The sequence below is a fragment of the Schistocerca americana genome, chromosome 4 (assembly GCF_021461395.2).
Source record: "Schistocerca americana isolate TAMUIC-IGC-003095 chromosome 4, iqSchAmer2.1, whole genome shotgun sequence".
Lineage (NCBI taxonomy): Eukaryota > Metazoa > Arthropoda > Insecta > Orthoptera > Acrididae > Schistocerca > Schistocerca americana.
Window position 1 is genome coordinate 308,379,471 of NC_060122.1, and position 144,179 is coordinate 308,523,649.

At 44.2% G+C, this 144,179-nt stretch overlaps 1 pseudogene; it reads left to right on the forward strand.

Moving 5' to 3' along the window:
- The first annotated feature begins 122,745 nt into the window (after nt 1–122,745).
- Nucleotides 122,746–122,863, forward strand: LOC124614321 (annotated as a pseudogene).
- The last annotated feature ends 21,316 nt before the right edge of the window (nt 122,864–144,179 follow it).

The window sequence follows — 144,179 nt, forward strand, 5'->3', positions numbered from 1 at the left end:
GAATCTATAATAAGAGTAACTGACAATGAAGTGAAAGAAAAGGTACAATTAGAGAACAAACAGATGACAAGAGACATAGACACTAAAAATTTAATAAACAAACAAGTTAAGAAAGTACTCTTATTTCAGTGTGATAAAAGAGTAGTTCTAGAAAATTATGATACAGTGCCTCATGGATACAAAAATTAATTTAATTTATTATTCAATAAAATTTAATCAATTAAAATTAAAAAAAGTTCTGTATATTTTCAATTGTTAAAATAAAATTTACATCAGCTATTTCATTATAACAACAGAATGTTAGTTGCTATTTATTGTATTTTCTCTTTTCTAAATCTCTAGATTCAGATTTTTTTATTCCTGACTGAGAGTTTTTAAAAATAATATACAGGCTTTAAAATATTTTTAATACTTCTGGTAAATTATTTATTGTTAAATTATAACCATTAAATTGATAATTCACTATTTTTACAGTTATAAAAAAGAGATAATTTTACTTTCCTATTTCTTCCTATATTTCTGTATCAGTTTCTTCAAATGTCTCTTCTTCTCCATAAACATTATGTTTCATACTTCTCAAATGTTCTGTATTTGAAGATGGTTTACAATAATATTTTCAAATATTACATTAACTCGTTTCTCTTTTGCTTCAATGTTTCTCTTGAGCAAAATACTCTGGTCAAATTTAAATTCATTTGACACATTTGTCATATGTGTCTTTATGTAGAAAGTAAATAATTTTTAATCCTAAGAACATTTTAATCTATATAAATGTAGGCTAAACTGAAGAAGCTCAAAAATTCAATCAGTTCTAATTTGCTTGAAAAGATTAATGCATAAGTAGCAACTAATTTGATGTGAATATTTAAGAACTACATATGGTGAAAAAATTTGTATGGAGTTTGATAGTAAATTTCAAATTATTTTGCGAAACAGATATTTTAAATTAATTAGAGAATGGGATTTTCAATGTTTTGAAGATGGTAGTATTAAATTGAGATATAAGGGAATGAAAAAACTTAAAAATAATGATAATGAATTCCATTAAGTAGAGTTTTTGGATTGATAGAAATTGGTTACTGCAACCTGGTTCGTTTTTCTTTTTTTCCTTTTTTTTGAGTTATTTGTTTCTTGAGCTATCGAAATTTAATATTTTTTCAATACTTTATCTTTTTTTGCTAATTTATACCAATATATATAGTCTGCAGGTTGTTGATTTTTATTTAAATGATATTGTTTGCTCAGTAATTTGTGCCCTAGTGCAATAAGGATACATAGTTAGTAGTGTTGTGACTAAAAACAGAAGGCGCTGGCCATAGTATTTCGGTTTGAATTCTTGCTCGAACTGCAGATGATATAGTTACAAATGTAACAGGCATTGTAAAATCTTCCACACAGTTTGCTGCTGTTTTCCAAGTTCGTGGCTTGCATGGACTGTTGATTTTTGGACTGCATACGAAACTTTCCCTCACTCTTTACGTGATTACGTCAGGTGCAGTTGGTCCACCGGCACTTTTCCGTTTGCAGAGACAAACAATTAAAGCGTAGCTACTCAGAGAGGTTTAGTGTGGATTGTAATTATCATACCGCAGTGAAACTTTATAGTCTAATGCATTAATGCAGAACTGATTTACACCGGAAAAATATTAATTCCAGTTTTGGCAACCAGGTGGAAATCTGGCTCTGTGAACGCAAGAAAGATGTATAGAAATGTTTCCATATGCAAAGGATTAGGAACAGGGCGAAGGCAGGGAGGGTCAAATAAGTGATAAACGTACAATATTGGTTTTATTATTAATCACTGCCTACAGAATTTGTTCAATATGATCCGAGGAGATGTCGACGAGATACTGTGCAGCACCTAATTTGTACCTGGTGGTCAGAACTGGATTATAATTTTTTGTTTCACAGAGTAAATCGGTCCCACGTTGCAGCATCAGCATATCTACCAAGTTCCGCTGCCATGCGATAGTTACAGCCCACACTGGACCTCTGTGAATAGCTGCACTCTAATTACAACAATCTGGTAGATACCAACCAACTATTGTATGTTTACATGGCTGTTTTCCCATTATTCCTCCTGAATACACTCTATGCCGTTGTGTATTTGATAACTCGCATATTCCAACACACACATACTCTTTTCTTTAGTCGGCATTATGTCAAGGTTCTTCACTCGTAACGTCAGTTGGCGGGCACAATGCAAACACTGTGAGTTTATCGTTCTATTCATGCAACAATCTATTTGTACTTGCAATACGTTGAAAAATATAGAATGCGAAAACGAATGAACCTTTATCGTATCCCTGCATATGAATATTTTTGATACTCCATATTTATTTCTTATTTGAGTCGTGACATTCTAACAGCTCTCCCGGTATTCAACAAACCAGGGCCCCCCGCAAGTAGAAACGTTGCTGACGCCGTACATGCTCGAATACGGGATATGTAATCAATTTGAAACCCCTACGCCTCCTCAAAATTTACCACACCCATGAACTGTGGCAAGCTAGATCCATTTTCACCGCCTCGGATGGCAAGGGCTGTGGAAGACAATGGTATGAGGAAATCGCTAACGGACAAGGGCGCAAACAATATATTTGTAAAAAAAGTCAGCAGTATATACAAACGAAGAGGACTTTCCTTCAGCGCACAACATTTACTGTCAGGAAATCTAATGCAGGAACTCGTTCGGTAGCTTTAGGTCATGATTATACGAGTACTACTGAGAAAGTGAACAAATTCATTGTCGATCCGCCACTACCCAAACTAACGAACGTTTTTAACAACTGAGTGACACTCTCATCTTCCCGCCAGCAGACTCGGAACAGGGACTACTAATATCATTATTTAAGAAGAAATCTGCCATCGAACCCCGCGACTACTGGCCCTTATGGATTCTGTCACCATTTTCTAAGGCATCTAAGGTTTTAGAATACATCAAGATGAGCTTGTATTGTATTGTATTGAACTGAGGACCTAGAAACGACGGAGAGGCTTCGTCCTCGCCGTAGCCTCAGTGGTACACAACCTCACAAAAGGCTACAGCAGTCCACTCACCCCTCCGCCGCCCTACACCGAACCCAGGGTTATTGTGAGGTTCGGCCCACAATGGACCACCACCCCCTCCTCCTCCCCCCCCCCCTCCCACCCATCCGGGAACGTCTCACACCAGACGAGTGTAAACCCTATATTTGCGTAGTAGATTAATGATGGTGTAAGCTTAAGTGGAGAATGTGTTTGCGCAGCAGTAGTCGACATAGTGCAACTGAGGCGGAATAAGGGGAACCAGCCCTCATTCGCCGAGGCAGATGGAAAAACCGCCAAAAAGCCATCCACAGACTGGCCAGCACACCGTACCTCGACACTAATTGGTTGATTGTGGCTAGCAGCATGTCCTAACGATTTCTGTAGTACTGCATGTCTAAGAGTTAATTAAAGCTGAGAGCTGACAGAAAGGGCGTCCCTCAGAAGCCGCTATCAGTTAAAGAGGGGCTGGGAAGAGAATTATGTTCTGCAGGGGTGGACATTTACTGCCGTGAGCAGGTGATGGTTTCCAACGCTGGAGGCCATAGAACCCCTGAAGCAAGGACAGTGCGAATGGGGGATTTGTCCTCTGATGGACCAAAAGAAAATTTCGGATTAGCGTACCCAGCGGAATAGCATCGGGGGCAGAACAAGGCGAAATTCAAACGTTTTTAATGAGAAGGAATGCGTGGGGTCATAAGCAATGGTCGCGACCTGACCTCCAAGGAATCTTCTAGTGGGAAGTGTCGAGGCACACTTCCTAATTGAAAGCAGAGACGCGTATTTGATTGGCCGAGTGACGTAGGAGGAGAAATGGAAACTTTCAGAAATGCTGTGAAAGGAGCTTGAGTTTCAGGCGATTGGCTGGCGCATTCATGACTTATGTTATGGAAGGTAACGTTTCTGTAACGGCCTCTGGGATTTGTCGCCTGAGTGCACACATGTCCAGGAGAGACCGGGTGTATGGCATGGAGATACACTTCCCTGCGGGGACCGATCGAAGACACTTCCCTCTGGGGATCGACCTACAGATTTCGCTGGTGAAAGTCACAGTGGAGAATCTGATGGTTACATGTGGGAAGAGCTGATTTCACCACAAGAAGCACGTGAAGTCGTTTATCTGTTAACGCAGTTGTTATTCTGTTTACTCGAGTGATGACTTTTTGTCCGTCCGTGGACTTAACACGCACTGAAGTTCTTCTTTATGATAGAATACTTGAGTCGAACCGGTTAGTGAGAAAACAGCAATCTTGATTCGTGTTCTTTCTTATTCAACAACAGGAGTTTTCGGACGGCGTATTTTGTCCTCTATGTAGACAGAGAATTACAGGAACACCATATACATCATCTGTACAGCGGTCAACGCCCCAACGGGCAGATCATTGGTGCAGTATAACTGCTGTCCATGCTTCAATATGTGGTACACGCATTTCTGTCCAGCAGACAGCGAAACACTCACACTAAGTGGGTTGAGTTCAATTTGCGTGTCGACTGCGCTTTTTCTGAAAGTGTCAGTCAGGCTGTAGGTCTTCTGTTTCTCACCACTAATCAGCATCAGCTAACATTGTGTCCACCTAATTTAAGGGGGGTGCAGTCTAAAAAAAAAGTTAGACATATGTTCTGCCAATCTCTAAGTTACATTTAGGATAGAATCTGACATCGTCTACTCCATATTTATACAATTTTTTGCGCTCTACATATTTTCTAAGAAGAAATCATTGCCGGTATCCAAGCTGTGATTCATTCTATTAACATCCTGATAGGAATAATAGGTTAGATTTGCTAGACTGAAGTACAACACGATACTTCATATTATGGAAATCACTAGGTGTAGATTGTCGGTGGTAGAGTCGTTTTAAACATTTTTTAGGCGTGCGATTTCCAGTGCGGAGACAACATTAGGTAACCACACATAAACACTCACTCACACACACACACACACACACACACACACACACACACTCTAACATTCTGCGTGGTGTCAGTTCTAAGTCGTGTCTCCCTACCACTTTCGCGCAACGACGCTCTGAGTGTGTTTTTTAAGGAATTGACTAGTTTGAACCTGGGACCTGTTGCTGGTAAGGAGACGCCAGACCACACATGACATGAAGAGTTCAGAAGAGTTCAGTGAGACTAGCGATGATATAATCAATGATTTCAGCGTCAGCTCCACTGCACTCCCTGTAAAAGAATCTTAATACTAACTAAATTTTTGGAAGGGGTTCAACGCTTTCCTATTTTTAGTTAGCTGGTAAAATAACGTCGAAAAAGCAGTTAAGTTTGCCACTGGAAATTTTATTCTACTCACAAAACATTCTTTGTAAATTGCACTATTGATAAAAGGAAATATTTTAATACAGGATGATAAAAACCAACTGCTTTCAACAAAAATGTGAACGAATATTCCCTGAATGGGTTTCCAAGTTCTACAATGGATCGAAGGATGACCTATGCCATATCACATCTATAATCTAGGTTTAAATTAAGTTTCACAAAAGAGAAAACTATCAAAATGGTCTACAGTGACCATCAATTATCTTTAATTACTTATCTAACTTGTCGTAAATTATAGTGGCTGATGTGGCTTCTCAATAATTATACAACAGAAAAATCATCGCGTTTCAGATTTTTACACTAGTATTACGTAAAAAGGGGGTGTAACAGATGAGACTTCTGCAGTTCTGAGTGAAGCTTTATGTGCTGTTATGCGGCATTGCGTTCGTTCATTACTTTGTCGTTGGTTAGGCAGCGTCAGGGGGCGGCGGGCGGCGGGCGGCGCAGCTCCATATAGCTCGCCGTCTCGGAAGCAACTGTCTCCTAACTTCTCCTTACTACAATTTACCGAAGTTGGTTTAAAAAAAACTATCTGGCTGTGTTTTCATCTAACGAATCAGGGTCTCAATGTTAACCTTAAGCTCCGCCTACAATAATTCTGTTTATCCAATGAGAAACGTTACACTTTTTGTGGTGGGGCAATGTTTTTAACGTTTGCAACGTAACAGAGACGCGAAAAAGTCTCACGCTAAAACTTGCAGCTGGTGTGGCCCTGTTAGTGTTATCGTAAGATCTATACTGTTCTTCTGGAGGGCTCTATCTTTTAACATGGGCTGGGGGTGATCTTGGCAGTCGGCTGGCGACGTGGGTGTCCATCCCTTATCGTAGGGCCTTCTAGCTTAACACGGTTCTGCTCTCGGCTTCTGTTCTCGTTTCTCCCCTCGGAACTGCGTCTGTTTCACGGTGGGAAGGTATGACATGCATTTAGGCGTTCTTGTGTTAGTCTGTGGTATTCCATTTGCTCACTCGTTAATCCTATTACTTTGGTTAATTTAATGTCACGATTTATTCAGAGCTATGTGACATACTGCTGGATTTGCTTATCATGTCAGGGTTTTCATGGAAGGTGTTGGATTTGCCTGACACCTTACACACCCTAAATGTTACAACCAGCAAGAGCGTTTACAAATCATAACAAAGTTCTGGTAGAATGTTAATTATTTTGGCAGGATTTATTACAAGAGCTGCAGCAGGAGTCGAAATGACTCTGATTAATTTTAAACTGAAATCTGCTTTGAATAAAATTTCCTCTGTAAGCTTACTCTTCGCGAGTCAGCTTTTTTGGTTCCACTCTGACGGAGTCAGGCGCAGGTATCGCTGCTGGATGGCGAAAAGTTGGGTGATGTGTGATCGTGTGAAAATGCAGTACTGTCGACGAAATACGTCGCAGTGCATGGCAAGAATGAACTGACTTCGTATTTAAAACAAATCAGGTGGCACATTCTAAAATAAATGATAAAATTAAGCGTTTAGCACAGCGCGGATGGCGTGGAACGATTACATCAATGAAATTATGCTGCACAGCGGAAATAAATAGCTGAACACAGAATTCACTTATGGAGATAATCTTCCATACATATAAAGGGCAATGTCCTAAATGTCTGACTCATCATCGCCCAGCCCAAACAGCAAAGGACAGAAAATTGAAATTTGGAGAAGGCTTGGCTCTTATATTGTAGGTGTCGTTTAAGAAGGGATTTTTCGAAATTCCAACCCTAACGGGGTTATTTGGGGAATGAAGGGTTGTTTTGAAAAAGTCGCTACTAAGGCAATTTTGAATCTAGACAAACGAAAACTGGTATTTGGTTTCTTGATCAGAAATAAAGAAATACGTGTTTCAACCTTTTCTGGTAATTTTTCCCTAAGTGGGTGAAATAGTGAGTAAAAGCATTTATTTCAAATATATCATTATTAAAGAACTTCCACTCATAAAATCGGGAAATAGAGGATGAGAGGCTTTTTGAAAATATGTCTGAAGCTAGAACTAAAAAAATTGGTATTTGGTTTCTCAGTAAGAACATAAAAAATATGTCTTTCAGCATTTTTGGAAATTCAACAACTAAGGGGCTGAAATGTGAGCGAAAGCTTAGTTGAAAATAAATAATAACCAAATGAATTTAAGGCTACTTCTATGATAATTGGTATTTGACTTCCTGGTTAGAAATAACTAATACGTATTTCAGTGTTTCTAAAAACTGAACCACTAATGGTGTGCCATAGGCGATGATAATTTTTAACAAAATATTTCGTTACGTTTAAAAAATTTTAGAGCTAAATTTCCGGAAATTGGTATTTCACATATCGGTTAGATAAAAAGAAATATTTTTTAGCCGATGAAAGTTGCATTGGAACAAGAACGCAAAAGGTACGGTGAATAAAAACTTTGGACTCCAGCTACGAGAATCGCGTTTTGGTCAGAAGTATATTCGGAAAACACCAAGCATATATGATCTTAATAAGGGTGAAAAGCATAGAAGGTGTTGCAATTTGTGAACAACATTAAAATTCGATTGACTAAAAATAAAAAAATAAAAACTTTTTGAAGACCATACAGTCTACACGAGAGAAGCAGCAGGTGCTAAGCTAATTAGTGATAAACGACAGGAACATCCAATTGATATTCCCCCTAAGCTTGAACATTCTGTCTCAACAAATATGGCTATTATTACCAATTAGCTTAAGAATCTATATGCAGACTGAAGTAAAAAATGAAAAATTGTACCACGCCTGGAGTTCGAACTGTGGTCTCCTGCTTGGACAATACACTCGCTAACCAATACGCCACCCTGGCGCAATTGCTTTGCACAACTATACGAACTACCCTACCACGCCTCCCTCCTCAGTTTAAACTCCCATAAACGCCTCACCCACTTGATAATCCCCGTACACTCGAACTGCATTGTAGAGTCTCTACAACTATGCAGGAATAGCGCCTCACCATCGAACGAAACGGAGATCCTGCCCGAAACTCAGGCATAGGTACTTTAATCAAATGAAACTATATGGTTCCAGAGATTTTTTCAGTTTTCAAACATCTACGATGTATATAAGCAGACTGCATTGACAAATGAAAATTTCTACCACGGGTGGGATTAGTACACGGGGCACTTAAAAGTATAAGACGAGCGTCTTACTTTTTTTAAGAAGACAGATAAGAGAAAGGCGAGTTTGAAGGACTCAAACGTAGCTCGTTTTGGTTTCATAAAAGAGACGAACGAAAATATGTCATTGATATTACTACATCCAGATCAGAGAAATTTTTCATAATACTGAACCCAACCGTTGAAAATTAATACGCCACACTGCTCGCAACCATCCAGCATGTAAACGCCGAGTAACATGCCTTATCACAATGGGTGCACAACACTGGTTTGAAACTTAACCCTTCTAAAACGCAAGCAGTTTGAGTCATTCACAACAGACTTACTATGTCTCAGTTCAATGGATCGCTTCCGCTCCTGAACCGTATAGAAGTAACTTTATCTTCTTCTGCAAGGAACTTGGGGATAATTCCGGGCCATGACTTATTTAGATTGGAACACGCAACTGCAGTCCGTAAGGAGCTGTCAGCGTCTCTCAGTACTCTACATAAATAAACACCAGTTCTTCCAGTTCTCGATTATGGTGATGGCCCACCCCTCATATGAAAATTCACGTTATGTTGAACTAGTGATGAGCGCTTAAGTGCGATATACGAGTATTTGTGACGTTCGTTCGTCGACCTTATCACTCCTGCCCACGAATATTTATCATGGCTACGTTCAGGTAAGCACAAAGATTATCATACCTCCCGTTTGCTTTACTGTCAGTCGATTCATACCCTCTGCTTTAAGTATAGCAGAGCTATTCGTTTTCAGCCAGGGACAGTTCTCTCTAAGCCATTACATAACACAGCCATCTCTATCAAGAAGCCGATTTTTTAACAACGTTCCTCAAAATATTCAGTTTCAAAAAGCCGACATTGGTCCAAATTCGAATACAACAGCTATGCCTCTCACAACTTGTTAGCAGCTCATTCAAGTCATCCCACTACACCAGCTTTCTCACCCCTTTCTGTTCCCTCTACTGAAATACTGTGCCCTTTCTTAATAGTCTCTGTCACTGTCATTACAATCATCCGCTCTGTTGTCATCCCTGCGGTTTCTAATGATATTAAACGTGGCTCCAATAGTGCTAAACTGCTTAATATTATTATTAATGGCTGCTATTATCATTATTATTATTTCATTATAATTATTATTACTGTTATTATTCTCTACTATTTTTGTGTTAACAATTACAATTATATTCATTACAAGATCTCCGAAGCGCATATCTCAACCACAAGTATGCACAGAAACTGAGAATATTTTGTAACAACTTTCGATATTTACACTTTCCTTGTCCGACATAAGAGAGGGGCTGTAGGTCCTAATCTGATCAGGCTAAAAAAAATGTATGAGAGGCGCTCAATACCGTGAATGTGACGGCCCTACGCTACCTCAGAGGAAAGGCCTGTACCCCCTCATGGTACCATTCTACTGGTTGACATCGGAGAGGACGTCTTTCTGCTTCTCCCCATTATCCACGTTCTGCTTCCCACGGAGTGCTACCTTCATTTGGTCAAACAGATGGAAGTCGGAAGGTGCGAGATCCGAGCTGTAGGATAGTTGAGGAACAATAGTCCAATAACGTTTTGTAGGCTCACCTCGGGTGCGCAGGCTTATGTGAGGCTTTGCGTTGTCTCGCAGAAGGAGAAGTTCAATTGCACGTTTTTGTGGCGATGATCACCCTGAAGACTTTTCTTCTATTTCCTGAGGTTAGCACAATATACACTACTGGCCATTAAAATTGTTACACCAAGAAGAAATGCAGATGATAAACAGGTATTCATTGGCCAAATATATTATACTAGAACTGACATGTGATTAAATTTTCACGCAATTTGGGTGCATAGATCCTAAAAAATCAGTACCAGAAAAACCACCTCTAGCCGTAATAACGGTCTTGATGCGCCTGGGCATTGAGTCAAACAGAGCTTGGATGGCTTGTACATGTACAGCTGCCCATGCAGCTTCAACACGGTACCACAGTTCATCAAGAGTAGTGACTGGCGTATTGTGACGAGCCAGTTGTTCGGCCACCATTGACCGGACGTTTTCAATTGGTGAGAGATCTGGAGAATGTGCTGGCCTGTCTTCCTCTACAGTTTTTGCCCTCTACAGCTCCCTCTAGTACCATGGAAGTCATTCCCTCATGTCTTAGCAGATGTCCTATCATCCTGTCCCTTCTCCTTATTAGTGTTTTCCGCATATTCCTTTCCTCTCCGATTCTGCGTAGAACCTCCTCATTCCTTACCTTATCCGTCCACCTAATTTTCAACATTCGTCCATAGCACCACATCTCAAATGCTTCGATTCTCTTATGTTCCTGTTTTCCCACAGTCCATGTTTCACTACCATACAATGCTGTACTCCAGACGTACATCCTCAGAAATTTCTTCCTCAAATTAAGGCCGGTATTTGATATTAGTAGACTTCTCTTGGCCAGAAATGCCTTTTTTGCCACAGCGAGTCTGCTTTTGATGTCCTCCTTGCTCCGTCCGTCATTGCTTATTTTACTGCCTAGGTAGCACAATTCCTTAACTTCATTGACTTCGTGACCATCAATCCTGATGTTAAGTTTCTCGCTGGTCTCATTTCTACTACTTCTCATTACCTTCGTCTTTCTCCGATTTACTCCGTGCATTATCCTGCTGAAATGTAAGGTTTCGCAGGGATCAACTGAAGGGTAGAGCAACGGGTCGTAACACATCTGAAATGTAACGTCCACTGTTCAAAGTGCCGTCAATGCGAACAAGAGGTGACCGAAACGTGTAACCAGTGGCACCACATACCATCATGCCGGGTGATACGCCAGTATGGCGATGACGAATACACGCTTACAATGTGCGTTCACCGCGATGTCGCCAAACACGGATGCGAACATCATAATGCTTTAAACAGAACCTGGATTCATCCGAAAAAATGAAGTTTTGCCATTCGTGCACCCAGGTTCGTCGTTGAGTACACCATCGCAGGAGCTCCTGTCTGTGATGCAGCGTCAAGAGTAACCGCAGCCATGGTCTCCGAGCTGATAGTCCATGCTGCTACAAACGTCATCGAAATTTTTCGTGCAGATGGTTGTTGTCTTGCAAACGTCCCCATCTGTTGACTCAGGGATCGAGACGTGGCTGCACGATCCGTTACAGCCATGCGGATAAGATGCCTGTCATCTCGACTGCTAGTGATACGAGGCCGTTGGGATCCAGCACGGCGTTCCGTATTGCCCTCCTGAACCCACCGATTCCATATTCTGCTAACAGTCATTGGATCTCGACCAACGCGAGCAGCAATATCGCGATACGATAAACCGCAATCGCGATAGGCTATAATCCGACCTTTACCAAAGACGGAAACGTGATGGTACGCATTTCTGCTCCTTACACGAGGCATCACAACAACGTTTCACCAGGTAACGCCGGTCACCTGCTGTTTGTGTATGAGAAATCGGCTGGAAACTTTCCTCATGTCAGCACGTTGTAGGTGTCGCCACCGGCGCCAACCTAATGTGAATGCTCTGAAAAGCTAATCATTGCATATCACAGAACCTTTTTCCTGTCGGTTAAATTTCGCGTCTGTAGCACGTCATCTTCGTGGTGTAGCAATTTTAATGGCCAGTAGTGCACTCCAATGTTGATCGTTGCACGATGAGAGAGGACATCAAATAGAACAACCCCTCCAGACTCCAAGGAACTCGTCGCCATCACTTTACCGGCTCAGCAATTTGGCTTTAATCTTTCTCTTCGGAGGAGAGATGGAGTGGCACCATTCTATGTTTCCGGTTCTAAGTGATAAACCCATATTTTATCGCCTGTGATGATGTTCGACAGAACACTGTCACAATCAATCTCGTAACACGCAATAAATTATGTAAAAGTGGTCGTTCGATGCCCTTTATGATCTTCTGTTACTCAGTGAGGGACGCAGCCGGCACAAACCTTTGATTATCCCAACTGCTGGACAAGTGTGTCAACACTATCAACAGAGACGTCCAGTTGTGCAGCGCGGTGTTTGATTGTGATCTGTCGACCACCTCCAGTGAGATTGTCCGCACGGTCAAACGTTGCAGGAGTCACAGCTGTGTGGGGTCGCGGGAAATCGAACAGGTTTGCGCGACGTTATGATCTCGACGGACACCTAGCCCAACGACTGCCCGTGCTTTGATTCACTACCAGGTCTCCGTAGACATGCTGCATGCACCTATAAATATCTGCGATGCTCTGGTTTTCTACCAAAAGAAACTCAGTGACAGCTCTCTGCATGGAACGCATGTTACAAACACCACTTCGAATGCTACGTATAGCGCCGCCACTTTTCGGAACTTCATGAAACTATGGGGACTGAAGCGGGAATATTCCAAAATTACCGCACACTTTCACAACCAATACTGGCAAAGAAAAAAATGTCTTGCTTTACTTATTGAACCACCATCGTATTTTTACAGCTGCTATGCAGTTGTGGCCATTGAATTATGTTTTAACCTCTAGCATGCCCTCAGCTGCCTTTAGGAAGTGCAGATAAGTTTCCATTTCTTTCAGAAATCAAGATACTCAGTATGACACCTTAGTATATACAGAGGGGTCCAAAAAATGTATCCACTGTTTAAAAGTCCAAAACTGGCAAACTAATTGACGGAGTTTTCTCATCTTTGGTAGTGTGATAGTTTGTAGTTCCGGCAATCGCCACACAAGCGTTTTATTGCGTTGTTTTGTTTTGTCAGATGACAGTCGCCAGATAGTCAGTGTTTTGTTCTTAGTTGCATCTAGTTACTCGAGTAAACATGGCTGGCGCAAGGTTTACGTTCGGTGAAAGGAAGTCAGTTTTGAAGTGGTATTTTAAGTAAGAAAACATTAATGAGGTTCAACGGCGATGGTGAAATGAGTATCAAACAGAGCCACCGACACGTTTAACGATTCGTCGCATTCGAGACAAATTTGAAGCCGTAGGCTGTGTTAAAGATGTACACAAAGAAAGATCTGGACGACCTGTAACAGTAACAAGTCCAGCTAACACCCGTCGTGTGTCACAACAATTCACCCGCTCACCATAGAAGTCTGTGAGACAGTGTGCCCATGAAACTGAAGTGAGTCGCTCAAGTGTTCGGCCGATTTTGAAGACAGCAACGTGGAAGTGCTACATCCCACGATTGCTACACGCAATGAACGAGGACGACCCAGATCGTAGAATGGAGTACTGCGAATGGTTTACTAACATGGCCGCCGAAAATCCGAACGTCCATGTAGACAAAGCCGTGAATTTGCCAGGAGTAAATGTGTGGTGTGGGTTGTCTTACCGGGGCTTGATTTGGCCATTCGTCTTTGACGGCGCAGTTAACGGTGGGGTCTACCTTTAGAAGCTTCAGACGCTCATTTTACCTGCCATCCGAGACTTGTGTGGAAACGAAAGAGTTTACTTTCAACGAGATGGTGCCCCAGCCCACTACCAAAATCGTGTTATGGTGAATCTCGACGAAAATCTACCAGGAAGATGGATAGGCCGTAGAGGTGTTGTGAACTATCCACCACGTTCCCCTGGACTTTTAGCTGTGAGGAACACTAAAGGGCGTCGTTTATCGACAAAAGCCACGCACATTGGATGAACTTCGAGAATCCATCGTTCATTCATGTGCAAATATCCAACTGAACACGTTGCAGTCAGAAGTTCGTGCTGCAGTTCGGCGGCATCGTTTGTCTGTGGATGTTAATGGTGACCATTTCGAACACCTACAATGATAACTTTAAGTTAGACTTAAAGCTACACTTTCACCAAAAATGAGACAACTCCGTCAATTAGTTTGCAAGTTGTGGACTTTTAAACTGTGAATACATTTTTTTGAACCCCTCTGTATTTTTGACACAGGTAATGAAACGAAGAAAACTACCGTATGAACTGTAAACAGTTCCTTAAAATGAAACCGAAAGATTCTTTCTAACGTCATTAACCAATAATAATTTTGTGACTAAAGGCGGATTTCATTCAATACTGCGTTAAAAGAAAAAGATATGATTGTATTATAGCTACTATAATGTTTAATGCATTAAAACAATTGAAAACGCGTATATGTTACACTTCTGCAAAATATTTACGTGAAACGCTGGTTATTTTAGTTTTTTGTCATTTGAGTTTGCCATTTGTTTTCGTCATTTTGAAACGGTAGAACGGAACTGGTCCAGAACGAGAACACCACTTACTATCAACAGTTTTCTAGCAGTGGCAGCCAAGAAGAAGACCGTATTTTGTTATTCAGTCCAGCCGAAAAAAGCACAGTACCCACCCGTAGTAGAAGTCAAGTGACGTATCGCTCAAGATAAACAGTAAATCCACTTAGCCTCAGTGTGGTATCTTTGTACACAGTGCCGTTATAACTGCGTGTAGCTTAATTTCGCTGGTAGTAAAGTAGAAGCCACACGAAATAAATATCAAATAACAGCTGAGGGTACCTTTCCCCCTTTTCTTTTCAGATATAGCTGTAAATTTAATGAGGACCTCAGAAAGTTTCATTTCCGCAGGCAGGCTTCAGCGTTAATTACGAGAAGGAACGAAAGTGCATTTCTTTGTAGGACTAGTTCCCGTTCAAAGCAGTCTGCAACCCGGGCGTGAATTTTCACAGCCTTTCGGTGGGAACCAGCTTGTGTTTATCCGGTGTATAACGGCGAGCAAAACTTTTTCCATCTCCTAGCCACTCATCTTTCTGCCACTTTAAGTGACTCTCGTATTGCCTCTTTCGCTCTCTTGGTTTCCCCGCGTCTTTCTGAGATTTTTTATGCCACACTTCATTGCCGGATCATAACCAAATTCACTTTACACATAACCTTTGCTGTATTTACGTCTTTCCATCCGTTTACCTTTCTACACAAAAGTATGGTACTCGTCTATGGATACTCCTTCCTTATGTGTTTCGACATTTGTCCATTGTCATAAAAGGTTTTCACTGTGCTCTTGATCTTTTCTACGTCACAAACCGAACACTACAGTACAGACAGCAGAACCTGTACACCGGACCACTGTTGATAGAAAGTATCCCTTCCGGCTAATTCTTACCAAGCATAACTGCAAACTGTGTCGGGTGCGGTCATAGAACGATAAAGATAACAGCGCCACTATGAGGCGCTAACGTACGGTATGTGGCATTGTCATGAGAGGAATAAATGTTTTCCTGCATTTACAAAAAAACGACAAGTGCATATTTCAAAATTATATACATACACTCAGTTGAATGTGCATCATTCTCTTAGAACATGAAAAATAAGACACTGTACGACATTGTTTTTTTTCCTGAGTGCACTACGTTCAAAATGGTTCAAATGGCTCTGAGCATTATGGGACTTAACATCGGTCATCAGTCCCCTAGAACTTAGAACTACTTAAACCTGACATAAGGACATCACACATTCATGCCCGAAGCAGGATTCGAACCTGCGACCGTAGCGGTCGCGCGGTTCCAAACTGAACCGTCTAGAACCACTCGACCACAGCGGCCGGCAGTGCACTACGTCATAGTTCTACAAAAACAATAGCATCCTGTAACCAAACACCCTCGAACCATTACAGTTACCCACAGTGTTGAGTGAATTTGGTTACATGATGTCATTAGGTAAATCGAGCTGTTATATAGCGCACTCCAGAGCATAAATATATGCCGTGCAGTGTCTTTTCTTATACACTACGGACCATTAAAATTGCTACACAACGAAGATGACGTGCTACAGACGCGAAATTTAACCGACAGGAAAAAGGTTCTGTGATATGCAATGATTAGCTTTTCAGAGCATTCACACAAGGTTGGCGCCGATGGCGACATCTACAACGTGCTGACATGAGGAAAGTTTCCAACCGATTTTTCATACACAAACAGCAGTTGACCGGCGTTGCCTGGTGAAACATTGTTGTGATGCCTCGTGTAAGGAAAAGAAATGCTTACCATCACATTTCCGACTTTGGTAAAGCCTATCGCGATTGCGGTTCATCGTATCGCGACATTGCTGCTCGCGTTGGTCGAGATCCAATGACTATTAGCAGAATATGGAATCGCTGGGTTCAGGAGGGTAATACGGAACGCCATGCTGGATCCCAACGGCCTCGTATCGCTAGCAGTCGAGATGACAGGCGTCTTATCCGCATGGCTGTAACGGATCGTGCAACCACGTATCGATCCCTGTGTCAAAATATGGGGACGTTTGCAACACAACAACCATCTGCACGAACAGTTCGTCGACGTTTGCAGCAGCATGGACTATCAGCTCGGAGACCATGGCTGCGGTTACCCTTGACGCTGCATCACACACAGAAGCGCCTGCGATGGTGTACTCAACGACGAACCTGGGTGCACGAATGCCAAAACGTCATTTTTTCCGATGAATCCAGGTTCTCTTTACAGCATCATGACGGTCGCATCCGTGTTTGGCGACATCGCGGTGAAGGCACACTAGAAGCGTGTATTCGTTATCGCCATACTGGCGTATCACCCGGCGTGATAGTATGGGATGCCATTGTTTACACGTCTCGGTCACCTCTTGTTCGCATTGACGGCACTTTGAACAGTGGACGTTACATTTCAGATGTGTTACGACCCGTAACTCTACCCTTCATTCGATCCCTGCGAAACCCTACATTTCAGCAGGATAATGCACGACCGCATGTTGCAGGTCCTGTACGAGCTTTTCTGGATACAGAAAATGTTCGACTGTTGCCCTGGCCAGCACATTCTCCAGACCTTTTACCAACTCAAAACGTCTGGCGAATGGTGGCCGAACAACTGGCTCGTCACAATACGCCAGTCACTACTCTTGATGAACTGTGGTATCATGTTGAAGCTTCATGGGCTGCTGTACCTGTACAAGCCATCCAAGCTCTGTTTGACTCAATGCCCAGGCGTATCAAGGCCGTTATTACTGCCAGAGGTGGTTGTTCTGGTACTGATTTCTCAGGATTTATGCACCCAAATTGCGTGCAAATGTAATCACATGTCAGTTCTAGTATAATATACTTGTCCAATGAATACCTGTTTATCATCTGCACTTCTTCCTGGTGTAGCAATTTTAATGGCCAGTAGCGTATGTATAAGGCGTTAAGTGAGTGGCATATACGCAAGTGTGCGAACATATGATTATAAAATATACACTTGTCACTTTTTACCTTCAGGTAACCCCACACCCATAAATCACACCGATTCAGGTCTGGTGATATTGGTAGCCACGCACTTTGCAACGATCGGCCAATGATTCAATGCTCTCCAAATGCTGTTCTACATCAGTGGAAAGAGGACCTCTCCATATTGCTTTAATCCGTTGACACAACGGCAACAGCACTATTACTGCTGTTTTGGTAAAACAGCCTTACGAATAATGTCCTGCTCACCTTGTGCAGACACGTATTGAAGACTGCTACTGTGATGCAAAGCGATGCTTGTGTTTCTGCCTTATGTCATGGTACCACCGCCTAATGGCAAGTTATGACACTAACACCACTAACCACACAAATCCTGCAGCGCACAGTCTGAACATCATTCCCATAAAGTTGGGTACCCATATGGCAGAGGCGCCCAAGCATTCGGCTCGCGAAAAGTGTCTTGGCATGTGTGACAGGGCGCTCAGTCTCGCTGTCATTTCCCCCATCGCCATGGCACGCTGTCTGATCGTGTGGAGTGGGGAGATGAAACTGCGAAACCATTGCATTTTAATGGCAATACAGTCGCACTGCGTACGATTTGGTTCTATATTTCACATTTCTCAATAGTGTAGATCAGAAACAAAACAAATGTTCAGTATTATTCCATTATTTTTGGCGAACTGAAGACATGTAATTTTTATCTAGTACAGATATTTGAAACGGATAGACACATATAATTTCACAGATTTTCACTCCCTGATTGCCACGTAATCGCGACTTATTTAGTTTCGTAATCGAAAAAGGTCTTTCACTCACATATGTTGATCGGAATATTGTATCACTTCTGCAACTTCACTATGGGCACGTGAAAAATCTGCCTGAGGAAAACAACGAAGATGCCATTGACAATTTTAATGTAGAAGAATTTGTCTTTAAAACAGGACTGTAGATGAGTCAGTTACATCTTCATATTCTACGTGGCGCTTTGAAATAAAACAGCGACCGGTCTCGAAAACAGATATAAAACTGGAAGTTCCCTCAAAACGTTTAGAAAACTATCCTTTGTAATTCTTTCAAGATCACAATGAATTCATCAAAATTCGTGTTTTCTTTAACACTGCTGAGATTAGGGAACTGGACGGTGTTTGTCATAATTTGTCCCTTTTGCAATGCGATTTTCTTTTTCAGTGTACCCCCATCAAATCACAAATGATGATGATGATGTTTGGTTCGTGGGGCGCTCAACTGCGGAGTCATCAGCGCCCGTACCAGGTCCCAATTTTTAAGGAGTCCAACTTATACACAGTCCATTCTAGCCACTGTCAAGAATGATGATGATGAGGACGAAATCATTAGGATAACATAAACACCCAGTCTCCAGGCAGAGAAAATCCCCAACCGCCCGGGAATCGAATCCGAGACCCCGTGATCCAGAGGCAGCAAAGCTAGTCACCAGGCTAAATCACAGATCTGTTTCTCACCTTGCAGTGATATACTGTAGGTAGTGTGCTGTTACGTATACTTAAAATTCGAGGTCTGTAATCCATTCCTACTCTCGTTTTTCCTTCAGAAATTTAACAATTGCGGATTTTAAATTGGAAAATTGTTCCAGGAGTGGCTTTTGAACTTAAACAACGTACTTTGCGGGAATACACTCATGCTTATAAATTACGGATAATGCTGATACATGGTGAAACAACACTCTGGTGAGCGGTTTACGGGTTTAAATCACCTCGGGGTACGACCATGCGGTGCATTTGACCTGCGGTCGTCGCACGGTGGCGCTGGCAGCAGTCCACATACGCAAGGTGTATTAGTGCATGTCAGAGTACGGTGTAGCGAGTAAGTGTGCAGACGTTTTCAGACGCGTTAATGGTGACCGTGTGTTGAGAATGGCTCAAAGAAATACTGATGACGTTATGAGCGGTAGAACACTAGGGCGACTGGAGGCTGGTCAAACACAGCAGGTCGTAGCACGGGCCCTCCGTGTGCCACATAGTGTGAACTTAAGATTATGGCAACGATTCCAGCAGACAGGAAACGTGTCCAGGCGCTACAGTACGGGACATCCACAGTGTACAACACCACAAGAAGGTATATATCTCACCATCAGTGCCCGCAGACGGCCACGGAGTACTGCAGGTAGCCTTGCTCGGAACCTTACCGTAGACACTGGAACAGCTGTGTCCAGATACACAGTCTACAGACGACTGAACAGACATGATTTATTCGCCCGGAGACCTACAAGGTGCATTCCGCTGACCCCTGGTCACAGGAGACCTCGTAAAGCCTGGTGTCAAGAACACAGTTCATGGTCATTGGAACAGTGGTCCCAGGTTATGTTCACGGACGAGTCCAGGTGTAGTCTGAACAGTGATTCTCGCCACGTTTTCATGGGGCGTGAACCAGGAACCAGATACCAACCCCTTAATGTCCTTGAAAGGGGACTGTATGGAGGACGTGGTTTGATGGTGTGGGGTAGGATTATGATTGCTGCACGTACACCTCTTTATGTCTTTGACGGAGGATCTGTAACAGGTCAGGTGTATCGGGACGTCATTCTGCACCAGTGTGTCTGCCTTTTCAGGTGTGCAGTGGGTCCCACCATCCTCCAGATGGATGATAACGCACGGCCCCACAGAGCTGCCATCGTGGAGGAGTACCTTCAAACAGAAGATATCAGGCAAATGGAGTGGCCTTCCTGGTCTCCATACCTAAACCCCATCGAGCACGTCTGGAATGCTCTCGGTCGACGTATCGCTGCACGTCTTCAAACCCCTAGACACTTCAGGAGCCCCGACGGGCACTGGTGCAAGAATGGAAGGCTATACCCCAGCAGCTGCTCGACCACCTGATCCAGAGTATGTCAATCCGGTGTGCGTCCCGTGTATGTGTGTATGGTGATCATATCCCATATTGATGTCGGGGTATATGCGCAGGAAAAAGGGGCGTTTTGTAGCACATGTGTTTCGGGAAGGTTTTCTCAACTTATCACCGATACCGTGGACTTGCAGATCTGTGTCGTGTGTGTTTCCTATGTGCCTATGCTATTAGCGCCAGTTTCGTGTAGTTCCACGTGGTGTGGCACCACATTCTACAATAATCCGTAATTTGTGAGTATGAGTGTGTATAAAATCTCCATATTCTTCGTTCATTTCTATCAAGAAGTGTTGCGCCTGACAGTGGAATAATGCTTGCGTTATTGAGAATTCTCATCGCTGTCTTGTCATTTGTTGAGGGCGGCCGTACCTTACGATAGTTTTCCTCCTACACTGACTGAAGTAGCGAAAGTTTAGTTATAACGAGCCTGTATTCAGTTTGTGATGTATAAACGAGTCTCACTGCGTGCGTTTAGTTCCTTTGATAACGGCGAAATTCCGAAACACAAAAGAAAGAAACAAAATAAATATTTTGCAGTCAAGACGATACTTTCTTTATAAATTCACGCCATAGTAAACCGTCACCCGCTGAGTAAATTCGCAGTGTTACGGAAACATAAACACCTTTCAGATGTAAAATATTCGCGCTTCTGGGGAATAACATGTTAAAGCTTCATAGTCATGTTTCACACGGGTAATATGAATATGTTTGTTGTTGTGGTCTTCAGTCCAGAGACTGGGTTGATGCAGCTCTCCATGCTTCTCTATCCTGTGCAAGCTTCATCATCTCACAGTACCTGTTTAGTGTATTCATCTCTTGGTCTTCCTCTACGATTTTTACCCTCCACTCTGCCATCCAATTCTAAATTGGTGATCCCTTGATGCCTCAAAATATCCCCTACCAACCGATCCCTTCTTCTAGTCGAGCCACAAATTTCTATTCTCTCCATTTCTGTTCAATACCCCCTCATTAGATTTGTGATCTGCGCATCTAATCTTCAGCATTCTTCTGTAGCACCACATTTCGAAAGCTTCTATTCTCTTCTTGTCTAAACTATTTATCGTTCACGTTTCACTTCCATACATGGCTACACTCCACACAAATACTTTCAGAAACGACTTCCTGACACTTAAATCTATACTCGATGTTAACAAATTTCTCTTCTTCAGAAACGCTTTCCTTGCCATTGCCAGTCTAGATTTTATATCCTCTCTACTTCGACCATCATCAGTTATTTTGTTCCCTATATAGCAAAACTCATTTACTACTTTAAGCATCTCATTTCCTAATCTAATTCCCGCAGCATCACCCGATTTAATTCGACTACATCCCATTATCCTCGTTTTGCTTTTTGTTGATGTTCATCTTATATCCTCCTTTTAAGTCACTGTCCATTCCGTTCAGCTGTTCTTCCAGGTCCTTTGCTGTCTCTGTCAAAATTAAAATGTCATCAGCGAACCTCAATGTTTTTGTTTCTTCTCGATGGATTTTAATTCCTACTCTGAATTTTTCTTTTGTTCCCTTTACTGCTTGCTCAATATACAGATTGTATAACATCAGGGAGAGGCTACAACCCTGTCTCACTCCCTTCCCAACCGCTGCTTCCCTTTCATGCCCCTCGAGTCTTATAACTGCCATCTGGTTTCTGTACAAATTGTAAATAGGCTTTCGCTCCCTGTATTTTACCCCTGCCACCTTTAGAATTTGAAAGAGAGTATTCCAGTCAACATTGTCAAAAGCTTTCTCTGTGTCTACAAATGCTAGAAACGTAGGTTTGCCTTTCCTTAATCTATTTTCTAAGGATATGAATATATGATGTAATTTTTTCTTTTGCCAATTGCAGTTTTGCTAGTGATACTGTCATTACATTCTGCTTGGATACGATTTCTGTCGTTAATTGCAAACGAAATATAACTACATGTGTCCTATAATTTATGTTAGTGAAACGTTCACTCTTCATACAACTGGGAACCATTGCGTATTCTACTGATCATATTAGATGACTTTTCAAAATTTCTGTGGTTGTATCGCATCTCTTACCTTATAAACCTTTATTCTCACTATTAGTGTATTTCAGATTGCCATTGTGTACCTTGAATAATCATCTTATTGCATGTTGATGTTCTTTTTTCGGTACTTGCTGAGAAAAATTGGAGAGTAATTCCACCTTCTGCAAGACAATCTTTTTTTTCGGACTTGTTTTTTTCTGTACGATTCTTTTTTTATTTTCCTGCTTGAAAATTATTGTAGTATGACAACATTTGAATTACAGCTTAAAGTTACACACACGTAAAAGCGCGCTAATTAGTAATCGTATTGGCTTACATATGTAGTTAATCACACAACTCAGTGAACTCATAAATGAAATATTCCATGTTTATGCTGTGGCGAAAATTAGGCCTAGAACGCTGGGTTTGACGAACAAATAATTATACAGATTTCAACAAACCATAACTGATCCAAAAAAGTTGTTTTTATGGTGATGGCTTTACAACTATGGTTTATTTTCAAAAAACAAAAATAAAAAAACACAACAAACAAACAAAACGGTTCCTATTTTCTGTTCCTGGTCCAGTTCATATCGGATATCACGCCATTAAGCATCATCAATGCGGTGTTTCATTCCTTAGCCCTGTTTACTGCAATTTTAGATGTGTTAAGGGACTTAATTTCTTCATAATGGGAGTTGAGTTTGTTTCACACGTACTTTTATTAATCAGGTTACTTTCCATTCGGAAAGTGGGTGCACTCATCGACTGTTATGTGACTTGTAAATTATCTAGTGTAGCAATTAGTCGTCCTTTGAGTCCTCACAGAACTGTGATTGACGCCCAAACAACAGAGACTTACATGCGTTGACATTAGAAAATAGCGCATTGAGAATGGCTAGCTACTAGCCGAAATCAGGATTTGCGTAATAAAATCTAAAAAAGGACGACTGATTGCTGCACTCTATAATATATAGCTTTTATTTATTTTTGGACGAAACACAGAGTTTCGATTTTGAATATGTCGTTTTATAGCAGCTGTTTGCTTTTCACTTGTTTAGTTATGCCTTTGCTTGAATTGTGGGGCGCCAATTTCAGAGTGTTAAATCGTAAAACGTAGGCTCTCAAGGCTGCTTTTGCAATATTCCTGATATTTGTTTTATGGGCGAAAGACCGTGGTCAAAGGCATAATTCCCTACCTAATGTTTCGTCTTCTACTGCTGGAGACTTCATCAGAGCCTTCAACGACTCACTATTAAAGACTCATAACAAGCTCGTCAATCCGAACATAGTCAATTTTTGTTGCAAGCTATTGCTGATTTTAAGAATTTTCAAATCGCTTTCTATGTTTGTTTGATGGTGATCCTGTGCCATTACATGGTCTGCAACTGTTGAATGGGAGCTGCTATTTTTAGTGCCCTTAGACGTTCTATGTATCTGAGTCTGAAACTCCTACATATTTGACCCACATATACAGACTGACAGGAACTGCAACGGCCACATTAATGAAGAATTTATTCACAGGATAATTTGTAGATACCAGGTTGTCTATACTTAAAGTGTTGGTGGTTTGTCTTCCCAGTTTTTTCTGTATTGCGCTATTAGTTCTGAATGCTATGTTGAGACCCAGTCTTTGAACTGTTTCTCCTATGTTTGTGGTTTTGTTGTTCTGTGTTATTATGAACCACTTGTTGCTCAATTACTGTGGATTTGTTAAGTACTGCGTTGCGTCTGTCCGTGTGCATGGATTATGATTGTTTTGTCTCATTCTGGCTTTTGTTGTTTATTTTATCCACGGTCTTCGTATCATAGCCATTCTCCAGAGCTATTTGCGCTGATAGTGTTTAGCTCCTCTATGTAGTCATTTTTATTCCTAGATGTTCTGTTCAGTAGGTGTAGTAGGTATCTGAAGCTAACATCCTTATATTTTACTGGGTTAGTAGATTGATTGTTGATTATTGTGATAGTCGTGGTAGGTTCTCTGACTATTATGAATTCATTTTATATTCTTGTGTATGATGACGCCCATGGAGCTTAGTCTTTTATCTGTCTCAGTGGTGAACTGTGTTTGTGTATAGATAATGTCCATGTCATTGAGAAGCTGGTCTGTACGAGTGTGTGGTTGATCTACTAGGAAAATTACATCGACCACGTACCAGCATCAACATTTTATTTTATACTTCTTTGGTTTTACAATTTTGTCAAAAATTTCTGTTTCTTCGTGTTTCATGAATATGTCTGTCAAGGGGCCACTTACCGCTGGTCCACATATTAGCCCTGCTTGTTGAGAGCTAAAATTGCTATTGAGGCTAAAAATAGTTTTCTTTTATGATGAGCGTGAGAATGGTAAACATTTCTTGTAAATTTACCTTTGGTGTGTTTTCTTGTAGCTGCAATCCTACAATCAAGCATCTCCTGACGATGATCTTGGAAAGATCGAGTGTCTACTTTGGTGTTACATGGATTGAATATCAAGAGAGTTTCATAGAAGACCATCGCAAAAAGCTTCATTGCTATGACCAAAGGGAACCCAAACACCAGGCTGGAGGTAACAATGTTCCAAAAGAAGTCACTTTTTGTAAAGAGGTAGCAATAACAAACGTCTCAAGCTTCCCTCAGACTTACCTGCCCTGACATTCCGGTGATGTGTCTAAAGTGAGGAAATGTCCTGTGTTCTTCTTGACTGCTGCTATGCTAAACACTCGTAAAGCATATCATCAGTTATTACATCTCATCCTCTATACACAATATTAAAGATCGAGTCTGACCATTGGTTAGGAAATTTGATTTGTATTCTGGGAGGACGGTGATTCAAATATTCGTCTATCCACAGATTCTGGCTTTCCGTGATTTCCTTAAACCAATAAAAGCAAATACTGCAATTGTGGCTTTGTAAATAACGTGGAAAATTTTCTTACCTCTATTCGAGCTTGTGCTCCATCTCTGATAGCGTCGTTGCCGACAATGCGTTAAATCCTGATCTTCGTTCGGTCTTTATGCTCTAGTCTCCGTCTGTTTTTCTTTTAGAAAGCTATTAAAGACTTTGTCCCTGTCATTTATTTCTCTTACCTTCACCGTTCCTCCAACGTTTGATTTCGTACCAATTTGATTTTAAGAATTTTTAAGGAAAAAAAACTAATTTAGTCACAAATGATGAACGAGAAATAGTTAAACAATAATTGGATGGTCTTAAATGGAACTGAAAATGATACAGGTGAAATTTGCAAAAAATAAATAGTATGTTTATTAACAGATCTCATCGAATTTGTGTCAGACAAATTCATTGCAGAAAATTGACTTGCTTAATGCTGATTCAACAGTAAGAGAGAGGTACAGCGTTATCTCAATGTGCCACAAAAGTATACAGCTGAATGAGGCGTAAAGTGCACCACGCCGTCATGAAAGAAGAGTTTTAAAATTAGTTCCCATATCTCCCGCAGCGCTGAACATCGCGGGCTTGTGGCCGGATGATAACGTAGCAAAACAGCAATTAGGGAGTAACGCCTTCATCTTATTTTAATTACGAGGAATCCCATGGCATAAAAGCGGTTCAGGACCCCTGGATAATCGCATTATCTTTCTTCCCTCGTTTTATGTTTCTTTGTGATGAAGGGTGGGTGCTGCCTTTTGTGGCGCACCCGGCGAAAGATAGCGAAACTGGTGAAAGCAGGCTTTGTGATGCGTTTAAGACCTTTGATACTAGTTTTTAGGGAGATAAGACGGCTGAAAATTTAACATGAGTGTCATATTGTTTAATGCAGAGTACGAGATAGGGAAATACACAGTGCATTTATTAGAAGAAACAGTTAAAGAAATTCTTTGGTTGGCCTTCAACACGTATCACAATTTTAGCTTATCTGCTTTCTTCCAGCCAAGTTAAATCGCATACTGGCTAAACGTCTGTTATTTTCCACTCCAGTGTCAGAGGTGGAAATAAATAAATTGTGAGATGCTTAAAACCACACTGAGGATGATATTACATTGTTTGTACTCTCTTTAGTTCCTGTAGCTAATCAGGAAGCTTCACCCAACTACTATAAATATAAATATATAATAAATAATAATAAATATCATGTGTCGATGATTTGTACAGGTCGCTGCTATGTGTTTCTTCCAAATATGTAAAATAATTATCAGTCTATAGCGGTGGCAGTTTCTGCTATGTGTCGTTGCCCTGACGGACTATTCTATAACTATCAGAGCGGGAAACCTCCGCTGTCGGAAAAATAACTTCCACCAAACTGCCCCAATAAAAATTCGATTCTCCCGTCACCCGGGGCACACAATGCACAGGCACCCACAGTTCTTCCCCCGCTTAAAAATTTTCTTCAGTCTTCTCGTCGGCAGTCTGTTTAGCTCTCAGTCACGTTTCGGAGCTGTGCTGACGACGCGTCTTCGACTTCGACACTGGATGACCGTTCTCCCAGAGCTGTTTGTATCAGGACATGTCGAGCCGCTTCTGCACTGCACCTGAAACAATTAAAAACGAATTCTCATTGCACTGCGTCTTGTGCAAAGTATCTGACTATCGTGGAAAAATTTCTCTATTTTACATCAAGAGGTGCTTTACGTAATTTTAGCATTGTTTATTTAATTGATGCTGTCGTCTGTCGGTTTGTCACATTGGATGGATGAATGCTCTAATAAAAGGGCCATAAACGTAATGACTTCACATATTACAAATATTACAGACTGTGGGAAAGATACCAGTAAACGAAGTAAAATGGTTGTGGAGTTCTAGCTTACCACATGATTTATTTTTTAGTCTGGAAAAAGAAGTTATCACTTAAAACCAACGACATTTCCTAACAGATAATGGAATAAAGAACTGAAGTTGGCGAGCCAAAAGTTAATACATACCGAGGGCGTATTATTGAGGAACATAGAGGGAGAATATCGAAGCGCACAACGCAAACAAACACACACACACACACACACACACACACACACATACACACACACACCAAGGCTTATTTTTATTACGAAATTCGAAAGTCCCAGAAAACGCAAAAAATGATGATGGAACAAGTGAATATCACGAAAAGACTATAATGGTACATGACTGACTGCATGCTCAACATACCGTGTATAGGAATAAAAAAGCGGTATCAGCTAAAAGTAAGTACACTCAATTTACATACATAGCCAGCCCCTCCCACTTACCACATTAAAAAGTCATTCATATTTGATATATCCCCAAACACTTTTTCGAAAACTACTAAACCTAACAAACAATATTTAAAGAATAAAGCAACAAATTGGAGTTCACACAGAATGTACTATGATGATATTACTATAACCTACCAGTAGCAAAGCAAAAGAAAGCAATAGTTTCATTTTCGGACTAACATTTTAGTAAACGCACTTAACATAATACTGAAACATCCTGATAAGTTACACATGACAAACTGGATATGTACTGCAAATGCCAGACAGACACATAAACATCAGAATTTGATAAAAAGCCATATATTTTTTTCTGTTAATAATTTTATAGATGTAACTACCATAATTTCAAACTGTATGCATTATCAAGTATAAATTCTTTACATGTTATTTGGCAGATAATAAATGAATTCACTGACAATGGTTAAACTTCTTCGAAACATATTTGGGTGCTAAACAAGAAGAGTTTGTGTTTGCTCAAGGCAAATAATTATGCAGAGTATAATGGGCATAGGTCCATGTATTTAGATCGGTGACTGAGAACAGTGTGTTGAACAGCATCAGTATTTATGTCATTTGCACAGTAATAATTACAGCTATTACCAAGTCGCGTGTTTTTAGGTTAGGTGACATCTCCAGGTACGAGTGGCAAGAGAAAGCCATTAATACATATTTTCCCCGGGCAGCCGGTCAAGTATTGCAGTGGAGATGCGTCAATGTAAAACGGTTAGCCTGTACCGTCGGGTGTAGTCCACTTGGAGTTGCAGTTACGACCATGCAGAAAACATCCAGTCATAAGGTTTGTGACGTATTTGTGGGAAGAGACGCAGAAAAAAAATTCCGTGTGTGTACATATTAAGGTACCACATACGAGAATATCTGCACTTATACTCGTTACATCTCGTATACACTCCTGGAAATGGAAAGAAGAACACATTGACACCGGTGTGTCAGACGCACCATGCTTGCTCCGGACACTGCGAGAGGGCTGTACAAGCAATGATCACACGCATGGCACAGCGGACACACCAGGAACCGCGGTGTTGGCCATCAAATGGCGCTAGCTGCGCAGCATTTGTGCACCGCTGCCGTCAGTGTCAGCCAGTTTGCCGTGGCATACGGAGCTCCATCGCAGTCTTTAACACTGGTAGCATGCCGCGACAGCGTGGACGTGAACCGTATCTGCAGTTGACGGACTTTGAGCGAGGGCGTATAGTGGGCATGCGGGAGGCCGGGTGGACGTACCGCCGAATTGCTCAACACGTGGGGCGTGAGGTCTCCACAGTACATCGATGTTGTCGCCAGTGGTCGGCGGAAGGTGCACGTGCCCGTCGACCTGGGACCGGACCGCAGCGACGCACAGATGCACGCCAAGACCGTAGGATCCTACGCAGTGCCGTAGGGGACCGCACCGCCACTTCCCAGCAAATTAGGGACACTGTTGCTCCTGGGGTATCGGCGAGGACCATTCGCAACCGTCTCCATGAAGCTGGGCTGCGGTCCCGCACACCGTTAGGCCGTCTTCCGCTCATGCCCCAACATCGTGCAGCCCCCCTCCAGTGGTGTCGCGACAGGCGTGAATGGAGGGACGAATGGAGACGTGTCGTCTTCAGCGATGAGAGTCGCTTCTGTCTTGGTGCCAATGATGGTCGTATGCGTGTTTGGCGCCGTGCAGGTGAGCGCCACAATCAGGACTGCATACGACCGAGGCACACAGGGCCAACACCCGGCATCATGGTGTGGGGAGCGATCTCCTACACTGGCCGTACACCACTGGTGATCGTCGAGGGGACACTGAATAGTGCACGGTACATCCAAACCGTTATCGAACCCATCGTTCTACCATCCCTAGGCCGGCAACGGAACTTGCTGTTCCAACAGGACAATGCACGTCCGCATGTATCCCGTGCCACCCAACGTGCTCTAGAAGGTGTAAGTCAACTACCCTGGCCAGCAAGATCTCCGGATCTGTCCCCCATTGAGCATGTTTGGAACTGGATGAAGCGTCGTCTCACGCGGTCTGCACGTCCAGCACGAACGCTGGTCCAACTGAGGCGCCAGGTGGAAATGGCATGGCAAGCCGTTCCACAGGACTACATCCAGCATCTCTACGATCGTCTCCATGGGAGAATAGCAGCCTGTATCGCTGCGAAAGGTGGATATACACTGTACTAGTGCCGACATTGTGCATGCTCTGTTGCCTGTGTCTATGTGCCTGTGGTTCTGTCAGTGTGATCATGTGATGTATCTGACCCCAGGAATGTGTCAATAAAGTTTCCCCTTCCTGGGACAATGAATTCACGGTGTTCTTATTTCAATTTCCAGGAGTGTATTTTGAAATTCCTTTAGTGGGATGCATCCAGCTGTTAATGCTAATGTGAAGGACTTAGACACCTGCTGAAAGGGCACTCAAGACTTTGGTCTTGAGTGTTGATCATTGTAAGCCAATTCGGTAGGCATCTAAGCAACTTAATGTGTCCCAAGAAACATTGCGTCATGTAGTACACGAATATCTGAACGTGTTGGAGCAAATCTGTATACATTCAGATACAGAACTTGCAACCCAACATCATCTTTCAACAAGATGGAGCTTCGCCATATTGGTTCGCAGGTTCCTGGATAAGAAATTTGCTAATGTCTGGAAAGATTGTGGAGTACCCGTTGCCTGGCCAGATGACTGGTCCGATCCAGCTAAGTGACAGCCACGCACAGAACAAACACTTCTGCTGTCTCACATGAAAGCAACGGGTCACTTAATGACAATGCACTGTCCACACAATGCATAGTAACGCAATCCACGGCCAGTGTCCCATTTGTCTCAAAGTTACGGGTAGCTAACACCTAGTTAAGTTCATGAGACTACCATTAATAGAATATGCATATTGTTTCGTGGTCTTCAGTCCGCAGACTGATTTGATCCACCTCTCCACCCTTACTCTATCCTGCGCAAGGCTCTTCATCTCCGAATAGCTACTGCAACCTGCATCCGCTTGAACCTGCTTACTGTATTTTTCTCTTGGTCTCCCTCTGTAATTTTTCCTCTTCCCCTCTCCCCAACACACACACACTTCTTTCCAGTACTAAACTGATGATTCCTTCATGTCTCAGAATGTGTCCTATCAACCAGCTCCTTCTTTTATTCAATTTCTTTTCTCCCAAAATCATTTCTAAACCTCCTCGTTAGTTATCTTACTTACCCATCTAATCATCTGCTTCGAGTGAGGTGGCACAGTGGTTGGTACACTGGACCCGCATTCGGAAGGACGACGGTTCAAACCCGCGTCCGGCCATCTTCCGTGATTTTCCTAAACCGCTTCAGGCAAATGCCGGGAAGGTTCCCTCGAAAGGGCACGGCCGACTTTCTTTCCCATCCTTCCATAATCAGATGGGAGCGATGACCTCGCTGCTTTGTTCCTTCCCCCAAATCAACCAACATCGTCTGATTTTAATCGACTACATTCCATTATCCTTGTTTAGCTTTTGTTGATGTTCATCGTATATCCTCATTTCCAAGACACTATCCATTACGTTCAACTGCTCTTCCAAGGTCCTTTGCTGTCTGTGACTGAATTACAATGTCATCGAAAAACCTCAAAGTTCTTTTTTTTTCTCCCTGAACTTTAATTCGTTCTGCTCATTTTACTTTGTTTTCCTTCGCTGCTTGCTCAATATACTGGGGTATGCTACAATCCTGTCTCCCATCTCAACCACTGGTTCCCTTTCATCCCCCTTGACTCCAATAGCTGCCATCTGGTTCCTGCACAAGCTGTATACTTCTATAACTCCCAGGATTTTACGCCTAGTACCTCCAGAATTTCAAAGATTGCATTCCAGTAAAATTCACGTATTATTGTATTATTTTTTAATCTTATTCTGTGGTGGTAGATTTTAGTCATTTTTCTTTAAACAGAGTAAGATAAGAAAATTTTGCTTAATTTGAACTCCGAATCACAGTGAAACTTGTATGCATATACCAATCACTGCCTAAGTAGGTGAACAACAAGTTACAGAGAAAGAAACCTAAGAGTTAATAAGATTGAACCCAGCACTGCTTCACTTAGCTGCCGAGCTGTACCACCATTGTAGGTTAGTGTATTAATTAAATCCAATGCGGGAAAATGAAATTGGAATAAGACCAGTTATGGCGCATTTTTAAATGCGTTGTTACAGCTGGTGCATCTTTTTACTTTTACTGAATGCAGCTACCGCACTCATGTGCATTATTTAAGCAGTGTGTCCTATCGCAACTTGCTGCGCTTAGACGCCTTATTTGCATTAACAGATGAAATTAATACAAATAATTTCCACAATCTGGACAGCACAGTAAACACACCACCGAATATAACAAAATTCATAATACATTAACGCATCGCGATATTTCTAAATGAGGTCGTACGACCGTGATACAGACTATCGGGTAATAATGACGATAATCTCTCCCTCCTTTTAAATTCGAGGTCCTGCGCCTCTGATAATGATGGTGTGATGCTACGCTCTCCATGGGTGGTGAACCATTATCAACACTTCCGAATTAGGTTAATTAGAGACTAACAAGCTTTTGAGGCTAGCAACGATGTTACCGTATGAATTAACTTTGACTGCAGTTTGATTCGTGGCTTAACTTGTTTTGCGAGTCAGAATGAGAGCTACTAAATATATAGTGAAGATGCCCCGTTACAGAGGTATCGCCCGTAATTTTGCTGGTCGTAAATGCAGTTATCCCAGAAGAGTACTTTTCGGCAAGATGGCGCTTTCCGTTATAATGGACCCCTTAGTGCGAAGTCTCAACAACGGGTCTTCACGCTCGAGTACTCCAAACAGGCGCCAAAAAACCGGTTCAGGCCGCCTGGCAGACTAACGTAACATAGCAAGAGCTCTGCCTCACTGAGATCTGAGTTTACGAGTCGTCAGTCTACTGACTGCTTTGATACGACCCGTCACGAATTCCTCTCCTGCTCCAACCTTTGCATCTCGGAATAGCACTTGCAACCTATATCCTCAATTATTTGCTGGATATATTCCAATCTTTGTCTCCCTTTTACAGTTTTTCCCCCTCTATAGCTCCCTCTAGTACCATGGAAGTTATTCCCTGATGTCTTAATATATGTCCTATTATTCTCTTCCTTCTTCTTGTCAGTGTTTTCCGCATATTTCTTTCCTCTCCGATTCTGTGTAGAACCTCCTCATTCCTTACCTTATCAATCCACCTAATTTTCAACATTCGTCTGTAGCTCCACATCTCAAATGCTTAGATTCTCTTCTGTTCCGGTTTTCCCACAGAACATGTTTCACTACCATACAATGCTGTGCTTAAAACGTACATTCTCAGAACGTTCTTCCTCAAATTAAGGTCTACATTTGATACTAATCGACTTCTCTTGGCAGTGAATGCCCTTTTCGGCACTGCTAGTTTGCTTTTTATGTCCTCCTTGTTATGTCCGTCATGTGCTATTTTGCTGCCTAGGTAGCAGAATTCCTTAACTTATTCTACTTTGTGACCACCAATCCAGATATTAAGTTTATCGCTGTTCCTATTTCTCCTACTTCTCATTACATCCGTCTTTCTCCGATTTACTCTGAGTCTATATTCTGTACTCAGTAGACTGTTCAATCCATTCACCAGATTCTGTAATTCTTTTTCACTTTCACTGAGGACTGCAATGCCATCAGCGAATCTTATCATTGATATTCTTTCAATTTGAATTTTAGTTGAATTACTGAATCTTTCTTTTGTTTCCGTCATTGCCTTTCAAATCTATAGATTGATCAGGGGGGTGAAAGACTACACCCCTGTCTTACACTCTTTTTAATCCGACCACTTCGTTCTTGGTCCTCTACTCTTATAGTTCACTCCTGGGACTCATTTATTTTTTTATTTTACTCGTCTTTCGCTATAGCTAAACCCGACTTTTCTCATCATTTCGAACATCTTACACCATTTGGTATTGTCAAACGCTTTTTCAAGGTCGACTGAAGAACTGAAGAAAAATTGAGACACGCTCATTGGATTTGCAATGAGCGTGTCTCGATTTTTCTTCAGTTTTACTTCCATTATCAACCGCAACGTCAGAACCGCTTCTCTGGTGCCTATACCTTTCCTAAACCCAAACTGATGGTCATCTAAAAGATCTTGAGCTTTTTCCTCACTCTTGAGTACATTATTCTTGTCAGAAACTTTGATATATTAGCTCTTAAGCTGATATTGCGAGTTCTCGCACTTGTCGGCTGTAGCAGTCTACGGAATTGTGTAGATGATGTTTTTCGGAAAGCCTGATGGTATATCGTCAGTCTCACACATTCTACATACCAACGCGCATAGCAGTTTTGTTGCCACTTCCACCCATCCTATTAGAAATTGAGATGGAATGTTAGCTATCCCTTCTGCCTTATTTGATATTAAGTCTTCCAATGCAGTTCCCACTACAGTCTTGCTTTTGATTTCACCGAAGGTTGTTCTGACTTTTCTGTATGCTGAGTCTGTCCTTTCGATAATTATTTCTTTTTCGATTTCTTCACGTTTTTCATGGAGCTATTTCTCCTTAGCTTTCCTGCACTTCTTATTTATTTTTTTCCTAAGTTACTTGTATTTCTGTATTTCTAAATTTCCCTGAACATCTTTTTACTTTCTTCATTCGTCGATCAACTGAAGTATTTTATCTGTTATCTAAGATTTCTTCACAGTTGTCTTCCTTGAACCTATAGTTTTCTTTCTAGCTTCTGTGATTGCCCTTTTTAGAGATGTCCTCTTCAACTGAACCATCTACTGAGCTATTCATTACCGCAGTATCTACAGTTTTAGAGAACTTTAAGTTTATCTCTTCATTCGTTAGAATTTCTTTTCGCTTTGATTCATCATAATTAGTCTCTAAAACTTCAGCGCGATATGGAGACACATTAAGTGAGAACTACAGACATCAAAAGATCAATGATTATTTCCGGTTTGCCAGTTAAGTCGTGAATGATACTGTAGCTCGCTAGTTGCGACAAACAGACTTTTCTAAACTACTATGGCAACTCGTAAATACTGTCACATTCTGACCATCAACATCTCCATGACATCGCTAACGTAATCTGACACATTCTACTGCCACGTGGTATCATTATATTGTATCTGCCTCGCTTGCGCAGGCCGTTGTGGCTGAGCGGTTCTAGGCGCTTCAGTCCGGAACCGCGTTGCTGCTGCGGTCGCCCCTGTCTCGGGCATGGATGTGTGTGATGTCCTTCCGTTAGTTGGTTTTAAGTAGTTCTAAGTCTAGGGGACTGATGACCTCAAATGTTAAGTCCCATACTGCTCAGAGCCATTAGAACCATTTTGAAGAGCAATGTGCCAACCTCAAGACCCTCCATACCGCATCCAATGACGCGGATGGCAGAGAATGACATGGCGTTCGGCCGGTACCAATGGGACCGCCAGGGCCTGTGGACGGAGTCTGCGTTACGTCGACACTTATTTAATTAGAGCTGTACCAATCACTCCGTTCTTAATCTATTGTGAAGCCTGGTCTACTCCACTGCCTTTGGGAAGACAAGGACTGATCACGCCTGTAGCAAGAAATGAATTCGATGCTTTAGGCATGTTCAGGGGAGTGAGTAAGGTAATTGGTGCTCGTTTACGAACCACACAGCTAGGAATGCGGTTTCACATTTTCAAAAGTATTACAGTAAACGTAAACGTGAATACCACTTAAAAGTTAGGCTTGAGGCCTGTTGCGACTGGCTGACTGTTACCTGCTAGACAGTGCGATGAGTGATCTATCATCGCATGATATGCGATCAGCATGTCGCTTATCCCTTCAGTTGCTTCTGCCAGTAGTTGCATTTTCAATATAGAGACCTCAAAGTATACTTCTCCCAAAGCAGATCGGCGCTACTCTCAACGCGATAAAATCGACTTTGAAGTTTTCTGACCACGTTTAATACGCTAAAATAAGGTAAATATTGATTAGCAACCAGTGTGGCACTGTGGTGAAGTGCTCGCTAGCTGTGTGAGGGACTTGGTTTCGAATCCTGGCGAAATCGAATTTTTAAACAAATGTGCACGTTCTATGAGCATTTACGAGAATCACAAATTACAGAGAGATAGAAAAAATTTAATTTGTAACTTTTTTAACTATACAATCTCGGCTAACAATATTTTGTGCAGGATCGGTATTTAGGAATGTTCGTTCGTAATGAAGACTGGAATTTTGCGTGGAATATGTAATTAGAAATAAGAAGATGTGTGTTTTTCACAAAAATGTCTATTAGATGTGTTAATTAGAATATATTCGAAGAATTTTGTACTTAAATGACGTAGGTATTGGAACTAAACGGAAAAAAACAGAAGAAATAGCGACCGAAACAAGACTCGATGTAGCGATTACCAGTCTCCTACGCCTCATGAGTTCTACACTCCACGAAAATGTTCATAGAACATGTACATTTATTTAAAAATTTGATTACCCCTGGCATCAGATCCAGGATCTGCGCGTCAAGCGAGCGCTCTACCACAGAGCCACGCTGGTTATCGAAAACTTTTACCTTATTGTAGGATCTTAAACTTGGTTGGAAAGACTTCTAGGCGACTTTCTCGAGAATCTTTGAGATTTGCATCGAACTGCTTTGGCACAGGTACACATGACTTCTCAACTTTACGAGCCATAAACATAAAAAAATTAGAAAAATCTGATATCGGTGTGGCCCCTTCTGATTGGGCCTCGTTCCTGACTTCCCAGCTTCAGAAAAAAAAACTTCGGCGATGTCCCGGAAATCAAACCTAGCTCCTTCTGCATCGGCGCCCACCATTAACATACGGACGAAATTAGAATTATGTTAATACCGTCAGCTGCTGACGGGAGTTGATATATATCAAGGGGACAGGTGAAAATGTGTGCCCCGACCGGGACTCGAACCCGGGACCTTCTGCTTACATGGCAGATGCTCTATCCATCCTTGATTTTTTTTTAATCTCATTTTGTTCGTTTTCGTTCGTTGCATTTGCTCGAGGTGGACGTCGCAAGACACCCGTTTCAGTTCGTCGTTGATCCATTAACACAGTTTTTTTATTACAGAGGGCAGCGAACCCTCTGACCGAAAACGCTTGAGTTACCGTGCCCGCGTCCATCTGAGCCACCGAGGGCAAAGAGTGTAGTACGACTGCAGGGACTGTCCCGAGGACGCCTCCCGTGACACTCACATTCTCACCTTGTATGTCCACACACTACATTCGTAGTTTCCCACCCAAACACACTCATTACCCCTGGAAGACATTCTTACCAAGTCCCGTAAGAGTTCGGGGAATATATGTGCATCCGCATATGGCCGGTATTGCCAGAACGATATAGTTATATGGATATGGTGTATGTTCTTTTGGACATGTCTGAAAGAACAGACACCATATCCATATAACTATATTAACATACGGAGGCGACGTAGGTATTACTGTAATGTAGCGACCTGACACACAGGGGGTGCTGCCGCCAGGAAAGAAAGGGAGGCTCTTGGTGATTTTGGTAACATATCCTTAGGCCTACATCTCTGCAGAGAAGGAAAAGGCTACAGCAGAATGGGAGTGGGGGCGTGTGGCAGTGCACCGCATGCGGACTATTGTGTCGCACCGCGGCGCGTGGTTGAAGCGGTCGGCGCCAAGGGACCACTCGGCCGCCAGGCCCGCATTCCACGCGCAAAGCAATATTCGCATTCCCGGAGGAGGCAGCGCCATCTCTGCGGTCGCTCAGCTCTGCTGCGGCGGCGGGCGAAAAACACCGCCTCGCTTGCGGGGACGTTAATGTGAACCACAGTCTCCTTTCTAGCTTTCTGCGGACACCCGTTGTGGGAACGTACGAGCGTGTTCCACTTTCTGGATGTGTATGTGTGTATGTGTGCGTGTGTGTGTGTGTGTTTGAGAAAGAGAGAGAGAGAGTGTTTGAGAGAGAGGGGGCGGGAGTGAAAGAGGGAGGGAGAAAGAGATAGCGCGAAAGAGTTAGGAGAGAAGCTAGGAGGAGAAGTGGAAAAAGCGAGTGAGCTGGAAAGAGAAAATGTTCAAATATGTGTGAAATGTAAGGGGACCTAACTGCTAAGGTCATCAGTCCTTAAGCCTACACACTACTTAACCTAAATTATCCTAAGGGCAAACACACACACCCATGCCTGAGGGAGGACTCGAACCTCCGCCGGGACCAGTCGCACAGTCCATGACTGCAGCTGGAAAAAGAGGGGGGAGGAATAGACGGGAAGGTAGGCAGAGAGGGAGGGTAGGGGGGAGAGGCAAGAAGGAGAATAGAGAAAAATGGAAGAGAGAGAGAGAGAGAGAGAGGATGGCACAAGGAGTGAGGGAGGAGGGGGGACAGACAGAATGAGAATGTAGAGTGATGAAATTTGATGGATAGAGATAGAGAGGAAGCGAAAGAGGGGAAAGGGAAGAGGAAAGAGACAGAAGGTGGATTAACAGAAGAGTTAGAGAAGATACAATGAAGAGTAGCACGTTTCGTCACATGGTTGATTAGAACGCGCGAAAGCAGTACGGAGATCCTCAGCAAGCTCCAGTGACATTCGTTACAAGAGGGGCAATGTGTTTCACGAAGGAGTTTGCAGTTGAAATTCTGAGACTGTACGTTCAAAGAAGAGTTGGGCAACTTATTACCTCATTCATGGTAGCATCATCCGATTGTCAGATTCTTTATGCCACACAGTGTTCCTCTCCAGACTTCTTTATATTCCGAAGCTCCGATCCCTCTGCTATCCAAGGGACACCAGTGCCATCCTGAATAAGATCCCAGCAGGCGGATCGGAACCTCGAACCATCCAGGGTCACCAGTAGCATCCTGAAGACGATTCCAGAAGAGGGATCAAAACGTCGAGCTTTCGGTAAGTTTGAAGAGGAGTATGACGTGGTCTACTGACTCTAAAGATTTCATCATATTAAAACCAGTCACGAATTCCTGTAGAATTATATTACTTTCTCCATCACATGTCTAACGAAATGTCCACGACGGAAATAATCAGTGAAATTAGACCTCATACGAAAGTTTATCGACAGTCTTTCTTACCATATGCGAATGGAAAGAGGGAAATCACAGTGATGCACCCACCTTAAAGGGGCTTGAATGTACACTATATGATCAAAGGTATCTCTACACCTATTACTCGACGTTACTATGGAATGAGTCCACCATGAACCTTTAATAAAACTTGAACTCTCTGGCAACTACTTCAAAGATGTACCGTGAATGTTTGTGGAGGAATGGCAGCTCATTCCTTCCCAAGAGCCGAAACGAGAGAAGGTAGTGATGTCGAATAGCGGGATCTGGAGCGAAGTCGATGTTTTACCTAATCCCAAAGATGTACCCTTGCGTTCAGGTCTCACAGAAGCCACATTATGAAAGGATGCATTGTCGTGGTGACATGGTGACAGAAACATCCGTTGTCTCCGATCTGTTCCTCTACTGTAATCTGTACACAGTGCTGTAAAATGTCTTCCTATGCTTCCACGTTAAGGGAAGGTTTACTATCTTTTGGTTCAAAAAATCGATTTTTTTTTAAATTGCGCTTTTGGATCCATACAAGTGTTTGGAATCCCCCCTGAAACGGTTTTTCCGAATTCTGAACCGAAATGTTTGTTTTTCGCGATTGAACAAAATAATGCACTTGTCTGAAATCGGCCTTTTCCACACACCAGTTTTTTTCTTTCGGAGGAGAAGTTCTTGTACCGGTGCTTTTGAGGAAACACACAAAATTCAAATGAAAGTTTGAATGCGTGTGTTTGGAATTTAGCCCACTTGCATTTGCATTATGGTGCGAAGACTGTGGAGATTGTGACTTTCCTGGCAGTCAGCAGCTTCAACGAAGGGTATTCAGCAATTCTGAAGACCATGACAATGACAGACGTCACCCTGTGACTCTATTCGACGCAGTTCGCCAAGCATTCGGACGCCCACCAGATACAAGCGGCCGAAAACCGCTTGTCACCGGCCGTACGAGCGGCTCTGGAGCAGCGCAGGATGGCCCAGATCTAGCAGAACGCCATCTATGAGGAAGAGGAAGGACTAGTTTATGGATCCGAAATATCAGATTGAACGTACGTTGCTTAATATTGCATTTATATATAGTCAAAACTTCTTTTTTCTGTCGCTCGGTATGGTAATTTCAAATATACTGAACCGATTGGCGTGATTCTTTGTTTCCGACGAAGCTAACTAAATTGACTAGGAGTTGTACCACTTTTATTCCGATCCATCAACTATAAATATTTTTACTTGGCCAACGAAGTCGAAAAATCGATGAAAAAACCCTATTTTTTTTAAATGGCTAACTGGCCTGCTGGTAGCACTTTGGAAAACATGAGTGATTCTTTCCATTGATTTCAGGCGGTTTTTCTACTGTCAGCCTGCGCAATGTTCTTCAGCCCCTGTCCGACAGTGCATGAGGTCTGAGGTTTGCCTGATCTTGGTCTGCTGGTAGCACTTTGGAAAACATGAGTGATTCTTTCCATTGATTTCAGGCGGTTTTTCTACTGTCAGCCTGCGCAATGTTCTTCAGCCCCTGTCCGACAGTGCATGAGGTCTGAGGTTTGCCTGATCTTGGTTTAGCTATGGTTGTTCCTTCATGTTCTCACTTCAAAATGCAATACTTCCCACCTCCTAACGTACTGACGGTTCCGACTCTCCTGACATGCAATAATCACTTCGTCAGTAGATAGGGGTAAAGCATTCTTTTTATCAGACAGTATACATCTCTGAGAAAATATTTCCAGATAAAGGCATGAAGACCTAGTGCACATTTGAGTATCTGTTTTGCGTATGAGAGAGACCTTGACGACGTGTTCACTGTGCCTGTGTTGCGATCCACTTTGTGTGCTAACTAATACACTACTGGCCATTAAAATTGCTGCACCAAGAAGAAATGCAGATGATAAACGGATATTCATTGGACAAATATATTATACTAGAACTGACATGTGATTACATTTTAACGCAATTTGGGTGCATAGATCCTGAGAAATCAGTACCCAGAACAACCACCTCCGGCCGTAATAACGGCCTTGATACGCCTGGGCATTGAGTCAAACAGAGCTTGGATGGCGTGTACAGGTACAGCTTTCCATGCAGCTTCAACACGATACCACAGTTCATTAAGAGTAGTGACTGGCGTATTGTGACGAGCCAGTTGCGCGGCCACCATACTCCAGATGTTTCCAATTGATGAAAGATCTGGAGAATGTGCTGGCCAGTGTAGCAGTCGAACATTTTCTGTATCCAGAAAGGCCCGTACAGGACCTGCAACAAACGGTGGTGCATTATCCTGCTGAAACGTAGGATTTCGCAGGGATCGAATTAAGGGTAGAGCAACGGGTCGTAACACATCTGAAATGTAACGTCCACTGTTCAAAATGCCGTCAATGCGAACAAGAGGTGACCGAGACGTGAAAACAATAGTACCCTATACCATCACGCAGGGTGATACGCCAGTATGGCGATGACGAATACACGCTCCCAATGTGCGTTCACCGCGATGTCGCCAAACACGGATGCGACCATCATGATGCTGGAAACAGAACCTGGATTCATCCGAAAAACAACGTTTTGCCATTCGTGCACCCAGGTTCGTCGTTGAGTATACCATCACAGGCGGCCCTGTCTGTGATGCAGCGTCAAGGGTAACCGCAGCCATGGTCTCCGAGTTGATAGTCCATGCTGCTGCAAACGTCGTCGAACTGTTCGTGCAGATGGTTGTTGTCTTGAAAACGTCCCCATCTGTTGACCCAGGGATCGAGACGTGGCTGCACGATCCGTTACAGCCATGCGGAAAGATGCCTGTCATCTCGACTGCTAGTGATACGAGGCCGTTGAGATCCAGCACGGCGTTCCGTATTACCCTCCTGAACCCACCGATTCCATATTCTGCTAACAGTCATTGGATCTCTACCAACGCGAGCAGCAGTGTCGCGATACGATAAACCGCAATCGCGATAGTCTACAATTCGTCCTTTATCAAAGTCGGAAACGTGATGGTACACATTTCTCCTCCTTACACAGGCATCACAACAAACTTTTCATCAGGCAACGCCGGTCAAGTGCTGTTTGTGTATGAGAAATCGGTTGGAAACTTTCGTCATGTGAGCACTTTGCAGGTGTCGCCAGCGGCGCCAACCTTGTATGAATGCTCTGATAAGCTAATCATTTGCATATCACAGCATCTTCTTCCTGTCGGATAAATTTCGCGTCTGTAGCACGTCATCTTCGTGGTGTAGCAATTTTAATGGCCAGTAGTGTATTATTACCTTTAGAAACCTGATAATACTACCATATATTTTTCAAACGTGTGTTAGTTTAATGGTTCCGTATACTACGACCAAATCTCCCCGGGCAACCTTAGCTGCAATATAGCCCCCGTCTGCAGAACATTTCCTAGTCTGCCTTTGACTCCCAACCCCCGAGATGATATTCGGATGGGTTCTTTGTTCCCTCGCTCCCCTCTGCATATGACATAGGGCTTCGTTTGACATAAAATGTCTCATAGCTCCCAGTCCCGGGCTGAGAAGGGCCGGATATCTGTGGCAAAGTGACTTACGGATTCGACATTTCTCCGTTACATCGCCGCGCCCGGCTGTAAATCATTCGCTGGAAACGCGAAGAGGCGCCGCGGTGGAGCAATCTCGCCACGTAATGGAGGAGCGCCATTCGTTTTTTATGAGGCGACGCGGGAGCTGTGCGGGTCGGACCGAGACGAACCACCGCTGTTTGCATGCCGGCAGCAGCACACAAGCAGGGGCGTACACACGACAGGTGCCGTGTGTCACGGCGCGACCGCCTATCAAAGCAGCATCCGCCCCGGATTTGAGCCTCTGCCTTTGTTGCAAGTATTCCTTTTTGTACCGCGTTTCAGGATCACGCACTGCTCTGTGCTGGATATTTGCAAGGCCTAGTTATAAAAGGAAAGTAAATTCATGCCATCCGCCATACTCTCGCAGAATTTCCTTTTTTTGTTATCCCCCCCCCCCCCCCCGCCACTATATCTGAAAGCCGCACCCGAGTCCTTTGTTCTCCGCACATAAGCAGTGCAGCTAGTCACCATTTGTTTTATTTAAGTGCACACTTCGTATGTGTCTGGAGGCCTATTATTCATTTAATAGATGAGTACTCGGCATTTCATATGTATGTATTTACTCCAATCTTCTATTTGTCCCTCTCGTCCTTCCCCCTATCTCCGTCTATTTCGTCCTCCTCCTCCTCCTCCTCCTCTGTCCATTTCATCCTCCCCCTCTGTCTGTCCATCTCCAACTCTTTCTGCACCCATCTCCCCTTTCCCCTCTCTCTGTTCGTCTTCTCCTCTTCTCTTTCTTCACCCATTCCCTCCTCCACTCTCTCTGCCCACCTCGTCCTCTCCCTGTCTACATCTTCCTCTTTCCCCCTTTCTGTCCATCTCCTACTTCCCCGTTCTCTCTCAACCACTGCATTATCAAAAAATGGTTCAAATGGCTCTGAGCACTATGGGACTTAACTTCTGAGGTCATCAGTCCCCTAGAACTTAGAACTACTTAAACCTAACTAACCTAAGGACATCACACACATCCATACCCGAGGAAGGATTCGAACCTGCGACTGTAGCGGTCGCGCGGCTCCAGACTGTAGCGCCTAGAACCGCTCGGCCACTCATGCCGGCATTGCGTTATCATCCCCACCCAAACAGGAAGTTCAGGATTCTCACCCCCATAGTATTAATTTACAGATAACAAGTAACATATTTGCCAAGATTGGCTGAAACCGATGCAAGAGTTTTAAAGGAGCTATTTATGCGCACCCTTGCCCTAGTTTTCGTATGTCGGATATACTGTATTTCACCCATATTTAACGCATTTGCACTCATATTTCACGGGTATCTCAAGCGAATTTCGCCCTGCAGTACCGTTTCCACGTAGCTCAACATTTATGAGGTCGTTTAGTGATATGTGTGATTATTGTCTGCAAAATTTGTTGCAAATAGTAAAGAAGTAATGAATGAAAACTTCATGCCTGATGAACAGTTTTATTGCACGAATAGCAAAAATGTAGTTAGCAATAAACTTGTTTCCTTCCATCATTCTGTGAGGTATCGAAAAGGTTTGAAAAGATTTGTTAAGTTTCTGGCAAGCCACTAAGTGCTCTCACTGTCAAATACCGGATAAATATAGTGTGGCTATTTGTAGGTTGTGAGGTATCCTTCTTTTTAACAGAGCCCGCACCACTTTGAGAAGAAGTGGTTTTTTCCAGACAGTAAGCGATCTGTGTACCAAGCTCAGTGGTTTAGGGAGTGTGGAACATGCACGCAAACATTTTGATAATAAGCATGAATTTTTCGTATAGCTTTATTACAAATCACTTAGTTGAACATAAAGTAAGAATAACATCCCTAATCAAACACTTAACAATTAGTCTAATTCAGGAAGTTTGCAAATTGCCCCGTATAGGCTCTTACTGAGAATTTCTGCACGATGTACTAGATTATCTGCCTTTCTGAGCCGCAGTCGCAATTCGGAAGTGAGTTTAGATTCAATTTATGCAATGAGTCCGCACATTTGCCATGGCTGCTTACAATTCTGTTTAGAATTACCCAGGATTTTCCTGGGAGGTGGAAGCCGGTCGGTTTTTCAGAGGTATATCGCAATTTCTTGAGATGCGCAGTTCCTGTCCCTTCTCAGGCTTTCCTCCAGTACTGCAAAATATGAAAGTTCTTTTCTAAGCTTATAGCTTCCACAAATGATACATTTCTGGAGCTGAGTCCTTTCATATTTATGTAGTCGCAGAAGGAATGAAAAGAACGTTCTTGATTGTTTTAAATTTTTCTAGATTCGCTAAGAAGAGCTTGTTGTCTCACAGTTGTGGAGTGTGTGTGCGTGAGTGTGTGTGTGTGTGTGTGTGTGTGTGTGAGAGAGAGAGAGAGAGAGAGAGAGAGAGAGAGAGAGAGAGAGAGAAAACAAATAAGGTGCAGTTTTCATCGAGAGAATATGACAGTTGTCACGCTACATCCGCAAAGAACCACAGACATAACGACAAAGAAACAAATCGAGAAAAAGAAGACAAAAATGGTTAGTGTCACTGTCTTTTGGTGAAGCAGCATCATCGTCAAGACTCATCTACTGGAAATAACGGTTGGAGGGATTGGTGACATGCTGGTCACTGTCCCACTATCATAGATCGCTCCTCGTACTGTCTTGTAGGCGGACGGCAGCCAGTCGGAGCGTGCCCACGTCGTAATACGTGACTGATGTTTACGTTGACGTACGTGTACGTCTATTTTCTTGGTGTACGGGCTGTTAAGCCAGAATTGGCAGCAGTATTCTGCTACTGAATAAACCAGAGCTAAAGCTGTTGAGCTAAAGCTGCTGAAGAAACCCATTTTGTGCCTCATAGCTTTATTATGATCTTATTCCTTGTACGAAGTTTTCCAGCTGTCTTTCTCAGGTGTTCCTTACAGCTTAACGTTCCGTCTAAAGTAACTCCTAGAAATTTAGGAGTTTTAGTGTGAGTTTAGGTGACGCTGTCGAAAATAATTCTTAGTACCACGTTTGGAAGGCTGTTTGTTCAGGTGAAAGGATTAAACCTCCGTCTCAGTTGAACTGGGCTGGAGCCTACATTTACGGAAATCGTTACCAACTGCAAACAAATCATCTGTTTTCCTAATTTGCTCGTTTTGTGTTTCTAGTGCCCAAATGTCGGCGTATTCACTAAATTTTAGAGATGTTGTTGCAGGAGTTTCAGCAGTACACGTGCAAAAGAACAGAGGAGCTAAGACAGAGCCTTGATAAAGGGCACTATTCAATTTCATTTACTTGCTCTATGTTTTCCCAACAATCACTTGGAATGTTCTGTTGCTAGGCATATTTTCTAGCAGTCTTACAATCACACGACAGGGAACAATACGAAGGAATTTACATATTAATCCTCGTCATATGTTGCTTGTTCTTCTTCTTCTCCTTTTTCTTCTGCCTTTGTCCCACCCCCTGGGCGGATTATGTGCACCCCAAATGACTGCGTGTAGTATTATTCATGTGCAGCTGAAAAAATGGTTCAAATAGCTCTGATCACTATGGGACTTAACTCCTGAGGTCATCAGTCCCCTAGAACTTAGAAATACTTAAACCTAACTAACCTAAGGACATCACACACATCCATGCCCGAGGCAGGATTCAAACCTGCGACCGTAGCGGTCTCGCGGTTCCGGTATGAAGCGCCTAGAACCGCTCGGCCACAGCGGCCGGCTGTGCAACTGAGTGAACGGTTTCTAATGTTCAAGAGGCTTGGATACCAGTCCAGTATCCACCTACTGGGATGTGGGAAACCACCTAAAAACCACATCCAGGCTGGCCATCATACCGACCCTCGTCGTTAACCCACTGAGTATATTCGATCCAGGGCCGGCGCATCTACCCATCCTGGGGTCGGCGCTTTGACACGCATGGCTATCCGAGCAGATGCGGTGTCATGTGGTGCTGTTATCATATTATTTCAGATGCTTTCGAAAGCCACCGTAATAAAAGTAGTTACAGAAAGATCAAAAAATACTCTTAAAATATTGCATTACAGACATTAGGAGTCCCATGGAATCAAATACGTCGACAGAACGATTGTCACTGTTCAATGAACGATTACTAAGAACTGTAACAACTGATTATTATCAGTTAGGCGAGACTTAACTGTTAATGGGGAAATAAAAATTCTACCGTTACCAAATGCAAGTGGTTGCAGTCGTTTTTAAAAGCCTCAACCAGCCATACTGCGTAAAAGGTACTGTTTCTGAGAGTTAAAACTATTGTAAGATACATTGCTTACATGCCTGTACATGACGCTGCTAACACCTATATTATTATTATTTTCAGATTTCACACTGTAGCGCATTTACCTTATACTTAATAAATAAGATTTACATAAATTAACTCCAATATGAGGGCTTATATAAATGAGTCGCTGCATAATTGGCGTCCATCCTGCAGCGAAGTAAACCATTACTATACATATATAAAACACATTTTTTTCTGGAAGCAGGTTCGTTATATACAGGGTTCCAATACACCATACTATTCCCACTCTTTTGGCTACAAAACATTATATTTCAATATAATCTTCCTTCAATTCGCCGTCCTTACGTCAACTTACTGGGAGACCCGGGCTGTAGGGTGGGTGATGAATAACAGTCCAGTGAAGTTTTTTTAACTCGTCTAGGGTGCGCAGACTTGTGCGTTGTCACGGAGAAGGAGGGGTTCATTTGTATTTTTGTGGGGATGAACACGCTGAAGTCGTTTCTTCCATTTCCTGAGTGTACCACTTCAGAGTTGATCGTTGCAGCACGCGTGAGGGAGTACATGTTGGTGAGGGAGGACATCAAACAGAATAACCCCTCCCAGAAGACCGCCGCCATGCCTTAACCAGAGGATGGTATGGCTTTTAACTCTTCCCTAGGAGGAGAGACGTTGCAGCGCTACTCCATGGATTTCTGTTCCGGTTCGAATTAATGAAACCAGCCGAGGTAGCGCAGTGGTTAGCACACTGGACTTGCATTCGACGGCTCAAACCCGCGTCCCGCCATCCAGACTTCCGTTATTTCCCTAAATCCCTCCAGGCAAATGCCGAGATGGTTCCTTTAAAAGGGCGCCGCCGATTTCCTTCCTCATCCTTGACACAGTCCGAGCTTGTACTCCGTCTGTAATGACCTCAATGTCCAACAGCATGTTAAACCCAGTTTTCTTCTGTCCTTATCGCCTGTGATAATGTTCGGCAAAAATTGTCACGATCTGCCCCGTAACGCGCAAGCAATTCCGTGCAGTTGGTCCTTCGTTGCTTTCTACGGCCTCCTGTCCGGCAGCGAGAGAGACGTACGAGTGTGTCAGCACTACTAACAGAGACATCTAGTAGTGCAGCGAGATGTTTGCTTGTGATCCGTGGCTCACCTCGAATGAGGGAGTCTGCACGTTCCAGAATTGCAGGAGTCGCAGCTGCGTGCACCCGGAAAGCACGCAGAAGATTGGACAGATTTGTGTGATCTTGTTGCGATGATGACAGACGCCTCGCCCAATGACTCGCCACGCTTTGGTTCACTCCCAGGTATGTAGGTCGGTGTAAAAAACATACACTCCTGGAAATTGAAATAAGAACACCGTGAATTCATTGTCCCAGGAAGGGGAAACTTTATTGACACATTCCTGGGGTCAAATACATCACATGATCACACTGACAGAACCACAGGCACATAGAAACAGGCAACAGAGCCTGCACAATGTCGGCACTAGTACAGTGTATATCCACCTTCCGCAGCAATGCAGGCTGCTACTGTCCCATGGAGACGATCGTAGAGATGCTGGATGTAGTCCTGTGGAACGGCTTGCCATGCCATTTCCACCTGGCGCCTCAGTTGGACCAGCGTTCGTGCTGGACGTGCAGACCGCGTGAGACGACGCTTCATCCAGTCCCAAACATGCTCAATGGGGGACAGATCCGGAAATCTTGCTGGCCAGGGTAGTTGACTTACACCTTCTAGAGCACGTTGGGTGGCACGGGATACATGCAGACGTGCATTGTCCTGTTGGAACAGCAAGTTCCCTTGCCGGTCTAGGAATGGTAGAACGATGGGTTCGATGACGGTTTGGATGTACCGTGCACTATTCAGTGTCCCCTCGACGATCACCAGTGGTGTACGGCCAGTGTAGGAGATCGCTCCCCACACCATGATGCCGGGTGTTGGCCCTGTGTGCCTCGGTCGTATGCAGTCCTGATTGTGGCGCTCACCTGCACGGCGCCAAACACGCATACGACCATCATTGGCACCAAGGCAGAAGCGACTCTCATCGCTGAAGACGACACGTCTCCATTCGTCCCTCCATTCACGCCTGTCGCGACACCACTGGAGGCGGGCTGCACGATGTTGGGGCGTGAGCGGAAGACGGCCTAACGGTGTGCAGGACCGTAGCCCAGCTTCATGGAGACGGTTGCGAATGGTCCTCGCCGATACCCCAGGAGCAACAGTGTCCCTAATTTGCTGGGAAGTGGCGGTGCGGTCCCCTATGGCACTGCGTAGGATCCTACGGTCTTGACGTGCATCCGTGCGTCGCTGCGGTCCGGTCCCGGGTCGACAGGCACGTGCACCTTCCGCCGACCACTGGCGACAACATCGATGTACTGTGGAGACCTCACGCCCCACGTGTTGAGCAATTCGGCGGTACGTCCACCCGGCCTCCCGCATGCCCACTATACGCCCTCGCTCAAAGTCTGTCAACTGCACATACGGTTCACGTCCACGCTGTCGCGGCATGCTACCAGTGTTAAAGACTGCGATGGAGCTCCGTATGCCACGGCAAACTGGCTGACACTGACGGCGGCGGTGCACAAATGCTGCGCAGCTAGCGCCATTCGACGGCCAACACCGCGGTTCCTGGTGTGTCCGCTGTGCCGTGCGTGTGATCATTGCTTGTACAGCCCTCTCCCAGTGTCCGGAGCAAGTATGGTGGGTCTGACACACCGGTGTCAATTTGTTCTTTTTTCCATTTCCAGGAGTGTATTTTCGTATTCGGAGGAGGATGATGGTGATTGAAATTTCGTGAGAGATTCCACTGCAACGAAAAACGGCTTTATTTTAATGATGACCACCACAAGACCTGTGTAATTTCAGTGACACTCTCTCCCCTATTTCGCGATAGTATAAAACGTGATGCCCTTCTTTGAACTTTTTTCGACGTACACCGTCAATCCTACCTGGTAAGGATCACACACCGCGCAGCAGTATTCTGAAAGACGATGGACAAGCATAGTGTAGGCAGTCTCTTTAGTAGGTCTGTTCATTTTCTAACTGTCCTGCCAATAAAACGCAATCTTTGGTTAGGCTTCCCTACAACATTTTGTATGTGTTCTTTTCAATTTAAGTTGTTCGTAATTGTAATTCCTAGGTATTTAGTTGAATTTGCGGCCTTTAGATTTGACTAATTTATCTTGTAATCGTAGTTTAACGGATTGCTTTACCTCACATTTTTCGTAACTTAGGTTCAATTGCCAATTTTTGCACCGTGCAGATATCTTTTCTAAATTGTTTTGTAATTTGGTTTCATCTTATGATGACTTTACTACCGTTAAACGATAGGATCATCTACAAACAACCTAAGACGGCTGCTCAGTTTGTTGCCCAAATCGTTCATATAGATAAGAAACAGCAAAGGGCTTATAATGCTGCCTTTGGGAACGCTAGGAGTCTTTTCTGTTTTGCTCGATGACTTTCCGTCAGTTACTACGAACTGTGACCTCTTTGACAGGAAATCACGAATTCAGTCACAGAACTGAGACGATATTCCATAAGCAAGCAATTCCACTACAAGCCCTTTTTGTGGTTCTGGAGAGCTAGAAATGCGGAATCAATTTGAAGTCCCTTGTCAATAGCACTCAACACTTCGTGCGAGTAAAGAGCTAGTTGTGTTTCCCAGGAACGATGTTTTCTGAATCCGTGTTGACTGTGTGTCAATAGATCGTTCTCTTCCAGGTAATTAATAATGTTCGAATCAATATATGTTCCAAAATCCTACTGCATGTCGACGTAAATGATATGGGCCTGTAATTTAGTACTACTACCTTTCGTGAATATTGGTGTGACACGTGCAACTTTCCAGTCTTGGGGTACAGATCTTTCGTCGAGCGAACGGTTGTATATGATGGATAAGTATGGAACTATTATATCAGCATACTCTGAAAGGAACGTAACTGGTATACAGTCTGGACCGTAAGACTTCATTTTGTTAAGTGATTTAAAATGCTTCATTACTCAGAGGATATCTATTTCTACGTTACTCATGTTCGCAGCTGTTCTTGACTCGAATTCTGGAACATTTACTTTGTCTTCTTTGGTGAAGGAATTTCGCAAGGCTATGTTTAGTAACTCTGCTTTGGCAGCCCTGTCGTCGGTAGTATTTCCATTGCTATCGCACAGAGATGGCATTGATTGTTTCTTGCCGCTAACACACTTCGCATATGACCAGAATGTCTTTGGGTTTTCTGCCAGGTTTCAGAGCAAAGTTTCGTTGTGAAAACTATTGTAAGCGTCTCGCAATGAAGTCAGCGCTAAATTTGGAGCTTCTGTAAAACATCGCCAATCTTGGGGATTCTGCGTGTGTTTAAATATGGCATGTTCTGTTTCTACAGCAGCGTTCTGACCAGCTTTGGGCACCAAGGAGGATCAGCTCAGTCTTTTGTTAATTTATTTGGTGTGAATTTCTCAATTGCTGCTAATAATATTTCTTTGAACCTATAGGGTCTGAAGTGGGAATATTCCACAATGTCCCACAGCAAATTCTCCACTTTTTCAAGAGAAACTGGCCAAGAAAGAAAAGTGTTCCATTACGTATTGAACACCTCTCTTAAATTCCCTGCAGGGGTTATCTAACTGAATACTGCATGACCAATGAACGTCGTAATGTTCAAGTTTACAATGTGTTTTCGGATGTTACAACAGACAGACATCTTAAAGAGATAAAGATGTAGTTCTGGTGCGCCTCTGCATCCACGTAACAACAAGAACAAGACGTAAGTGCTCCAATTAGAAGAACACCCGCCACTGGCGCGACATCCCTAACAGCCGCACACGGCGGCTTCCCTCGCTGCGACGGCAGCGCCAGAGAAGGCGTGGGCACAGCGGGTGATGCGACGCATCCTGACGTCTTAATGGCCGCCCACCGCTCCAATTACCGCCCCGTGGGCCAGCTTCTCATTCCGAGCATCCGATCTTCTGCAGCCGTGTGATACCAACACGCCAACCCTCCTTCCCTTCGCTCTCCAGTCTGTCAACCACGACTTGGTATATTGGTACACGCTTCTCGTACAGCTCCTGCCTTATTCGAGACATCCAAAGGAAAAAATGTCACACTGTTTAATTAACTTTTTATCTATCAAGATACTGCAGCCATATTGTTATGAAGGGGGGGACTTGTCTGATGATGTGACAGAAGATGAAACAGTGTTAATGAAATCCTAATCAGAATGTAAAAGAGCGTTGGAAGATTTAAGATAGAATAAGGCAGAAGAGATAGACAACATTCCGCCGGAATTTATAAAATCATTGAGGGAACTGGGAACAGAACGATTATTCACGATAGTGTGAGGGGAATCTTTAAACTGTCGTTTGACTAGGGCCTCCCATCGGGTAGACCGTTCGCCGGGTGCAAGTCTTTCGATTTGACGCCACTTCGGCGAATTGCGCGTCGATGGGGATGAAATGATGATGATTACGACAACACAACATCCAGTCCCTGAGCGGAGAAAATCTCCGACCCAGCCGGAAATCGAACCCGGGCCCTTAGGATTGACACTCTGTCGCGCTGACCACTCAGCTATCGGGTGCGGACGGGGGGACTCTATCAGACTGGCGGTACACCATCAGACTTTCGGAAGAACATCACCCTCACAATTCCCACAATTCCGAAGATAGTGAGAGTTGAAAAATACGAGAATTTTCGCGCGGGCGGCTTAATAGCTCACACATCTTAGTTGCTGACGGAAATAATATACAGAAGACTACAAAAGAAAACTGAGGATCTGTTAGTTGATGACCAGTTTGGCTATAGGAAAGGGAAAGGCACCAGAGAGGGTGTTCTGGCGTTGTTGCGGATAATAGAAGCAACGCTAAGGAAATATCAAGACACGTTCATAGGTTTGTCGGCCTGCAGAAAGTGTTTGCCAATGCAAACCGGTGCAAGACGTTCGAAATTCTGAGAAAATAAGCCCTAGGGAAAGACGGGTAATCTATAATATGTACAAGAAACAAAGAGAAATAACAAGACCGGAAGACCAAGAACGATGTGCTCGGATTAAAAACGCTGTAAGGTATGGACGTAGTCTTTCGTCCCTACTGTTCAATCCATACATCGAAGACGCGACGGAGAAAATAAAAGAAACGTTGAAGAGTGGTGTTAAACTTCAATGTGAAAGGAAGTCAATGATAAGATACGCTGATGAATTTGCTAATCTCAGTGAAAGTGAAGGATCTTTTGAATAGAATGAACAGTCTAATGAGTGCAGAATATGGACTGAAAGCAAATCGAAGAAAGATAAAAGTAATGGTAAATAGCAGAAATGAGAATAGCGAGAACCTTAAAATTGAAACTGGCGATCACGAAGTAGATGAAGTAAGGCATTACCGCCCTCCTAGATACCAAACTAACCTATGACGGACGAAGCAAGGAGGACATATAAAGCAGACTAGCACTGGCAAAAAGGGCATTCCCGACGAAGAGAAGTCTACTAGTAGTAAACATAGGCCTTAATTTGAGTAAGAATTTCTCAGAATTTACGTTTGGAGCACAGCATTGTATGGTAATGAAACATAAGCAGTGGGGAAACCGGAACAGAAGAGAACCGAAGTATTTGAGATTTTGTGCAACAGAATTGTTGAAAGTAGGTGGACTGATTAGTAAGGAATGAGGAGGATCTCCGCAAAATTGGTGAGGAAAGGAATACATGGAAAACACTGACAAGAAGAAGGGCCAGGATGATAGGGCATCCGTTAATACATCAGGGAGTGACTTACATGGTCATAGAGGCAGCTGAAGAAGATAAAATGCTGTAGAGGAAGACAGTGATTCGAACACATCCAGGAAGTAATAGAGGACGTAGGTTGCAAGTGAAAAGATTGTCACAGGACAGGAATTCGTGGCAAGCCTCACCAAACCATTCGGAAAACTCATGATTTAAAAAAAACTAAATGCAAAGATTCACGTTTTTAATGTCGTTCAGGTGGTCTTGATAGAAAGAGACGAAAGGAAGTAGCAACACCAGAAATCAACGTCCCATCGACAGAGAGGTTACCAGAGACGGGTTACAGGCTCGGATTACGAGAAAATGGGGGAGGAAACCCGCCGTACCCTTTTCAAAGGAATGTCTCCGAATTTGTTTGGAGCGATCTACCGTAACATCATGGAAAACCTAAATCTGGATGGTCGGTCGGTGATTTGAACCGCCGACCTTCCGAACGCGAGTCCATTGTACTAACCGCTATGAAACCTCTAGAAAAAAGAAAACGGTGTGTCAGTCCATTCTATTGCCGTCCCCGACGATCTATGTAGCTGTTTGAGGAAACAGTATCATCAAGCTACATTCTTCAGAACTTCAGGCATCATACCGGTGTCATAGTCGAGGAGATAGCTATATCTGATTGAAAGAAACAGCCACATTTTTAGGAGCACTAGCCCATTCTTTCTGTATTACTCTTTCAAAGATTCCGATTGCGACTGTCGGAGAAATTAGACATCCTTTCCTCAACAAGACGCAAACTATACCGTTTTTTTTCTTTCGATGTAAGTTTAATGTGACGTTTCTTACTTCATTGTGTGACGAGTAATCCGCCCAAGGCTAAAAATCCGAATCGCTGTGTATAAAACAACCTCCAACGTCCCCTTCAAAATGTATAACTTTTTTAAATATTTAATATTAATCTGGTACAATCTTTACAATTGAAGACGCGACACCCAAACACTGGATGAGCACAGTTCAGGATATTTGCGCTCCGTTTTAAGAAAAGCTAGTTTTCACGCGTCTCAATGATTATAGCATCATATGTCCTGATCTGTGTGTCGTACAATGATATAATTTTGTAGATAAATTGAATGCTATATGTGATCATCATCTGGATAACGAATTTCAAATATACTTAGTAGTAAATGAATAATAAATTAAGTCTTGACTGGTGCTGAAGTTTTTCTGCACGAACAATAAACAAGTGGTAAGCGGTAAACTATTTTCCGTCCATTATTTTTTGAGAGTTGTCAGCGAGAAAAAGTCTCGAAAAGGGATGAAGTTATGTATTAACTCTGTTGGATGTCAATAGGAGTTCTCATTCTCAAATACGGGATAGATATAGCTTTCAAGGAATATTCGCGAAGTGTTCGCCGGCCCTGAAAACATGTTTTGTACCTAGGCAATAAAAGATCCACTAGATGTCAGTAATGTACATCTTAGCTCACAATTCTAACTGGTTCTTAATAGGACGTCAGTTGCAAGCAACCGGTGTTTGCGGGAAGAAAGAGCCTTGGCAGTGCAAGAGAAGTTCTAGTATATTCTCACTCTATAGTATTTGCTTATGAGTAATATAATGAACTGTAAGTGGACATTTTGTATCTGAGTATGCTTGGTGCATAATGAGAATTTGTAACGCCGGAAATGCATATCCTCGTATTTCCATCTATTGTACTATAATTTGTTTTCCTTAATTTTGTTACCTGAATATATGACATTTCTGTGTCTTTACATATTGTAATTGTTTTACTATTTGTATATATATATATATATATATATATATATATATATATTTATGCATTTATGTCGATGTATAATTGGTTTGTTTCGTAAATATTATTTGTATTTTTACGCTGGGTCTTGCCTAGGGAAAACTGCTATCGAACGATTACATCGATAGGTCGTGTGAAGAATCAAAGTGTGTAGGATCTTTGGTAGTGTTAACTCTGCCGCGTGGAGCGCGGGCAGAGCAAGGGGGAGTCTGGCTGGGGTAGCGAGTGGAGCAGGTGTGTTGTGAGAAGCTCCCGCGAGTTGCCGCGCTTTCGGGGTTTGGCAGCATGTAATTGCGCTCGACTTGCGATGATAGTTTCTGACATGGTGTCGCGGACGGGAAGCGTTAGCTGGCGCACATCAAGAGCCCGTTTCGTCTGGTGACCGTGTCGAGAAGAAGGCGCGCCAACATCCAGCTTCTGCAACAGCGACAATGAGTGACTGTCGCCGCCTCCTCGATCGACGGCTTCAAACCTTCAATCAACCAACAAGGAAGGCTGGAAACACGTAAAGTTTTAGAACTGTATGGCAGACCTCAGCTTTTCAAATTGTTCCATTTGCCTCGCGAAATTACAGCAACTTAGCAGGAACCTTTGTTGCTCATTGTCCCAATTGCATTACCAAGCAGGGTCCCTTCCTTTTCCGAAATGAACCCGAGTGTCGTTGAAATTCAAACGCCAGCATAATTCCATTTCACTGCTTTAATTTCAAAGTTCAGTTTAAGTATTCATAGCTGGCTACAATATTTAGATTACGCAAGCACAAATTAAGAGTGCGAGTTTTGTTACCATATTTTAGCTTACCTGTGACTGCAGCTCAGCTTGGTACATACTAAATTTTACTATTGTTAATTGTTCAGAATCATTTAATCCAAGTTCAAAGTTAAATCTCTTATTTCTAAATTGCGTAGATTCAAGTTGCTTTTGAAATGATTGTTGAGGTAGTCCAAGACTAACCGTATTTTACTGAATTTCGATGTGCTTCAGAAAGAAAGCTCACTATTAACTTCAGTCACTAAATTAACTTTCGATTTTCCGGTTTTATTAATTCTTTTGCTAAATTAAGTCAGAGTGCAGCGAAAGTTATTACTTCTGACAAACTTTCAGTTTTCACACTACACGTGTCAACCTTCAGTTGCCACGCTTCTAGTGCTAATTATATGTGTAATTACCTTTCTTTTTCAGTTACTATAGTAATTGTCCTTAGGACTGGCGACCGTAATTTCCCCCAAATCTCAAATATCTAATTACCGCTAGTTAATTGTTAACGTAACGGCCGCACATTTACTTTCTTCATTAACTTTACCCCTTTTCAAAATTAATTTCCACCAGTTTCATTTGCATTTTTCCATTCATTTAGATGTAACCCTTTCCTCCCTCTTTACCGACAGATTAACTTCGGTGACGATTGCTTTTTCCCAAATTTCCATTAGGTACACGCGGTTTAATTTTTCACTGTCATTAAGGTCGATAAGTGAGGGGGAGGTTACAAATTGACGCAAACAAGATGTCAGATGTTTTACACCGTCTTCATCACGTGAAGTACATGAAGAGGCAAGAGACGCTGCAAACACTATCTTCGGTTTGATCAAGAAATGTGAAAATGCTACTGTCACTGAAATCCTGGAGAACGAAAAACTGGTGCAAATGCAATCAGAGGATATAACTAACGTCGAAACAACTTTTTTGAGTCATCAGTCTTCCCGCCACGAATTCCTCTCCTGTGCTAACCTCTTCATCTCAGAGTAGCACTTGCAACCTACGTCCTTAATTATTTGCTTGACGTATTCCAATCTCTGTCGTCCTCTACAGTTTTTGCCCTCTACAGCTCCCTCTAGTACCATGGAAGTCATTCCCTCATGTCTTAGTAGATGTCCTATCATACTGTCCCTTCTCCTTGGTAGTGTTTCCCACATATTGCTTCCCTCTCCGATTCTACGTAGAACTTCCTCATTCCTTCCCTTATGAGTCCATCTAATTTTTAACATTCGTCTGTAGCACCATATTTCAAATGCTTCGATTCTCTTCTGTTACAGTTACTCCACAGTTCATGTTTCACTACCATACAATGCTGTGCTCCAAACGTACATTCTCAGAAATTTCTTCCTCGAATTAAGGCCGATATTTAATATTAGTAGATTTCTTTTGTCCAGGAATGACCTTTTTGCCATTGTTGGTCTCCTTTTGATAACCTCCTTCCTCAGTCTGTATGTGGTTATTTTACTTAACTTGATCTACTTCGTGACCTTCACTCCTAATGTTACGTTTCTCGCTGTTCTCATTTCTGCTACTCCTCATTACTTCCGTCTTTCTTCGATTTACTCTCAATCAATATTCTGCACTCATAAGACTGTTCATTCCATCCAGGAGATCATGTAAATCTCCTTTATTTTCACTCAAGATAACAATGGCATCAGCGAATCGTATTATTGACATCCATTCACCTTGAATTTTAATTCCTCTCCTGAAACTTTCTTTTATTTCCATCATTATTTCTTCGATTTAAAGATTGAACAGTAGAACCTAAAGACTACATCCCTGTCTTGCACCCCTTTTAATACGACCACTTCGTTCTTCGTCGTCTACTCCTATTATTCCCTCTTGGCTTTTGAACATATTGTATATTACCCGTCCCTCTCTATAGCTTACCCCTGTATTTCTCAGAATTTCGAACCCTTACACCATTTTACATTTCCGAACGCTTTATACAGGTCGACAAATCCTATGAATATGCCGTGATTTTTCTTTAGTCTTGCTTCCATTATCAACCGCTACAACAGAATTGCTTCTCTGGTGCCTTTACCTTTTCGAAAGCCAAACTGATCGTCTTCAAACACATCCTCGATTTTCTTTTCCATTCTTCTGTATATTATTCTTGTCAGCAACTTGGATGCATGAGCTGTTAAGCTGATTCTGCCATAATTCTCGCACTTGCCAGCTCTTACAGTCTTCGGAATTGTGTGGATGATATTTTTCCGAAAGCCAAATGCTACGTCACCAGGCTCATACATTCTACGCACCAACGGGAATAATCTTTTTGTTGCCATTTCCCCCAATGATTTTAGAAATTTTGATGGAATGTTGTGTGTCCCTTCTGCCTTATTTGATCCTAAGTCCCCCAAAGTTTTCTTAAATTCTAATACTGGATCCCCTGTCTGTTCTACACTGAAGAAACAAAGAAATTGGTACAGCTGCCTAATATCGTATAGGGTCCCCGCGAGCACGCAGAAGTGCCGCAACACGACGCGACATGGACTGGACTAATGTCTGAGGTAATGCTGGAGAGAATTGACACCGTGAATCCTGCAGGGCTGTCCATACTTCCGTAAGAGTACGAGGGGGAGCGGGGGGAGATCTCTCCTGAACAGCACGCTGCAATGCATCCCAGATATGCTCAATAATGTTCATGTCTGGGGAGAAAATGAAATGAGCGTATGGCATCGTTGGCCGGGAGACCCCATCGGGGGAAGTTCGGCTGCCAAGTGCAAGACTTATTTCAGTCGACGCCACATTGGGCGACTTGCGCACCGGTGATGAGGAAGAAGTGATGATGAGGACAACACAACACCCAGTCCTCGAGTGGAGAAAATCTCCAACCTGGCCGGGAATCGAACCCGAGCCCACTTGCATGGGAGGCGAGAACGTTACCACCAGCTAAGCATGCAGACACGTCTGGGGAGTTTGGTGTCTAACGGAAGTGTTTAAACTCGGAAGAGTATTTCGAGAGCCACTCTATAGCAATTCTGGACTTGTGGTGGGTCGCATTGTCCTGCTGGAATTGCCCAAGTGCGTCGAACTGCACAATGAACATGAATGGATGCAGGTGGTCAGACAGGATGCTTATGTACGTGATACCTGTCAGAGTCGTATCTAGACGCATCAGGGGTCCAATATCACTCCAACTGCACACGCCCCACTCCATTACAGAGCCTCCACCGGTTTGAACAGTCCCCCGCTGACATGCGGGGCCCATGGATTGATGAGGTTGTCTCCATACCTGTACACGTCCATCCGCTCGATACAATTTGAGACGAGACTCGTCCGGCAGGCAACATGTTTCCAGTCATCAACAGTCCAATGTCGGTGTTGGCGAGCCTAGGCGAGGCGTAAATCTTTGTGTCGTGCAGTCATCAAGGGTACCCGAGTGGCCCTTCAGCTCTGAAAGCCCATATCGACGATGTTTCGTTCAAAGGTTCACACGCTGACACTTGTTGATGGCCCAGCATTGAAATCTGCAGCAGTTTGCGGAAGGGTTGCACTTCTGTCACGCTGAACAATTCCCTTCAGTCGTCGTTCGTCCCGTTCTTGCAGGATATTTTTGCGGCCGCAGCGGTGTCGGAGACCTGAGGTTTACCTGATTCCTGATATTCACGATACATTCGTGAAATGGTCGTACGGGAAAATCCCCACTCAATCGCTACCTCGGAGGTACGGTGTCCCATCGCTCATGCGGCGACTATAGTACCACGTTCAAACTCACTGAAATCTTGATAACCTGCCATTGTAGCAACAGTGATCTATCTAACGACTGCACCAGACACTTGTGTTATATAGGTGTTGCCGACCGCAGCGCCGTCTTCTGCCTTTTTACATATCCCTGTATTTGAACAAGAATGCCTATACCAGTTTCTTTGGCGCTTCAGTGTAGAATCTGTTGTACATTTATTGCATTAATAGGAAGGTGAAGACAGGTAACTTAACCGAACGGAGTTTTCCTGTACTTCCGGCTTAAGTCCGACCTAGATTCATCCCTCGCCGCTCTAAACCTGCTTTTCAGCAGACGTATGAATGTACTTTCGTTTGAAACTTCCTGGCAGATTAAACTGAGTCGCAGGAGAGCTTCTGTAAAGTTTGGAAGGTAGGAGACGAGATACTGCCAGAAGTACAGCTGTGAGTAGCGGGCGTGAGACGTGCTTCGGCAGCTCAGATGGTAGAGCACTTGCCCGCGAAAGGCAAAGGTCCAGAGTTCGAGTCTCGGTCGGGCACACAGTTTTAATCTGCCACGAAGTTTCATGTCAGCGCACACTCCGCTGCAGAGTGAAAATCTCATTCTGTACTTTCGTCTGTTCGTCCATCTACAAGATTCTGCAGGCTTTCTGACTGTCAACCAACCTCGTAACTCAATACGTCCTAATATCTGAAATTGACCACAACATCAGTAAACTACCCCAGACCACTGTCTGTCGCAAAAGTTCTCTCCCCTGGCAGAGAGTTAAATCTCCATTTCGTTACTATGGAAGTTGACTGTTCATTCGGCAGTTTCATTTTTACCCACTATATTCTGCTTTTAGTAGATCTAAATATTTTGCGTATCTCTGCTGTACTCATTTTCGACTGACCGCAATAAACTCTTACATCAACTTCTTTCCTTGTCCACTGAAGCACTCCCACGTCTTTGTTGGCCCATAGGAAGCTTTCGCAGTCTGGAAGCCACTCGGTTTCCTTGTTTGGACGTGCTTCCGCTATGATTCCGATTTGGTCTTGGTGTGTTCTGTTCTTGGACTGGCGAGAGTTGGCTTTGTCTGGTGCCGACCTGAGCTGATTTTGAGAGTCTACAGTGCTGAAGAAAGTGTATAAAACCATCACAATTTCTTGCCGTGGTGAAGCGTACGTGACGTGATTAGGTTTCTGAGGAACCGTTTGCTAAATTTCTGCAGGTTACTGGCGTTTGCTCTACGTTGAGGCTTGTGCCAGCATTTTTCCGCATGATGAAGTGAAAACTCGTAAGCTCGTCAGTTTTGGCTAAATGGAAACTGATTATAGTGATGAATGAAATATTTTCAAACTGTCGTGCTGTAGATTCAAAGTTACCAGCCTATCCTCAATTATAAAAGAACAGTTGTCTTTTGTTAAACGTTGTGTACTGAGTCTCCCCGTAGCACCTAGTGTAACTCAGACATGCTGTTCTGCTCTGAGCACCCATGTTGGCTCATAATTCATCTGTATTCTTTCAGCAACAGTAGACATTGAGGTGACAAAAGTCATGGGATATGTCTTAATACTGTGTCGGATTTTCTTTCGCCCGGCGTAGCGCAGAAACTCGTCTTGGCATGGACTCAACAACTGACCGCGCCAAATATCTCACGAAAGAAGCATCAAACGAAAAATCTACAAAGAACGAATCTCGTCTTGCTTGAAGGGGGAAACCAGATGGCGTTACGGTTGGCCCGCTAGATGGCGCTGCCATAGGTCAAACTGATATCAACTGCGTTTTTTTTAAATTAGGAACCCCCATTTTTTTATTACATATTCGTGTAGTACGAAATGAAATATGAATGTTTTAGTTGGACCACTTTTTTTCGCTTTGTGACAGATGGCGCTGTAATAGTCACAAACGTATAAGTACGTGGTATCACGTAACATTCCGCCAGTGCGGACGGTATTTGCTTCGTGATACACTACCCGTGTTAAAAAGGACCGTTTACCAACTGCGGAAAAGGTCGATATCGTGTTGAAGTATGTCTATTGTGATCAAAATGCCCAACGGGCGTGTGCTATGTATGCTGCTCGGTATCCTGGACGACATCATCCAAGTGTCCGGACCGTTCGCCGGATAGTTACGTTTTTTAAGGAAACAGGAAGTGTTCAGCCACATCTGAAACGTCAACCACGACCTGCGACAAATGATGATGCCCAAGTAGGTGTTTTAGCTGCTGTCGCGGCTAATCTGTACTTCAGTAGCAGACAAATTGCGCGAGAATCGAGAATCTCAAAAACGTCGGTGTTGAGAATGCTACATCAACATCGATTACACCCCTACCATATTTCTATGCACCAGGAATTGCATGGCGTCGACTTTGAACGTCGTGTACAGTTCAGTCACTGGGCACATGAGAAATTACGGGACGATGACACATTTTTTGCACGCATTCTATTTAGCGACGAAGCGTCATTCACCAACAGCGGTAACGTAAACCGGCATAATATGCCCTACTGGGCAACGGAAAATCCACGATGGCTGCCACAAGTGGAGCATCAGCGACCTTGGCGGGTTAATGTATGGTGCAGAATTATGGGAGGAAGGATAACTGGCCCCCATTTTATCGATGGCAATCTAAATGGTGCAATGTATGCTGATTTCCTACGTAATGTTGTACCGATGTTACTACAAGATGTTGCACTGAATGACAGAATGGCGATGTACTTCCAACATGATGGATGTCCGGCACATAGCTCACGTGAGGTTGAAGCTCTATTGAATTGGATATTTCATGACAGGTGGATTGGTCGTCGAAGCACCAAACCACGGCCCGCAGGTGCACCGGATCTGACGTCCCCGGATTTCTTTCTGTGGGGAAAGGTGAAGGATATTTGCTATCGTGATCCACCGACAACGCCTGACAAGATGCGTCAGCGCATTGTCAATGCATGTGCGTACATTACGGAAGGTGAACTACTCGCTGTTGAGAGGAATGTCGTTATACGTATTGCCAAATGCATTGAGGTTGACGGACAGCATTTTGAGCAGTTATTGCATTAATGTGGTATTTTCAGGTAATCACGCTGTAACAGCATGCTTTCTCAGAAATGATAAGTTCACATAGGTACACTATCACATTGGAACATCCGAAATAAAATGTTCAAACGTACCTACGTTGTGTATCTTAATTTAAAAAACCTACCTGTTGTCAACTGTTCGTCTAAAATTGTGAGCCATATGTTGTGACTATTACAGCGCGATCTATCACAAAGCGAAAAAAGTGGTCCAACTAAAACATTCAAATTTCTTTACGTACTACACGAATATGTAATAAAAAATTGGGGTTCCTGTTTTAAAAAACGCAGTTGATTGCCGTTTGACCTATGGCAGCGCCATCTAGCGGCCCAACCAACGCACCATCTGGTTTCCCCCTTCAAGCTAGACAAGTTTCGTTCTTTGTAGTTTTTTCGTTTGACGTTTATTTCGTGAGATATTTGGCCCGGTCACGATCAATGGATCACCCTGTATAGCCGTACTGCCTCTATAGCTGTCCATAACTGCGAAAGTGCCACTGATGCAGGCTTTTGTTCACGTACTGACCTCCCGATTATAACCGGTAAATGTTCGATAGTGTTCATGTCGGGCGATATGGGTGGCCAAGTAATTCGCTCGAATTGTCCTAAATGTTCTCTAAACCAATCGTGAACAACTGGGGCCCGGTGACAACATGGTCAATGATTGGTTCAGTTGGACCAGAGGACCCACTCCATTCCATGTAAACACAGCCTACACCATTATGGAGCCACCATCAGTGCCTTGTTCACAACTTGGGTCCATGGCTGGTGGAGTGTGCGTCACACTCGAACCCTACCATCAGCTCTTACCAACTGAAATCGGGACTCATCTGACCAGGTCACGGATTTCTAGTCTTATAGTCTCCGACCGATATGCTTACGAGCACATGAGAGGCACCGCAGGCGATTTTGTGCTGTTAGTAAAGGCATTCGCGTCGGTCGTCTGCTGCCAGACCCATTTATTCTAAATTTCACAGCACTGTCCTAACGGATACGTTTGTCGTACGTCCCACATTGATTTCACGGTTATTTTACGCAGTGTTGCTTGTCTGTTAGCACTGACAACTCTACGCAAACGCTGCTGCTCTCGGCCGTTAAGTGTAGGCCGTCGGCCACTGCCGCTGTACGCGTTGACGATTTTCGAATTGGAGTGTCCTATGCGCCTAGCTCCATCTACCATTCCGCACTCAAAATATTGTGTTCGAACATTATGAATTACCTCGAAGAAAACTGTCTATTGACACACAGTCAACATGAATTTAGAAAACATCGTTCTTGTGAAACAATACTAGCTCTTTATTCGCATGAAGTGTTGAGTGCTATTGACAAGGGATTTCAGATCGATTCCGTATTTCTGCATTTCCTGAAGGCTTTTGACACTGTACCACACAAGCGGCTTGTAGTGAAATTGCGTTCTTATGGAATATCGTCTCAGTTGTGTGACTGGATTCGTGATTTCCTGTCAGAGAGGTCACAGTTCGTAGTAATTGACGGAAAGTGATTTCTGACGTTCTCCAAGGTAGTGTTATAGGCCCTTTGCTGTTCCTTATCTATATAAACGATTTGGGAGACAATGTGAGCAACTGTCTTCCGTTGTTTGCAGATGACGCTGTCGTTGATCGACTAATAAAGTCGTCAGAAGATGAAAACAAACTGCAAATCGATTTAGAAAAAATATGGTTCGAAAATTGGCAGTTGACCCTGAATAACGAAAAGTGTGAGGTCATCCACATGAGTGCTAAAAGGTACTCGTTAAACTTCGGTTACACGATAAATCAGTCTAATCTAAAAGCCGTAAATTCAACTAAATACCTAGGTATTACAATTACGAATAAAATTGGAAGGAACACATAGAAAATGTTGTGGGGAAGGCTAACCAAAGATTGCGTTCTATTGGCAGAACAGGACACTTAGAAAATGTAACAGACCTATTAAGGAGACTGCCTACACTACGCTTGTCCGTCCTATTTTAGAATACTGCTGCGCGGTGCAGGATCCTTACCATATAGGACTGACGGAGTACATCGAAAAAGTTCAAAGAAAGGCAGCACGTTTTGTGTTATGGCGAAATATGGGAGAGAGTGTCACAGAAATGATACAGGATTTGGGATGGAAATCGTTAAAAGAAAGGCGTTTAACGTTGCGACGGAATCTTCTCACGAAATTCCAATCACCAACTTTCTCCTCCGAATCTGAGAATATTTTTTTGACATCGACCTACTCAGGGAGAAACGATCACCACGATAAAATAAGGGAAATCAGATCTCGTACGGAAAGATATAGGTGTTCATTCTTTCCGCGCGCTATACAAGATTGGAATAATAGAGAATTATGAAGGTGGTTCGATGAACCCTCTGCCAGGCACTTAAATGTGATTTGCAGAGTATCCATGTAGATATAGATGTAGATTTAGATCTATAAAATCGACTAATTCCGTCGTGCGCTCATAATCACGTTGGACACCTTCTCACATGAATCACCGGAGTAGAAATTACATCTCCGCCAATGCACTGCCCATTTATACCTATACAATGATTTGTATACGTGTAGATCGCTATTTGTTAACTTGTGTCACCTCAGTGTATTTGTTTATTGACGAACTTCCTTCTGCTTTATTTCCCCTTGATCCAAGTCATTTTTTTGTTACTTGTACGTCATACAGTATCATGCTGTTCGATCATCATATTGATTTAACTTATTGATTATGATCACGGTCCGTAAATATTCTTAAGCATCAGAGGCCACTCACTTAAATAAATTTCCACCAACAAAACACTGTAAATAAGTATTTTCTCCTTCTACGAAATTAGATTTCAGATGCCGAAAGGTAGATCGATATTTGCAGTTACGGCGATCGGAGCTTGATGAGTGTGCTGCGAAGTGATCTGGTACTTTACAGAGATACTAAATGGAAATGCCAATCATAAATTATTTGTTGATTTTGGTGGTCCAGATTATTTTTTAATTCTGAGAATCAGTTGTAATATGTACTTGAGCTAACTTCCTCATGGGCACTGTGAACGCTGTGAAGCGAAAGCACAACTTACTTAAAATTTGGTCAGTTTATTGATGGATGATTACTTGCTGCTCAATGGTCAAATGATAGCTACGCAAAAGCCATTTCCAGCTGCGCTTACGTTACGTAAGTGGCGTGCTTAAGTTATGTAAATGTGCTTGTGTGTATGTGTGTGTGTGTGTGTGAGAGAGAGAGAGAGAGAGAGAGAGAGAGAGAGAGAGAGAGAGAGAGAGAGAGAGAGATAGAGAGAGTGAGAGAGAGAGAGAGAGAGAGAGAGACTATTCTTTTAAGCATTACCGTTCAGCTTAAGATTCCGGCACCTCCTGGGGGTTGAAGTTTCATACTTAAGCATAGCTTAAAAGTAGACGGCGTCTGCTCATGGGAGTAGTTCATTTCTCATCAAAACACACGACTTACAACGTCACTGGATCAGTAATTTCTGTCCTACATTTCAAATCAATGGCTAAATGGTTCAAATGGCTCTGAGCACTATGGGACAACATCTGTGGTCATCAGTCCCCTAGAACTTAGAACTACTTAAACCTAACCAACCTAAGGACATCACACATCCATGCCCGAGGCAGGATTCGAACCTGCGACCGTAGCGGCCACGCAGTTTCAGACTGAAGCGCCTAGAAACGCACGGCCACACCGGCCGGCACATTTCAAATCCGCAGATGTCGAAATAAACATATTTTTCCTAGTCTTCTACTGGCAACAGCAGCAGGGCAATCATTCGAGAAGTGTAAAGATGTAAAAGCCCATTTGCTAATAAGCCACTTATGTCCAGGTTATCAAGAAGACTATATTCAGCCTAAAGTACAAACGAAAGCGAGACGTGAAGTGAGTAGCAGATTGAACAGAATTACCGAAACCACATTACTTTCCTTCCTTCTTTCACAATGTTGTGAGCAAATACAGCTTCGCTTTGACTGCTGCGCAGCACATCGTAACGGGATCAGTTTTTTACATATTCCCAATATTCCCATTTTAATAAATTTTCACTTAGATGAAGAACGATGTTTATATTTTTGTTCATTGTTTCATAACTCTGCACAGCCTACGGCAAAGAAAATTATTTACAAGTCGTTGAACCCAAGTTGCCGTTCTTACGAAACGCCAGCATGCCAGTATCAAAATTCTGGCTCCAAGCCAAGCACGTTGTCGAGATTGAGTCGCCTGGTGTGCAGAAATAAGCTATATGTCTCCCCTGCTGGCCCTGTGTCCCTTATCTGTCGTTACGTCGAGCTGTTTCCCGTTTAATTTGCTTTTTGCTTGTGGCATTCCGAATAATTTCCGTTCACAGCACGGAGACGTTCTCCACCCCCTTTGCATAAACAACCCATTGGATCTCCTGTTTCTTGATGTTTGGCTCCTCTTGTTCCATTTTAGTTTCTCGCTGTACTCACCGTTAAATACACGCTTTTGCTGGTGCGCTCGGCGTAACGTATTGCATGTCAGGCATCGTAGCAGCCACTTCCGCTACATAATTAGTTTCTTCCGCCGTTCTGAATTAATTTAGAATCTTGACTCTGTGTGAATTCAACCTCGCGTGACTTGGCCTGTTTTGTCAATTACTGTACCCTTGTATAAAAGATTATCGCTGTTCTAGTGACATCAGTTATTATTCTGGTATTAATTTAACTCGCAAGGGGAAGGATGGAACTTCCTAAACCGTTGAGACAAACTCCGAACTAGCATGCCTAAGAAATGAAATTCTTGTCTGCACTGTTACGCAACGCGAAAAATGTGTATTTTCCTCTATTTATACATGGTGTTACAAAAAGGTACGGCCAAACTTTCAGGAAACATTCCTCACACACAAAGAAAGAAAATATGTTATGTGGACATGTGTCCGGAAACGCTTACTTTCCATGTTAGAGCTCATTTTATTACTTCTCTTCAAATCACATCAATCATGGAATGGAAACACACAGCAACAGAACGTATCAGTGTGACTTAAAAACCTTGTTATACAGGAAATGTTCAAAATTTCCTCCGTTAGCGAGGATACATGCATCCACCCTCCGTCGCATGGAATCCCTGATGCGCTGATGCAGTCCTGGAGAATGGCGTATTGTATCACAGCCGTCCACAATACGAGCACGAAGAGTATCTACATTTGGTACCGGGGCTGCGTAGACAAGAGCTTTCAAATGCCCCCATAAATGAAAGTCAGGAGGGTTGAGGTCAGGAGACCGTGGAGGCCATGGAATTGGTCCGCCTCTACCAATCCATCGGTCACCGAATCTGTTGTTGAGAAGCGTACGAACACTTCGACTGAAATTTGCAGGAGCTCCATCGTGCATGAACCACATGTTGTGTCGAACTTGTAAAGGCACATGTTCTAGCAGCACAGGTAGAGTATCCCGTACGAAATCATGATAACGTGGTCCATTGAGCGTAGGTGGAAGAACGAAACTAAATGAGCTCTAACATGGAAAGTAAGCGTTTCCGGACACATGTCCACATAACATCTTTTCTTTATTTGTGTGTGAAGAATGTTTCCTGAAAGTTTGGCCGTACCTTTTTGTAACACCCTGTATACGCTGGTGTCCAAAATTAAAGCCACAAACGGCGATTTCCCAGTGCTGTGTCTAATTCACGATACAATCATACGAACTGTAAACAGATGTTCGCACGATCGTGCTCTGCACGGAAGATAGCATTCTGGTCAACCTACACCCACACCAACGATGACGTCAGGCACCTACCAAACGACATAGCGTTTTCTGGGTAGTCCGAATTCACAATCCCTGTGTATACAGTCATAAATGGTGCTGTAAGACACATTGAAGACGCTAACCAGAATCTCTGTGGTGGAGAGACGTAGGAAGGTTGGAAGCAGGACTCGCAAACTGATGTGACCCGATGGCTAAACGTGAATCGCTCTGTTGTTTTCCGGATGTGGCGACAGTTAGCAGAGGCAGGGCCGACCACATGTGACATCAGAAAGAGAGGACCGTTATTTGGCTATAGCTGGACGGTGGTACTGCCTTAGTACTGCACAAAAACCGGCATCTGACTTCGCACGCTAGTCTACCCCATGCAAGCTTTTTCATATCTCAATAATTATTGCAACCTACGTCCTCTTGATCCTGCTAACGGTATTCGTCTCTTGGTCTACGTCTAGAATTCCCCCCCCCCCCTCCACACACACACACACACACACACACACACACACACACACACACACACACACACACACACTTCCTTTCGATACTAAAATGGTGGTTCCTTGAACAGATCCCTGCTTTTACTCGAGTTATTCCACAAATTTATCTTATCCCAAAATGTATGTAATACTTCCTCATTATTTACGAGATTTACCTATCTAATCTTCAGAAATCTTCTGTAGCATTCACACTAATATTCAGGAAAGGTAGTAGGAGTAATCCACTTAATTACAGGCCCATATCGTTAACGTCGATATGCAGCAGGATTGTGGAACATATATTGTGGTCGAACATTATGAATTACCCCGAAGAAAACGGTCTATTGACACACAGTCAACATGGGTTTAGAAAACATCGCTCCTGTGAAACACAACTAGCTCTTTATTCACATGAATTGCTGAGTGCTATTGACAGGGATTTCAGATCGATTCCGGATTCCTGGATTTTCGGAAGACTTTTGACACTGTACCACACAAGCGGCTTGTAGTGAAATTCCGTGCTTATGGAATATCGTATGAGTTATATGACTGGATTTATGACTTTCTGTCAGAGAGGTCACAGTTCGTAATAAAGTCTCCAGTAAAACAGAAGTGATTTCTGGCGTTCCCCAAGGTAGTGTTATAGGCCCTTTGCTGTTCCTTATCTATATAAACGATTTGGGAGACAATCTGAGCAGCTGTGTTCGGTTGTTTGCAGATGACACTGTCGTTTATAGACTAATAAAGTCATCAGAAGTTCAAAACAAATTGCAAAACGTGTTAGAAGAGATATCTATATGGTGCAAAAATTGACAATTGACACTAAAAACGACAAGTGTGAGGGCATCCACATGAGTACTAAAAGGAATCCGTTAAACTTCGATTAAAAGAAAAGCAATGTAAAGGTCGTAAATTCAACTAAATAACTAGTAGTTACAATTAGGTACAACTTAACTTGGAAAGAACACACAGAAAATGTTGTGGGGAAGGCTAGCCAAAGACTGCACTTTATTGGCAGGACACTTAGAAAATGTAACAGATCTACTAAGGACACTGCCTAGACTACACTTGTCCATCCTCTTTTAGAATACCGCTGCGCGGTGTGGGGTCCTTACCAAATAGTACTGACGAAGTACATAGGAAAATTTCAAAGAAGGGCGGCCCGTTTCGTATTATGGCGAAATATGGGAGAGAGTGTCACTGCAATGATACAGAATTTGGGCTGGACATCATTAAAAGAAAGGCGTTTTTCGTTGCGACGGAATCTTCTCACGAAATTCCATTCACCATCTTTCTCCTCCGAATGCGAAAATATTTTGTCGACGCCGACATAAATAGCGAGAAACGATCACGACAAAATAAGCGAAATCAGAGCTCGTGCGGAAAGATATAGGTGATCGTTCTTTCCGCGCACTGTACGAGATTGGAATAATAGACAATCGTGAAGGTGGTTCGATGAAGCCACTGCCAGGCAGTTAAATGTGATTTGCAGAGTATTCATGTAGATGAAGATGTAGATATAGATTTCAAAAGCTTCTACTATCTGAACATCTTTTTCCCTTCGTACAAGCCTACACAGCAGACAAATAACGTCAGAAAAGACTTCCTGATTATTAACCTCATATTCCGTGTTAATTTCTCTTCTGCAGAAAAGTTTTTCTTGCCATTGACAGTCTACATGTTATATCCCATCTACTTCGGCTATCATTGTTATTTTACTGCCCAAATAACAAAATTAATTTACTACTTTTAGTGTCTAGTTTCCTAATGTAATTCCCTCACCATCGATTGATTTAATTCGACTACATACCATTAGACTTGTTCAAATTTTTTGTGTTCATCTTATATCCTCCTTTCAAGACCCTGTCCATTCCACTCGTCCCAAGTCTTTTGGGGTCTCTGACAGAATTATAATGTCAATTTGTTCTTTGTTTCCCGTTACTGCTTGCTCAGTGTAAAGACTGAATGACATCGGGGGTAGGCTATAACCCTGTCTCACTCCCCTGTCAACCAATGTTTCCCTTGCATGTCCCTCGATTCGTATAACGCCGTCTGGTACAAGTCGTAAATAACCTTTCGCTCCTTGCTACCTTCAGAATTTCACGAGCACAGGAGAGGCACTGTTGGCGATGTCGTGCTGATAGCAGATGCACATAGTTCATTGACGCCAAATTTCGCCGCACTCTCCTGAAAGACACCTTCGTCATAGTCCCACATTGATACCTGCGGTTATTTCACGCAGTGTTGCTTCCCTGTTAGCATTGATAACGTATGCAAATGCCACTGCCCTCGGCCGTTAAGTGAAGGCCGTCGGCCATTGCAGGTCCGTGGCGAGAGTTAATGCCTGACGTTCATTCGTGGACGCAGTCTGTGGTTTTGCAGTCGCGATGTCTCAGCTGTTTGAACGTGGTGTGCGAGGCCATAGGCTCTAATGGGTGGGTACTGCTAGCTTGGCGAATGGAACTCTTGATTATGGGCCCTCTTGCGCGGCCGGGATTAAACTCAGAAGAGAACCGTAACTGTGAACTCCCAATGTCGACTGCTTCGCTAGTGGCTGAACAGTGTCCTTTATAAAGTAGACCGGTGGAGAAATACCAGAAAATCGAGATATCAGCACGTGACTCGTGGGGCTGAAATAGTGTCGACGGTAGCAGCGCTACATACGGCGAATGTAACGCCACAAGGTACAGGGTGTTTCAAAAATGACCGGTATATTTGAAACGGCAATAAAAACTAAACGAGCAGCGATAGAAATACACCGTTTGTTGCAATATGTATGGGACAACAGTACATTTTCAGGCGAACAAACTTCCGAAATTACAGTAGTTACAATTTTCAACAACAGATGGCGCTGCAAGTGATGTGAAAGATATAGAAGACAACGCAGTCTGTGGGTGCGCCATTCTGTACGTCGTCTTTCTGCTGTAAGCGTGTGCTGTTCACAACGTGCAAGTGTGCTGTAGACAACATGGTTTATTCCTTAGAACAGAGGATTTTTCTGGTGTTGGAGTTCCACCGCCTAGAACACAGTGTTGTTGCAACAAGGCGAAGTTTTCAACGGAGGTTTAATGTAACCAAAGGACCGAAAAGCGATACAATAAAGGATCTGTTTGAAAAATTTCAACGGACTGGGAACGTGACGGATGAACGTGCTGGAAAGGTAGGGCGACCGCGTACGGCAACCACAGAGGGCAACGCACAGCTAGTGCAGCAGGTGATCCAACAGCGGCCTCAGGTTTCCGTTCGCCGTGTTGCAGCTGCGGTCCAAATGACGCCAACGTCCACGTATCGTCTCATGCGCCAGAGTTTACACCTCTATTCATACAAAATTCAAACGCGGCAACCCCTCAGCGCCGCTACCATTGCTGCACGAGAGACATTCGCTAACGATATAGTGCACAGGATTGATGACGGCGATATGCATGTGGGCAGGATTTGGTTTACTGACGAAGCTTATTTTTACCTGGACGGATTCGTCAATAAACAGAACTGGCGCATATGGGGAACCGAAAAGCCCCATGGTGCAGTCCCATTGTCCCTGCATCCTCAAAAAGTACTGGTCTGGGCCGCCATTTCTTCCAAAGGAATCACTGGCCCAGTTTTCAGATCCGAAACGATTACTGCATCACGCTATCTGGACATTCTTCGTGAATTTGTGGCGGTACAAACTGCCTTAGACGACACTGCGAACACCTCGTGGTTTATGCAAGATGGTGCCCGGCCACATCGCACGGCCGACGTCTTTAATTTCCTGAATGAATATTTCGATGATCGTCTGATTGCTTTGGGCTATCCGAAACATACAGGAGGCGGCGTGGATTGGCCTCCCTATTCGCCAGACATGAACCCCTGTGACTTCTTTCTGTGGGGACACTTGAAAGACCAGGTGTACCGCCAGAATCTAGAAACAATTGAACAGCTGATGCAGTACATCTCATCTGCATGTGAAGCCATTCCGCCAGACACGTTGTCAAAGGTTTCGGGTAATTTCATTCAGAGACTACGCCATATTATTGCTACGCATGGTGGATATGTGGAAAATATCGTACTATAGAGTTTCCCAGACCGCAGCGCCATCTGTTGTTGAAAATTGTAACTACTGTAATTTCGAAAGTTTGTCTGCCTGAAAATGTACTGTTGTCCCAAGCATATTGCAACAAACGGTGTATTTCTATCGCTGCTCGTTTAGTTTTTATTGCCGTTTCAAATATACCGGTCATTTTTGAAACACCCTGTAGGTACCGTAATGGTTGCTGGAGGCGTGAAGTCCCGCGGCTGTGTTACTGACGCCTTGGATGGGCGGCAACTTGTGGTACACAGCTGTGTGGTTACTGGCTGACCCATAGGCGCCAGCCTAGGTTACAGTTTGCTTTTTGCTTTTGCTGGTGCCTTATCCCGCGGTTTCGCAGGGTCGGCATGGTTAGGACGGATTTCGCAAGGTTACTTTTTAAGGGGTGGCCGGATGCCCTTCCTGCCGCCACCCCCTACCCCCCGGGACGGAATTAGTGTACCCCAGCTGTCTGCGTCTAGTGTGATCCATAGAATAGTGCGAACGTGTTCAGATGTCTGCGAGTCGTGTAACTGAGGCGGAACGGGGGGATCAGCCCGGTATTCATCTAGCGGGTCCTAAAAAACCACCCAAAAACCACATTCAGGTTGGCCGGCACACCGGCCGACGTCGGTATTCCGCCGGGCGGATTCGAGCCGGTGCCGCCCCACCTATCCGAGTTCAGGAAGCAACGCATTAGGGCTCTCGGCTAACCCGGCGGGTCCCGCCTGGGTTACAGTAATTAGAATAAAATACAGGAAAAATAGTTAATGTATGTACAAGAGCCAAGAGCTAAAAATAAGAATGGAACACCAAGAAGAAAATGCTCCGATCAAAAGGGGTATAAGACAGGAACGTAGCCTTTAGACACCACTGTTCAGTCTGTACAGCTGAGAAACAATCACGTAAATAATAGGATCAAAATTCACAGTGAGAGACTATCACTGGCCAGATTGGCTGATGAAATTGTCATCTTCAGTGAAAGTGAGGAATAATTACCCTTTCAATAGAATGAACAGTATAATGAGTACAAATAATGTACCGACAATAAACCAAAGAAGGAGGAAAGTAATGAGAAACAAAAATGTGATTAGCCGTAAACTTAACACAAAAATTGAGGACAATGAAGTACACGAAGTGAGGTAATTTTCCTATTTTCGAAGCAAAACGAGACATGTTGGACGCAACAAGGACACAAAAATCAGTCTAGCACAGACAAACAGACCATTCCTGGACAAAGGAAATCTTATAATTGATGCCATGTCTTAATTAAACAGTAATCTGTTTTGTTATAACAAACAAACACAGACTGGATAACTTTTTATGTTACCGACTCCGGTTTCATTCTGCGCCGTAGATTATCTTCAGGTGTGGTAGTGGAAGAAAGAGATGGAAGTACACCTAACAAACAATTGAGCATTTTGGTTGGTAGTGCTACTCTCGCCAATATCGTGCTTAAGGCTATACCTCACTAAGAAGAGAAATAAGATCGGGAGTTTATAAGATTCAGTGCAGAACTTGTGATGCAAAATATATAGGGCCGACAGGAAGATCATTCGCGATCCGGTATAAAGAACATAAAGATGCGTTCAGGTTAGGAAATTATGGCAAATCAGCTGTTGCGAACCATATATATGAAATAGGCCATCCCCTTAATAGCATAGAAGATAACGTAGAAATATTGCATGTAGAAAAGAAAGGGAGGAAATTTGATTTACTAGAGGAATTCGAGATAGCTATCCATGAAAAGAAACAAAGCAATATTCTAAATGCACAAGATAATTTTAAAGAAATGAGATTTTTTAGCGGGTTTTTAGAATTATTTTAGGGTAGGTAAGCGACTTTAAACTTGTAGCATGTCACTGACGGAGTTGCGAGAGGCTAACGATGGCAGACCAATGCAATAAGGAAATAAGGTGCCCAATAGCATAACGTTACCGTCAAGCACACGGCTGCAACCACGGCACAACACCTAGGCACGTCAGTCCACAACAGCTCCCGAGCCGGCACAGTGCGACAGCATACTTGGTAGCTATGGGACGGCCATCGACTTGTGTCAACAACTTCAGTGTAAGACGAGGACCCACAGTCCAATATACTTTTAATTCTGTTTTACTCTGTGGACTTCCCAACTATTTGTGATGGTATTTTGTCTTTTTAGTCCGTTTAATTTCATGACATAGACTTTACAATCTGATGATGAGAGCATTGTCTCTTGAAACGCGTTGTTAAAATTATGTATAAGAATCGCGGTTGAATGCTAACAGTGATAACCAGTATGCTTTATTACTTTTAAGACTTTTGGATCAGAATCTAAGGTCACACAGCTGTAATCCGAGAGGAAGTTGCAAATTGGTACACTCTCCGCTGCAGAGCAAAAATTCGGGAATCCAATAAACATTTAAAAATCTATTTCAATGGATTGTTTATATTTTTGTTTTTTACTGTGGCTCTGTGGTTCACCGACGGATTACAATCCCAAAGATTTTGGGTTCGGCCTCTTGTCAGTCCTACGACTTCTATCCGTTGTTTATCACTTCTATTGCTGTGGCAATGTTCGTTAATATGAGAAATGCCGAGTAAGGCTGTGGTTCAGAGTCCAAATTCATCTGATAGGAGGGCCTTCAATTCAAATTTCTGATGAATACAATGGCATCACCAATAGGACGACGAGTAGTAAAGCATTGTGGTGTTAATCTTATGTTACTAATGACTAAGTAAAGTAAATTGTGTATATATTTTTGGAAAAGTCAGTTTAAATGGAAGCATAGATGAACAGAATCTGAAGAAAGTTTTTTTTAATATTTCATTGTAACTTCTCACATATTTTTATGATTATGCCTATATTTCCTGGTGTTTGTTATGTCATTTAGCAGTACAGTGCTTTGTTCATCAAACTGACTAAAATATTACAGCTTGAAGTTTTCGACGTAGGTTTTTATATTTTCCTATTGCACTATCTATAAGGGGTCAACGTGTGGCCAAAACCGATTATAACTGATATCATATTATGTGACTGTTTCTTAAATAAAAAGACGTTTTAATACTACAATTGACGTTTGCTAGTATTTAAACAGAGTCTGAGAGAACTTCGGAATCTTTATATTTTCAACATATGAAAATTCGGCCTGGTGTGATTGTCAATTTTCTGTGTGTGACATACTTTAGTAGGAGGTTACTGGCACTCAACGTCGAGGTTATCAGCGTATGAAATACTTTATACGCGTGTAAATAAAATTAGTATCTGAGTAGACACCGTAGGTAAGTATCTTCCGAATCTCATTTTATAGTTATTGTTAGAATACACAGTTTGTCCCGAAAGTACCCATGTCGTCAGACAAAAACAGTAAACTGTATACTGTAAATTGTATACTGGAGTAGATACACACAGAAACTACTTATCCAGTGGAATTCTATGGGTATTCTCATGCATTGCACTGTGTCCTATCTCTCTCCATATCCTGCCTGGACATCTTGCATTTCAGAAAACATGCTTTGAAAGGCTTGCTCTACGCTTTTGCTCAACTGTTCATTAGTTTTTCACCAGGCTTGAACCTCACTGGGAAAGGTTTATTCTCCATAATGAGTTGTCTAACGTGGTAAGCTCTGGACTTCGTGGGGGCCATTTCAATGGGGCTGGAGCTGTTGCTGAATCACGCCCCATACACCGGTCTCCAAACTGTTAATCACGGAACTCATGCACTTGAATAGCAAAGTGTGCTGCAGTTCCACCCTGCTGCAACCGAACATGAACCATGATTCCTTTGTCTTCGCGCTGACCTGCTAATGAAGTTTGCAACGTGTCCAAATAGGAAATCGAGTTACGTAAGAGACACTTTTGTACCTGGAGGATAGTGCGTGCACCTTCGAGCACATGATATTTCATAGTCAGTGTTTCAATTTAGTGACCGATTTTAGAAACACATATAGAGGCGCGTACCACAGACCGCTACAAACAGTTTCCAGCATTTTCTAGTACTTTTGTTGCTATGAGATGTGAGGCTGTTTTTCGTGCAGTAATTGTAAATAACAAGAATTCTACATATTTAAGTTCCGTCTAACGTATTAAACTTATTTTGAGGAGATTTTCAGTTCTTCAGCTACAGAATATTACGGCGAGTGAAATGTTGTGTATTTTTTAAAACTAGCAACGTAATGTGAGGACCGTTAAGTCATACTTCATCAGTGGTACACCATCTTATATCTTCAAATAGAATTGTTCTGGGCGATGGGACACACGTTATTTTCAAATGAACTGAGTTTCTTTAACGTCTCACAATTTTCCCTGTCTCGAAAATGGAAATTTGTGTTACTTAACAACAGCTCCTACAACAAAACGTTTCTAACCTGTAATTGGTTTTTGAGAATACTTTCTAACTTTACTGCATATACTGATCATTAGTATATTGTAGGCTACTAGCGAAACACATAGACTATTAAATAAAACATTGTCAACATTTTCTGTATCCAGCACTGTTAAATATAAATATAAAATATACTTGACATTTGTACCTTGGACTAGTTTTTCACATTCGGAAAAACCTGACTTTTCCGGAACACGTTTTGGAGTTGCGGGAAAGGCTGCAGTATACATAGAGTGAGTGCTGTCGTTTCAATATGGAATAAGAAAATACACTGAGGTGATGGAAGTCATGGAATAGCGATATGCACATATACAGATGGGGTAGTATTGTGCAAGGTATAAAAGGGCAGTTCATTGGCAGATCTGTCAGTTACACTCAGATGATTCCTGTCAGAAGGTTCCGTACTGATTATGGCTGCACAAAAGGAATTAACAGACTTCTAACGCGGAATGTTAGTTCGAGGTAGACGAGCTGCAGCTAGACGAGTTGGAGCTAGACGCATGGGACATTCGATTTCGGAAATTGTTAGGTAATTCAACATTCCGAGATACACAGTGTCATGAGGGTACCGAAAACACCAAATTTCAGGAATTAACTGTCACCACGGACCTGGCAATGGCCGACGGCCTTAACTTAACGACCGAGGGCAGTGGCATTTGCATAGTGTTATCAGTGCTAACAGGGAAACAACACTGCGTGAAATAACCGCAGATATCAATGTGGGCCTATAACGAATGTGTCCTTCAGGAAAGTGCGGCGAAATTTGGTGTTAATGAACTGTGTCCATTTGCTAAGAGCACGACATTGCCAGCAGCGCCTCTCCTGTGCTCGTGATTGGATCCTATACAACTTGAAACACGTGACCTGGTCAGATAAGTCCAGATTTCAGTTGATAAGAACGAATAATGGAGTTAGAGTGTGGCGCAGATCCCACAAAGCTATGGACCCAAGTTGTAAACAAGGTGCTGTGCAAGTTGGTGGTGCTTCCATAATGCTGTGGGCAGTGTTTACATGGAATAGACTGGATCCTCTGTTCCAACTGAACCGATTGTTAACTAAAAATAAAATGTCATGTGAGTAGGGCCTCCCGTCGGGTAGACCGTTCGCCAGTTGCAAGTCTTTCGATTTGACGCCACTTCGGCGACTTGCGCGTCGATGGGAATGAAATGATGATGATAAGGACAACACAAGACCCAGTCCCTGAGCTGAGAAAATCTGCGACCAAGCCGGGAATCGAACCCGCGCCCTTAGGATTGATATTCTGTAGCGCTGACCACTCAGCTACCGGGGCTCCCAAACGACGATGGAATGTTTATGAATTAGAAGCACCATGTCACCAGGGCACAACTGTTCGCGACTGGCTTGTAGAACATCCTGGATAATACGAGCGAATGATTTAGCCACTCAGATCGCTCAACATAAATCCCATCGAACATTTATCGGACATAATCGAGAGGCCAGTTTTTGAACAAAACCCTGCGCTGACGACACTTTCGAAATCATGGTCGGCTATAGAGGCAGCATGGCTCAGTAGTTCTGAAGGGGATTTCCAACGACTAGTTGAGTCCATGACGAGTCTAGTTGCTGCACTATGACGGGCAAAAGAAGGTCGGACACGACGTTAGGAGATATCCCATGACTTTTGTCACCTCATTGTATATTAAACTCTATTGCAGGCGAAAGTCTGAAAACTGTACCAAGGTAAAACACTCTCCCATGCCCTCAAAAAAAAATATTGACCACACAGGTATCATAATGATATCCCAAGTTCGTTTTTGAATATTATGCATTATAGGGATTTTAAAAGACTAGAAAAACACATTTCTCATATTGCTGTATACCACACATTTAGCATAATGACACTCTTGAACGAGACACGCTATTTGGAAATTGTGCCAACAAATCATGACAATATGTAACACGCTGTCATTCACTCATAAACTTCGGACTAAATCCTTTCTTCTTGAAATAATTTTTTAATGCGGTCATGTTTTACTAATCGCGATATTCGAAGGTCAGCTGCTCTTTTTAGAATTTGTTTCACTGGAGACTGGTGAGCTGGTTGAGCGACAGCGTTTCCTCTCGCGTTTTCTACTTCCATTACTCAGTCTGTCTTTGACATCACTTAAAACAAAAGTACTTTTCTCCTAATCAAAAAGGATTGCTTTACGAGATGGAGTCTCACTAAAGCGATTCCTAAACTAATTATCTCTATCATTGTTGTGGCCGTTCGTGCAGCCGAACGCAAGCCATTACACCCCCTCCAACAGTGTCCACTCGAATCAGCTGTTGCTTACAAATAAAATAAAATAATTCAGTGCTGTCAATAAAGCTTTTTGTCAGCTTAAAAGCTGGAATACTAATAAATCATTTATTTTATGTAAATGGAAGGTGAATGAGGGACAAAGGAAGGGAAAGGGAAGGAACTGATGGTATAAGCTGCATCGGGACCTTACGCGCATCGGAGGCAACGAGTGAAAATGTGTGCCGAACCGGGACTCGAACCCTGGATCTCCTACTTACTAGGCAGTTGAGTTAACCACTGCGCCACCCCGACACAGTGTTTATCGTAAATGCGTGGACTATCTCGGCACCCTCCTGGCCGACTCCCACTCCCACCTAGCGCAACCTACCCGCAGTACCCGTTCATGTCCACCATGCTCGCTAATTTTAGATTCCCGCTGGAAGTCGAGCGTAAATGTGCGTCCGCTCTGGATTTATTGCCCAACTGCACAAAGTAAAGAGGAGTATGAGGATTTCTATTCTGTAGGTAGTACGAGGGTAATCCCAAAAGTAAGGTCTCCTATTTTTTTTATAAGTACATGGACCTGGTTATTTCTACAGTGGTTTACATCAGTGTACAGCTTGAACATTTAGCTATTTTTCGACATAATCACCATTTCTGTCAATGCATTTTTGTAGACGCTGTGGCAGTTCTTGTATGCTTACGTCATACCAGCTCGCCGCCATGCTGTTCAGAAAGTTATGAACCTCTTCTTTCATCTCGTAGTCGGAGCTGAATCGATGGGACCACAATTAACGCTGAAAGGTACTGTGAGACTCTGAAAAAACTCAAACGGGCAATTCAGAACTGGAGAAGAGGAATGTTGAGCAAGGGCGTACACATTCTCCACGACAACGCTTGCTCACACATCGCTCGGTAAACCGTTGCTCTCCTGCAACGGTTTCAGTAGAACATAATCACCCACCTACCCTATAGTCCTGACTTGGCGCCCAATAACTATCAGCTTTTCCCTAGGTTAAAAGAACATTTGGACGGAAAGCGATTCAGCTCCGTCGACGAGCTGAAACAAGAGGTTCATAACTTTCTCAACAGCATGGCGGCGAGCTGGTATGACATGGGCATACAAAAACTGCCACAGCGTCTACAAAAATGCATCGACAGAAATGGTGATTATGTCGAAAAATAACTAAATGTTCAAGCTGTAAACTCATGTAAACCATTGTAGAAATAAACAGGTCTATGTACTTATAAAAAAAATTGGCGACCTTACTTTTGGTATCACCCTCGTAGGTGTAGAACGCTAGAGATTCTGTGTAGCAACTCGACGTGCAACTGCCGCTAGTGCCGGTGGAATTATGTCGAACAGCGGTATGCTCGTTCTTCATTCATCTGCGTCGTAATCGCCAGTAGGTGTGAGAGCGACCAGTAACCAGGACACGTGCCACTCTCCGGTAGCGCAAATGAACACGAGAACTCCATTCGCCTGGCTCCCTGCTGATTCGTCCGTGGGCTTGACCTCCAGCGTCCCCGCGGCTGTGGTAGATCGACGCAGAAATATAGTTGAACAATGTACTGTCAAGCGCTCTGTGGACTAGTGTTGTCAGATGCAGTTTGCAAAAAAATCGGGACTCTCGGACTGGTGGTTTAAAATATCAGCGGAAGAAGGGAATTCGGAACATACCAAAAAAACACAAATATTAAATCGTTAGTTAATTATTTCCTTAAATTATATTATGGGCAAAGTCGGTACATCGGTACAACTATAGTTACTGGAAGGGTCATTATAAAGTCCATGGAACATTTTAAGCAATTATCATGTACAAATAGTCAAAAACAACGTAACAATTAATGCTATACGTAAAAGACAAACTTAAATTTCTTTTACAATGTTTATAAATGTTCTGTGTGCCCTTCCTTCAGCACACAGCATATACCTAATCTACACCTATATCTACATACATACATAGCAAGCCATCGTAAGTGTATGGCAGAGATACCATATACCAATACAATCGTTTCTTTTCCTGTTTGACTCCCAAAGGCATCGAAAGAAAAACAACTGCGTACATGCCTTCGTACGAACCCTAATTTCCTTATCCTGTCTTTGAAGTTCTCAGGCGAAACGTAGACACCTGCAGTCAGCAGCAAATGCCTGTTCTCTAAATCTTTCTCCTGTTTCGAGAAGGGAATGACGTCTTCCCTCCAGATGTTGTCATCCGAGTTCGCGAAGCGTCTCCGAAATACTCGCATGTTGATCGAACCCACCGATAATAAGTCTAGCAGCATTCCTCTGAATGGCTACGGTGATTTCCTGTAATCCAATCTAAAGCGGATCTCAAACATTCGAGCAGTACTTAAGAGTGGGTCGCACAAGTAGTCTATACGCTTTCTATTTCATAGATCAGCTAAACTTTCCTAAAATTCTCCCAATAAACACAAGTCGACCATTCGCATTCTTTACTACCGTCCTTATGTGCTCGTTTCATTTCATACTTCTTTGCAACGTTATGCCTAGATATTTAATTTACGTGCATGTGTGAAGCAGCACGCCATTAATATTCTATTCGAAGACTACAGGATTGTCTTTCCTAGTCACCTACGTTAAATTACGTTTTTCTGCACTTAAAGCAAGTCGCCAATAAAAAAAAAAGTTCAAATAGGTTTTAAATATTACGGCACTTAACTGCTAAGGTCATCAGTCCCTAAGCTTACACACTACTTAACCTAAATTATCCTAAGGATAACCACACACACCCATGCCCGAGGGAGGACTCGAACCTCCACCGGGACCAGCCGCACAGTCCATGACTGCAGCGAAGTCGCCAATCATCACACCAAATAGATGTTCTGCGTAAGTCAACATGTACCCTTCTACTATCATTCAACGACGATGCTTTTCAGTATACACAGCCTCATCAGAAAAACAGTCGCAGAACGGTAGTCCGATTCTGCCCATACCCGACCCAGCATATGAAAAGTGATGACAAGATCAGTTGCTGCGATGTGACGTTCCAAGTATTCACGGATCTGTGGTAGAGGTGGAACATAAATACTATCCTTGACGTAACATCACAAAAAAAAAAAAATCGCAAGGCGTCAGTTCCGGTGACCGTGGTGGTCACTCGAGTAGCGCTATTTCAGAGGCCGCAACACGGCCTACTCATAGACGTGGCAAGCACGCATTCACGTAATCTCGTACACAAGTGTGGAAATGTGGAGGGGAGCTACATTGTTGAAAGATGAAAACCCGCTGTTAGTTTCAAGCTGAAGCGCTAGAGACAGCTGCAGCATGTCGAGTTAGGGAATACCATTGACAGTTCTCTGGGGAGGAAGGGTCCCAAGACTTTCTTTTGGTTACGGCATAGAACATTTTAACTACTCGTAATCCCGGACATGTTCGGAAATTGCAAGTGGATTCTCTCTCCCCCGTACGCGTTTGTCGTGTCAGCTGACCTTTCTACATACCAATGCAGAAGTTCAGATGGCGCAGTTTGTCGTCATTGCTTATAGCTCGCAGGAGCTGCGATTCGTACGGCTTTCCTCTTAATCGCTTACAAGGGGTTTACCACACCGTTAGCTGAGGCTGTTCATTTCTACACTAGATCGAATACAGTCGGTGGCACCCCCTGTCAAGTTTTCCGTACTAACTTGTCGGCGTCACGTTCAAAAAAACTTTGAGACATTGTGCTTTCCGTACTGTATCATTTTTTATGCGTATGTTCAACCTTTAACTTTACCCATTTGCTAAAATGTTTCACGAACTCTCTAATTATCCTTTATAGGCGCTCCTTATAGCATTTTGAGAAGCTGTTATCATAACTGAAAGAATTATCGCAAAATTACCTTGACCCTTCAGGGCGCCATACTGCGTATTTGCAAAGATGTTTGGGCCGTGATAATTGTGTTCATATTTCGATTGCGTGGATGCGAATGTTTCGTGTTTCAGCTGACACCTGTGATTCATAAGCTCGTCTACACAAAAAAACAGCACATCAAATAGTTAAAATAATAAATTTTTTAAAAAGTAAGACGGACCGATGCTTACGCTTGTTAGTGCTATTACTTAACATAGATGATGACAATTATTGTACTATATGAAAAGAAAGTAAATTAGTTACAAACTATGGCTTGCACATACTTTATTCAACATGTAAACGTCGCTACAAATATTCAGACTTAGTTTACGGGATGTTCGACATGCCTGTCATCATTGGCGATGGTGTGGCGCAGACGAATAGAGAAATTCTGCATGACCTACTGAAGTGTCGGAACATCGATGCTGTCGATTACCTGAATGACTGTTTTCAGCTCAGCAGTGGTTTTGGGGTTGTTGCTGTACACGTTGTCTTTAATACAGCCCCACAAAGAGAAGTCGCACGTGGTCAGATCCGGAGAGTATGGCGGCTAATCGAGGCCCATGCGAGTGTCCTGTTGGTGCCCCAGAGCCAGAATGCGGTCCCAAAGTGCTCCTCCAGGACATCAAACACTTTCCCGCTTCGATAGGGTCGAGTTCCGTCTTCCATGAACCATATCTTGTCGAAATCAAGGTCACTTTGGATAGTGGGGATGAAATCATGTTCCAAAACCTTCACTTAGCGTGCGGCAGTGACAGTACCATCAAGGAATATCGCACCGATTATTCCGTGACTGGACATTTCGCACCACATAGTCACCCGTTGAGAGAGAAAAGACTTCATGATAGCGAAATGCGGATTTTCAGTCCCCCAAATGCCCAATTTTGCTTATTGATGAACCCATCCTAATGAATGTGGGCTTCGTCGCTAAACCAAACAATGCCCGCATACTAATTCCAATCATGCGCTGCGGCAAACCGTTCAGAAGTTATGACGATCTGATTTCATATAGTTCAATAACTGTCACCGTGTATCTAACTAGCATGCAGCTTCATTCATATTGTTTGTATTTGCTGTGGTTATAAATGCACGGTGGCACAGTTTAAAGTAGCCCGCCTCTCCTTTGAATGCGAATGCCATACTTCGACTCCTCAAATAGAGTACACAGCTAGAACGATGAACAGTTTTATGCAGTAATCGATTGTTACCATTCTACTGTCAGCATTTCAGTTTACTTCATCAGTGAAGTTAGACGTTCCTCTTTGCTGTCTACGAAATGACTTTCTCGATAGAAGAAAGAATTGAAATTGTGTAAGCATATGTGAAAACAGGTTCGATTAAGGAAACTCACGAAATTTTCCGGGTCAAGTACCCGGAGAGAGGACTATCAGCATAGAGAGCAAGACAGAGACGAAATAAAAACTGGCGCACATACGGATCTGTGCAAAATCCAAAACGATTAAGAATTCCTTCAGTTCGCTTACCAGAAGTTATTGCAGACGTTCGTCGAACAATTATTCAAAGCCCAACCGGCGCATGTAAGTAGGAGGAGCTGCGAGCGGATATTGAAAACTCTTAATTTAAAGCTGTATCATGTGATGGCTGTGCAGCAATTGCGGGAAGATGACACTCAGGAACGTGCACACTATTTTTGAATATCATTAACGTTGGTTTGTTAGACTCTTAACATTACATCAGGAGTGATGAAGCATGGTTTCACTTTTCGGTTCACGTAAATTCACAGATCACAAGGTACTGCGCAACGGAGGACGAAGAACCGTAACGCTGTGGGTCAGAAACCACACCACAATGAAAAAATCGGCGATTGTAACGGTGTAACAGAAACGCGCATCATTGGACCGACATTTTATGACACTATCCTCAACACGGCTGCATATAAGGAAATTTTTGATACATTTTGTGCCCAACTCACTGAACATGAAAAATAATACTGCTTCTTCCAGCAAGACGCGGAAACATGACATACATTTATGGTATCCCTCAAACGAGTCGATGATCTCTTCACTGACGAACTAATTGTCAGCAAACATTTATGGCCACCACGTTCGCCGGATCTAACAACACGTGATTATTTTCCTGGGGGAAAACTTGAAGATCAAGGTCTACGAAACAAATCTACACAGAATCCAGGAACTGAAAGACAACATCAGTCGTGAAGTTGCCGCCATCGATATCCGAAATTTATGACGATGTATCTGAATATGCTTCGACGTGCACAACTGTGTACTAATGTTCCAGGAGGTCAGTTTCAGCGTGTTGTTTTTATGTATTTTTCATTGTACATAAATGGTGAGTCCGTTTCAGCTATTCGTTTCTATAATTTCACTGCATTTCCGTTATACTTAAACGCAGATATGTTCGACGAGCAACTTGGTGATTGAGGAAAAACTACGATTGGGTAGCGCCTGGCCCTACCATTCGACTTTCTGAATCGCCAGAGTTACTTTAATAGAAGTATAAGAACAAAATTATAGGAAAACACTGAAGTACAATATTTGGTCAACAGTATCTGGACATCCCTACGAAACGCGGGACTAGCCACTAGACGTTACGAGAGGCGGACCCGCCAGTACAAAAGGGGGCGGAAAGTCACCTATTGTATGTATTGTATTGTATGTTAACCAGGGGCCTAAAAACGACGGAGAGGCTCCGTCCCCGCCGCAGCCGCAGTGGTCCACAACCCCACGACGACTATCGCAGTCCACTTCACCCCTCCGCCGCCCCAAAATGGCTCTGAGCACTATAGGACTCAACTGCTGAGGTCATCAGTCCCCTAGAACTTAGAACTACTTAAACCTAACTAACCCAAGGACATCACACACATCAATGCCCGAGGCAGGATTCGAACTTGTGGCCGTAGTAGTCACGCGGTTCCAGACTGTAGCGCCTAGAACCGCACGGCCACACCGGCCGGCCCGCCGCCCCACACTGAACCACTCTTTCGGGGTTATTGTGCGGTTCGGCCCCGGGTGGAGTCCCCCAGGGAACGTCTCACATCACACGAGTGTAACCCCTATGTTTGCGTGGTAGAGTAATGGTGGTGTACGCGTACGTGGAGAACTTGTTTGCGCAGCAATCGCCGACATAGTGTAGCTGAGGCGGAATAAAGGGAACCAGCCCACATTCGCCGAGGCAGAAGGAAAACCGCCTAAAAACTATCCACAGACTGGCCGGTTCACCGGACCTCGACACAAATGCGCCGGGCGGATTCGTGCAGGGGACCAGACGCTCCTTCCTGCCCGTAAAGCGGTGCGTTAGACCGTACGACCAACCGGGCGGGCTAAAGTCACCTAAGTTACACTCCCGTCAGGGACATTTCAAGCTTTCTAAAGCTGCCCGACTATTGGTGATCCAATTTTGAAGTGAAAACGCGAAGTAACAACCACAGATAAACCAAGACCAAGCGGACCTCAGGTACTAACGGGTAGGAACCGTTGAACATTGCGGATAGTAGTCGTAAAAGTCGCAGCGGAAGAAATCACTCATGAGTTCTAAATGCTAGCAGCAGTCGAGCTAGCACAACGAACGTGCTCTGAGAGTGAAAAAATTGGCTGCAATCATCGGACAGCTCCTCAAGAGCCACACAGTTGTGTAGTCAATGAATGCCAAGCGATGCTTGAGTTGGTGTAACGTGGACAGTGGATGACTGCAGTTGACTGAGCTGGAGTTGCGAAGCACGATTTAAATTGTGGCAATCCGACGCAAGCGTTTCGGTTTGAGTCATGCCTGGACAATGTTACGTGCCATTATGTGTAGTACCAACATTGAAATACGGAGGAAGTGGTGTTACGATATTCGGGAACTTTTTGTGGTTAGGGTTTGGTCTCCTTGTAGCGCTTAAGAAAATACTAAATGAGGAAAGTTATGGGTAAGTTTTACAGAGTTCTGTACAGTAGAGGAACAGTTCAGAGACGATGACTGTATTAACATGATAATGTAGTCTTTCATATACTGGACTCGCATTCGGGAGGACAACGGTTCAATCCCGCGTACGGCTATCCTGATTTAGGTTTTCCGTGATTTCCCTAAATCGCTTCAGACAAGTGCCGGGATGGTTCCTTTGAAAGGGCACGGCCGACTTCCTTCCCCATCCTTCCCTAATCTGATGAGACCGATGACCTCGCAGTTTGGTCTCTTCCCCCCAAATCAATCCAACCCAACTCTTTCATATAGCAGCATCTATGAGGCGATCGTTTATGCACGACATTCCAGAAGTGGCCTGTCCAAAGTTATAACCTGAACACAAAGGAACACCTTTGGAATGGGGTAGAAAGTCGACTTTGCTCCAGACCCGAGCGTCTAACATTACTATTTTGGAAGAATGTGGTGCCGTTCCTCACAGACATTCAGACAACACATTGAAAGTATCCACAGCACAGTCCAATTCGTCATAAAAATGAAGAATGGACACACATAGTTTTAATGCCCACTAAAGGGTCCAGATAACAAGATGAATGTTTGTGTGACATGGAGAACAAAGTACACATGAAACGAATTCCACCTTTTCAATCCGTACAGCCAGAGATTGTTGATTTATGTGCCTGGATAACGGTATTACATCAGAGCGCAAAGCACATAACGCCGCGGTGTTAGATGGATTAGTGCGGCGGCGGCCGCAGTTCTGTGTGCGCTCTCGTCTGGCTGTGACAGGCTGTTTGGGCAGCCGGACATATAGATGGTCCAGGTAGCGCCAGCGATCGCCGACCGCAGGCGCACACCGCACTAATCACGGCCCGTGGCCGAGTGTTTCCCGCAGGTCGGGCGGGCTCCGAGGCGCGCTGACCGCCGACATCGCTGACGTCGACGCCGCTCCCACGGTCCGCTGCCCCGTACCGCAACGTCGGCCGCCCGTGGCGGACAGCGATCGTGCACGACCACGCAACAACGCCCATCCAGCCCACGAAGTTCCTCAGGGTCATATTTATATGCTTTCCGTATTAGCACTGTTAATAACAAAGAAGGCAGTAGGCGGGGAATGTAGTTGATGCTATAGAGGCTGGTCCATACGCTCCAATTTGTCCATGTAAATGTCTGTGCATTTCACATCCGTGCACACACAGCTTATAGACCGGAAATCTGTGCAAATGCACTCTAAGACGACAAAGAAGAAGAAAAAAAGAGAAAAAGAGAAATGAAACGACGCACCACGAAGCACCGAACGGCGTGGAAATCCGTAGATGTGATTTACATGTACAGACAACCAAATGATTACAATTTCAGAAAAAATGGATGATTTATTCATGAGAGAGAGCTTCAATCATGCGTTGGCTCACGTCTGGCCCTCACACAGGCAGTTATTCGACTTGGCATTGATTCATAGAGTGTGTGTGTGTGTGTGGTTTGAGGTTTTCAGGCGCTAAACAGCATGGTCATCAGCGCCCAAACGCATAGAAACAGGAACACATGCGGTGAAGGGACGAAGACGGACAGCGAACAAGGAGAACGGCTAAAAGACACAGGCCTGACGCGGTTACAAATCCTCACATACAGAGGCAAAACAAGAGGAGAAGAAACGCACTAAAAAAGGAAAGGAAAAACAAGGAAAACAGAACACAAATCGAAGTGAAAAAAGTAGGTAATCGTGACTGGCGGACCTCTTACCTAAAGCCTGGGTGAGCCAGTCACCCAGCAGCACATTAAAATCCTCTCCCTAAAATCCGAGGCAACAAATTTGACAGGACACAAAACCGTAAGACCTTAACCACAGTCGTTGCATCGTCTTGCAAAATAGAGGGCAAATCCAGTGGCAAGGAAACCACCGCCTTCTGGTCAGAGAATGAAAGACAGTCAAGTAAAATGTGGCGGACAGTAATCTGGACGCCACAAGCACTGCAGATTGGGGGGTAAAAAACCATGCGTTAAGGGACTGTGCCCGATGCGGAAGCGAGTGAGGAGAACCTCATTCCGTCTGCATGACTGGTAGGACGTACGCCATGGCCGCGTGGTGGCCCTGACCAGAAGCAGCTTATTTTCACCTACTGCCAGCCACTCCTCTTCCCATTGACGCATAACACGAAAACGCAAAAGGGAGGTAACAGCATGGAGGGGGACGGCACATTCAACAACGTGAGGGAGGGAACAAGTGTTGTGGGCTGTTCTCTTGAGGGATGTTGTGCCAAATTCTGTTCAGTTGAGTCATTAGATCGTCAAAATTACGAGTTGCTTGGAGAGCCGTGCCCATAATACGCCAAACGTTCTCAACTGGGGAGAGATCCGTCGATCTTGCTGGTCAAAGTAGGGTTTAGCAAGCAAGAACACAAACAGTAGAAACTCTCGATGGGTGATTGCTGCAGTTGTACGGTATCCCGGAAATACAGTGAAGGCCGTTGCAGGACTGGAGGCTTTTAATAGCACAAATATTATGGCTTAGCGCACCTTTCAAGTAACCGAGGTGCACAACCGGGACATCGGTCGATCCTAAAAATAGTTCAAATGGCTCTGAGTACTATGGGACTTAACTTCTGAGGTCATCAGTCCCCTAGAACGTAGAACTACTTAAACCTGACTAACCTAAGGACATCACACACATCCATGCCTGAGGCAGGATTCGAACCTGCGACCGTAGCGGGTCGGTCCTATTTCACGTCAAATATGTAATTTATTGTTAGGACCAGGAATCATCGTAAAATATATATGATTCCGACGCTTTGTAGTTCAAAGGCACACAACCATTTTTTCCGAAGTTATGTGGGATCTGGATCCACCATCATGCAGACTCACTATAAACTCGAAAGTATCGCATAGAAAACTGATTAACATTCTTCACTTTGTTGTACCCAGTGAGTCACATTGAAACCCTGTCTGTCCTCAGCAGATCTGAATTTGTTAAATCGAAAAAGCATGCATTACAAATATGTTCTCTTGGGAGGGACCAGGGCTACACAGTGTGAGACAGGTAGAAATTCATGTGCATCGATCCATCTTGTGTTTAAGGCCTCTCCTAATCGAGTGGCCTGATTTATTTTGAACCTACGTAACGTATTTTTCGCCACTTTCGTAATAGTTATAGAAAACGTGGTCAGATTTCCAGGCCGATCTTAGGTCAGTTCCTGTTTTTGTAAGATTTGTGCTGCAGCCACGTGACCTCGTATTTAGCTTGGAAATAATATTATAAATGCGTGTGCTGAATATTTACCAGCTTGTTTTATAACCAACTAGTGTCCTCCGACAGTCCACAGTCAACACAGTCACATAACAAAGCAGCTTCCACTTTATCCACTTGGACTGAAACAAGAAGAGCAAAGACAACAGGCTGATAATATCACTATACATCACAAATAAAAAATAATTTCAAGTCCTCGGGCTACTTTCAGTACACGCTGTAGTACCTTCAAGTACCCCAGCTTCCTATTCCAGACGTAAAAGAGAAGTACTCACTGAGGAGGATGTGTAAAGAGAATCTCGAATTCCTCACAGGTGTGTAATGAACGTACCTCATGTGACATGGATCACCCATCAAACATCAAAAGTGCGGGGCAGCGTTGTTCTCTGCCAGTGTCTGGTACAAAGCAGATGGTTCGCATTCGACATGGAGCAGCGAGTACATGAGACACAGCGGAGCGAATGTTCGATACAGAGAGTTTATCATTCTGTGGACCTGGGAACACTGCAGAAGGGGCGTTTCTGTGTGTACCGTCACTCACAAAAGAACTTAATCACCGCAGACATCGGGTTTAGTAACGGAAAGCAGACTGAAGAAAAATTAGGATGCATTCCTAGGATTCGTGAACCCAGAGCGAGCCCTCGCCAATGTAAGGTGCGGCTAGACGCTCACTGCTCTTAGAAGATTGCGGCTAAAGTACGCAGATCGACATAGTAGCCAGTCATTTATAGAACTCAGTTGTCAAGCGCCGTACCTATTGCAGCTACAGTGGTAAAAGAGGTGGTGGATCTACATTAAGTTCGACAGAAGTTATGACGTTTTACGAGCTCCTTTTATACAAACGACGAAAAGGAATTTGTGTGTTCTTATACAACGACGCGAAAAATGTGAATAAGGTTGTACCCGAAGATGACGTTCTCGTAACTGTAAATAGAAAGTATCGACCTACTGTAAGTTCTCAACTGAAAATGACACAGATCACGAAATCACAATTGTGAAAAAAATAAATTCAACAAGGGTTCAGACAGAACACATCGTTTCTGAAGCATCAAAAAATTGGTAGAAAGCCGATGGCCCTGGACCCGCTGTCAACAACGTTTGATTTGAACACTGCCAAAAAACTTTCAGGGCGCCCCAAACAACTCGACCAGCCACTTGAGACCTTTGTAACCTGACCGACATTCGACATCCAAGCAGTTGGCGCAATTTTCGATATATTTGGTTGGGTACTAACGTCTCTCACATGTGGAACTGTAACGAGTTCTTCCTGCTGCGATGCACATCTGTTACCAAGGCTTTTCACATTTCATGCGAATTACGGAAAGTGGCAACAAACCGGTCATTCAAATAGGCGTGTAGAATGCATCTGGCGACATATTATCTGACCTTCGAAAAAATATCATCCACACGATTCTGAAGACTGCAAGAGCTGACAAGTGCGATAATTATTACACAATAATCTTAACAACTCATGCATCCATGCAGGCAACAGTAACATACACAAGAATGGAAAAGAAAATTGGGGATCTTTCAGGTGACGATCAGTTGGCCTTTAGTGAAGATAAGGGCCCCAAAGAGACACTCCTGACGTTGTGGTTGGCAATGGAAGCAAGATTAAGAAAGATCAAAGCACGCGCATAGGATTTATCGACCTAGAAAAGGCGTTCGACAATGGAAAATGGTGCAAAATGTTCCAAGTTCTGAGAAAAATAGGGATAAGCTATAGGGAGAGATTGGTAATGTACAACATGTACAAGAGCCAAGAGCGACTAATAAGAGTGGACGACCAAAAACGAAGTACTCGGATTAAAAAGGATGTAAGACAGGGATGTAGTCTTCCGCCCCTAATGTTCAATCTGTACATCGAAGAAGCAATGTTGGAAATAAAAGAAAGCTTCAGGAATGGGATTAAAGGTGAAAGGGTGTCAGTGTTACGATTCGCTGATGACATTGCTACCCTCAGTGAAAGTGGAGAAGAATTACATGATCCGCTGAATGGAATGAACAATGTAATCAGTACAGTACAGTAGAGTAAATCGAAGAAAGACGAAAGTGCTGAGAAGTAGCAGAAATAAGAACAATGAGAAACGTAATATTACGATTGATTGTCGCGAAGAAGATGAACTTAAGGAATTTTACTACCTAGACAGCAAAACAACCAATGATGGCCGCAGCAAGGAGAACATCAAAAGCAAACTAGCAGTAACAAAAAGAACATTCCTGGACAAGAGAAATCTGCTAGTATCAAATATAGGCCTTAATTTGAGGAAGAAATTTCTGAGAATGTACGTTTGGAGCACAGCATTGTATAACAGTGAAACACGGACTGTGAGAAAACCGGAACAGAACAGAATCGAAGCATTTGAGATGTGATGCTACAGACGAATGTTGAACATTAGGTGGACTGATAAGGTAAGGAATGAGAAGGTTCTGCACAGAATCGGAAAAGAAAAAATGTGTGGAAAACACTGACAAGGAGAAGGGACAGGATGATAGGACATCTCTTAAGACATGAGGGATTGACTTCCAGTGTACTAGAGGGAGCTGTAGATCGCAAAAACTGTAGAGGAAGACCGAGATTGGAGTACATCCAGAAGATAATTGAGGACCTAAATTCCAAGTGCTACTCTGAGATGAAGAGATTGGCATAGGAGAGAAATACGGGGCAGGCCGCGTGGTAAGTAACGATTTGTACCTTCCATCGGTGTCCTGTAGATACAGTTGAAAATTTTTCATCTTCGCGCGTATACAAGCATGAGCCAAAACATTAAGACCACTGATCGCTTTGGGATTGGTTTCCGCTTAGTGGCATGACGGGTATGTGACGTGGCAAGGAAATTAAGAATGTATAAGTGCAGCAAAGATGAATGATGGAATCATTTGAGTGAAGATACGGAACGAAAATTTGGAAACAGTGGTGTCACGAGAAGAGTGATATTCCTTGGTAAGGTTGGTACCCCACAATGGAACCACAAGCCAAAGAGAGTCGCTCCCACACGCAGCCACGAATAAGAGACGCCCTCAAGAAGTTTCTTACGCCGCCGCTGCATACCAGTGTACTTGCGTCACAGTACAGTAGTACTAGCCCCACTCGGATAGCAGCCTCATCGTAGTTCAGATACAGCAGTGAGTGGTGTCGTCAGTCAGAACAGTGTGCTGAAGTTCAGGGCTACTTGCAACAAGTGATATTTGACTGTCAGTATGAGAACGGTTCTGTGTAGAATACACAGAATGTGTAGAATACACAGAATACTACGAACAGTGGCAAAAAAGAGATCAATTACTCGCTGTTAAGATCGATTTATCAGTGAGTGTACTCTGAGATTGCACACACATCAAAAAAAGTTTTGCATCACCTCGGTTCCTAGAGTTCCGCATCGTATACAGAAAATTGGAATAGAAATTAACATAAATATCATTTCCACCCTTTTTGTTTCTCATGAAAAGCACACATTGCATGTTGTACCACCACACAGCGAGACCCTCAGAGGTGGTCGTCCAGATTGCTATACGCACCGGTACCTCTAATACCCAGCAGACGTCCTCTTGCTTTGATGCATGCCTGTATTCATTCAAATGCGTGTGAAATCTTATGGGACTTAACTGCTAAGGTCATCAGTTCCTAAGCTTACACCCACTTAACCTAAATTATCCTAAGGACAAACACACACACCCATGCCCGAGGGAGGACTCGGACCTCCGCCGGGACCAGCCTGTATTCCTCTTCGCATACATACACAAGTTCATCAAGGCATTTTTGGTCCAGATTGTTCCATTCCTCAACGGCGATTCGGCGTAGATCCCTCAGAGTGGTTGGTGGATCACATCGTCCATAAACAGTCCTTTTCAATCTATCCCAGGCATGTTTGATAGGGTTCATGCCTGGAGAGCATGCTGGCCACTCTAGTCGAGCGATGTCGTTATCCTGAAGGAAGTCATTCTCAAGATATACACGATGGAGGCGCGAATTGTCGTCGATGACGACGAATGCCTCGCCAATGCGCTGCCGATATGGTTGCACTATCGGTCGGAGGAAGGCATTCAGGTATCGTACAGCCATTACGACGCCTTCCATGACAACCGGCGGCGCACGTCGACCGCACATAAACCCACCCCCCAACAGCAGGCAGCCTCCACCTTGCTGCACTCGCTGGACAGTGCGTCTAAGGCGTTCAGCCTGATCAGATTGTCTCCAAATACGTCTCCGACGACTGTCTGGCTGAAGGCATAAGCGACATTCGACGGTGAAGAGAACGTGATGCCCAATCTTAAGCGGTCAATTCAGCATGTTATTGTGCCCATCTGTAACGCGCTGCATGGTGTCGTGGTTGCAAAGATGGACCTCACCATGACCGTCAGGAGTGAAGTTGCGCATCATGCAGCCTATTGCGCACTGTTTGAGCCGTAACACGACGTCCTGTCTCTGCACGAAAAGCATTATTCAACAAAGTGGCGTTGCTGTCAGGGTTCCTCCAAGCCAAAGGAGTTCCAGTGATTCATTCCACCAAGAAGGAGGTACACGGCTCGTGTTGTCTATAGTTCAACATGCATAGACGGTCAATACCGCCGTTCGATCGGGACTGCATTGTGACTTTGTGTCAGAAAGGGCTCTCAACAAGGGAGGTGTCCAGTTGTCTCGGAGTGAACCAAAGTGATGTTGTTCAGACATGGAGGAGATACAGAGAGACAGGAACTGTCGATGACATGCCTCGCTCAGGCCCCCAAGGGCTGCTGCTGCAGTGGATGACCGCTGCCTATGGATTATGACTCGGCAGATCCCTGACAGCAACGCCACCATATTGAATAATGCTTCTCGTGCAGCCACAGGACGTCGTGTAACGACTCAAACAGTGCGCATTATGCTGCATGATGCACAACTTCACTCCCGACGATCATGGCGAGGTCCATCTTTGCAACCACGACACCATGCAGCGCGGTACAGATGAGCCCAACAACATGCCGAATGGTCCGCTCAGGGTTGGCACCACGTTCTCTTCACCAATGAGTGTCACATATGCCTTCAACCAGACAATCGCGGGAGACGTGTTTGGTGACAGCCCGGTCAGGCTGAACGCCTTAGACACACTGTCATGCGGGTGCAGCAAAGTGGAGGTTCCCTACAGTTCTCGGGTGAGATTATGTGGGGCAGACGTACGCCGCTGGTGGTCATGGAAGGCGCCGTAACTGCTGTACGATAGTGTAATCATATCGACAGCACATTGGTGAGGCATTCGTCTTCATGGAAGACAATTCGCGGCCCCATCGTGGCCATCTTGTAAATTACTTCCTTCAGGATAACGACATCGTTCGACTAGAGTGGCCAGCACGTTCTCCAGACGTGAACCCTATCGAACATGCCTGGGATAGCTTGAAAAGGACTGTTTACGGACGACGTGACCCACCAACCACTCTGAGGGACCTACGCCGAATCGCCGTTGAGGAGTCGGACAATCGAGACCAACAGTGCCTTGATTAACTTGTGGATATATGCGGAGACGAATACAGGCATGCATCAATGCAAGAGGACGTGCTGCTGGGTATTAGAGGTACCGATGTGTACAGCAATCTGGACTACCACCTCTGAAGGTCTCGTTGTATGGTGGTACAACATGCAATGTGCGGTTTTCATGAGCAATAAAAAGGAGGGAAATGATGTTTACGTTTATCCTTATGCCAATTTTCTGTATAGATCCCGAAACTCTCGGAACCGAGGTGATGCAAATTTTTTTTTGATGTGTGTATACACTCTTAAACGTCGCTACTCCCGTTTGATAATATGTTAGCTTTTAAACAGCAGCAGCAGCAGCAGTGAGTGTGCTCATAAGCAGGCAGGAAGCTGCTGAGAGCTGTGCGGGGTAGCAGAGCGATGCCCTCGAGCTCTCAGACAGGCAAGGCGCTAAGTGGCGACCGCCGCACCACGGCCGGCTGGCGCCGTTACGTACGGTGGCACACGGCCCGCCGCGCCGGTTCCGCTGTTCCTGAGGGGCCGTGGAAGCAACAAAGCCGAGAAGCGGGCAGCCCACACTCACACACAAGCGTGTCACCGCTGGCGGCACGCTTCACGTCCCCACCAGACCCTAAGTCTGCCTTCGCTGTCACCCGGTCACTGCCTCCGCTTTCCAGTCCTGACGGAACCGTTACTTTCCTCGTGGCTCCTAAACATATTTCAGCGTGTGTCAGCAGGGGAAGATGTATTTTACCCAGCAGTGGCTAACAATGCTGAACTCATTCGAATCTTTCGTAGATCTAAATTAGGACGTTGGATGCAGGACGACACCTGTTGTTCTAGGTGCAATTGTTGTTCTTCCTTTCCCATGGCCAGGTTGACGCCGTGTTTCTTGGTTTCCGGTTCTGCACAGCCGCCTGATGAATAAAATATGAGCGTACGTAATAATACACTAGTTGTGTACTTCGATCGGTGTACTGTGCGTGTGAAATCTTATGGGACTTAACTGCTAAGGTCATCAGTACCTAAGCTTACACACTACTTAACCTAAATTATCCTAAGGACAAATACACACAGCCGGCCGCGGTGGTCTAGCGGTTCTAGGCGCTCAGTCCGGAACCGCGCGACTGCTACGGTCGCAGGTTCGAATCCTGCCTCGGGCATGGATGTGTGTGATGTCCTTAGGTTAGTTAGGTTTAAGTAGTTCTAAGTTCTAGGGGACTGATGACCACAGATGTTAAGTCCCATAGTGCTCAAAGCCATTTGAACCATTTTGAACAAATACACACACCCATGCCCGAGGGAGAACTCGAACCTCTGCCGGGACCGGCCGGATCGGAGTACTCTTCGCAAACAGAACACAGTAGATCAGTCTTAACAATGCGATATCTTAAGACGTAAAATTAACTTCGGATGTCCCCAAAAGGAGTGTTACATGACCATTGCTTTTCACAATGCACGCTGAAGAGCCAAAAAAACTAGTACACCTGCCTAATATACCGAGCGAGGTGGCGCAGCGGTAGCACACTGGACTCTCATTCGGGAGGACGACGGTTCAGTCCCGCGTTTGGCCATCCTGATTTAGGTTTTCCGTGATTTCCCTAAATCACTCCAGGCAAATGCTGGGATGGTTCCTTTGAAACGGCACGGCCGACTTCCTTCCCCATCCATTCTTAATCCGATGAGACCGATGACCTCGCTGTTTGGTCTCTTCCCCCAAAACAACCTAACACAACCACCCTGCCTAATATCGTGTAGCGGCGCCACGAACACACAGAAATGCAGGAACACGACGTGGTGTGGACTCGACTAATGTCTGAAGTAGTGCTGGAGGAAATCGATACTATGAATCCTGCAGGGCAGTTCATAAATCAGTAAGGGTACGATGAGGTGGAGATTTCTTCTGAACAGCACGTTGCAAGGCATCCCAGATAATGTTCATGTCTGGGGAATTTGGTGGCCAACGGAAGTGTTTAAACTCGCAAGAGTGTTCCTGGAGGCAGTCTGTAGCAATTCTGTGAGGCTGCGGGGTGTGGCGGTGTCCTGCTGGAATTGCCCAAGTCCGTCGGAATGCACAATTGACATGAATGGATGAAGGTGATCACACAGGACCATTATGTACGTGTCACCTGTCAGAGTCGTATCTAGACATATCAGGGGCCCCATATCACTCCAACTCCGCACAGTCCAAACCATTACAGAGCCTCCACCAGCTTGAACAGTCCCTTGCTGGCATGCAAGGTCCATGGATTATGAGGTTGTCAACATAACCGTACATGTCCATTCGCTCGATACAATTTGATACTCGTCGGTCCAGGCAACGTGTTTCCATTCGTCGTTGACGGGCCCAGGCGAGGCGTAAAGCTTTGCGTCGTGCAGTCATCAAGGATACACCAGTGGGCCTTCGGCTCCGAAAGCCCATATCGATTATGTTTATTTGAATGCTTCGTATGCTGATACTTGTTAATGGTCCATCATTGAAATCTGTAACAATTTGCGGAAGGGTTGCACTTCTGTGACGTTGAATCATTCTCTTCAGTCGTCGTTGGTCCCGTTCTTGCAGGATCTTTTTCCGGCCGCAGCTATGTCGGAGATTTGATGTTCTACCGGATTCCTGATATTCACGGTACACTCATGAAATGGTCGTACGGGAAAATCCTCATTTCATCGCTACCTAGGAAAAGTTGCGTCCCATCGCTCGTGCGCCGACTATAACACCACGTTCAAACTCAATTAAATCTTGATAACCTGCCATTGTAGCAGAAGTAACCGATGTAATAACTGCGCCAGATACTCGTTGTGTTATACAGGCGTTCCGACCGCAGAGCCGTATTCTGCCTGTTTACATTGCACTGTATTCGAATACGCATGCCTATACCAATTTCTTTGGCGTTTCAGTGTAATTCATATCAAGCGAGATGCTGTAGTGTTACAAATTGCAAACATAGATCGTCCCAATAAATGGGTAAATTATATATAAGCTTTTTATTATTATTACTTTATAATGGTTTATACATTTTAACATCAAAGGCTTTTCTGACACATAAATGTGGTGGTTATGGCAAGTTACTTTTCTTCGGGGGAGGAGCGAGAGAAGAGAGAGACTGACACAGTGACATAGACCCCCCTTCCTCATACCTGAACTCTGGATATACACCTGCAGTAGACAGTAACTGAATCCGGTTTAACAGCGACACTTTCAATCGCAATGGACAGGATACAGGATTCGGTGACGGGGGAAGAGGTGGCGGGGGGGGGGGGGGGGGGGGGAGGGAGGGGGGAGGAGGATTGGATGCTCTCAGAGCGAGAAGTCCAGACCACGGCTCGTAAGCCGGCCGCGGTGGTCTAGCGGTTCTAGGCGCGCAGTCCGGAACCGCGCGACTGCTACGGTCGCAGGTTCGAATCCTGCCTCGGGCATGGATGTGTGTGATGTCCTTAGGTTAGTTAGGTTTAAGTAGTTCTAAGTTCTAGGGGACTGATGACCTCAGATGTTAAGTCCCATAGTGCTCAGAGCCATTTGAACCATTTTGAACAGCTCGTAAAGAACGCTGCAGCCATAAAAGCTAACCATGGCGGTAGATACGGCGCATCTCCCCTGCTGGCCGTCGGATAGCGTTACGGCAACACTTAAACGCTACACTGGCGTGGCTTTGCGAAAATCCCACGTATTGTGGGGCTGCCGTCGATAAAGCACGACTGCCGTTTTCAGTTTCGCTTTTCCTTGTTTAAGTGAAGTCAGTCGAACGAATACACGCACACACAAACACACACACACATTCAACAGCCTCACCGTGTCTCAGCTTCATGCAAATTATTTAACCTATTTATTGAATATCGCGATTTCGGCCTATTATACCATCCTTACATGATAGCTCACTGCGGAGAACACCCTCCTTTTTATTACCCAGCGAAGATAAGTGAAGACCTGGCCATGGTTCCAGCATCGACGTGTTTAGCTAGAGGAGCTTGGACAGGAGGCAGTAACCTCAGTGTCCTCCAAGTGGAGTTTTCCAGCACGTTACACGTCCATAAATCAATGTACTACGTAGCACAAGTAAATATTGACCGATTCGTCTGTTTGACAATATTCGTCGCACTCTTTGACGGCATTATTTAAAGTGTAATGTATATTAGCCCATGTTTCGTATGAATAAACCACTGGTTGCTTCAATTCTGATTCTTCATTTTTTTCTGAAACTAAACACAAAACAATTTTGGCCGAATATCCTTCCTATCCTTGATGTCCAGCTCTGTGCAAAAACAGCATTGAAGTTTTCGCCAAACTGGAATTTCTTTGTTTTGATCATATCACAGAAACTACTAGCTAGTAACACATTTACCTACGCCAGAACGTGAACAAGGTTTTAGACTCTTTGCCAAGATCTCACCTAGGAGTTATAGCCCATACGAAATTGTAACATAGAATCTCGGAGGACTCAAATAGCGCCGGCCGGAGTGGCCGTGCGGTTCTGGGCGCTACAGTCTGGAGCCGAGCGACCACTACGGTCGCAGGTTCGAATCCTGCCTCGGGCATGGATGTGTGTGATGTCCTTAGGTTAGTTAGGTTTAATTAGTTCTAAGTTCTAGGCGACTGATGACCTTGACGTTAAGTCGCATAGTGCTCAGAGCCATTTGAACCATTTGACTCAAATAGCAATATCTAGAAGAGAGCAGCGTTTTACTCGCAAAATAAGTGAGTGAAACTAGAGAATCTACATTCGATGGAGACTGTACGATGGTTATGCTGCTAGTTTCGTATATCTCGTATAAATATCATGAAAATAAGAAACTAAAAGACTGGGGATCGTACCGAATTGTGACAGTCAGTTTCCCCTAGCTACATATTTGAATGGAATAGAACAGACAATCGCTTAAATTGGCGCGAAGTAGACTGAACCATCCACTGCCTCGTGGCTTGCTGATTTCTAAACGTGTAATTTGGTGGAAAAACCTGATCATGGTTAAGTACTAAGGGAAGTAAAAATAGTTCCTGGTATTATGTCGCAATGGCCTGACGTTCACGTGGTAGTTGAAGTTTCCAAAATTTGAAAACGGAGAAAAAGCTTCCTGCTTTGTGCAGCGTTACGAAACTTAAGAAATTCCATATGACGCTAATGGTGGAGAAAAAGAATTCTTATACATGGATCCCTTTGAAGACATCGCCCGTAGAAATGCTAGATTCCTATTCTGGTGATCGCCCGCTCGATTCCCGACTCAGGGTACCATATTTAGCGTTTCCGTGACTACCACGTATTATTCAGAACCGGCATTGGCGTGATTCGTTAATAACGCCGTAGACGGAGTCGTTCCCTGACCCACATCAGCCTCAGAATGACTAGCTCCACTTAGCCCTTGTAACCCTGCTATCGACAGGCCATAAATATCAGGTGGTAATACGGAATTATCGGAATTCGGATTGAGACAAGTGTATATTCGCAGACGCCACGGAATTGGCAACTTCAACACTTTAAAATACACCAGTACGAGAACAAACATAACTTAGAATTAATGTACGTTTCCGCATATAGTGTCATAGGAAAAGTTACAAAAATGTTATGAATGTAATGTACACTTAATACTATAATTGTAAACAGCTTTAATTTTTTGGAAAATGCCACCAAAAAAAGGCTATCAATGGAGCCACTCTATGCGTACGCTTCAGTGGGCCAGCAACACAGAAACTGAACAGTAACCAATTAGAGGCGTGTTGTATGATCCGAAAAGGTGATATTTTGCCTTGCGCTTCAAATGATGAGAGACGCCGAAAGCACCGACGCCCCAATGAGGCAGTCAGCCTGGCACAGTTCAGTCCAGAGGTGGTTCTGAATATTCTGGGGCTGTATTACGTACCATTACTTGGTCCTACTCATTGACATGACAGTGAACAGCAACGAGCATGTTTATTTACCATCCTCTATGGCCAAGTGTTGACGTTTCTCATACATCCTCATGATGAGCATGCTGTGTACAGCTCCGCTTTCCATGATCACAACAGCTGTCTTCACAAGAGGCGCGTGCACGTTCCGTTAAACACTCAGACGCAATTTTAAACTTGGACTGTCCCGCTAAATTAAAGAAAGAAATTCAAAACTCTCTAATACATCGTCCCAACCGACTTGTGCATGTCTTCACACTCTCCGAAGCCATGTCTCACCTCATTTTCCATACTGCATGTTTACAATTCAAGTGCAGTTACTCACAGAGGTCCACTGTGGCCTGTCATTATCTATGGCACCGAAAAACGATGGATATACGTATACGTTAATGTGGTATCTACTTTATTGCAAACAAATTGGTTCAAAAATTTGGCCACCGGGTGCAAATCTGACACTGTGTACTGTTTTTATGACGGTATGACATCCACGCTGCTGTTTGACAAGCCATGACGTGAGTGAACGATATGGCTACCGAGAAAAGAGACCGTGCGCAGTTCGTGAAATTGTCTTATGTGAACAGCGCAAATTACAGTGCTACATTGAGAGCATCACCGACTGAAAGGTCTGAGGAGTGGCCCAATGTCATTAAAAAGTCTAAAGAAGATTATAATCAAATTTGAAAACGCGGATGAGCTTGGTGTGGCAACTGGAAGAGGAGGTCGTCCTATCCTAGTGGAGTTATTAACGACGTTGGTATTGCTGTAACTGACCATGCAGTACGTGACCTGGATAGCGCTAGTGCTCGTGGAGTGTCACGAGAATTTTCCATCCAATGGGCAACAATACGGAAGGTTTTGCTATCTATATTACGCTGGCACATGTACAAGGTTCAGACGGTGCAGCAACTGAAACCTCATTCATGCTCTGCAGCAACATTCTGAATTTGCCCTTCGGTTTCTGGTACGTATCGAAGCTGATAACGTGTGGCCAGGCAATATTCTATGGTGTGACGAGGCATATTTTACACTACAGGGTGCAGTGAATGCACAGAATTACCGAATTTGAGGTACTGTTAAACCACGTGTTGTGCTCGAAGAGTCATGGTACTCGCCGTATATGACAGTGTGGTGTGGATTTATAAGCACAGTTATTCCCTGTTCGTTCTTCTTTGAAGAGCACACACCCAGAAGACATATTAGCTATACCATGGCATCCGCACGTTATCGAGGCATCCTTGTACAGCGTGTGATTCCTGCTTTGGAATAGCGCAACTGTACAGAAACCTCTGTTTTCATACAAGATGGACCAGCACTTAGTACAGCTCGCCCAGTTAAAGATCTGCTTAATGCAATCTTCCACGAACGTGGTACCTCCAGAAGTTTTACAGATGTGTGGCCTGCAAGATCACCGTATCTGAACCTATGTGACGTTGGCTCTGGAAATATCTGAAAGAAAGTGTCTACCAGGGACGCGTTCGGTGCCCACCTGATCTGAAGGACAGTATAAAGGAAGACGTTGCTCAGATTACACACAAACTGTTGCGGGCAACTATTGATCACGTCGTTTTACGGATACAGAATCTCACCGACGTCTCCGGTGCGCCGGCCGGTGTGGCCAAGCGGTTAAAGGCGCTACAGTCTGGAACCGCGTGACCGCTACGGTCGCAGGTTCGAATCCTGCCTCGGGCATGGATGTGTGTGATGTCCTTAGGTTAGTTAGGTTTAAGTAGTTCTAAGTTCTAGGGGACTTATGACCTTAGAAGTTAAGTCCCATAGTGCTCAGAGCCATTTGAACCATTTTTTTTTTGTTTTTTTTTTTGTCTCCGGTGCTCATACTGAACAAATTGTGTAAACGGTGGTCAATAATAATATCAGCATTATGCCTTTCTAACTTGTTTGAACTGCCGGGTGACAGTAACGTCCTGCCACGATATTCCGGCGCAGAGTCTTCAGGTGAGTACCACTGTACGCGCTGAGCTCTGCTATTTAAAGCCATACTGAGGTGACATTGCGCATGCGCTGCTCAGTGCGCGTTCATAACAACATCGTGCGCTGCGCCTCGCTCCCTCCACAGTGAAAGCTTGGCGTATCGATATCAGGTCGATTTTCGTCTTTGTGCAGATAACAACGTCGACGACGAAGTTTCTCTATAACAGGATTCCAAGCAGAGTTTAGCTGATAACCGCTATCTCGACTGATGAGAGTCTCATTGTCAGACTAATTATTTCCACAGATTCATTGATAATCGAGCTCCAAAAGTTTGATGTATTGGCCAAAATTTTTGTGTCGTTGTAATTTATGGCATGGTCTGTGGAAATACAATGTTCGGCGATTGCGGACTTGGTTGGTTGGAGAAGGCGAGTATGCCGTTGGTGTTCCACAATGCGTTCTTGCACAGTTCGTGTTGTTTGCCCCATATGTGATTTGCCGCAATCCCCCGTAATTTTGTGAACACCTGATTTACGCAGGCCTAGGTCGTCTTTAACGGATCCCACTAGTGATGAAATTTTGGAAGGAGGGCGAAAGATGACTCTCACTTTATACTTCCTCAATATTCTGCCTATTTGTGGAGAAATATTCCCAATAAATGGTAGATAAGCAGTCGATCTGAAGGCCTCTTCCTCTTCCTTGTTCCGTCGTTTGTAGGTTTGTATCACTCCGTTCACTTGCCTAGTTGAAAAGCCATTCTTCAGAAATACTTTTTGCAGGTGTTCCAGTTCCGCTTGAAGACTGTCGGCGTCTGGGATCAAGGTTTTGACCTTTTCTGCCCGTTATATATGGAAACATTTCTAAAAGTCTTTCTTCCATTCACAGCGCCAGATCCGTACCCGGTGGCCAAAATTGGAACTAATGTTTATACATCGTGAATCTGTTCCACCCTAACGCATTAGCATATCTACCAAGTTCCGCTGCCATATGAAAATTACAGCCGACACTGGACCTCTGTGGAATAGCAGCACTTTAATTATAACCACCCTCTAAATGGGCTTGGTACCTTTATCCACTTACGCACCCCCATTATCAAAATAAAATGTTACCTTGTAATATCTCTTTATATTCGATGAATTATTCGGATACAATTCTACCCTTAAATGACGTTGACTAATTTTCTATCTTCATACTCGCAGAATCCATGCACAAAGTAGTTTCATACAATAGCTATGCCATGAGCGCATAATTATTCTTTGTAGTACTCTCTCTGGTGGTTGTTAGAAAAAAGCTTCCGAAATGGTCTTCGTGCCGATTAGCCTGAGCTTTGTTTGAAGAATTGTAATCTGAATATTGCGATTTATGACAAAAGATAACTGATACGAAATTGTACGATTAAAAGGGAAATATATATATATATATATATATTGTTCCTACATACAAAAGGTGTGTATTTGACATTTGAGAATTAATTATATTCATCGATATATTGCGTAGTTGTTCATCAGAAGGGAACTTCCGAAAGACTGGATACGAACCTGCATTTAATAATCCAAGTGCTCCATTACTTCTTCGGAAGGTTAAACGTCATCAAAGCCAAATATCCGCTTGATCTGAGGCTTCCCGCAGATTATACAACGCTCCCAAAAATACGAGGCATTTTATTTGTACAGATTAGCAGACTGCCGCAAAGCACGACCCTGCAGAGAAGAAGAATCATCGCCTGATTTCATTCTAACAAGTAAAATTTCTGAATCATTTTGAGTGACTGAGCTATGATTGTATTTCCTATTATGAATGATTGATTGTTCGAACGAATTGAGAACTACATAATTACATAGATAGGAGGAAAAATTACAACCTGTTCTCATACACGGCGCTGGTGATTAGTCAAATGATGTTAAAAATGAATCCGAAGCAGTTTGATTCCCGGTTCATTGAGAGTCGCGGCTGGTACACGGAACCAACGCCAGAGGGAAGCTGCGTTTTTATAGTAGCCAATACACGGCGCGGGCGAGCCTGTTAAACTCCGACAAGCTTCATAGTTTACGCGTAGCCGCGTAAAACAAGAGTAAATCGCGCTGACCCGAAAAATACCGCCCGACGCCGAAGGATTCAAGTCTGACGATTCGAAATTAATCGTTAATAACGGTGCCAGGTCACAGGGGCGGCTTTTTGTTCCGCTGCCCCGCATGCCCCCTCTTTTTCATTCCTTTTTGTTCGGGCGTCGACGCGGCGCTAATAAAACAGCTGCGCTATTGGCAGCGAGCGAGCGGGCCGGGCCGCGCCGGGCCGTTTGTCAGGCGAGACGCAGCCGTCGACGCGCCCGCTGCCACTGCCACGGGGAGGCGTTATCGCGCGCGAGGGCCGTTTTCCGCCGCGTGTGCCGACCGCAGACGCAGTAACCGGTGCGGAAAGAGCGCGGCGACAGCGCGTGGTAATTCGCGGCTCTAAACCCCACCGGTACAATAAAGAGCTCTGCGGGGGAAGACAAAAAAAAAAAGAGAGAGGAGGGGGTGGCTGTGGCTGGAGAGAGAGGGCAGGGGGCGAACCGTTATTATGTAAATGGTGCGGGGCAGGAAAGCGACAATTACACGGCCGCGGGCGGCGGATCCGCCCAGCACAAATCCCGACAATGGCAGCGCTCGCCAGAGCTGGCGAGTCACGCGGGGGATACGTTGTGTGGCCGAGGCGACAGCGCACCTCGCTAAATGCGATGCACTAGATTACGCGACCAAGGGTAAATCAGTGAACAAAATGAGTAAGCACGATACATGCTTTCTGTCACTGTTGGGTAAGAAGTTACAAATTTAAACTTCATACGCACATACGGTAAGGTGACATAAGTTATGGGATACCGACATGCACATATACATATCGCGGACACAAGGTATAAAAGGGCGGAGCTGTCATTCCCCATCCCATGGTCGAACACCGGATGCTACCTAGGCGTCACTCTGGACCGGCACCTGACGTGGAAGGCGCACATCAGGGAAGTAAGAGGTAAAACGCTTGGCAGATTGCGCTTGTTGTACCCCTGACTAAACCCAGCGACGACCCTGCCCCCAACAAACTGTGGCATAATCCTGTACATGACACTCATCAGGACTGTGTCAGAGTACGCTGCTGCGGTGTGGGGCAACGCGGCCGACTCGTCCATCGCAAAGCTGCAGACGGTCCAGAACAGGGCGCTTAGGTTAGCGCTTCACCTGCCACGAGACTTCAGCACCGGAGAACTCCACAGAGTAGCAGGAGTCCCGCTGCTCAAGCACCGATTCCGGCAGGCGCACATCGTTTTTACGCGGCCGCCCGGATGTCAGAGAACGACCTTATACGCAACTTGGGAAACCAAGTGCACTGCCGCCCGACCACAAGGTGGCCAGACCTGTTGCTGGATTGAAGGCACGCCGCAACATGAGCCAGATGAAGTAGAAGAAGAAACGTAACCGTGAGGAAGATTCCGGCGAGAGGACAACTTCCAACACACCCAGGCAGAAGTAGGAAAGGCGTGATCCGCTCACCCTACAACACACCGGAGTACGATGCTCCGTGAATTTGCGTAGTGTAGCGTAAGAGCTGTCATTTGTACTCAGGTGATTTATGTGAAGATATGTCCGAGTTCATTACAGGAATTAACAGACTTCGAAAGCGGAATGGTAGTTGGAGCGCGACGCATCGGTCATTTCATTTCGGAAATCTTTAGGGAATTCAATACGCCGAGATCCACAGCTTCAAGAGCGTGGCGAGAATACCAAATTTCAGGCACTACCACTCACCGCGAACAGCGCTGTGACCGACGGCCTACACGTAACGACCGAGAGCAGCAATGTTTGCGTAGAGTTGTCATTGCTAACAGACAAGCAACACTGCGTGAAGAAATCCCCGGAACGACCAACGTATCAGGTAGGACAGTGCGGCGAAATTTTACGTTAATGAGCTGAAGCAGGAGAAGACCGACGCAAGTGCCTATGCTAACAGCACGACATCGCCTGTAGCGTCTCTCATGGGCTCATGACAATATCAGTTCAACCCTAGGCGACTGGAAAAACATGGCACGGTCATATTGTAAGTAGGGTGTTTAGGTTTTTATGTTGGTAACGCCACGTAGCGCTCTATGTGTCCGCAGCTCGTGGTCGTGCGGTAGCGTTCTCGCTTCCCACGCCCGGGTTCCCGGGTTCGATTCCCGGCGGGGTCCGCGATTTTCTTTGCCTCGTGATGACTGGGTGTTGTGTGCTGTCCTTAGGTTAGTTAGGTTTAGGTAGTTCTATGTTCTAGGGGACTGATGACCACAGATGTTAAGTCCCATAGTGCTCAGAGCCATTTGAACCACTTTTTCGCTCTGTATGAAAATCACTGACTGTACTGTGTGCATTCTGTGGCTGGTTTGCATTGTTGGAATATTTGCTATTGTGGTGTTCGTCAGTTGGATGTGAACACAGCGTAGCCTTGCGAAGTTGGAGGTGAGCCGCCAGCAGTGTTGAATGTGAGGAGAGAGATGCCAGAGTTTTGAGAGCGGACGATCTGGACGTGCGTCCGTCAGAGACAGTAAATTTGTAAGACTGCATGTCATGAACTGATATATATATTATGACTTTTGAACACTTTTAAGGTAAACACATTGTTTGTTCTCTATCAAAATCTTTCATTTGCTAATTATGTCTATCAGTAGCTAGAGCGTTCAGTAGTTAGAATCTTTTATTTAGCTGGTAGTATTGGCGCTTACTGTATTGCAGTAGTTCGAGTAACGAAAATTTTTGTGAGGTAAGTGATTCATGAAAGGTATAGGTTATTGTTAGTCAGGGCCATTCATTTGTAGTGTTTTTTGAAAGTCAGATTGCGATGCGCTAAAATATTGCGAGTCAGTTTAGTGTTGATCAGAATAAGTAAAGAGAGAAATGACGAACTGCCTATTGGCTTCTGTCTCGGGTTCTTCGGCCGACGTTCATCTAATGATTTTTCTGACGTTTCGCCAGCACGAGTGGCTGGCATTGTCAAAGCTTCACCCTCCATTGCTGGTGGTGAACTGGAGCCGAGCTCGCGGGCGCAGACTCTATGTACCTGGCGCGCCAACGTCCGAGGGCTTCTCCGCGGTCATTTCCGGTGCGGTTCTCCTCTTGCTACCTGCGACGGTCGTTCGCTGCAGTACGGGAAGCCAGGATCCGTTTACCTTAAGGCTTTCCTCTTTCTTGTTCAAACTGTTCGCGTGTTTTTGTATTTCTACAGCTTCTCTGAACAAGTGCGTGTGATAGTGCTTCTCTACAGCCAGAACTTCCGTGTCGGCGAATTTTATTACATGGTCGGTCTCATTCGGTGCGTGCTCTGCCACGGCCGATTTCTCCACCTGCCCCAACCTGCAATGTCGCTTATGCTCTTTGATCCTGGTGTTAATGGATCGTCCAGTCATTCCGACATAAACTTTTCTGCATGTGCATGGTATGCGGTATATTCCCGACATTGCAAGTGGGTCTCTTTTCTCCTTCGCCGATCTAAGACACTCTTTGATCTTCCTTGTCGGTTTGAAAATCGTCTTTGCGCCATGTTTGCGCAATATGCGGCCGATTCTGTCCGTCACTCTGGGAATGTATGGCAGAAAGGCCGTACCAGACAATTCTTTGTCTGGTTCCTTACTTCGCCGAGTGTTTGGCTCTGTTACACTTCTAATATAATTTGTGGAGTACCCATTGCTCCTCAGGACAGTTTCCAGGTGTTGTATTTCTCGTTTGAGGTGTTGCGGCTCACATATTCGTCCTGCTCTCGTTACGAGCGTACTAATCAGGCCTCTTTTCTGGCTCGGGTGGTGGTTTGACAGTTTGTGCAGGTATCGGTCCGTGTGAGTCGGTTTTCGATACACGCTGTGTCCCAGATTTTCGCCGTCCCTTGTGGCCAGAACATCTAGAAATGGCAGTTTCTTGTCCTTTTCTACTTCCATGGTAAATGTTATGTTGGCATGGAGCCTGTTCAAGTGTCTTAGGAAGTCGCCGAGCTGTTCTTCACCATGGCTCCACACCACGAAAGTATCATCGACGTACCTGTACCACACCTTAGGTTTGCAAGTCGCCGAGTCCAGTGCCTGTGCTTCGAATTGTTCCATGAAGAAGTTGGCCACCACTGGACTGAGAGGACTACCCATGGCGACGCCTTCCAGCTGTTCGTAGAAATCGCCATTCCACGTGAAATAGCTCGTGGTGAGACATGCAGGGAAGAGCTTTCTGATGTCTAGCGGGAAAATGGAACCGATGTGCTCCAGAGCGTCACTGAGTGGCACTTTCGTAAATAACGAAACAACATCAAAGCTGACCAGGATGTCGTTTGGTGCAAGTTTCAGTTTCTTCAGCTTCTCAATGAAATGTCCTGAGTCCTTAATGTATGTGTCGGTCTTCCCCACGTGTGGCTGGTGCAGAGAGGCCAAGTGTTTTGCCAGTTTATATGTCGGTGATCCAGGAGCGCTAACGATCGGTCTCAGTGGAACGTTGTTCTTATGGATCTTGGGTAATCCATACAGCCGAGGTGGTAGGGCTTCTGTGTTGCGCAGGTTTCTCTGTATGTCCGCCGGCAGAGAAGACGCCTTGATTAATCGGTTCGTATTCCGTGTGATACGTTGCGTCGGATCTGCGCTTAGTTTTCGGTACGTCGTCGGATCTAATAGGTCTCGGATCTTTTGCTCATAATCTTCGGTCTTCATTACGACGGTCGCATTCCCCTTATCGGCAGGCAGTACCAATATACTCTTGTCGGCGTTGAGATTCTTAATGGCTTGTACCTCTTCTTTCTTCAGGTTGCAAGCTGGTGGTTTTGCTCGGCGCAGTATCCTGGCTGTTTCCGTGCGTATTTCCTCTGCCCTTTCACAAGGAAGGGTGCGAATGGCTGCTTCGGTGTTGGCAATGATGTGCTCCATAGGTATAGTTCTCGGGATGATAGCGAAATTCCCTCCTTTTTGAAGAACAGACACTTCCTCTTCGGTCAATTGTCGTTCAGTGAGGTTCACCACTATGTGTGACATGTCGGGAGTCGCCTTGTCGGTCTGCTTCCGGCATCTTTCAAACTTTTTCTTCTGTCGCTCGGTGCAGCGCTCGAGTTCACTCTGCATGCTCCTGTGAGTGATGCTGTCGATCTTGTCCCAGTCGTCTCGATGCATTCTGCTACTTAGTTGATAGAAAATGGAATGGCGATTTCTACGAACAGCTGGAAGGCGTCGCCATGGGTAGTCCTCTCAGTCCAGTGGTGGCCAACTTCTTCATGGAACAATTCGAAGCACAGGCACTGGACTCGGCGACTTGCAAACCTAAGGTGTGGTACAGGTACGTCGATGATACTTTCGTGGTGTGGAGCCATGGTGAAGAACAGCTCGGCGACTTCCTAAGACACTTGAACAGGCTCCATGCCAACATAACATTTACCATGGAAGTAGAAAAGGACAAGAAACTGCCATTTCTAGATGTTCTGGCCACAAGGGACGGCGAAAATCTGGGACACAGCGTGTATCGAAAACCGACTCACACGGACCGATACCTGCACAAACTGTCAAACCACCACCCGAGCCAGAAAAGAGGCCTGATTAGTACGCTCGTAACGAGAGCAGGACCAATATGTGAGCCGCAACACCTCAAACGAGAAATACAACACCTGGAAACTGTCCTGAGGAGCAATGGGTACTCCACAAATTATATTAGAAGTGTAACAGAGCCAAACACTCGGCGAAGTAAGGAACCAGACAAAGAATTGTCTGGTACGGCCTTTCTGCCATACATTCCCAGAGTGACGGACAGAATCGGCCGCATATTGCGCAAACATGGCGCAAAGACGATTTTCAAACCGACAAGGAAGATCAAAGAGTGTCTTAGATCGGCGAAGGAGAAAAGAGACCCACTTGCAATGTCGGGAATATACCGCATACCATGCACATGCAGAAAAGTTTATGTCGGAATGACTGGACGATCCATTAACACCAGGATCAAAGAGCATAAGCGACATTGCAGGTTGGGGCAGGTGGAGAAATCGGCCGTGGCAGAGCACGCACTGAATGAGACCGACCACGTAATAAAATTCGCCGACACGGAAGTTCTGGCTGTAGAGAAGCACTATCACACGCACTTGTTCAGAGAAGCTGTAGAAATACAAAAACACGCGAACAGTTTGAACAAGAAAGAGGAAAGCCTTAAGGTAAACGGATCCTGGCTTCCCGTACTGCAGCGAACGACCGTCGCAGGTAGCAAGAGGAGAACCGCACCGGAAATGACCGCGGAGAAGCCCTCGGACGTTGGCGCGCCAGGTACATATAGTCTGCGCCCGCGAGCTCGGCTCCAGTTCACCACCAGCAATGGAGGGTGAAGCTTTGACAATGCCAGCCACTCGTGCTGGCGAAACGTCAGAAAAATCATTAGATGAACGTCGGCCGAAGAACCCGAGACAGAAGCCAATAGGCAGTTTGTCAACAAGTGGCCACGAAAGCCTCAACAATTTTGTAAAGAGAGAAATGTCTGAGTACGTTCAGTTTTGCTCAGCTGTTTGAAAATCTAATAACGTAAGAGTTTTTCCAGCACTGTCATTCATAAATTTTTCTAAGGGGATGTTTCAATAAGAGTCCCGTTTTTGTAGGTGCAGTTTGTAGGGTTCATGTGTGCGGCAAACCCCACGAAGCCATGGATCCAGGTAGTCTACAAGGCATTATAACTCTAATCATTTACATACCCTCTGATGGCAATAAGTTACATTGACATCCGACCATGTCCTCTGGGTGGTTCACGTTTTTAGTAACGCAGTGTACAATGCAGAAATACACCACTGCGTCATTTTCTGGGATTATTAAGACAACCAGTTTCGTCGTTTGTTAGAAGTAATCCCTAGATCCAACATAACTACTGCGAAGACCAGGCAAATGCCGGGATGGTTCCTCTCAAACGGCACGGCCGACTTCCTTCCCCGTCCTTCCCTAATCCGATGAGACCGATGACCTCGCTGTCTGGTCTCCTTCCCCACAACAACCAACCAACTAACCTACTGCGAAGAGCAGCATCCAGGATATTGACACATTTTTAGCTTCATTAGTACAAATTTACAATTATAATTAGATTCGCTCTCATAACTGCTGGTGGCGTAGCGTAGAAATTGCTTGGAACAGATTTTCTTTGACAGTGAACTTACAGCGGTCGTGAGCGCATCAACTCGACAAAACGCTTGTCTGCATATTCCAACCACTACTTCCTCAGGTATATCGGCGGAAGGCAGAAAATTTGTATATGTTTCCAATTGATGAATGTGGTCAGTGGAAGCGATTAGCAAAAATAAAAAATCCCTTAACTACAAACTAATTTCTGTACATAAATGGCAATGTTCTGATTCACTCACTCATTATCGCCCAGCCCAAACCACTAAGGATAGAAATTTGGAGAAGGTGTAGACTTTACACTGTAGACGTCGTTTAATAAGCGATTTATCGAAATTCCAACTGTAAGGGGGTGAAGTAGGGGATGTCACTATTAAGGTAATTTTGAAGCTAGACCTACGAAAACTGATATTTAGTTTCTTGTTCAGAAATAAAGAAATCCGTGATTCAGCCTTTTTGGAAATTTAACCCTGTTGCGGTCGTCAGTGGCTGAAAGCTTTTTCTGAAAATATATAATTATTAACGAATTAGTGAAGCATTTTTGGAGCTGCGTCTTGAGTTCTTGGCTTCTTAGTTAGAAGTAAAAAAATATGTGTTTCACTGTTTTTGGAAATTCAACCCCTAAGGGGGTGAAATAGGATCAGACAGATTCACTGACCCACCATCGCCCAGCTCAAACCGCTAAGGACAGAAACTGGAAGTTCTGGAGTGTGTGGATCTTGTACTGTAGGCATCGTCTAAGAAGAAATTGTCCGAAATTCCACTCCAAAGGGGACGAAACAGTGGACGAAAGGGGTTTTGAAAGTATGTCGCTTTTAAGGAAACTTTGGATCTGAAACTAGGAAAACTAGTATTTGGTTTCTCACTCAGAAAACAAAGAACTAAGTGTTTCAGCATTTTTGGAAATTCAACCGCTAAGGGGATAAAACAGTAGGCGAAAGTTTTCTGAAAATAAATAGTTACTAAAGAACTATTATAGAATTTTAAGGCTGCACCTGTGAGAATTGGTGTTGACTTCTCAGTTAGAATTTTAAAAAATATGTGTTTCCGTGTTTCTGGAAATTCAGAAGCTAAGTAGCGCGAGGGGGATGAAAATTTTATTGCAAAGTATTTCGTTACATTAAAAAGTTTTAAAGCTAAATTTGTTAAAATTGGTCTTTTACTTCCAGGTTAGATATAAAGAAGTATTTGTCAGAGGATGAAAGTTGCTATTGAGATATATCCACAAGAACGCAAGAGGCATGATTAACTTTGGACTCCAGCTACCAGAATCGCTTTCTGATCAAAAGGTAATTTGTAAAACACCATGCCTATTGGCCCTAATTAGCTTGGAAAGCTTAGGAGGCGTTGCAATTTGTGAACAAAATAAAAACAAAGGAAAGTCTCTGCGGGCTATACGGTCTACGCGAGGGAAGCAGCAGGTGCTAAGCTGGTTGAACTGCAAACCTGATATCTAGTTCCGTACCAGTTTGGGTCTCTACTCCGAACCTCCTGATGTTAACTGTCTTACTGTCTCACCGTCGAGTGAATTATATGCTCTATTAACATAAAACTTGCGCCAGCGGCGACAGGTGACGCAGCCGGCGACGAAACTTACCTGGGGAAGAGCGCCGGACAGTCGATGTGCGACCACCCCGTGGCCGCCTCGACGAACATGGCCTGTAGCGCCTGCTCCAGGGGGAACTCGCCCATCATCAGCCTCAGCCCCACGCTGTAACAGGGAACCGACACTTACACTGTCTACTTCACTGTATACACATTAAAATCAATGCTCAATAAATTCGCTGGACTGCTGTCGAGTACGGCATGGAGCAGAGAACGTACAGTGGCAACATTAAGTTACATAGCCTAATCGCGAGAGCTGTCACAACTGAAGCACTATGGGACTCCTGTCCGACTGGTACACAGGCCTCATTTCGTGATGTCTGAAACCTCCAGCTTCCCGGTATCCCATCAACTACACACCACAGAACACACTCAATATTACTGTCGCTACTAACCTCCAGCTTTCGTCGTATAAATTTTACACGTAATCTTTGCAACACATGCAAATAGATACACGTACAGACAAATTGCTTACATTTCTTTAACTAGGACACAGTTGGCCCCGTTGTAATTCGAAATCTGTTCCAGATACCAGAATCCTCCATCCGTCACGGTTTCATGGTGATTTCTCTTGGTTTTACGAAATATTCTGGAGATAGAAAATAATGAACATTCCGGGAAATTGTATTATTCCATTTCCATTTCGCTGAGATTTGGCTGAAAATAGTAGAGTTCTACAGTTTTCAGAGTTCTGGCCACCTTAAGGTGACCCCATCACGTACTACGATGTTTCAGTGAATATCATTACCTAAAAATAGTTTACGAATATGTAGCAGGGCTGCAAATATCGTGCCTGTTCGACTATATACCGATTGCGGTTCTTCTTTGACTTATGACGCACGACAGCGTTGTCACTGAAACTGAACCGATAATAAACATAAAGAATATTAATCCAGAAGAATAATTGTAACAAATTAATGAAAATAAATTAATGACAGCAAAGCAAGGCACTAAAAGTAGTAGGAGAGTTTTGCTCTTTGCGTAAAAAAATAACTGATGATGGACGAAGTAGGGAGAATGTAAAATGCAGACTGGCGATAGCAAGGTAAGCATTTGGAAGAAGAGGAGTCTTTCAACATTATATATAAATTTAAGTGTTAGGAAGTGTTTTCTGAAAGTATTTGTCTGCTTGTACGGAGGGAAAGATTGACGATGAGACACAAGAAGAGAACTGAAACTTTTGAAACTTGATGACAATTAGGTGGTAGATTGCATAACGAATAAGGATGCACCGAATCTAACAGAGGAGAAAATAAATGTGTGTAACAGCTTTAGTAACAGAAGGGATCGGTTGATACGACACATTCTGAGACATCAAGGAATCATCAACTCGAAAGAAAGAAGGAAGATCAGGGTTTGACGTCCCGTCGATACGAGGTCATTAGAGACAGATCACAAGTTCGAAGCTGACCGCGGTGGCCGAGCGGTTCTAGGCGCCTCAGTCCGGAACCACACGACTGCTACGGTCGCAGGTTCGAATCCTGCCTCCGGAATGGATATGTGTGATATCCTTAGGTTAGGTTTAAATAGTTCTAAGTTCTAGGGGGCTGATGTCCTCAGATGTTAAGTCCCATTGTGCTCAGAGCCATTTGAACCATTTTTGAACAAGTTCGAAATATTTGAAGGATGGGGAAGTCAATCAGCCGCGCGCTTTCAAAGGCACCATCCTGGCATTTGGCTGGAGCAACAATTGACAGTTTCTTACTGTAACGAAGTGTGTGTGTGTGTGTGTGTGTGTGTGTGTGTGTGTGTGTGTGTGTGGTGGCGGGAAAGAGGAGAATAAAAAGTGTAGAGGGAGACGAAGGGACAAATACAGTTAGCAGGTGTAGATGGATGTGGGTTACAGAAGTTACTCAGAGATAAAGAAGCTTGTATAGGATAGGGTAACGTGGAGAGCTACATTAAAGCATTCTTTTGAGAATAGTGTATAGTTAGAGAAGAAAAAGAGTACAGAAAGTTAAAAAATGTCACGAAGATACTGAATGTTAGACCCAACCTGAGAGTTCATTTCCAACAGTTTAAACAGGAAGGCCTCATACATGAAAAATGGGTGCGATCTTCCAAGCAATGGCGCACACATGATCAGATCTCAGATAGATGTGTCCCTCGCTGGTGAAGGAATCAAGGCGTCAAGAGGCAGCGACCAATTCACAGGTGAGTAGGCAGAACTTAATCTAGTCTCAGAGGCTGAAAGGAACTACGCCACGGTCGCGTAACCAGTTTCCGTGCCGTGGCGTTTCGTCCCCCGCCTGCATGGTCCTGTTCCTCAACAGCGAAGTCACTCCATGTCGAAAGAATTTTAACACAGCACGTATTTGAATAAACTACTAGCCTACTGTTTTGGCCATTTCATTGTCCCACATTTGTGCATATCATAGTTCGAAGCAGATTAACACTTCCATCTTGAGAAATTCGGCACCATCTCCACTGTCGGGAGACAGCAGACCTCCGAGGCAGATCTGACGGAGTTTCAACAACGGGAGAATTTTGTGCTACGGAAGAAGGTCGATTCACACCGGACGTCACACAAGTGAACGGAACGCTACAACATCTCACACTCACTCTGCTTTAACCACGCCTCTTTTCCTCTACATCTACATGCAATGGACATTTACGTTTCTCCTGCGTTTGAGAATGATTCTGACTTACAATTGATTTTATTTTTACTTTACTTTTATTTACTCGTCAAGTTCCGTGGGACCAAATTGAGGAGCAAATCCCCAAGGCCATGGAACGTGTCAGTACATGAAATTACAACATAAAAGTAATAACAGAAAAAAATAAATGTTTATGAACACGAAAAAAGTCAGTCCATTAAGTAAACGCAATCAGCAATACAAAAAGAATCAGCTTAATTTTTCAAGGAACTCATCGACAGAACAGAAGGGGTGACCCATGAGGAAACTCTTCAATTTCCATTTGAAAGCGCTTGGATTCCTGCTAAGATTTTTGGATTCGAGTGGTAGCTTATTGAAAATGGATGCAGCAGTATACTGCACACCTTTTGGCACAAGAGTTAAGGAAGTCCGATCCAAATGCTGGTTTGATTTCTGCCGGGTATTAAGCGAGTGAAAGCTGCTTGTTCTTAGGAATAAGCTAACATTAATTAACAAGAAATGACAGTAAGGAATATATATATTGAGAGGGCAATGTCAAAATACCCAGACTCATGAACAGGGGTCGACAAGAGGTTTGTGAACTTGCACGACTTATTGCCCGAACCGCCAGTTTCTGAGCCGAAAATATCCTTTCAGAATGGGAGGAGTTACCCCAAAATATAATACTATATGACATAAAAGAATGAAAATAAGAAAAGTAGACTAATTTTCGTGTCGAGCCCGATCACTCACTTCTGATATCGTTCGAATAGTAAAAATGGCAGTATTAAATCTTTGAGCAAGATCCTGAACGTGGGTTTTCCATGACAGCTTACTATCTATCTGAACACCTAGAAATTTGAACTGTTCAGTTTCACTAATCATATGCCCGTTCTATGAGATTAAAACGTCTGGTTTTGTTGAATTGTGTGTTAGAAACTGTAAAAACTGAGTTTTACTGTGATTTAGCGTTAGTTTATTTTGTAAAAGCCATGAACTTAGGTCATGTACTGCACCATTTGAAACGGAGCCAACGTTGCACACAACATCCTTTACTACCAAGCTAGTGTCATCAGCAAACAGAAATATTTTAGAGTTACCCGTAATACTTGAGGGCATATCATTTATGTAAATAAGGAACAGGAGTGGCCCCAACACTGATTCCTGGGGCACTCCCCCCCCCCCCCCCCCCCCTTGCTTGACAATACCCCACTCAGACCCCACATCACAGCCGTTATCAACATCGTGAATAATGACCTATTGCTGCCTGTTGCTAAAGTAAGAGGTGAACCAATTGTGAGCTACTCCCCATATTTCGTAATGGTCCAACTTCTGGAGCACGATGTAAACCACATCTTGTTTTCGTGTCCCTGTTTTGACTACAAAAGATTGGAAACTTTCACGATAGTGGTCAGTATAAGATACCACATATAAATAAGGAACAGGAGTGGCCCCAACACTGATTCCTGGGGCACTCCCCCCCCCCCCCCCCCTTGCTTGACAATACCCCACTCAGACCCACATCACAGCCGTTATCAACATTGTGAATAATGACCTATTGCTGCCTGTTGCTAAAGTAAGAGGTGAACCAATTGTGAGCTACTCCCCATATTCCGTAATGGTCCAACTTCTGGAGCACGATGTAAACCACATCTTGTTTTCGTGTCCCTGTTTTGACTACAAAAGATTGGAAACTTTCACGATAGTGGTCAGTATAAGATACCGCATCCCTCAATCAGCTTCTCCTATTTCCTTTTACAAAGGCATTTGTCTTTATTTAGTTATTATTTATTTGCTTAAGAGCATAGGAAAAAATCTTTATATTTTGGTTGTATTCGTACTCTTCACATAATAAAAAGTGTGAACTGATAACAAAAATGATTTAATTACGATGGGGATTGTTAAAAATTTACTGCGGAAAAAAGGGACAACTTGAGCTTTTATATTTGTAAACATGAATTCAAATATTTTTGAAGGAAGATCAGGTTTCAACTTCCCATCTTCAATAAAATCATTAGAGGTGGAGCACAAGCTCGGATTGATTCAAGGATGTGGAAGGAAACCGGTCGTGTCCTTTCAAAGGAACCATGCTGGTATTTGCCTTGAGCAATTTAGGGAAATATCGGAAAACCTAAATCTGGATGGCCGGACGCGGATTTGAACCGTCTTAAAGCCAAATTAAATGTTTTCTCTCCGCAATTTAGTGTATAACGTAAACACCTGTTTAAATGGCTATGTACAATAAAAAACCCTGGAGATCAAACAAAAAGTTCCACAACAGATTTCAGTTGCTTTATGTTGGACAATCAGGACAGACAGCGCCAAATACTGACAAATAGTAGAAAGCCGCAGTAAAGTGTGGCAAATTGCTAGATCGTGTACTGGTTGCTTGAATGAAACATGGCAGCAGAGTTACTTCCGCGAACTGGTCGTTCCACCGCTGTGTATTATCGGCTCGGAGGAAAAGCGGTGGCTTTATACGGTGTCCACTCTGGATGTCTGACACAATGGCAACAATGGACCCCCGCGTCCGTGACGCCGGTGGCGGGCACGCACCGGTAACTGCATAATTCTACGCGGTGAGCCACCTAATTAGAGGCATAACGAAGCAGAAGCAGCGGCCGTAACGAGCGGCCAGGCAACGCTGAGCCCGAACGCCACGTGGTCACACTCGCGAGGACGCCGTCGTTCCGTCGACAGCCCTCCGGCAGCGAGAGAGCACTGGCGTAAGTGGAAAAGAGTGGGGCGGCCACACGACAAGTGGGAATCCTCAAGTCTTCGCGTGCCTTGTAGTAGATCAGGTACAGCCATGGCTGGCTCCAGGGATTTTGCCGCTCCATGCATAAACTTTCAAGAGACCCCCCCCCCCTTCCTTCCCCACCCCCTCTTTGCATTTTCAGACATAGTCTACCTTTTCCACAATGTAATTCATTCACGTATGACACTTACTCATATGTCTTTTTTAACTTGAATACGTTCTTTACGATCAGAGCCAGATATGGGGCACCAGTCAGTTGAAACAGAAGTGAAGCGTTTTCAGAGTGATACATTTTGAATTGTAACTCCAGAATTAGTATTGGCACCAAAATTAAATTATGGGTGCGGCGCGAGACCTGTAGCAACCACTACAACTGGATTGACGACGGCACGCCGTCGCTTCTGATGTGCAAAGTTCAAAATGGTTCAAATGGCTCTGAGCACTATGGGACTTAACTTCTGAGGTCATCAGTCCCCTAGAACTTAGAACTACTAACCTAAGGACATCACACACACCCACGCCCTAGGCAAGATTCGAACCTGCGACCGTAGTGGTCGCGCGGTTCCAGACTGTAGCGCCTAGAACCGCTCGGCCACCCCGGCCGGCTGATGTGCAAAGTGGAAGGTCATAGGATAGCGTTTCACGTACATATAAACGCTATATTCGTAGGAAAAAAAGTGTGTACGTCGCCCATGCCTATTTAGTGTGTCCGTAGCACGTAAAGTGAAAAACGGCCATGGTCGAATATCGACAAGACGTGCTTTCAGACGTGCCACGACCACGATGCTTGGCACTTTGTTTCAAAACAAGCAGTTTTTAAGGCACTTTCATTTACTATAGTGAAAAGTAACTGTATATCCTAGCACGCTTCAGTGGCATTTGGATCGAGAAGAGAGACGTGCCAGGGTAATCCGTGCAGCGATGTGAAGTGTTGTGCCAAGATGGCTTAGTGGCTGACGCACCTGCCTAGTAGGCAGGAGATGTGAGTTCGGTTCCCGGCTTTAGTATAAATTTTCACTCGCCGCTTCAGTCTGTATACATAAAATCATATCTGAATGTGAACAGTTCAATCGCTGAAATTGTGTTATTTCATTTGTAAAGGCGGGATGTATGCCTTATTAAGGCGTGTGATCACCACGGACGACGATACATCCTCTGCAAAGTGCTCAAATGCGGGATGCAAGGTTGGTTAGGTGTTCTTGTCGTAAGGCACTCCATTCCTCCACCAGTGCGTTTAACATCTGCTGTGTGTGTCGGTTAGAACCACTGGAGAGATTGAAAGAACTTTTGGCACAACAAACATTCTTCCTCCAAGGCCACAACTTGCGACAGAACGATGTTAATCACCGGCAAAGTTCCAAAGCGTGCTCACGCGTCATAATATCCGTTTCTAGAAAACGCGCGTTGACATCGGCGTGAGAGCCACCTTCCCCTAGTGGTAGGACTCCTCTCTGCTAGCCGCTGTCCACAAGAACGCTGGTAAGGCGGTAACCGGCAGACGGCTTAGTCCGTGGAGCCGGTCTCTCTCTCTCTGATCCGTCCAAGTCACCACGATCAGCACGTCTCGCAACCACCAGGAAGAATTGCGGCGACGAACCACGGATCCAGAATATGAGGCCATTCGAGACAACACCGAATGAATTTGCAGCACCACTCCCGGTTCTGATTCTCGACCAACCACACGACCGAACTTCCGAACAGCGAGGCAGCTACCGGCGCGTCCTGTGAGGCCAACACTCACGCCTTGTGGCCAAAGATGAATACTACTGAGGGCGTGATGTGACCTATCGATTCCCTGTACGGCTCACAGCTCTCGGGTATATCTCCGTTCCAGATCAGAAGAACATGCGCTGCAGAAAAAGAGAAGAATTTGCAAACAGAACTCCCAAGACATATGCTTCATAACCACACTGTTATCACGCGACGCCCGCCTTCGACAATTGCTTTAACAACTACACCTGACATTAGATACGTAAATCTATGGTAGGGGGCACAAGGCAGTCCTTCGAACGAACTGAAAGAGGAACTTCCTGCGGGCCACATTGGTACACATGCGTGTTCCAAAACGCTGCGCATAAAAACGCAATTTTTCGGGGGCTCATACTTCGGCTTCTGTTGGTAACAGTTAGGGTGAAGTATTCTGGATAGCCCTTTGGCTAAGGACCATTCTTACATCCAACAAAAGGACCGTCTTACTGTAACTATCGTGCAGTACATGGTCATAGTTTGAATAAAACACATTTTTTTCCACTTGAGGCAAATTGAGCAAATCGGTTGTTTCTTTTTGCATTAGATGTGGTCTACGGTGTGTTTTAAATGGGTTATGGAGGCACCCCTTCGTTTGTTGACGGTTCCTGAGAAAACCCGAAAAAAGCTATTTTCACCTTTTTTTCACCGTCAGCAGCAGATATCTAAAAAACTAAACGCATCAAATTGTTAAAATTTTAATGTTATATTCTTTAGGCACTTATCTAGAAGTGACATGCACCGGTTTCCAAAAATCGCTATCCGTTGTCGAGAAACACCTCAAAAACATGGGTTTTGGATACCAAAACCGAGCCGCGGATTCCAAGTCGGCTACGCACAGCAAATGGCTTTAATGTTTACGATATATTCCTAAGATCCCTATCTCTAAGGACCTTGAAATTTTTCTTGATATCTTTATCCGTTTCCGAGGTACACATGTTCAAAGTTAACCTACTCGTACACATAAAACATGCGAGCAAAATTCGGTGTGATGTGAAACATAGTTTATAAAGTGACGTAGCATGGGGAAATGTGCTGCAAAGTGTCTCCATTTTTATGTTCGTGCCGTACAAATTGCTTTAGACTTGCTTGCGCGGAAATTGTTGTAGCCTGAATACTTCGTGACTGCTTTTGGCGATCACTCGCCTTGACAGTTTGCCTGTTTAAGCGTGCCTCAAGAAATGACTCAAAGAGTCATCCTGTACCTATCGTTGCCTCCTATTCCTACACTACGAACGGGCTCAGTCATTTTACTTTGACACTTCTAATCGGGTGCTACCGTGATCTCTCTCCTCGTGATCTCTTCCTGGGGTACATCTGAATTTCTGTTGCCGGACAACCATGATTCAGATAGTTAAATTGTGCGTGGTGCAACTTAGCTTCCCTTAATATTTCTAACTTTGTAATTATGTTCCTAAGAATTAGAACAAATTTCATTATTTCCGTCTATGATCACAAAATTTTTAAGTCTTCAGACTACCGGTTTCGGTCAGCAATGACTATCTTCACATCTATTTTAAAAACCTGTCCTAATATAATGGAAGTCAAGGGCCTTGCTGCAGTGGATACACCGGTTCCCGTCAGATCACCGAAGTCAAGCGCTGTCGGGCGTGGCCGGCACTTGGATGGGTGACCATCCGGGTCCCCACGCGCTGTTGGCATTTTTCGGCATGCCCTCAGCCTCGTGATGCCAATTGAGGAGCTACTCGGCCGAATAGTAGCGGCTTCGGTCAAAGAAAACCATAATGACGACCTGGAGAGCGGTGTGCTGACCCTCATCTGATGATGACACGGCGGTCGGATGGTCCCGATGGGCCACTTGTGGCCTGAAGACGGAATGCTTAATATAATGGAGGCATGAAGGCATCGTCAGAAGCTGATTTTGTGTTTACCTTTTGACGATGCCACTGTGGCCCCATTATATTAGGACATGCTTTTAAAACAGATCTGAAGATGGTTATTACTGACCGAAACCGACAGTCAGAGAACCTAAGAAGTTTGTGATCATAGACGGAAATAAAGAAACTTATTCTACACTTTCTGGATCACTGTTCCATTCACGATCTTGTCACAGCTTGCTATTCTTAAAAACTGTTCCTTTAAATTTTGTGGTTCTCGAAACGATTTTGCAATGCTGTCCCGGCTTGTACTTCGTTTGAATGGGTTATCTGATCAGGGTAACTTGTAAGAGAAATTTGTGAATTTATTCAGGTCTCTTCTAATGCGTTGACGCTAGCTGCCTCCTGCTTGGCACAGTAGCTCCGGAAGCAACAGGCCCTAACTGTTTATACGGCAAAGTGAGTCCGCGTGTAACGGGTGTTAGCATATAATTCGGTTGTTGAAGAAGTGGATTTTTATTAATTCATCAATTTTGATGCTGCTGGAACTCCTGTTCGCTCGTTATTTAGTTGTTAGTTTTAGTGTTATACTATTTAAGTCCGTGTCCTATAGTTCAAGTGCCATTGTACCTACAACTTCATTTGGGTTTAAACTCAAATTTAAGTATCTTTTTGAATATATTGTCAAATCTTATGCATTCAGTTCTTTTTTAAGTGTTTGTGCGTTCGTTTAATCTCGGAAACACTGCTACCAAATTTTGGTGGGTGTCCATTGGTATCATCTGATTTGTTGGTGCGCGTTTTGCTTGCCGTTCCGAACACACCATTAGAAACTGCTGTGGATTGACTGCAGTCACTTTAAATTTGATTGTCTTTAGAGAAAAGAGGTTTCAGGGTTGATGGTAGTATCTAAAATAAAACTGATTAGTTATTATCACACTCACTATAAAGTTATTTTACGTCTATATATATGGTGGTCCATTGATAGTGACAGGGCGAAATATCTCACGAAATAAGCGTCAAACGAAAAAATTACAAAGAACGAAACTCAGCTAGCTTGAAGGGGGAAAACAGATGGTGCTATGGTTGGCCCACTAGATGGCGCTGCCATAAGTCAAACGGATATCAAGTGCGTTTTTTTTAAATAGGAATCCCCATTTTTATTACATATTCGTGTAGTACGTAAAGAAATATGGATGTTTTAGTTGGACCACTTTTTTCGCTTTGTGATAGATGGCGCTGTAATAGTCACAAACGTGTAAGTACGTGGTATCACACAACATTCCGCCAGTGCGGACGGTATTTGCTTCGTGATACATTACCCGTGTTAAAATGGACTGTTTACCAATTGCAGGAAAGGTCGATATCGTGTTGATGTATGGCTATTGTGGTCAAAATGCCCAACGGGCGTGTGCTATGTATGCTGCTCGTTATCCTGGACGACATCATCCAAGTGTCCGGACCGTTCGCCGGATAGTTACGTTAATAAGGAAACAGTAAGGGTTCAGCCATATGTGAAACGTCAACCAAGACCTGCAACAAATGATGATGCCCAGGTAGGTGTTTTAGCTGCTGTCGCGGCTAATCCGCAAATCAGTAGCAAACAAATTGCACGAGAATCGGGAATCTCAAAAACGTCGGTGTTGAGAATGCTACATCAACATCGATTGCACCCGTACCATATTTCTATGCACCAGGAATTGTATGGCCACGACTTTGAACGTCGTGTACAGTTCTGCCACTGGGCACAAGATAAATTACGGGACGATGACAGATTTTTTGCACGCGTTCTATTTAGCGACGAAGCTTCATTCACCAACAGCGGTAACGTAAACCGGCATAATATGCACTATTGAGCAACGGAAAATCCACGATGGCTGCGACAAGTGGAACATCAATGACATTGGCGGGTTAATGTATTGTGCGGCATTATGGGAGGAAGAATAATTGGCCCCCATTTTATCGACGGCAATCTAAATGGTGCAATGTATGCTGATTTCCTACGTAATGTTCTACCTATGTTACTAGAAGATGTTTCACTGCATGACAGAATGGCGATGTACTTCCAACATGATGGATGTCTGGCACATAGCTGGCGTGCGGTTGAAGCGGTATTGAATAGCATATTTCATGACAGGTGGATTGGTCGTCGAAGCACGTGCGAACATGACGGAAGGCGAACTACTCACTGTTGAGAGGAATGTCGTTACTCGTATTGCCAAATGCATTGAGGTTGACGGATATCATTTTGAGCATTTATTGCATTAATGTGGTATTACATCGCCATCTATCACAAAGCGAAAAATGTGGTCCAATTAAAACATCCATGTTTCTTTACGTACTACAAGAATATGTAATAAAAATGGGGGTTCCTATTTTTAAAAAACGCAGTTGATATCCGTTTGACCTATGGCAGCGCCCTCTAGCGGGCCAACCATAGAGCCATCTGGTTTCCCCTTTCAAGCTAGACAAGTTTCGTCCTTTGTAGTTTTTTCGTTTGACGCTTATTTCGTGAGATATTTGGCCCGGTCACGATGAATGGATCACCCTGTATATATTGGCGAGGAACTTGGTCATTGTAAGAATGTGCGTTTAAAATTTGCCTTGAATGTTGTTCAAACCTCGTTTGCCCAGTCCTTCCAGCCCCAAGGCAATCAAGCGGCTGGTCTCGTTTGAATGGGGTAACCAGCGATCAAAGATGTAGGTCTCAAGCACGTAGTAACAATTCTTTTTGCCTCATCGAGGACAACATCTACCTTGCTTTCAATGAGCTATTTGCGATGTATACTCTTCCGACGTACGCCAAAGCAGAAGTGTGCTCCTCATGATGTGTCCACTAGTTTTCTCAGCAGACAATTTTTTGAGCCAAATTTCACTTTAAATTCTTTGCAGTGTTGTTTGAAAGATTCAGTAAACTATGAGCCAATCTGATTCACAGATATCTAGTACGGGATTCATGCTCCAGGCTCTCGTCCTCCTACCTGACGTAAAGCTTTCTCCTGGCCTCCTCATTGCGGAGATGGAAACTGCGGATTTGGAACTTTGGTGATACATGTTCGTGACTACTCCTCCTACAAGTAAATGGGAGAAATGGAGGAGGCTCACCTGTTGATCCTGGCGATGAGGCCGGGAAGGCCGCGCAGGCGGTGCGCGGAGGCGTCGAGCGCGTGGCAGTAGGCGGCCCACATGCAGTCGAGGGCGCGCCCGTTCCCGGTGCGGTAGGCGTCCAGCAGCGTGGAGACGGCGCGCGCCCCGCTGGCCGCCATATCCAGCAGCTCCCGCACCACCGTCCGGTTGGCGTCCGCCTCCAGCGCAGAGGCGGAGGCGGCGGCGCGAGCCGGGCCCTGGCGCACCAGCTCCGGCGGCTCGAACAGCGTCTGCACCGCCCACACCTGCCGACAACACTCGCCTTACCACCCTCCTTTCCTTGTGCGTTTCAGATATCGTGATGTTTCTCAGGCAACCAGCAGTGCATCAAAACTAGACATGATTGTCTCAATGGGAATTCCGCGATCGTTCATTAAATAAAATATGGCGTTTCAGTCTTCGTCGCTATTCTTTATTTTCAATTACCGGTTTCGGGCTAGCTGCCCATCTTCAGATCATATGTTGTAGTTACAGAGTAACTTGTCCGTACAAAACACGGTTCACTGTCATAACTTCAACTTGTCCAAATTTCGTGGTTTGTGATTATAAACACAGTTCTTAAGGTACCCCCACAGAAAAAAGTCACATACTGACAAGTCAGGAGACCTGGAAGGCCAAGGAACATTGCCAAAACGTGAGATAATCCGCCCAGGAAACGTGTGTCTAAGAACTGTCACTGAAGTGTTTGCGGTGTGCGCTGTTGCCCCATCCTGCTGGAACCAAACGCGTTTTAAAGGGATTCACCGTCTTCTTAGTTCTGGTTGCAAGAATGCAAGAATGTTTCAAGCATACGAATGTAACGAACCGAATTAACAGTAACTGTAGGCCCATAAAAAAAAGTGCAATAATGCCTAAAAAATGGCTCTGAGCACTATGGGACTTAACTTCTGAGGTCATCAGTCACCTAAAACTTAGAACTACTTAAACCTAACTAACCTAAGACATCACACATATCCATGCCTGAGGCAGGATTCGAACCTGCGACCATAGCGGTCGCCAATAATGCCAACAGCACACCAGACTGTTACTTTTTCTGAGTGTAGAGGACGCTGGTGGATAAGGTGAGGATGCTCTAGAGCCCAGTAACGTAGGTTTTGCTTATTCACAGTCCCATTTAAATGAAAATGAGCTTCATCACTCAGAAATAAAATTTCATTTTCATTCGGTTCCAAAATCACTTGCATTCTGTAAGTGAAGTCTTCTCGTACAGCAAAGTCAGTTTCCTTAAGTTGTAGGACAATGAGCATTTTGTAGGGACAGAATTTTAATTCTTTATGCAAAATTCGTCTAACCGATTCACAATTGATTCGTAACTCACTAGCATGACGTCTAGCTGACCTTCCTGGGCTTCTGATTGTCGCTTACCTTACCCTTTCAACATTTTCTGGTGTCGTTACTTTGCGTCTTGAGCCAGGATGCTTCTTATCCAGTATGTTTCCAGTTGATCTGAAGTTTTCCACCCATATGAGGATTGTGTTACGGCTCGGAACAGTTCCATGTCGACTGGCATTAAACCGCACACGAAACAATCGCTGCATAGCAATAATAGACTCACCACTTTTCACGAAACTGTCATAGACAAACACTCGACGTTGCAAGTCCCAATGCTCCATAGCGACTGAGTAAATGAAATGGCGTCTTGTGTGGATCAGAACTATCCCCACCACTGCCACCTCCCACCACCGCGCCCTCAGTACTACGCAGTTCAAAACCGTCCGTCTCCAGTGTGTCACCCCGTGTATTGTTGATGGCACTCTCTGCTACGAATGTACAAAAGTTTACGACTGCACGAATTATTTTCCACATCCGACCTGTTTTTATTTTCGTTGACTTGCTGTATTACACCACCAGCTTAGCCAAAGCACTTACAAATTGTAAAACTCACGTTTGTGTGAATGTTACCTAACAGTTTTGTGAATTTTAGCAACATAAAAGAAACAGTTACATCGCTGTATTCGTCAGGTCTTCTGTTCACGAAACTAATGTGTTTTTAAGGGTAAAGTTTGGGTCGAATTGTCAACTTAATTAGTTTTTTGTTTCATTAACCACAAGAGCACGTTTAAGTTAATAATTTCAACGAAATAGTCAATTAAGCTGGTGGCATTGACAACAAAAAAAGGTCGAATGTCGGGAATAGTTCGTGTAGTCGGAAACTTTTTTACAGTGGTAGAAGGAAATTCTGACTGGTGAGGGATGAGTGTGGGGTTGGAGGTTTGTAGCCTCCAGCGGAAACGTGTCATAGTACAAAATTTAAATACACTGAATTTCCAAAAAACGTATACTGTTCATTTTTTTCTGCATGAGCTACAGTTTGCGAGTAGCGTGCGAGAAAATATAAAAATCTTGCACATGGTTTCCAAAGGGCACATGTAGAATTGAGGCTTGCAGAAAACATCCTTATAGTTTTCTCTTTATTTCAACTGTCTCCTCTGTTTCTTTGTCCATAAAATGTCCTTCCGCAATTTTCCTTTGTTTTCTTTTACATAATGCCTCACTTCAAGTGCAATACTGTCTGCTTCTAAGAATCTATTCATTGTTATGTCTAGCCATGTTTGGTGTAGGTTCTTGGTAGGCTCCTAGAACTACATTTTTTACCTCTCTCTTGGTTGCTCTAATCTTTTTAAGTACGATGTTTGGAACTTGTTTACACTCGTTAATAAATTTGACTATTTCAGAAGTGGTATGTTAAAATTGGAGCGATGCGCTGTTTCGCGATTACGTAGAATTTCCGTTTCGGCACCCGAGTGCATTTTTCAGGTTCCGCAGCGTTAATCTCGTGTTTATCTTTCGACGTGGCTATTCCCAGTTGGCGGTGCGACGCCTGGTTCAGTTGATCGCAGATTAGGCTTGATGCATAGCTCGCCGATCACCGCCGATACCAGGCCACTGTTCGTTTCCCCTTTTCCCCTGCCGGTTTTTAATCCCTCGTGGCCGCAGCGCTGTTTAGCCAAATTCACAAATGAGTAGCCTATATTCCTGTGCGGAAATGCATTAACGCTCGTAATTTATAGCCTCATAAATTCGCCGTCCCGCAAACGCTGTAATCGAGAAATCTGATATTATCGAATGGCAGCGATATACATCACAACACTCGTCGATAGTTTGTTTTTAGCAAAACAGCCTCAAAAACAGAAACCAGCACATTAAAAGGATGAGTTGGAATGAAAGGATCCCGGTCAAGTTTTTTGTGCTAACATTAGCTCCAACATTGGGCTCAGCATGCTTCACTCAGGAAGCTGTTAACAAAGACCAACCACAATAGAGAAATCCAATAAAGGCTTGATAGGAATCGAAAATACGGTGGTGGAAAACTGCTCAAAATCTCAGAGACACCCTTGTCTTTAGCAACGTTAGTGCAAAGCAAGAACATCACGAAATCTACATCTACATTTATACTCCGCAAGCCACCCAACGGTGTGTGGCGGAGGGCACTTTACGTGCCACTGTCATTACCTCCCTTTTCTGTTCCAGTCGTGTATGGTTCGCGGGAAGAACGACTGCCGTAAAGCCTCCGTGCGCGCTCGAATCTCTCTAATTTTACATTCGTGATCTCTTCGGGAGGTATAAGTAGGGGGAAGCAATATATTCGATACCTCATCCAGAAACGCACCCTCTCGAAACCTGGACAGCAAGCTACGCCGCGATGCAGAGCGCCTCTCTTGCAGAGTCTGCCACTTGAGTTTGTTAAACATCTCCGTAACGCTATTACGCCTACCAAACAACCCCGCGACGAAACGCGCCGCCCTTCTTTGGACCCTCTCTATCTCCTCCGGCAACCCGATCTGGTACGGATCCCACACTGATGAGCAATACTCAAGTATAGGTCGAACGAGTGTTTTGTAAGCCACCTCCTTTGTTGATGGACTACATTTTCTAAGGACTCTCCCAATGAATCTCAACCTGGCACCCGCCTTACCAACAATTAATTTCATATGATCATTCCACTTCAAATCGTTCCGCAAGCATACTCCCAGATATTTTACAGAAGTACCTGCTACCAGTGTTTGTTCCGCTATCATATAATCATACAATAAAGAATCCTTCTTTCCATGTATTCGCAATGCATTACATTTGTCTATGTTAAGGGTCAGTTGCCACTCCCTGCACCAAGTGTCTATCCGCTACAGATCTTCCTGCATTTCGCTACAATTTTCTAATGCTACAACTTCTCTGTATACTACAGCATCATCCGCGAAAAGCCGCATGGAACTTCCGACACTATCTACTAGGTCATTTACATATATTGTGAAAAGCAGTGGTCCCATAACACTCCCCTGTGGCACGCTAGAGGTTACTTTAACGTCTGTAGACGTCTCTCTATTGAGAACAACATGCTGTGTTCTGTTTGCTAAAAACTCTTCAATCCAGCCACACAGCTGGTCTGATATTCCGTAGACTCTTACTTTATCGGGCGACAGTGCGGAACTGTATCGAACGCCTTCCGGAAGTCAAGGAAAATAGCATCTACCTGGAAGCCTGTATCTAATATCTTCTGGGTCTCATGAACAAATAAAGCGAGTTGGGTCTCACACCATCGCTGATTCCAGAATCCATGTTGATTCCTATAGAGTAGATTCTGGGTTTCCAGAAACGACATGACACGTGAGCAAAAAACATGTGCTAAAATTCTAAAATAGATCGACGTCAGAGATATAGGTCTATAGTTTTGCGCATCTGCTCGACGACCCCTCTTGAAGACTGGGACTACCTGTGCTCTTTTCCAACCATTTGGAACCTTCCGTTCCTCTAGAGACTTGCGGTACACGGCTGTTGGAAGGGGGGCAAGTTCTTTCGCGTACTCTATGTACAATCGAATTGGTATCCCGTCAGGTCCAGTGGACCCCTCTGTTGAGTGATTCCAGTTGCATTTCTGTTCCTTGGACACTCATTTCTATGTCAGCCATTTTTTTCGTTTGTGCGAGGATTTAGAGAAGGAACTACAGTGGGGTCTTCCTCTGTGAAACAGCTTTGGAAAAAGGTGTTTAGTATTTCAGCTTTGCGCGTGTCATCCTCTGTTTCAATGCCATCATCATCCCGGAGTGTCTGGATATGCTGTTTCGAGCCACTTACTGATTTAACGTAAGACCAGAACTTCCTAGGATTTCAAGTCGGTACATCGAATTTTACTTTCGAATTCACTGAACGCTTCACGCATAGCCCTCCTTACGCTAACTTTGACATCGTTTAGTTTCTGGTTGTCTGGGAGGTTTTGGTTGCGTTTAAACTTGCAGTGATATTTTTCAACAACACTCATCAGCCTTCACAATGAGGAACGTTAACGCTACCGTTCTGAGTGAGACATTCTGTTGTTGTTCTTGCAGTTGTTGGAGTTGGAGTTCCATATAACTCTCCACTCTAGTCTACCCATTGCCTTTTCACCTTCAAATAACCACCACAACCCACATCCTTTTCAACCTGCTTACTGTGTTAAGTCCATGGTCTCTCTCATACGCCATCCCCGCCCTCCCCCCTCCCACACCCCCACACACATACGGTTTGTTCATGCCTCGCCGACCGGAGTGGCCGAGCGGTTCTAGGCACTTCAGTCTGGAACCGCGCTACCGCTACGGTCGCAGATTCGAATCCCGCCTCGGGCATGGATGTGTGTGATGTCCTTAGGTTAGTTAGGTTTAAGTAGTTCTAAGTTCTAGGGGACTGATGACCTCCGATGTTAAGTCCCGTAGTGCTCAGAGCCATTGGAACCGTTGTTCATGCCTCTGGATAAGTCCTGTCAAACGATCGTTTCTTTTTGTCAGGCTGTGCCATAAATTTTTTCTTTCTAATCCGATTCAGCACCTCCTTATTAGTTACTCAATCTACCTATCTAATTTTAAATTTTTCTGTAGCACCACAATCCAAAATCTTCTGTTGTATGCTTGTCTGTACTGCTTATTGTCCACGTTTCACTTCCGTGCAAGACTATACTCAAGATAAATGCCTTCGTAGAAGACTTCCTAATACTTAAATTTCTACTAGACGTTAAAAACTCCCTCTTTTTCAGAAATGCTTTTTGCTATAGTCTGTCTACATTTTATATCCTCTCTGTTTCTGCCATCTTCACTTATTTTGCTGCCCGGAAAGCGAAATTCGTCTACTTCTTTCAGTGTCTCATTTCCTAATCTAATTCCCTCAGAATGCATCTATCTACCTATCTCTCTATCTATATCCGAATCCCGTTCGTGCACCGGGCCTGGATGCTGACGAGCCCTCTCTATTTGGCTCGGTCCTCCCACTACTTTTCTTCCTCCACTTGCTGCCAGGTCCCACCTCTCCTTTCCACAGAGATTCTCACTCCCGTTTTCCGCGGTGGTCTAGCGGTTCTAGGCGCTCAGTCCGGAACCGCGCGACTGCTACGGTCGCAAGTTCGGATCCTGCCTCGGGCATGGATGTGTGTGATGTCCTTAGGTTAGTTAGGTTTAAGTAGTTCTAAGTTCTAGGGGACTGATGACCAAAGATGTTAAGTCCCATGGTGCTCAGAGCCATTTGAACCATTTTGAACTCCCGTTTTCCACCGTGTGCTCGGGTGCCCTCTGGGTCTTTTGCCACCCATCTTTAGTTCTTCCATAATTTTGCCGGTACCACCTTAATCTCTTTTTTTCAATTTACTCTCTCATACTTTCTTCCTTAAGGTCCTTTCTAATATCTACATTCCTTACTCTGTCCATTCTTATTTTTCCCTTAACTGCTCTGAGAAATTTCATTTCCCCTGCCCGCAGTCTGCTCCAGTGCCTATCTGTCATTGTCCATGTTTCTCCTCCATAAGGTGACAATAGGGAAGTAATAACTTTCATACATCAGGAGTTTTGCTTTTTCTGAAACTTCCTTATTCCAAATGAGGTGTTTTATTGTTTGGTAGAAATTGTCTCCCTTCTGTAACCAAATATTAATTTCGTTTGTTGTTCTTCCATCACTAGATATTTCACTCCCTAAAGAAGTGAAACTGTCTACCACTTTGAGGGGTTTTTCCATTCAAAGTAATATTTCCATTGATCCCTTTGTCTCTTCCAAATACCATTCCTTCACTCTTATCTTTATTTTTAATCCATACCTTTTCATTATTTCCTTCCACACATCAAGTTGCAACTGTGCATCTACCTCTTTATTGCCTCATATTACAATATCATCTGCAAAAATAATCTTTTTGTCTTTTTTTTACTATATCTTTAACTGCCCTATTCATTCCGTCCATCACAACATTAAAAAGTGCAGGAGATAGAACACTTCCTTGTTTAAGTCCTTGTCTTATTTCGAAGTATTCAGAGTTCCCCAATGCTGTTCTAATTCTACAATTGTGTCCTCTGTATATTGTCTTTATTATATTAATGTATCCATCTTCCATATCTATCTTCTTCATTTCTTCCCAGAGTCTTTCCCTGTTAACTGAGCCATATGCCTTTTCTATGTCTATAAAAACCATTATCACCCTTTTGTTATACTCACAACGTTTTTTCTATCAGTTGACGGATAGAAAATATCAGATCGATCGTGCTTCTTACTTTCCCAAACCCATACTGTTCGTCACTCAGCTCCTTTTCTATCTTTTCACTTATTCGATTTAGTAAAATTCTTTCAAAAATCTTGGCTGTATAAATCATAAGGGTTATTCCTCTGTAGTTTTCACAAAGTCATTTATTGCCTTTTTTGAAGATGGGAACAACGTCTCCCTTCTCCAGTCGTCAGGTATTGTACTATTTCTACACGCACTTGATAGTACTCTAGACAGCCACTGCATCCCCAATGGGCTTGCTACTCTCATCATGTCCACTGCTATTTCATCAGGTCCTGGGGCTTTCCCCCCATTCATCTTCCCTCAGCATCACCTGATTGAATTCGACTACCTTCCATTATCCTGATTTTACTTTTGCTGATATTCGTCTTATAACATCTTTTAATGCGCTATCTATTCAATTCAACTGCTCCTCTGCGGACTCTCTCAGGATTACAATGTCATCGAAAAACCTCAATTTTTATTTCGTCGGCCTGAACTTTAATTCTCTTTCTAAATTCATCCTTGTTTTCCTTTACTGTTTCTCAGTGTATGGACTGAACAACATTGGGGACAGAGTACAACATTGTCTCACTCCCTCTTCAACCACTGCTTCCCTTTCATGCCCCTCGACCCTCGTAACTGCAGTCTTGTTTCTGTAAAAGTTGAAAATAACCTTTTGCTACCAGTATTTTACATCCGCTAACTTCACAGTTTCAGAGAGTGTACTCCAACCTACATTCTAAAATGCTACCAACTAAGATTTGCCTTTCTTCTAAGTCAAGTTGAAGGGTCAATAATGCCTCGTGTCTCCCTACATTCTCCAGAACCCCGACTGGTCTTCCCCGAGATCGGTTTCTACCAGAGTTTCCAGTCCCCCATGTGATCTTAGCTAACATTACTTTGAACTGTTTTCTTCTAGATATAATTCTAAATTATTTCTACGTCTATCTCTACACATATTCTTCGCAAGCTACTTTTCAATTGTGAAGGATACCTCCTGCAGTAATACCATTCTGGAACTTTACTCAGAAAGAACGACTGTTAATACGTTTATGCGCTATCCAGAATTCTTGTAAACTCGTGAAATGTATGGTAGAGGAAGAAGGGGATGAGTAGACGGGGTGTTTCGAATGGATGCACTGACAATTTCTCAGGCTTCAGACTCTTGATGTAGGTCATGAAGACCATGGCCACGGCGTCCGATGTCACAGCCACGAGATGAAAACACTTCACGTTGATGATTAAGCTGTAGAAATTTTGGAGATGGCGGCTTTAATTGAAGCGTCTCTGTCGCTAAACCGAATTCGTTTCACGCATTGCATGATTATGAACCTTTTTGCTTGATTAAGAAACTAAAGTTCTTACCTTCATTCCAAATTTTCGATCTATTATTGAATCACCCGAATTTAGGTATTATAATTCCAGTATACTGCACGAAGTAATGGCCGCTACCGACAGGGGATCTCAAGTTGACTCCGTATTTCTAGATTTCCGGAAAGCTTTTGACACCGTTCCTCACAAGCGACTTCTAATAAAGCTGCGGGCCTATGGGGTATCGTCTCAGTTGTGCGACCGGATTCGTGATTCCCTGTCAGGAAGGTCGCAGTTCGTAGTAATAGACGGCAAATCATCGAGTAAAACTGAAGTGATATCAGGTGTTCCCCAGGGAAGTGTCCTGGGATCTCTGCTGTTCCTGATCTATATAAATGACCTGGGTGACAATCTGAGCAGTTCTCTTAGGTTGTTCGCAGATGATGCTGTAATTGACCGTCTAGTAAGGTCATCCGAAGACCAGTATCAGTTGCAAAGCGATTTAGAAAAGATTGCTGTATGGTTTGGCAGGTGGCAGTTAGCGCTCAATAACGAAAAGTGTGAGATGATCCACATGAGTTCCAAATGAAATCCGTTGGAATTCGATTATTCAATAAATAGTACAGTTATCAAGACTGTCAATTCAACTAAGTACCTGGGTGTTAAAATTACGAACAACTTCAGTTGGAAAGACCACACAGATAATATTGTAGCGAAGGCGAGCCAAAGGTTGCGTTTCATTGGCAGGACACTTAGGTGCAATAAGTCCACTAAAGAGACAGCTTACACTGCACTCGTTCGTCCTCTGTTAGAATATCGCTGCGCGGTGTGCGATCCTTACCAGGTGGGATTGACGGAGGACATCGAAAGGGTGCAAAAAAGGGCAGCTCGTTTTGTATTATGACGTAATAGGGGAGAGAGTGTGGCAGATATGATACGCGAGTTGGGATGGAAGTCATTAAAGCAAAGACGTTTTTCGTCGCGGAGAGATCTATTTACGAAATTTCAGTCAAACTTTCTCTTCCGAATGCGAAAAAATTTTGTTGAGCCCAACCTACATAGGTAGGAATGATCATCAAAATAAAATAAGAGAAATCAGAGCTAGAACAGAATGGTTTAGTTGTTCGTTTTTCCCGCGCGCTGTTCGGGAGTGGAATGGTAGAGAGATAGTATGAATGTGGTTCGATGAACCCTCTGCCAAGCACTTAAATGTGAATTGCAGAGTAGTCATGTAGATGTAGAAAATGAGAATCGTAGATTTCTTGTTATTTAATGGAAGATGGAGTTAGTAGATACCATATTTGCACATAAGGGTTTGGAAATGTTGCAAAAAATATAATGATCATCACTTAAAATTACGCAGTGTATTAAATAACGGAATATCCATATCCGAATATACAGACCCACTGTCGTCTAGAAATTATGGTCAGGAAAACTGGCCATACACATATTTTAAGAACAAGGCATATCTTTTGGTGCTAATTGTGATATGAAATTCGACACCAAGAACTGAGTGCAACAACACTTGTGTCAGTAATCAAGATAATAAATAAATCCTTACCAAGCATACGAAAATTCAGTTTCTGGAAACACAAAAAGATCACAATAAACATATTTTTATCATCGACCTGACAGCATAGATATTGTGCATAAACAGTGCAGAAGGAAAATTACACGACTAAATTTGTAGGTGATTTGTGGTTATACAAGATGCGAAATTTAGTAACAGAGCTGCCAGAATTCATCAATCGTAGTGGCTGGTAAGTGGTAATGCACCACTCACTCTTGGCAAGTCATGATCACATGTTTTCAGCAGATGAGATATCTGCAGCATGTGCTAGCTAAATCATCAGTCGAACATCCCTTGATCCCTTGTATCGAGATAGGTCAGACCAGTACGATCAACTTTTGATCTTGCGTTATCTTGCTGAAAGATAACATCACGAATAGATCGATGATAGTGCACAGTCATTGCTCTTCACATGACAAATGTGTGTGATGCTGTCCAAATTACCGACTATGCGAAATAGAGGTGATCGTATTGCACATCCAATGGCAGCCCTATCTTCTCGCCCTGTGCTGGTCCGGTTGACGATGGTGAACACAGTCTGAAGGGTTCGTTCCCCTCAAAGCCTTCACACAAAGATAGGTTCATTACGGTGCTGTGCGCAGAACAGGGATATCTCAAAAGACGACGTGGTGCCACTGCTTTGTACAGTATTGTCACTGAGCAATTGGTCGTTTGCGGATAACGTGGTCGCCAATGGTGGTGCGTGCTATTAACCAGTGTCAATAGGCACGTGGGACTAATGTATCTATCATCCATGAACGCCTACAGACCGTGTATAGTGGAAAAGTCATGTCTCGTCAAATGGTTGGTCGCTGGTTTTGCATATTCAGAGAAGGAAGGCAGAGTGTGGGGGATGAAGGTCGAAGTGGACGTCTCTCCACATCCACGAATGAAAACAACGTTGCTAAGTTACAGGACATGATGTTAGTGGTGAGCTGCATAACGGGGTCAGACTTGGCGTCTGTACTGCGGATTGGTCGCGGTCAAGCCAAACACACGCTCCATGATGTGGTGGCTCTTGGGCGACAACGCAAAACCGCACACAGCAAGGCTCACATAGTACCGGACTCGTCGCTTCAGATGTGAGAGATTGGATCACCGATCTTGCCCAAGCGGACTTTTACCTGGCCTTACAGTGAAAGCCGCATTCTCGGAACGACACTTCAAACCAGTGCTGTAGTGAAGCAGGCCGTGCGACAAATCTTTGCATTGCAGGACATAGAGTTTTACCAGACTGTTTTCTTCAAATCGATTGCACTCTACAACTGTCTCAGTGTCGATGGCCACGATGTTGAAAAATATGATTCCATGGGGTGAATGTTATTGGCAATAAGATTCCTGTGTGAAAAACAATGTCTCTCATACATGTGACTTTATTCCTAAGTAACTTGTGCAGTTGCATTGAAATGCGAAGCATTAGCACTTCATGCCAACACGTGTCACACGCCACTTCCGTGGTTTTGCAATTTTAATAGCCAACAGGTTATATACTGATGAGAAAAAACATAATTTGTACGTGGTTAATTGCATGTTGGTCCATCTTTCTAATGCAATACTGCAGCGATTTCGCGGCAGGGATACTACAGGTCATTAGTGGATTCCCGTGGGTACATCCCACCAGATGTCTAAGCACATGCCACAGTTCCCCGCAAATTATAGACCAGTGGTTTGTGGACGAGGAGTTTGCAGGTCAAGAAATCGACGTGAATTCACTATCAAAACTCTACAGAGACACTGGTAGTGCAAAGTGTATATTTTTTTGGCTCTAAGCACTATGGGACTTAACATCTGAGATCATCAGTCCCCTAGACTTAGAACTACGTAAAGCTAACTAACCTAAGGACATCACACACATCCATGCCCGAGGCAGGATTCGAACCTGCGACCATAGCAGCAGCGCGGTTCCGGACTGAAGAGCCTAGAACCGCTCGACCACAGCGGCCGGCAAAGTGAATATTTCATGATGCCCTGGAGTATATCTTATTGGCAACAAAGTTACCACGTGGAAAACGGTGACGATACTTAGAGTAGGAACGTCTCTCGTACATGGCTTTATGCCTATGTACTTTGTGCAATTACATTTAAATGCAAAGGATTAACAGTTTTAATATGGAAATTCCGTGTGGCTAGGACCTCCCGTCGGATAGACCGTTCGCCTGGGGTGCAAGTCTTTCGAGTTGACGCCACTTCGGCGACGCGACTTGCGTGTCGATGGGAATGGAATGTTGTGATAAGGACAACACAGCACCCAGTCCCTGAGCGGAGAAAATCCCAGACCCAGCCGGGAATCGAAGCCGGGCCGTTAGGTTAGACATTCCGTAGTGCAAACTACTCAGCTACCGGGGGCGGACTGAAGTTTTAATGACCTACGGCTTATATAATGATTAGCAAAACCATGTTCACTGCATGGTTAACTGCATGCTGGTCCATGTTCGTAATGCAATAACAGCAGCGATTCTGTGTGGCAGGGATGCTACAAGTCATTAGTAATTGCCGGAGGTACACTACGTGATGAAAAGTATCCGGACACCTGGCTGAAAATAACTTACAACTTCGAGGCGCCCTCTATGGGTAATGCTCGAATTCAATATGGTGTTGGCCCACCCTTAGCCTTGATGACAGCTTCCACTCTCGCGGGCATACGTTCAATCAGATGCTGGAATATTTCTTGGGAAATGGCAGCCCATTCTTCAAGGAGTGCTGCACTGAAGACTGGTATCGGTGTCGGTCGGTCAGACCTGGCACGAAGTCGGCGTTTCAGAACATCCCAACCGTGTTCTATAGGATTCAGGTCAGGACTCTGTGCAGACCAGGGATGTTATTGTCGTGTAACCACTCCGCCACAGGCAGTGCATTATGTACAGGTGCACGATCCTGTTGAAAGATGCAATCGCCATCCCCGAATTGCTCTTAAAACAATGGGAAGCAAGTAGGTGTTTAAAACATCAATGTAGGCCTGTACTGTGACAGTGTCACGGAAAACAACAAAGCGTGCAAGCTCCCTCCATGAAAAACAGGAGCACACCATCGAACCTGCGACCGTAGCAGCAGCGCTGTTCCGGACTAAAGCGCCTAGAACCGCTAGGCCACAGCGGCCGCCATTGCTTATTACACATTACGACCCTCTTCAACTGTCGGCAATCTCTGTCAGTTCAAATGGTTCAAATGGCTCTGAGCACTATGGGACTTAACATCTGTGGTCATCAGTCCCTTAGAACTTAGAACTACTTAAACCTAACTAACCTAAGGACATCACATACATCCATGCCCGAGGCAGGATTCGAACCTGCGACCGTAGCGGTCATGCGATTCCAGATTGGAGCGCCTAGAACCGCTCAGCCACCGCGGCCGGCTCTCTGTCAGTCAACAGACGAAGACGGCCTGTACGCTTTTGTGCTGTACGTGTCCCCTCACGTTTCCACTTTGCTATCACATCGGAAACAGTGTACCTAGGGATGTTTAGGAGTGTGGGAATCTCGCGTACAGACGTATGACACAAGTGACACCCAATCACGTGACCACGTTCAAAGTCCGTGAGCTCTGCGGAGCGCGCCATTCTGCTCTCTCACGATGTCTAATGATTACTGAGGTCGCTGATGTGGAGTACCTGGCCGTAGGTGTCCGGATACTTTTGATCAGGTAGTGTATATGCCACCAGACAACCACATACATGACACACAGTTTCCTGCAAATTAAGGACGAGTGCTTTATGGATGAGGAATTTGGTGGTCAAGAAATCAGTCTGAATGCACTTTCAAAACACTATACTGACACTGTATAGTGTCGCCGTAGGAGAAGACATGAAGGATGAAGGGATGGAGAGGGTCCCTAACAACGTTCACACAGTCGACAGTTCTCACGGTGCCTTCGATTACCACCGGAGGTACCGCGGAAGTCCAGATGAATGCCCCCCATAGCGTAATACTACCCACACCAGCTGGCGCCCGTGGCGCTGTCAGCCATTCGATTGGATGTCGGCGTATTTGGACAGGATCATGAAGCTGGTGTGAAGGGAACCGATATTCATCCGATTATACGACATGTTTCCACTGATCCTGAACCCAATCTCGATGAGTCTGTGCTCAATGCAGTCTAAATGATGATGTCGTTGAGTCATGGGAAAAAGTAGAGGTCATCTGTTTGGGATCCCAGGTTCAACATTTGGGATGAACTGTGTGCTCCGACACTTGTGCCTACACAACCATTGCACTTAGCCGTAAGCTCTGTCCGAGATCGCCGCCTACTCTGGTTTACAGAGCGAGCCTCCGACTTGCACTTACTGTGTTGATACCTCCAACACCTTGCCCCTCCTCGTCGTTTCACCGTCCTCCAGATTTCTATACATGCTCAAAATAGCAGCACTCGAGAGCCGACCAGCTTCGCCGTTTCTGCGATGCTCGTTCCGAGGTGCCAGACCATAACAGGCTGCCCTTTGCCAAGTTCGCTTTCGTCTGTGGATTTGTCCATTTACCACCTGTATCTTATCTACACTCCTGGAAATTGAAATAAGAACACCGTGAATTCATTGTCCCAGGAAGGGGAAACTTTATTGACACATTCCTGGGGTCAGATACATCACATGATCACACTGACAGAACCACAGGCACATAGACACAGGCAACAGAGCATGCACAATGTCGGCACTAGTACAGTGTATATCCACCTTTCGCAGCAATGCAGGCTGCCATTCTCCCATGGAGACTATCGTAGAGATGCTGGATGTAGTCCTGTGGAACGGCTTGCCATGCCATTTCCACCTGGCGCCTCAGTTGGACCAGCGTTCGTGCTGGACGTGCAGACCGCGTGAGACGACGCTTCATCCAGTCCCAAACATGCTCAATGGAGGACAGATCCGGAGATCTTGCTGGTCAGGGTAGTTGACTTACACCTTCTAGAGCACGTTGGGTGGCACGGGATACATGAGGACGTGCATTGTCCTGTTGGAACAGCAAGTTCCCTTGCCGGTCTAGGGATGGTAGAACGATGGGTTCGATGGCGGTTTGGATGTACCGTGCACTATTCAGTGTCCCCTCGACGATCACCAGTGGTGTACGGCCAGTGTAGGAGATCGCTCCCCACACCATGATGCCGGGTGTTGGCCCTGTGTGTCTCGGTCGTATGCAATCCTGATTGTGGCGCTCACCTGCACGGTGCCAAACACGCATACGACCATCATTGGCACCAAGGCAGAAGCGACTCTCATCGCTGAAGACGACACGTCTCCATTCGTCCCTCCATTCACGCCTGTCGCGACACCACTGGAGGCGGGCTGCACGATGTTGAGGCGTGAGCGGAAGACGGCCTAACGGTGTGCGCGACCGTAGCCCAGCTTCATGGAGACGGTTGCGAATGGTCCTCGCCGATACCCCAGGAGCAACAGTGTCCCTAATTTGCTGGGAAGTGGCGGCGCGGTCCCCTACGGCACTGCGTAGGATCCTACGGTCTTGGCGTGCATCCGTGCGTCGCTGCGGTCCGGTCCCAGGTCGACGGGCACGTGCACCTTCCGCCGACCACTGGCGACAACATCGATGTACTGTGGAGACCTCACGCCCCACGTGTTGAGCAATTCGGCGGTACGTCCACCCGGCCTCCCGCATGCCCACTATACGCCCTCGCTCAAAGTCCATCAACTGCACATACGGTTCACGTCCACGCTGTCGCGGCATGCTACCAGTGTTAAAGACTGCGATGGAGCTCCGTGTGCCACGGTAAACTGGCTGACACTGACGGCGGCGGTGCACAAATGCTGCGCAACTAGCGCCATTCGACGGCCAACACCGCGGTTCCTGGTGTGTCCGCTGTGCCGTGCGTGTGATCATTGCTTGTACAGCCCTCTGGCAGTGTCCGGAGCAAGTATGGTGGGTCTGACACACCGGTGTCAATGTGTTCTTTTTTCCATTTCCAGGAGTGTACAATGATTTCCTGTCTGGTGACAAAACTTACTGGGAATACTGATGCGGAGGCTAAAGCGGTAGGTCGTTCCCCCAGTCTTCGGGCCAGAACATAGCACATTTATTACAGACGACGGTCAGTGCTGTTCTCTTCGAGTAATATCTTGGGGGCAGCGCTGACTTGCAGTCGCGCTAGGTGTAGAGCAAGTCGCTGGTGCTCCTTTTGCCCCAGCGCGCCCGAATATACGAGGATGAGTCAAATGAAAACATTAAATATTTTTTTAAATGTTATTTATTGTGCACAAGTGGTATAAAGCTGTATCACTTTTCAACATAATCTCCCCACGCTCAATGCAAGTCCTCCAGAGCTTACAAAGTGCATAAATTCCTTTAGAAAAAAATTCTTTTGGTAGTCCGCGCAACCACTCATGCACCGCTTGGCGTACCCCTTCATCAGAACGGAACTTCTTTCCTCCCATTGCTTGAGTGGTCCAAACAAAAGGAAATCATTTGGGGCAAGGTCTGGTGAGTATGGTGGATGAGGAAGACACTCAAAATACAGTCTGTGATTGTTTCAACTGTTGTACGGGCAGTGTGGGGCCTTGCATTGTCATGTTGCAAAAGGACACCTGCTGACAGCAATCCACATCGCTTTGATTTGATTGCAGGCCGCAGATGATTTTTTAGGACATTGTGTATGATGCACTGGTGACATGGTCCCTCTGGGTATGTAATGCTCCAAAATGACGCCTTTTTCGTCCCAAAAGAGTGTCAGCATAACCTTCCCTGCTGATGGTTCTGTTCGAAACTTCTTTGGTTTTGGTGATGTGGAATGGCGCCATTCCTAGCTCGCTCTCTTCGTTTCCGGTTAGTAGAAGTGAACCCAGGTTTCGTCCCCAGTAACGATACTTGCAAGGAAGCCATCACCTCGTTCAAAGCGCCGAAGAAGTTCTTCACAAGCATCGACACGTCGTTCTCTCATTTCAGGCGTCAGCTGCCGTGGCAACCATCTTGCAGACACTTTGTGAAACTGGAGCACATCATGCACAATGTGGTCTGCTGACCCATGACTAATCTGTAATCATGCTGCAATGTCATTCAGTGTCACTCGGCGGTTTTCCTTCACTACGACTTCAACTGCTGCAATGTTCTGTGGAGTCACAACTCGTTGTGCCTGACCTGGACGAAGAGCGTCTCCCACTGAAGTCACACCATTTGCGAAATGCCTACTCCATTCGTAGACTTGCTGCTATGACAAACTTGCATCATCGTACTGAACCTTCATTCGTAGGTTTCACATCTTCACTACGTAAAAACCGAATAACAGAACGCTGTTCTTCCCTGGTGCAAGTCGCGAGTGGGGCGGCCATCTTTACTGCGACGGTATGTGTGCATCTTCACTATGCTGCTACCTTCAAGCCATTCTGCACGCTATTTGTAGCACGCTTACCAACTTACAGGATAACGGTGCGAAATTTCGATTTCTTATTACAAATTTAAGGTTTTCATTTGACTCACTCTCGTACCTCTTATACGAATCTTCTCTCGCGCCGAAGAAAGTTCGCTACTGCTCCCGGAAGCGTTCCCTAAGAAACGAAACACCAATCTACTGACGGACTACCAGAATTATTTCCCATTCGTCTCTGCTCGTCTTAGATACAATCTTACAGCATCACGTGCCCGAAACGCCACCACGCGGGATTCACTTTCGCGGTGGGCAGTCGTCACAGT